Below are 105499 nucleotides of genomic sequence, written 5' to 3' on the forward strand. Positions count from 1 at the left end.
CAGACCCTCATCCTTTAGGAGACCCCAGGGGCTCAGTGGACTTACGGGGTAGAGAGGACCTGCTCAGGATTCGGGGGCAAATCTCTCACAGGCAACTCTCTTCCAAGGCTGAGTCTGTTTTCCAGGACCCGAGCACAGACAGGTGAGTCTGTCCCTGGCTGTCCCAAGTTTCTCCTCTTCACTGCAGACTAGGGGCCACCCTCGGTAGCTGCGGATGGAGAACAGCAGTTCTGGGCTGAGGAATGGGGACATCTTGGAGGACCCTGGGGCTGAGGGATGGGAACCTTCTTCAGACCCAGCCTCTGATTTGTTTCCAGGGACCCTCCCCAAACTCACCATATGGGCTGAGCCAGACTCTGTGATCACCTGGGGGAGGTCAGTGAACATCTGCTGTCAGGCAGCCCTGGAGGCCCAGGAGGACCATCTGGATGAAGAGGGAAGACCAGCATACTGGGTCAGACAGAGCCCACTGGAGCCCGAGAATAAGACCAAGTTCTCCACCCCATCCACGACAGAGCACTATGCAGGGCGATGTCACTGTTACTATCACAGCCCTGCTGGCTGGTCAGAGCACAGTGACCCTCTGGAGCTGGTGGTGACAGGTGAGAGGACACTCGTGGGTCCCAGCCCCAGGCTCTGCCCTCGGGAAGGGGATCTGCTGTGAGGGGTGTCTCCCCGCTCACAACACAGCCCTGGGGTATAATGTGGGGGGTGTGATCCCCATTTAACATAGCTGCCTTCTCTCTCCTAGGAGTCTACAGCAAACCTAGCCTCTCAGCCCTGCCCAGCCCTGTTGTGACCTCAGGAGGGAATGTGACCCTCCAGTGTGGTTCAGGGCTGGGATTTAGCAGGTTTGTTCTGATTAAGGAAGGAACACAGAAGCCCTTCTGGATCGGGGACTCACAGCAACACTATTATGGGCTGTTCCAACCCCTGTTACCTGTGGGCCCCATGACCACAAGCCAGAGGTGGACATTCAGATGCTACAGCTATGACAGGAACAAACCCCAGGTGTGGTCGGAACACAGCAATACCCTGGAGCTCCTGGTTTTGGGTGATGAAGTTCCTTCCTTACCTCGTTTATTTTTTGTGTCCCTTGACCTGTTGATACAAGCCTTGCTCCAGGGGAGGGAGCCATAGGTGAGTGGAGTGATGAGAGGTCAGGGATGCTAGGGCTGGAGACCCAGAGTGTGAGAGACAGTGAGACCTGCACGGCCAGGATGGGAGAAGGGAGGTGTTTGGGACAAACCAATCCCTGTAGTCCCAGCTTCTCTTTCCCCCCAGATTTGTCCAGGAAGCCCTACCTCCTGACCCAGCAGGGCCTTGTCATAGCCTCTGGAGAGAGTCTGACCCTCCAGTGTCGCTCTGATGTCAGCTACGACAGATTCACTCTGTCCAAGGAGGGAGGATGTGATCGCTCCCAGCGCCCTGACCAGCAGTGTCAGGCTGGGCTCTCTCAGGCTGACTTTCCCCTGGACCCTGGGAATGGCTCCCATGGGGGCAGATACAGGTGCTACAGTGCACGCAACCTGTCCTCTGAGTCATCGGCCCCCAGTGACACCCTGGACATCCTGATCGCAGGTGAGGAGCCCAGTGGATTCAGTATGGGACCCAGACTCTGCACAGGCCCTGCTGGGGGAGTCGCGGGTAGTGATGGCCAGGATGAGGGGTGGGGTCACAAGAGAGGGAGAGAGACAGAGAGGGGTGATAGGTGGGGAAGGGCAGAGGCTCTGAAAACAGAGATAGGCAGAGACACCGGGCGTCCTCAGAGAGAGGTCCTGGTGAGGTCTAGGCTCAGAACCAAGTGGGGGACAGCCCCTCACCCATCCTTCTCTCTCTAGGTCAGCTCCATGACAGACCCTGCCTCTCCATGAAGCTGGGCCCCAAGGTGGCCTCGGGAGTGAACGTGACCCTGCTGTGTCAGACATGGAGCCCAATGGACCCTTTCTTCTGTCCAAAGTGGGGAGAAACGATACCCCTCTGTGTCTTAGATCGAAGTACAGAGCTCAGCAGTACCAGGCCAAATTCTCCATGAGACCTGAGACGTCATCTCACGGGGGGACTTACAGGTGCTATGGCTCACAAAGTAACTTCCCCTACCTGTTGTCAAACCCCAGTGACCCTCTGGAGCTTGTGGTCTCAGGTGAGTGGCTCCTGACCCTGTCCTTTCTGAGCTCAATGGGTCAGCTAAAGGCCTTTCCTGGGAGACCCCCTAGACTGGGATTGGAGTCAGGGGGAGGGCCCTGAGGGAGGGTCAGGAGAGGGGAGTTTATCTTCTACAGAGCAGGAGGCCCAGAGGCGCCTTCTCACCCCATCCCTCCCCACGTTCTCATCACCAGAATGTGCCAAGTGGGTAGTGGGGGGACGTTAGGGAGGTGACAAGGCAGATATAGGAGAAGAATAAACAAAAATGAGGTCTTGAGGGACGCCCCCACCCCTCATTGTCCTCTTGCCCTTATTCCTAGGATCCTCTGAGGTCCCAAGCCCCCTACCCACAGAGCCCAACTCAACAGCTGGTGAGTCTCAGGGCCCTGTCCAGAGAATTTCAAATTCTCCCAGGCTTGCCTTGAGAGACTCTCAGCTAATCTATGTCCTCGTCCCAAATCTCAGCATGGCTTGTGTCCAGGGGAGCTAGGTGTCTGGCAGAGATGAGACCACAGGCTCCCAGGGGCTCTGAGGCTGCGCTGGATGAGGGGTGGGTGGTCAAGGTAGAGGGAGCTGTTGGAGGCCCAGGCTGGAGCAGGAGAAGCTGGACTGAAGTGAGTGGTACACCAGCTCCAGCCCCTCAACTCCCTGTCCTGATCTCAGGAGGCCCCGAGGATCACCACCTCACATCCAGAGTCAGGCTCCCAGGGTGGTAAGTGAGCGGCTGTGTTGGGAGGTGAGGTGAGGTTCAGAAGAGGCAGGGGCTGAGTTACGACCTCAGTTCAGGCTCCTCTGGACACAGAGACTTGGACAAGACCTTCCACTGTCTGGGCCTCAGTTTCTCCAAGTGTGAAAGGAAAAGGCCTGGCCCAGACCAGATCCAAATATTCCTTTCATTTCTTATTTCTGGTTGTGACTTCCTGGGAGAGGAGGTCTCCCAGAGAAGCCCCCCAAGACCCATTCTGCAGTGGGCCTGCCCTATCTGAGCAGTGATGGTGACATTATGCAGGGAAGGGGCAGCAGGGCCATGCACCATGTGGGACCTAGGGGGCATTCAGGCTCTTTTCCTTCAGCTCAGGGGTTTCAGGCCTGGTGGAAAGTTCAAGGGTTGGAAGTCAGGCTGCCGGGTTCGAATCCCAGCTCTGCTCCTTCCTGGCTGGGTGGCCTGGGGCAGGTGATTTACTTCTCAGAGCCTCAGTTTCCTCATCTGTAAAATGGGTGGGGTGGGGGTGGGAATCCCTTGTTGCACGACTGTGTGAGGTTTGGAGGTGATGAATGCAAGGACCCAGCACATACCTGGCTACAGTAGGTGCTCAGTCAAAAGGCATCTTTGGCTCAGTCATGACAACTCTGGTTCCCAAGGTCAAGAAAAGTACCAGAACGCTCCGATCAGGTTCTCTGTGGCCTTCATCCTGCTAATCTTCCTCCTCCTCTCTCTTCTCATCCAGAACCACTGTCAGGGCAAATGCAAGAAGTCAGGTAAGTAGTGAGTGGACAGACTCAGGCCTCATGAGGTGGTGGGTCCCTTGTGAGTTGACCAAGGTAGGCTCAGGGACCAGCCAAAGGGAAAACAAACAGTTGGGGAAGGTCAGCTTAGAAAAACTTTTCTAGCATTTCAGATTGAAAAATCTACAAAGAAAATGATTTAAGTCACCATAGAAGTACAAATGAAGGTATTCTTTGAGCTTCTTCAATCTTATGAAATATTTGAAACATAAATGTAAATGTGTCTTAAGGTTTCCTTCTTTTCTCTTGAGTTGCATGTGGATGGTGAGTGGTTCTAACGTTCCCAGGACTGATACTCTGTTCATCTTCACCCAGCCCAGAGAGAAGATGATTTCCAACTTCCTTCAGGGGCTGCACAGTCAGCGCCCAAGAACAGAGGCGTGCAGAAGAGGTAATTCCTGTCCAAAGGCCCCAGACTCACAACCTACCCTTGGTCTCCTCACTGCCACCTAACCTTCCTATATCTTCCCCAGCCCCAGCCCAGATGTTGATGTCCAAAAAGAAAATACACGTGAAAGGCAGAGGAGGGGGCAACTTGGGGGTGGGTGACAGGAGCAGTGAGGTTTCAGCAGGCAACAGGAGGAAGAGGGTCACGTTGGGAAGTATCTGGGGCCCAAGAGGTGAGCAGGACTGAACCCCAACACTGCGTGACCATGGGGACATCACCGTTGCTCTCTGGATCTCAGTGGCCCCATCCTGGAACAAGGCAGAGACCTGCAGGACTGAAGGATCCAAGGGAATCTTGCCAAGAGATGAACCCACTTGTTGTGCCCCAGCAGATGATGCCATGAGGACACACATCCTGAGGATGCCGTGAAGCTGGACAGTCGGGTGAGACCCTGCCCCTGTCCTGTCCAGGGCACCAAAAGCCTTCCACTTGCCAAATTTAATCCAGTGAACACTTCTCTGTCCTCCCACCACTCAGTTCTCAGTATCCTTCCACAGCTGACCCTCCCTTCTCAAAGCACACAGCCTCCTGCCTTCTGTGACCTCACTCTTTCCTGGTTTTCCTGTGACCTCAGGTCGCCTCCTGCCTGGTCCCCCTTCTGGCTACTCATCCTCTGTTTGACTGTCTGGTTCTTAGAGTGCTCCCCCGGGTCTCAGAAGAATTCTGGAATAAATGAACCACCCAAGACCCCTGTGCTCCCCTTCATTCATTCATCCCACAAATGTTCACAGGGAGCTCACTTCTTTTATTTTTTCATTTTTTATTTATTTCTTTATTTTTACTTATTTCTTATTTTTATTATTTTGACTTCTCAATATAAAATGTAGTTTGTTTTCATGTCCCTTTACCTGTTCCTCTTTCCCTCCCCCCTCTCCAGGGGCCGGGGTCTCACCCGACTGTCCAGCTTCATGCCTCTCCTCCCCCCACCTACATCATATCTGTTCACTTGTCTTAACAAGTTCAAGGAATTGCTGCGACTGTTGTGTCTTCTTCCCCCACAGCCATTTGTTTGTGTATTTATTTATTTATTTGTTTGTTTGTTTATTTATTTATTTATTTATTTTTAGCTCCCACAAATAAGTGAGAGTTTGTTGAATTTCTCTTTATGTGCCTTACTTGTTTCACTTTATATAATTTTCTCCAAGTCCATCCATGTTGCTGTAAATGGTAGTATTTCATTCTTTTTTATAGTAGAGTGGTATTCCATTGTGTCAATATAACACAATTTCCTTATCCAGTCATCTGATGATGGACATTTTTTCTGGTTCCAAATCTTGGCTATTGTAAATAGTGCTGCAATAAGCACAGGAGTACTTCGGCATGATTGTTTCCATTCCTCTGGGTATATTCCCAGCAGTGGGATAGCTGGGTCATATGGCAGATCTATCTGTAATTGCTTGAGGAACCTCCATACCATTTTCCATAGAGGCTGCACCATTTTGCAGCCCCACGATGGTATAAGAAAGCTGCTTTTTCTCCACAACCTCATCTGCATTTATCTTTCTCAATTTTTCGTATATTAGCCATCCCGACTGGAGTGAGATGGTATTTCAAAGTGGCTTTGATTTGCATTTCCCGAATGCTAAGTAATGTTGAGCATGTTTTCATGTATCTGTTGGCTATTTGTATATATTTTTAATTGGATTATTTGTTTTTTCACTGTAAAGTTATCTGAGATCTTTGTATATTCTGGATATTAATTCCTTGTCAGATGCATATTTTGCAAATATTTTCTCTCATTCTGTAAGATGTCTTCTCACTCTATTGTTTCCTTTGCTGTGCAGAAGACTTTAGTTTGATATAATCTTATTTGTTTATGTTTTCTTTTGTTGCCTGTGCTTTTGGGTGTTATTCATAAAGTCAGGGCCTAGTCTTAAATCTTGTAGTGTTTGCCCTATGTTTTCTTCTAGGAATTTGAAAGTTTTAGGCCTTATGTTTAGGTTTCTAATCCATTTGCTACGGGGTGAAAGGTACGGATCAAGATTCATTTTCTACAATCAGACATCCAGTTTTCCGAGCACCATTTGTTGAAGAGGTAGTCTTTTCCTGAATGTATGTTCGTGGTGCCTTTGTCAAAGATCAGTTGGCTGTAAATATGTGGGTTGATTTCTGAGTTCTCTATTCTGTTTCCTTGGTCCACATGTCTGTTTTTATGCCAGTACCATGCTGTTTTTATTACTACAGATTTGTTATATAGTTTGAAGTCAGGAAGTGTAATGCCCCCAGCTTTACTTTTTTTGCTCTCTTTTTTTTTTTTGTAAACTAGTGCACTTAAAAATTTTTTGTTTCTCTATTTTTTATTCATTATGAATATTCATGAAATACAAAACTGATTGTCACCCCTCATGCCCACGATGTGAGGGCCAGATTCATACTGGCAGCATACCCATTACCACAAATTGCATTTGTATCCCGTGTCCCCCACACAATTATCCTCAACCTTCTTCTCCCTCCCTCTTTTCCTCCCACTCCACTTTGTAGCCTAGGGAATGTTCTCTCCCTCTGCAAGTCCAGTGCACTACTGTGGTCTTTCTTTTTGCTCAGAATTGTTTTGGCTATTAAGGTTCTTTTGTTGTTCCATATGAATGTTAGGATTGATATTTCTATTTCTGTGAAGAATGTCATTGGTATTTTGATGGTAATCACATTGAATGTATAGATGGCTTTGAGTAGTATGAACATTTTTACTTCATTGATTCTTCCAATCCATGAACAAGGAATGTCTTTCCATCTCTTAGTGTCTTCTTTAATTTCTTACAGAAGTGATTAGTCCTCATTGTAGAGATCATTCACTGCTTTGATTAGATTTTTTCCTAGGTATTTTTTTTTTCAGACTATTGTAAATAATCTTGCTTTCTTGATCTCTTTTTCTTCCAGTTTGTTCTTGGAGTATAAAAGACGTACTGATTTTTTTATGTCGATTTTGTTATCTGCAACCTTACTGACTTTGTTTATCAACTCCTAGAGTTTGTTGATACTGTTTTTTTGGGAATTTGTACGTATAGAAGCATGTCATCTGTGAACAGGGACAATTTGATTTTCTCTTTACCTATTTGGATGCCCTTTGTTTCTTTCTCATGTATAATTGCTCTGGCAAGTACTACCAATACTATGTTAAAAAGGGGTGGATAGAGTGGACATCCTTGTCTTGTTTCTAAACTTAATGGAAAAGTTTTCAGATTTTCCCCATTCAGGATGATATTGGCAGTGGGTTTATCATATACAGCTTTTATTATGTTGAGATACCTTCCATCAATGCCTTATTTTTTGAGAGTCTTTATCATGAAGGACTGTTGAATTTTGTGAAATGCTTTTTCTGCATGTACTGAGATGATCATATGGTTTTTGATTTTTCACTTTGTTGATGAGGTGTATCACATTTTTGGACTTGTGTATGTTGAAACGTCCTTACATTCCTGGGATGAATCCCACTTGATTACGATGTATAATCTTTTTGATATGTTGCTGTATTCTGTTTGGTAGTATTTTGATTTAGCATCTAAATTTTTCAAGGATAATGGCCTATAGTTTTCTTTTTTTGTTGTATCTTTGTCTGGTTTTGGTATCAGTGTGATGTTGGCTTCATAGAATGAGTTTGGGAGAATGCTTTCTGTTTCAATGTTTTGGAATAGTTTTGAAAGAACTGGTTTAGGCTTCCATTCATGATGGCAGAATAGACGTTCCCCAGCATTATTCCCACAAATTAATTTGCAACTATTGAAAAGCAAGGACACCCAAGCTGGGGCTGCTAGAGCTCAGGGGAAGAGGAGGAGAGACCCACAGAGTGCATGAAGGTGGGAGAAGCCATGATGAGAGAAACCAAAAACCACTCTGAACACTTAGAACCCCTGCTGTGTCCAGGCCGGAGCTGCTGAGTGCAGAGAGCAGGAGCTGGCAAAAGCCACAGATGTGCCCTTTGGATGAAGTTGCTTAGAGATGGCAGGGGAGAAGAGGGCCATGGTGGCCCCTAAGCCAGCAAGACCACTAATAGGGTTCCTGTGGACCCACATGGGAGTGAAGTATCAGAAGAACTGAAAGAAGGAGCTACTCAGAGGCTGGTGAGTCATTGCAGGGGACCAAAACATGGCCTGTCCCATCGGAAGGGTTTGTAGCACAGGTGGTGGGGGAAATCAGCCCACGAGGAGAACACTGGGGCACAGCAAGGACAGCTGATCTGCACCCTAATCAGCGAAGGACCACTCAGAGGAGATTGGTCAGGAATATAGGATTGCATGGGGTGCAGTTTGATGAAAAGACTCAGGCCCAGACCAGAGTTTCTACACAACCCAGGTGCACCAGATTTGTCCAAAGCTGGAATTACCTATAAAATCAGCAATTAAAATGTTAGCTACACAAAAAGCCTTTCCTACGGAATCAGCAGCACAGCAGCAATTTAGCTCAACCACAGAGCTCCGTACTTTGAACAGGAAGTTCCCCTACGTTAGATGTAAGGAAAGGACAGCAAGTTAGTTCCAGTGCAGAGTTTAAGTGGTGGGAACAAGAAATAATCCAACACAGAACTGAAGGAAAAAACAAAGTACCTGCAACCAGAGACAAAGTTTCACATTAATTAGTAAGGGTCTCATTTCACCAAAGAACACCTATAGCACCTAGAATGGCCAGAATTCCCATGGGGTTACCAAGCCAGAAAGCGGGGAGGTCCAGGGGCCTCAGCAATGCTCTTCACCACCTGCAACCTATCCTGAGGGTGGTGGATGAGGGCCTTGGTCATGCCCTCATGACATGCTCAACCAACCCAGTGGTGACCACCGAGCTACCAAAGGAAGTGCTCCAGGCTCTCCCACCTTGGGGCAGAGGGGCACCGAGGACCTTGGCCATACCCCCCTTACACGCAGCCAGCCCAGTGTGAACCACCAAGCTGCCACATGAAGCGCCACAGTCTCTCCTGAGCTGGAGTGTGGGGGGCACATTGGCTGCGGCCACACCCCCGACACATACAAACACCCCATGGACAACCATCAAGCCATAGCAAGAAGGGCCCCGGTTTCTGAGGTGGGATGGTGGGGGATGAGGGCTTTTGTCACATCCCCCTGACATCTGTACCTGGCCTGGCAATGACCAAGCCACTGCTGGAAGCCCCTGGTCTCCCTGTGGGAATGAGGGGGGTGCCACAGGCCTCAATCCTACCCCTCCTCCTTCCTACTTCTTCCATCCCATTTCCTTCCTCTTTCTTCTCTCCCCTTCCCTCCCCTGCTCTGCAAGAACATCATAGAATGCAAAAAATGATATTAATAAAATTACATTTTCTTTTTAAAAAAATAGAAGTGGTATTAATTCCTCTTTAAAGGTTTGGTAGAATTCAGCAGTGAAGCCACCTGTTCCGGTCCTTTTCTTCTTTGGAAGATTTCAGATTACTGCTTCAATGTCATTGCTTGTTATTGTTCTGTTCAGTTTTTCTATGTCTTTTTGGTTCAATCTTGGTAGATTGTATGTTTCTAGAAATTGATCCATTTCCTCCATTTGTTTAAATTTGTTGGTGTATAATTGTTATTCATAGTAATCTCTAGTGACTCTGTGTATTTTTGCTTTATCAGTTGTGATAGCCCCTTTCTCGTTTTCGATTTCTGTTATTTGGCTCTCCTCTCTTCTTTTTTTTAGGAAGTCTGGCTAGTGTTTTGTCTATTTTGTTTATCTTCTCAAAAAAACAACTTTTTGTTCCATTGATCTTTTGTGTCATATTTTTGTCTCTATTTCGTTTAGTTCTGCTCTGATTTTTAATATTTCTTTCTGACTACTAACTTTTGGATTGGATTATTCCTGTATTTCCAGTCCTCTGAGGTGTAAAGTTAGGTTGTTTATGTGAACTCTTTCTGTTTTCTTGATGTAAACTTTCCTCTTAGTATTGCTTTTGCAGTATCCCACAGATTTGGGTATGATGTGTTGTTATAATCATTAGTTTCGAGAAATTTTTTGATTTCCTGTTTGATTTCTTCTTTAACCTGTATGTCATTCAGATGCATGTTGTTTAATTTCCAAGTATTTGTGTGATGTCCAAAATTTCTTTTGTTATTGGTTTCTAGTTTTAATCCTTTGTGGTCTGAGAAGATACATGAAATGATTTCAATTTTTAAAAATTTGTTGATAATTGATTTGTGACCTAATATGTGATCTATGTTGCAGAATGTTCCATGGGCTGATGAGAAGAATGTATGTTCTGTGGTTGTTCGGTGTAATGTTCTATATAGATCCAGCAAGTCCAATTGGTCTAGCGTGTAGTTTAAATCCTGTGTTTCCCTATTGATTTGTTGCCTAGATGATGTGTCCGATGTTGAGAGGGCAATGTTCAGGTACCAAATTATTACAGTATTGAGGTCTATCTCTCTCTTTAAGTGTAGTAATGTTTGCTTTATAAGTCTGGGCATATTGCTTTGCCTCCCACGGATTTGTCACCTATTCTCCCCTGGGTGATAGGTCCACCATCAATTACTCAAAGCCCATCTCTCCTGAGTACAGATAAGCCCCAAAAAGGGGTTAATCTCCCAGAACCCTCGCGATTGTGGCATTCCTTCCATTTGGGAAAGTAACCACGAATTTGGGTTCTCTTCCCACATTTATTCTCCAGACCAGGAAGTTCCAGGAAGAGAACATAGGTGGGGATTTTGCTAAGTACAGTTTAACAAGCTTAACAATAGAAGCTGTTAACATTCAGTAAGGTGACATTCTATAATGCAATTAAGTTGATCCATTTACAAAAGCTTGATTTTAGCAAACATTCTCTTCCTACAGCAATTTCCCAGTATCTTTACACATCAATCAGTAACCTGTCTTTGAGCCAGCAACCTTGCTGTGTTCCAATTCTTTATCTTACAACAGAGACTGTAGCCTGGGGAAAATTTCCTGTCCTTTGCCAGGTCAATTATTGAAACTGCAAGGCTTTGGAAAGCCAGACCCTGTGAAGTACATTTGCTTTATGCATACTTCACATGGGTGCACCAATGTTGGGAGCATATATATTTATGACTATTATTTCTTCTTGGTGGATAGACCCTTTTATAATTATATAATGGCCCTCTTTATCTCCTTTTTTTAGTTTTTGGATTAAAGTCTATTTTATCTGATATAAGACTATCTACTCCTGCTCATTTTTCGTTTCTATTTGTGTGATATATCGTTTTCTGTCTTTTCACTTTTACTCTGTGTGAGTCTTTACAGGTGAGGTGGAATTCTTGCAGGCAGCATAGTGTTGGGTCTAGTTTTTTAATCCATCCAGCCAGTCGATGTCTTTTGAGTGGGGAGTTCAATCCGTTAACATTTAGCATTGTTATTGAAAGGTATTATTTGATTCCTGTCATTTAATTGCTTTTGTGTGGTTGTTTTTAGTGTCTTTTGTTCCTTTCTTTTCCTGCTCTTCCATGACTTTGCAACTTGTTGGGTTTTTGAAGGGGAAAGGTTTAGTTTTTTTCCACCCTTTCTCATTTGCCTGTGTCTTTTATCCGTGGGATTTATTCTTCCTAGTGCGTTCCTGGTGGGGATTATTTTCGGGGGAGTTCCAGGTAGAGGACTCCCTTGAGAGTTTCTTGCGTGGCTGGTCATATGGTGCAGAATTCCCATAGTTTTTGTTTATCTGGGAAATAAACTATACCTCTTTAATATCTGAAGGATAGCCTTGCTGGGTATAGTGTTCTTGGTTGGCAGTTTTTCTCTTTTAGTGCTTTAAATACATCATCCCATTCTCCTCTGGCCTGTGGGGTTTCTGCTGAGAACTCTGCCATTAGACTGATGGGGACTCCCGTATAAGTGACTTGACATTTTCCCTTGCGCTTTCTAGGATTCTCTCTTTGCCTGTAACTTTTGCCAGTTTAACCATAATGTGTGTTGGAGAGGACTGTATTAGATTGAACTTGTTTGGGGATTGTTGGATTCAGAGCCCAGAGTGCAAACCATTATATCATAGAACCCCCCATTGTTTGGGGATCTTTGTGCTTCTTGTGTTTGGAAATCCATTTCTCTATCAATGCCAGGGAAATTTTCTGCTAGTATATCATTGAATAGGTTCTCAGTGCTTTTTTCTTTCCCTTCTGGAACACCCATAGTTGAGATGTTTGCATGCTTGAAGCTCTCTGATATTTCTCAGAGATATGCTTCATTTTTAAAATTTTTTCTTTTTTCTTTGTCTGCTTGGGTTATTTCAAAAATAGAGTCTTTGAGGTCAGAGATTCTTTCTTCTGCTTGCTCTATTCTGCTGCTAAAGCTCTAAAATGTTGTTTTTATTTCATTGAATGAGTCTTTCAGTTCCAAAAGTTCTGCCACAGCCTTTTTTATGGCATTAATCTCTTTGTAGATTTCCTCCTTCATATCTTGGATTATTTTTCTCATTTCATTCTGTTGCCTCTTTATCTCTTCATGTATCTCATGGAGTTTCCTTACGATTGTTGCTTGGAATTATTTTTCAGACCATTCAAGGGCTTCTTCTAGACTGAGATCTTGTGTTCGAGTGTTATTACATTTCTTTGGGGTATACCTAGTTTCTTGTTTTTTCATATTTCTGGTATATCTATGTTGATGTTTGGTCATGTGGTGGAACAGTTGCTTCTTCAGTTACTTGAGCTTCTTTTGGAGAGAAAGAATCTCTCCTGAAGGTTTGTTTTACGTTCCCTGTTGTGTAAGATTGTTCAGTTTAGATTCCACATAGACTTTGGTTGGGAGGAGACTTCTGGGTCTGCTCTCCAGTGATTCATACCTCCTGGAGTGGGAGGTTGCAAGAGGTGGGACTCTTGTGGCTGGTGCTGAGCCTCTGAGGCCGCTTGCAGGCAAAGCTGTGAGGGGAGGGTTTCAAAAGCAGGTATAAGACCGTTCAGGTCTCTCCTGGCAAATGCTGTGAGGATTAAAGTTCTCGGGGCTGGTGACGGGCTGCTGAGGTCTCTTCCAGTGTGAGCCACAGGAGGCAGGACTCTCAGGGCTGGTATAGATGTGCTCAAGTCACTCCCAGTGAGAGCTATGAGGAGCAGGGCTCCTTGGGCTGGAGCCAGACTTCTGGGGGCCCTCCCAGTGAAAGTCTTGCAGAATGGGATTCTGGGTGGTATTGCTGGGGTGCTGAGGCATCTCTTTGCAAAAGCTGTGAGGGAGTGGGGTCCTCGTGGTGGCCTAGAGATGCTCAAGACAGTACTGGCAAGAGCTACAGGGGGAGGGCCTCCTGGGTTAGGTGTGGAACTCTCAAGTCTCTGCCAGTGAGAGCAGTGGGCGGTGGTGCTGTTGGCCTGGTGCCTAACTGCTGGGGCCTCTTCCTCCAAAAATAGCAAGGGGCAGAGCTCCCGGTGCCAGGTTGTTGAGTCCTCTTCCTGCTACAGTTCCAGGATGTGGGGCTTGTGGGGCTGGCGTGAAAGAGGTCAAGTTACTGCCTGTGGGAGTGGTGGTCAGGGGGCTTTTAGGTCTGCTGCGATGCTGCTGCAGCCCTTCTCTGTGGGATCCACAAGAAGCAGGGCTCTCACAGCTGATGCCAAGCTGCTCTGATCTCAATGTAGTAAAAGCCTGAAGGGGAGGGGCTGTAAGGTTTGCTCCCCACCTGCTCCAGCATCCTGTTAAGAAAGCCTCACATGGTGTGGTCTCTAGAAGTTGTGGCCACACACCACTGTTGGGGGTTAGGGGCTGTGTAGTGGCTGTGGCTGGATTTGCCTGGCCTGCATTTCCAGTGGTTTGGCTGCAGCTTCTAGATGGCATTAGCCACACAGTGGTGAGCAGAGGTGGCTGCTGTAGAGAGCAAAAGCGATGATGGAGTTTGGATGTGTTGTCCCCTCCAAAACTCATGTGGAATTTTGATCTCCAATGGAGCAGTGTTGGAAACTGACTGAGTCATGGGGGTGGATCCCTCATGAATGGATTAGTGCTCTCCCTTGTGGAGGGGGGATTAATGAGTGAATTCTTGCTCTGCTAGTTCCCATGAGAGCTTGTTGCTTAATAAGACCCTGGCACCTCTCTCTCTTGCTTCTCTCTCTTGCTTCCTCTTGCAATGTGATCTGCTTGTACTTGCCGGCTGCCTGCCACTTTCCACCATGAGTAGATGCAGTCTGAGGCCCATGCTACATGCAGCTGTCCCAGAATTGTAAGCCAAATAAACCTCTTTTCCTTATAAATTACCCAGTCTCAGGTATTTCGGTTATAGCAACACAAAATGGACTAAAACAAGCAACTACCCTAGAGGATGATGAAACCCTGTGCAGGGGCCAGACAATGGCACTGGCAAACTCACAGTACTAAGGGTGAGCTCGAGCAGGAGTAATCGGGGGTTACCGCTGAGAAGTGCTCCAGATGAGTAGACTCTTCATTTCTCAAGGGAGAATTTCTCCTGCTCAAATTTCTGCTGGCCACTCTCTATTCTGGGACTCTTTTGTGGGAGAACTGGATGCTGGGCACCTCTACTCTGCTATCTTGTCCCTCTCTCCTAGATTTTAATTTAAATCTGTTGTGTGAAGGAAGGACCGCTGCTGGTGGCCAGTCGTGAGGGTTGACCGCCACTTTGCCCTTGGCAGGAGAGGCTGCCTTGTTTACAGGCAACAGCTTTGAAGTGTGGAGGAGGAAAAGAACTGTTTCTTAGCTGCAGCGACCAGCTGCCCTATTCAGGATTCAAGGTTTCAGGCCAGCATAAAAGAAGATTCCTGGGAGCGCCCAAGCCGCGCTGCAGGACCGAGTGAGCAGCCCGAGGGGGCAGTGGCCAAGGACAGGGACGGCGATGAACCGGAGGCAGAGATGGAGCAGCATGACCTAGCCTTGTGAGTGACCCCCGACCTGGCCCTGCTCGGGGAGCTGACACCCACCTGGCTTCTGCCTGCATCACCAGGCCACTCACCGGCCCCGGGGCTGCCTCCATTTTCTCAGGTGGTGGTGGCTCCGGCCCGGCTCGGCCAGGCCTATCCTTCTCGCCCAGCTCGGCTCCGCACTGAGGCTTCCCACTTGCTTGCCCCAGCACAGGGCTTCCCGGGGCCTGCGGGCGGCCTCCCCTCCCACTCCCTCCGCGGTTCTCTGGTGGGGCTGGTGGCATGGGGCATCCCTGGCCAGTGTCAGGAGGGCAAGGAAGTACGGGCTGGGCCGACTGCCACTCCACCTCACCCTGGGCTCTGACCCCCAGTAAACTTCCTGTTACCGGGAGGCAGATACCATCTCTGTGGCCACCAGTTCGGAAAAACGCCCAACTGATTTCTGGTTAGGAATAGTGTGGTTGGAGCGTTCCCGAGTTCGCTTGAACCTGCCGGAGAGCTGACTGTGGGTGGGCACCGGAGTTGGTCAGCGCTGGGGGTTTCAAAGGTGAACCGTGTGCTGTGGGCTCCTCCCTCGAGGAGGTCATGATCTGGTGTGGGATATAAGACAAGTACACAAATAACCGAGATACCAGGAGGAAGGTGATAAGTCCTGAGAAAGATCTACACAGTACTACAAAGGCACCCAGAGTCACCGGTCCTCTGCGCCTACCAGCAGAAACCTGGTAGACTTCCTGGTCGAGGCAGTGCTGAGCAGGGACTTGAAGGCCCGGCTGATAGACGAGGGTTGCAGAAGACACGTCCCAGCCCAGCCCAGTGCGCACAGAGTGGGGAAATATCCGGCTAGGGAGGCAGAGACTCGACAGAAAACACACACCCTGCAGGCCCGCCACTGCAAGATCCAGCAAGTGGGCCAGAGTGCATGGAACAGGGAGAAGTCCTGCATGGGAAGTGCAAGATCAGCAGAGACCACACACCCTGCGGTACTGGCAGTGATCCAGCAGCCCAGCAGAGTCCAAGCTGACCAGAAAGGTAGCCCCCCGGAGAGGCCCAAGACCTGAGGCATCCACACACACAAGCCACTAGAGGCCACCTGAGTAGTCAGTGATGTAGCCATAACAAATTGGCAACCACAGCATCATCTTAGTTAGTCAATAGTCTCAAACCGGTGGACTTTGAAACCCCCTGCCACAATGAATAAAAATTAAAAAAAAGACACCAGAAATACAAAAAATCAAGAAAGTACACCACCAAAAGTTAATAAATCTCAAACTCTAGATCCTATAGAACAAGAAGCCCTTGAAATGACTGACAAGAAATTTCGAGTGATAATTCTAAGGAAACTGAATGAGATACAAGAAAACTCAGCGAGACATCATGATGAAATGAGGAAAAGTATACAGGACCTGAAAGAGGAAATGTACAAGGAAATCAATGTCCTGAAAAAAAAATGTAGCAGAACTTGCCGAACTGAAGAAGTTATTCAGCGAAATAAAAAACACAACGGACAGTTTAACCAGCAGGCTTGTCGAAGTTGAAGAGAGAACCCCTGAACTTGAACATGGGCTGTTTGAAATAACACAAGCAGACAAAAAAAAGAAAAAAGAATCAAAGACATTGAAGAAAATCTGAGAGAGATATCAGACAACTTTAAGCACTCAAATATCAGAATCATGGGTATTCCAGAAGGGGAGGAAAACGGAGATTGCACTGAAAACATATTCAACAAAATAGTGGCAGAAAACTTCCCAGGTATAGGAAAAATCACAGATCTTCAGATCCGGGAAGCTCAACGATCTCCAGACGTATTCAACCCAAAAAGGCCTTCTCTAAGACATGTCATAGTCAAATTGGCAAAACTCAGAGACAAAGAGAGAATCTTAAAAGCTGCAAGAGAGAAGCGTCAAATCACCTATAAGGGAGCCCCAATCAGGCTAACATCAGACTTTTCATCAAAAACCCTAAAAGCTAGAAAGGAATGGGATGATATATTCAAAATACTAAAAGACAAAGATTGCCAGCCAAGAATACTCTACCCTGCAAGGCTATCCTTCTGAAATGAAGGGCAAATAGTATATTTCTCAGACAAACAAAAACTGCGGGAGTTCACTACCACACGACCACCCTTACAAGAAATCCTCAAGGGAGTACTGGGTTTGGTTCCTGAAAAATAACTACCACTGCCATAAAAACCCAAGAAAAATCTAAACCCGCTACTACAATAAAAATGGCATTCATGAAGAGAAAACAAGCTAACAAAAACACTATCTCCAACCTAAGGAACCAACAAACACAGAAACCAAACAGTAAATCAGAAAGCAAGGAACAAAAGACACCTAAGACAACCGAACAACCAATAAAATGCTAGGAATAAATCAACACCTTTCAATAACAACTCTTAATGGAAAAGGCTTAAATTCCCCAATTAAAAGACACAGACTGGCTGACTGGATCAAAAAGCAGGACCCAACTATATGCTGCCTACAAGAGACCCACCTCACCCATAAAGATTCACACAGACTAAGAGTGAAAGGATGGAAAAAGATTTACCATGCAAACAGAAAAGAAAAACGAGCTGGAGTAGCTATTCTTATATCTGACAAAATAGACTTTAAACTAAAAACCATAAAAAGAGACAATGAGGGACACTACTTAATGATAAAAGGACTGATCCATCAAGAAGACATAACAATCATAAATATGTACACACCCAATGTTGGAGCAGCCAGATTTATAAAACAAACTCTATTAGACCTAAAGAAGGAAATAGACACTAATACCATAATAGCAGGGGACCTGAACACCCCACTGTCAATATTAGACAGATCATCTAGGCAAAGAATCAGTAGACAAATACAAGATCTAAACAAGACTCTAGACCAATTGGAATTGGCAGATATCTACAGAACATTCCACCCAACAACCTCAGAATATTCATTCTTCTCAGCAGCACATGGATCATTCTCAAGGATAGATCATATATTAGGTCACAAATCAAGTCTCAATAAATTCAAAAGAATTGGAATTATCCCATGTATCTTCTAAGACCACAATGGATTAAAACTAGAAATTAATAACAAACGAAACTCTGGTAACTATACAAACACATGGAAATTAAACAGCATTCTACTTAATGACATATGGGTCCAAGAAGAAATGAACCAGGAAATTAAAAAATTTATTGAAACTAATGAAAACAATGATACATCATACCAAAACCTGTGGGATACTGCAAAAGCAGTATTGAGGGGAAAATTTATTGCATTAAATGCTCACTTCAGAAGAATAGAACGATGGCAAGTGAACAACCTAACACTTCACCTTAGAGAACTAGAAAAACAACAACAATCCAAACCTAAAGTCAGCAGACGGAAAGAAATCATTAAGATCAGAGCAGAACTGAATGAAATTGACAACCAAAAAACAATTCAAAAGATCAACGAATCAAAAAGTTGGTTTTTTGAAAAGATAAATAAAATTGACAAACCATTAGCATGGCTAACAAAAAAGAGAGAAGACTCAAATAACAAAAATTAGAAATGAAAAGGCGATATTACAACTGTTTCATCTGAAATACAAGGAATCATTCGAGACTACTATAAAAAACCATATGCCAACAAATTTGAAAATCTGGAGGAAATGGATAAATTTCTGGACACACACAAGCTCCCAAAACTGAACTGTGAAGACGTAGAAAATTTGAACAGACCAATAACAATAAAGGAGATTGAAGCTGTTATCAGAAGGCTCCCAACAAAGAAAAGTCCAGGACCAGATGGATTCACAGCAGAATTTTACCAAACATTCAAAGAGGAATTGACACCAATTCTTTACAAACTATTCCAAAAGATTGAAACGGACCCAAATCTCCCAAGCTCATTCTATGAAGCAAACATCATCCTGATACCAAAACCAGGTAAAGATATAACCAAAAAAGAAAACTACAGGCCAATATCCTTGATGAATATAGAGGCAAAAATCCTCACTAAAATACTAGCAAACAGAATACAGCAACACATACGTAAAATTATTCATAACGATCAAGTGGGATTCATCCCAGGGATGCAAGGTTGGTTCAACATACACAAATCAATAAATGTGATACACCATATCAAAAAACTCAAACACAAGGACCACATGATCATCTCTATAGATGCTGAAAAAGCATTTGATAAAGTTCGGCACTCATTCATGACAAAAACCCTCTATAAGTTAGGTAAAGAGGGAAAGTATCTCAACATAATTAAAGCCATATATGACAAACCCACTGCCAATATCATCCTGAATAGGGAAAAGCTGAAAGCTTTTCCTTTAAGAACAGGAAATAGACAAGGATGCCCACTCTCACCATTCCTATTCAACATAGTGTTGGAAGTACTAGCCAGAGCAATCAGAGAAGAGAAGGAAATAAAGGGCATCCGGATTGGAAAAGATGAAGTCAAACTGTCCCTGTTTGCAGATGACATATTCCTATATATCGAACAGCCTAAAACCTCTACAAAAAAACTGCTGGAATTGATAAATGATTTCAGCACAGTAGCAGGATACAAAATTAACACACAAAAATCAGTAGCATTTCTTTTCTCCAATAGTGAACATGCAGAAAGGGAAATCAAGAAAGCCTGCCCATTTACAATAGCCACCAAAAAAATAAAATACTTAGGAATTGAGTTAACCAAGGAGGTGAAAAATCTCTATAATGAGAACTACAAACCACTGCTGAGAGAAATTAGAGAGGATACAAGAAGATGGAAAGATATCCCATGCTCTTGGATTGGAAGAATCAACATAGTGAAAATGTCCATACTACCCAAAGTGATATACAAATTCAACGCAATCCCCATCAAAATGCCAAAGACATTTTTCTCAGAAATGGAAAAATCTATCCAGATATTTATATGGAACAATAAAAGACCACACATAGCCAAAGCAATGCTGAGCAAAAAAATTAAAGCTGGAGGCATAACACTACCTGACTTTAACCTATACTACAAAGCTATAATAACCAAAACAGTATGGTACTGGCATAAAAACAGACACACTGACCAATGGAATAGAATAGAGAATCCAGAAATCAACCCACACACTTACTGCCATCTGATCTTTGACAAAGGCACCAAGCCTATTTACTGGGGATGGGACTGCCTCTTCAGCAAATGGTGCTGGGATAACTGGATATCCATATGCAGGAGAATGAAACTAGATCCATACCTCTCACCATGTACTAAAATCAACTCAAAATGGATTAAGGATTTAAATATACACCCTGAAACAATAAAACTTCTTAAAGAAAACATAGGAGAAACACTTCAGGAAATAGGACTGGGCACAGACTTCATGAATACGACCCCAAAAGCACAGGCAACCAAAGGAAAAATAAACAAATGGGATTATATCAAACTAAAAAGCTTCTGCACAGCAAAAGAAACAATTAAGAGAGTTAAAAGACAACCAACAGAGTGGGAGAAAATATTTGCAAAATATACATCTGACAAAGGATTAATATCCAGAATATACAAGGAACTCAAACAACTTTACAAGAAGAAAACAAGCAACCCAATTAAAAAATGGGCAAAAGAGCTAAGTAGGAATTTTTCTAAGAAAGATATACAAATGGCCAACAGAGATATGAAAAAATGCTCAACATCACTCAGCATCCGGGAAATGCAAATCAAAACCACACTGAGATACCACCTAACCCCAGTTAGGATGGCTAAAATCCAAAAGACTATGAACGATAAATGCTGGCGAGGTTGCGGAGAAAAAGGAACTCTCATACATTGTTGGTGGGACTGCAAAATGGTGCAGCCTCTATGGAAAATGGTATGGAGGTTCCTCAAACAACTGCAAATAGATCTACCATACAACCCAGCTATCCCACTGTAGGGAATATACCCAGAGGAATGGAAATCATCAAGTCGAAGGTATACCTGTTCCCCAATGTTCATCGCAGCAGTGTATACAATAGCCAAGAGTTGGAACCAGCCCAAATGTCCATCATCAGATGAGTGGATATGGAAAATGTGGTACATCTACACAATGGAATACTACTCAGCTATAAAACCGAATGAAATACTGCCATTTGCAACAACATGGATGGACCTCGAGAGAATTATATTAAGTGAAACAAGTCAGGCACAGAAAGAGAAATACCACATGTTCTCACTTATTGGTGGGAGCTAAAAATTAATATATAAATTCACACACAAACACACACACACACACACACAAAAACCGGGTGGGGGAAGAAGATATAGCAACCACAATTATTTGAAGTTGATACGACAAGCAAACAGAAAGGACATTGTTGAGGGGGGGGGGAGGGAGAAGGGAGGGAGGTTTTGGTGATGGAGAGCAATAATCAGCCACAATGTATATCGACAAAATAAAATTTAAAAAATAAATAAATATATAATAAAATAAAATAAAATAAAAATCCTATCTACAACCTAAGGAACCAACAAACACAGAAACCAAACAGTAAATCAGAAAGCAAGGAACAAAAGACACCTAAGACAAACAAACAACCAATAAAATGCTAGGAATCAATCAACATCTCTCAATAACAACTCTTAATGTAAAAGGGTCAAATTCCCCAATCAAAAGACACAGACTGGCTGACTGGATTAAAAAGGAGGACCCAACTATATGCTGCCTTCAAGAGACCCAACTCACCCATAAAGATTCACATACACTAAGAGTGAAAGGATGGAAAAAGATTTACCATGCAAACAGACATGAAAAACGAGCTGGAGTAGCTATTCTTATATCTGATAAAATAGACTTTAAACTAAAAACCATAAAAAGAGACAATGAGGGATGCTACTTAATGAGAAAAGGACTGATGCATCAAGAAGATATAATAATCATAAATATGTACACACCCAATGTTGGAGCAGCCAGATTTATAAAACAAACTCTATTAGACCTAAAGAAGGAAATAGACACTAATACCATAATAGCAGGGGACCTGAACACCCCACTGTCAATATTAGACAGATCATCTAGGCAAAGAATCAGTAGAGAAACACAAGATCTAAACAATACTCTGGACAAATTGGAATTGGCAGATATCTACAGAACATTCCATCCAACAACCTCAGAATATTCATTCTTCTCATCAGCACATGGATCATTCTCCAGGATAGATCACATATTAGGTCACAAATCAAGTCTCAATAAATTGAAAAATATTGGAATTATCCCATGGATCTTCTTGGACCACAATGCATTAAAACTAGAAATTAATAACAAACGAAACTCTGGTAACTATACAAACAAATGGAAATTAAACAGCATTCTACTTAATGACATATGGGTCCAAGAAGAAATCAAACAGGAAATCAAAAAATTTATTGAAACTAATGAAAATAATGATACATCATACCACAACCTGTGGGATACTGCAAAAGCAGTATTAAGGGGGAAATTTATTGCATTAAATGCTCACCTCAGAAGAATGGAAAGATGGCAAGTGAACAACCTAACACTTCACCTTAAAGAACATAAAAAACAAGCACAATCCAAACCTAAAGTTAGCAGATGGAAAGAAATCATTAAGATAAGAGCAGAACTGAATGAAATTAAAAACCAAAAAACAATTCAAAAGATCAATGAATTAAAAAGTTGGTTTTTTGAAAAGATAAATAAAATTGACACACCATTAGCATGGCTAACAAAAAAAAAAAGAAGAGAGAAGATTCAAATAACAAAAATTAGAAATGAAAAAGGCGATATTACAACTGATTCATCCAAAATACAAGGAATCGTTCCAGACTACTGTAAACAACTATACGCCAACAAATTTGAAAATCTGGAGGAAATGGATACATTTCTGGACACACACAAGCTCCCAAAACTGAACCGTAAAGACGTAGAAAATTTGAACAGACCAATAACAATAAAGGAGATTAAAGCTGTTATCAGAAGGCTCCCAACAAAGAAAAGCCCAGGACCAGATGGATTCACAGCAGAATTTTACCAAACATTCAAAGAGGAATTGACACCAATTCTTTACAAACTATTCCAAAAGATGAAACAGACGCAAATCTACCAAACTCATTCTATGAAGCAAACATCATCCTGATACCAAAACCAGGTAAAGATATAACGTAAAAAGAATACTACAGGCCGATATTCTTGATGAATATAGATGCAAAAATCCTCACTAAAATACTAGCAAACAGAATACAGCAACACATACTTAAAATAATTCACCACAATCAAGTGGGATTCATCCCAGGAATGCAGGGTTGGTTCAACATACGCAAATCAATAAATGTGATACACCATATTAATCAACTCAAACACAAGGACCATATGATCATCTGTATAGATGCTGAAAAGGCATTTGATAAAATTCAGCACTCATTCATGACAAAGACCCTCTATTAGTTAGGTATAGAGGGAAAGTATCTCAACATAATTAAAGCCATATATGACAAACCCACTGCCAATATCATCCTGAATGGGGAAAAGCTGAAAGCTTTTCCTTTAAGAACAGGAACTAGACAAGGATGCCCACTCTCACCACTCCTATTCAACATAGTGTTGGAAGTACTAGCCAGAGCACTCAGAGAAGAGAAGGTAATTAAGGGCATCCAGATTGGAAAAGATGAAGTCAAACTGTCCCTGTTTGCAGATGATATGATCCTATATATCGAACAGCCTAAAACCTCTACAGAAAAACTCTTGGATTTGATAAATGATTTCAATACAGTAGCAAGATACAAAATCAACACACAAAAAACAGTAGCATTTCTTTCCTCCAATAGTGAACATGCAGAAAGAGAAAACAGGAAAGCCTGCACATTTACAATAGCCACCAAAAAAATAAAATTCTTAGGAATTGAGTTAACCAAGGATGTGACAAATCTCTATAATGAGAACTACAAACCACTGCTGAGAGAAATTAGAAAGGATACAAGAAGATGGAAAGATATTCCATGCTCTTGGATTGGAAGAATCAACATAGTGAAAATGTCCATACTACCCAAAGTGATATACAAATTCAATGCAATCCCCATCAAAATTCCAAAGACATTTTTCTCAGAAATGGAAAGAACTATCCAGACATTTATATCGAATAATAAAAGACCATGTGTAGCCAAAGCAATGCTGAGCAAAATAAATAAAGCTGGAGGCATAACACTACCTGTCTTTAAGCTATACTACAAAGCTATTATAACCAAAACAGTATGGTACTGGCATAAAAACAGACACACTGATCAATGGAATAGAATAGAGAATCCAGAAATCAACCCACACACCTACAGCCATCTGATCTTTGGCAAAGGCACCAAGCCTATTTACTGAGGAAGGGACATCCTCTCCAGCAATGGTGCTGGGAGAACTGGATAACCATATGCAGGAGAATGAAACTAGACCCATACCTCTCACCATATACTAAAATCAACTCAAAATGGATTAAGGATTTAAATATACACCCTGAAACAATAAAACTTCTTAAAGAAAACATAGGAGAAACACTTGAGGAAATAGGACTGGACACAGACTTCATGAATACGACCCCAAAAGCACGGGCAACCAAAGGAAAAATAAGCAAATGGGATTATATCAAACTAAAAAGCTTCTGCATAGCAAAAGAAACAATTAACAGAGTTAAAAGACAACCAACAGAGTGGGAGAAAATATTTGCAAAATATCCAGCAGACAAAGGATTGATATCCAGAATATACAAGGAACTCAAGCAACTTTACAAGAGAAAAACAAGCAACCCAATTAAAAAATGGGCAAAAGAGCTAAGTAGGCATTTTTCTAAGGAAGATATACAAATGGCCAACAGACATATGAAAAAATGCTCAACATCACTCAGCATCCAGGAAATGCAAATCAGAAACACACTGAGATACCATCTAATCCCAGTTAGGATGTCTAAAATCCAAAAGACTCTGAACGATAAATGCTGGAGAGGTTGCGGCGAAACAGGAAGTCTCATACATTGTTTTTGGGACTGTAAAATGGTGCAGCCTCTATGGAAAATGGTATGGAGGTTCCTCAAACAATTGCAGATAGATCTACCATATGACCCAGCTATCCCACTGTTGGGAATATACCCACAGGAATGGAAATCATCAAGTCGAAGGTATACATGTTCCCCAATGTTCATTGCAGCACTCTTTACATTAGCCAAGAGTTGGAACCAGCCCAAATGTCCATCATTGGATGAATGGATACCGAAAATGTGGTATATTTACACAATGGAATACTACTCAGCTATAAAAACAAATGAAATACTCCCATTTGCAACAATATGGATGGACCTTGAGAGAATTATATTAAGTGAAACGAGTCAGGCACAAAAAGAGAAATACCACATGTTCTCACTTATTGGTGGGAGCTAAAAATTAATATATAAATTCACACACAGACACACACAAAAATAAACCGGGGAGGGGGGAGAAGATATAACAACTACAATTACTTGAAGTTGATACAACAAGCAAACAGAAAGGATATTGCTGCGGGGCAGGGAGGAGAGGGAGGAGGGAGGAAGGTTTTCATAAGCGGCAACAATAATTAACCACAATGTATATCGACAAAATAAAATTGAAAAATAAATAAATAAATCTGTTGTGATTGTTGTGTCAACTTCCCCACCCCCATGTTTGTTTCTATGTTTATTTTCTTATTTCTTTTTTCTTCCACAAATATGTGAGAGCATTCAGTATTTCCCTTTCTGTGCCTGGCTTATTTCACTTAACAATATTTTCTCTAAGTCCATCTATGTTGAGAAGGTAGTATTTCATTCTTTTTTTGTAGCAGAGTAGTATTCCATTGTGTAGATGTACCAGATTTTCATTATCCACTCATCCTATGACGGACATTAGTGCTGGTTCCAACTCTTGGCTATTGTAAATACTGCTGCAAAATACATGGGAGTACAGGTATCCCTTTGACATGATGATTTCCATTCCTTTTTGTATATTCCCAGCAGTGGAATAACTGGGAATATGGTCTTATGGTAGATCTATCTGTAATTGTTTGAGGAACCTCCATAACATTTTCCATAAAGGTTGCACTATTTTGCAGTCTCACCAACAGTGTATGAGGGTTCCTTCTTCTCTACAACCTTGCCAGCATTTATCATTCCCAGTCTTTTGGATAGTAGCCATCCTAACTGGGGTGAGATGGTATCTCAAAATGGTTTTGATTTGCATTTCCCAAATGCTGAGTGATGTTGAGCACTTTTTCATGTGTATGTTGGCCATTTGTATATCTTCCTTTGAGACATACATATTCAGCTCCTTTGCCTATTTTTTAATTTGGTTATTTCGCTTTCTTCTTGCTGTAAAGTTGTTTCAGTTCCTTTTATATTCTGGCTATTAAGCTGTTATCAGATGAATATTTTGCATATATATTCTCCCACTATGTTGCTTGTATTTTCAATGTGTTTTTTCTTTTGCTGTGCAGATGCTTTTTAGTTTGATATAATCACATTTGTTTATTTTTTCTTTTGTTGCCTGTGCTTTTGGGGTCATATTCATGAAGTCTGCACCCAATCTTATTTCCTGGATTGTTTCTCCTATGTTCTCTTTAAGGAGTTTTTTTGTTTTGGGATGTATATTTAATTAGCACTTTTTTTTTTGGTAAGACATACACACACAAAAATACCACATGATGATTGTGATTTTAACTTACATGTATCAAAATATCACTTTGTACTCCATAATATATATAGTAGTTATTTGTCAATTAAAAATAAAACTGAAAGTGCAGCACAGCCAGGGACATCAGCAGCCATATGTAGCCCCTGGCCGACCTCACGGATAGCAACAACCTGGGGACCTCAGGAGTCATGGGATGAATCCCACATCCCATGACTGACAGCACGAGCGTGCCTGTGGTCCTCAGCATCTGAGGGCCACCCTGTCACTGCTGCAAACACTGGTGCCATATAATTGGTCCACCACAGCCATATCCATCCCAAAGGTGGCTTGGTGCTACAGGAGCAGCCATTGTTACCCTTTAGGTGGCATGCTCACCACTTGACATCATTGACAGAAGGACAGTTACAATTGCAGGGTGATGAAAGAGGTGGGCTAGTGCAGGCCCAAGACTCATTGGCCCAACCCACAGGAGAAATTATGCTGCCACATGTGGTACCACATCTGAGGGTGGGAGGTAGGTGCATAGCCTGTGATACCACCTTAATCTAGGTTGAGACACAGAGAACTCCTCAACAGTGCAGAAATCTAGTATAATCAGAGTCTGGAAGAAAACTCACAATCACCACTAATCCATTCCCCAACTAGGGGAAGCAAGGACCAGAAGAAGCCTCTGCCTATAAGAAAGAGGAAAGGGAAAACCCATCCATGGTCACTATTCAAACTGAGGAGCTCCAGTGTACCCCAGTGCACCCAGCAGGATAATGGGACACCAGCCAGGGTTCCAACAAGTCTGCCCTGGGTCACCCAACCAAGCCAAAGATTGACAGGGTACCTAGGCACTTTTCCCAAGAAACTGAGAGCTTTTCCACATCTTCAATGAACCAGCAAAGTGTTACTAACCTCAGCACGGGAGGTTAGTGCCTGAGTGCCTAAGTCATAGAGGTGCTCACATGCAACTCCAACACTGAATGTGACTAAAGTACCCACATGGAGTACCTACTGCATCTACCTGGAACCAACACTAAAACGCCCTAGTCAACAGTCAACATAAAACACATCTGCAGGAGAAAGTCTCCTTCATCAGAGCCCACTCCAGAATAACAGCTGAAGCAGCTGCTCTCCCAGATGACCAAACATCAACATAGAGATACAAGAAATATGAAAAAAGTAAAATAAAAAAACCCAAGAAAACATAACACCGCCAAGGAAACACAATAATTCTCAAGTACCAGACTCCATGGAGCAGGGAGCCCTTGAAATGACTTAAAAGAAATTCTGAGCAACAATCTTAATGAAACTCAATGAGATACAGGAAGACTCAGTTAGACAACAGAACAAAATGAGGAAAACTATCCAGCATATAAAGGAGGAAATTTACAAAGAGATCAATACCTTGAAAAAGAATGTATGAGAACTTCTTGGGCCAAAGGATTCACTCAACAAAATAAAAAACACCACCAAGAGGCTAAGCAGCAGCTTGGAGTAAGCAGAAGAAAGAATTTATGATCTTGAAGACAGCCTTTTCAAAATAATGGAGACATTCTAAGAGAGCTAGCAGACAATCTTACATGCAAAACCATCTGAATCCTGGTGTTCCTGAAGGGGAGAGGAAAGGAAAATGTATTGATAACCTATTTGTTGAAGTAATAGTGGAAAACTTCCCAAGTATAGGGAGACACACAGACTTTCAGATACAGGAGGCTCAAAGATCACCAAACAGATTCAATGCAAAATGGTCCCCTTTGAGACACATTATAGTCAAACTGGCAAAATCCAAAGACAAAGAGAGAATCCTAAAAACAGCAAGAGAAAAGCATCAAGTCATGTATAAGGGAGTCCACTTCAGACTAAGGCAGGCTTCTCAAATCAAACTCTATAGGCCAGAAGAGAATGGGATGATATATTCAAAATACTAAATGAAAAAAACTGCCAGCCAATAATACTATACCCAGCAAGGCCATTCTTCAGAAATGAGGGAGAACTAGAGTTGGTGAGGAGTTGAAGAGACCTGAGCCTTTCCCCTGATATCTGTGTGCTTATATCCTCCAAAAAAAAAAAGCTTTTATTTGGTCCTTTAATAAAACCCCTATTCTGCTGTGGCAGGACCCTAATACTATAATAGCAGATTAATGAATACCCCTCTCTCAGCATTGGACAGTTCTTCCAGGCAACAAATCAACAAAACAACATAGGATGTACACTACACCTCAGACCAATTGGACCTGGCAGATATCTACAGAACATTTCATCCAACTACAGAATATACATTCTTCTCATTAGCACATGTCCAGGAAAGACCACCTGTTAGGTCACAAATCAAGTCTAAGCAAACTGAAAAAAAGTTCCAACTATATTTCCAGACCATAATAGATAAAAACTGGAAATTAATAGCAAGTGAAACTCTGAAAATTAAACAAATGCATGGAAACTAAATAACTGGCTCCCAAATGACCTATGGGTCCAAAAAGTAATTAAACAAGAAATAAAAAAAATTCTCGAAACTAACAAAACTAAAGATACATCATAAAAATCCTGTGGGATACTGCAAAAGCAGTACTAAGAGGGAAGTTTACTGCAATAAATGCTTAAATTAAAAGAATGGAAAGACTTCAGATAAATGACCTAACACTATGCCACAAAGAACTAGAAAAGCAAAACCAATAAAATCCTAAAAGTAGTAGACAATAAGGAATTATTAAGATCAAGGCACAAGTAAATGAAGTAGAAACCCAGAAAACAATACAAAAGATCAATAAAACAAAAAGTTGTTTTCTTGAGGAGTTAAATAAAATAGACAAACCATTAGTTAGCCTTAAAAAAAAAAAGAAGAGAGAAGAGCCAAATAAAAATCAGAAATGAAAAGGGATAATTTAGAACCAACACCGCAGAAATATGAAGAATCATTAGAAATTGTTATAAGCAACTGCACAACAACAAATTTAAAAACCTGGAGAAAATCATTAGTTTTTAGGATACTTACAGATTACCAAGACTGAACCAAGAAGAAATAGAGAACCTGAACAGAGCAATAACAAGTAATGAGATTGAAGCAGTAACCAGAAACCTTCCAACAAAGAAAAGCCCAGGATTGGATGGCTTCACAACTGAATTCCATCAAACTTTTAAAGAAGCATAAATTCCATTTCTCCTCAAACTATTCCAAAAAATTGAAACAGAAACCATTCTCCCAACTCATTCTATGAAGCCAGCATCATACCAAAACCAGATAAAGTCACAACAACAACAAAAAGAATATTAAGGCCAATATCCTTGACGGACATAGATGCAAAAATCCTCAACAAAACATTAGCAATCAGAATTCAGCAACAGATAAAAAAAATACAACATGATCATGTGGAATTCATCACAGGGATGCAAGGATGGTTCAACATATGCAAGTCACTACATGTGATAAATCACATCAACAAAGTCAAGGACAAAAACCATATGATTATCTCAATAGATGCTGAAAAAGCATTTGAAAAATTCAGCATCCCTTTATGATAAAGACTCTCAGCAAATTAGGTATGGAAGGAAATTACAACAACACAATAAAAGTCATATATGACAAATCAATTGCCAATATCATCCTGAGAAACTGAAACTTTTTTTTAAGAACAGGAACAAGAGAAGGATGCCCACTCTCACCACTCCTATTTAACACAGTAGTGGAAGTACTAGCCAGAGCAATCAGGCAAGAGAAAGAAATAAAGGGCATCCAGATTGGAAAGGACAAAGCCAAACTGTCACTGTTTGCAGATGACATGGTCTTATACATAGAAAAACCTATGGACTCTACCAAAAAAACTCTTAAAATTGATTAATAATTTCAGTAATGGTTCAGGATACGCAATCAACACCCAAAAATCAGTAGCATTTTTATACTCCAGTAATGAACTAGCAGAAAAAGAAATCAAGAAAGCAAGTGCATTAACAATAGTAGCCAAAAAAAAAAAAAATCTAGGAATCAACTTAACCAAGAAGGATAAAGATCTCTACAGTCAGGATTATAAAACACTACTGAAAGAAACTGAAGACACAAAAAGGTGGAAAGACATACCATTATTGGATGGCAAGAATTAACATTATGAAAAAGTCCAATCTACCCAAAGCAATCTACACATTCAGTATAATCCCCCCAAGGTACCAATCACATTCTTCACAGAAGTAGAAAAAGTAATCCTAACATTCATATTGAGCAAAAAAAGACCCAGAATAGCCAAAGAAATCCTGAGCAAAATAAATAGATAGATAGATAGATAGATAGATAGATAGATAGATAGATAGATAGATAGATAGATAGATAGATAGATAGATAAAATAAAGCTGGAGACATACCACTACACAGCTTCAAATTATATTACAAAGCTATTTTAACCCAAACTGTGTGGTACTGGCATAAAAACAGAAGCTCACATCAATGGAACAAAATAGAAAACCTGAGAATCAATCCACTTAGTTACAACCAACTGATCTTTGACAAGGGCAAGAAGAACATTTATTGGGGAAAAGACTGCCTCTTTCATAAATGATGTTGGGAAAATTGGACATCCATATGCAGAAGAATGAAACTGGACCTGTACCATATACCAATATCAACTCAAAATGGATTAAAGACTTAAATATAAGACCTGAATCCATAAAATTACTATAGGGAAATAGAGGGGAAATACTCTGGAAAGTAGGACCAGGCAAAGACTTTATTAATAAGACCTCCAAAGCACCAGCAGCAACAACAAAAGTAAACAAATGGGATTATACCAAACTAAAAAGCTTCCTCACAGCAAGGGAAACAATCAAGAGAGTGAAAAGACAACCTATGGAATGGGAGAAAACATTTGTAAGCTATACATCTGACAAGGAATTAATATACAGAATATATAAAGAACTCAAATAACTATACAATATAAACCAAATAATGTAAGTAAAAAACGGGCAATGGAGATGAATCGACATTTTCCAAAAGGAAGACATACAAATGGCCAACAGGTACATGAAACAATGCTCAGCATCACTAATCATCAGAGAAATGCTAATCAAAACCACATTAAGATATCATCTCACCCCAGTTTGGCTGGTTATTGTCGAAAAGACTGAGAATAACAAATGCTGGTGAGGATATGAGGAAAGGGGAACTCTTCTACACTGTTGATGGGACTGTAAATTAGCACAGCCATTATGGAAAACAGTATGGAGTTTCCTTAAACAGCTACAGATAGAACTACCATACAATCCAGCAATGCCACTACTGGGTATATATCTAAAGGAATGGAAATCATCATGTCAAAGGGTTATCTGCACTCCCATGTTTATTGCAGCTCTATTTACAATACTCAAAATATGGAACTAACCTAAACATCCATTGACAGATGACTGGATAAGGAAAATGTGGTATATATACACAACAGAATACTACTCAGCCATAAAAAAGAATGAAATTCTGCCATTTGCAGCAACATGGGTAAGCCTGGAGAAAATTAAATGAAATAAGCCAGACAAGGAAAGAGAGATACCACATATTCTAACTCTCAACTTGGTACAAAGAAAGAATGAAAGAAAGAAAGATGGATGGATGGAAGGAAGGAAGGAAGGAAGGAAGGAAGGAAGGAAGAAGGAAAAATACTACAACAATACACTGAACTTTCAGATGGAGAGAACAAACCTAAGGATACTAGAGATGGGGATAGATAGAGGGAGGGGTTTTGGGGACTGATAGTTTGGGTAAAGGGTATAAAGAAAAATTACGATTTTTAATAATGAATATGCTGATAGAAAAAGATTATAAAACATGTTAATTAGCTTGATTAAATCATTTCACACTGTATATATGTATATCATAATGTTCCTGTGTACCCAATAATTATAATTTGTCATTTAATAAAGTTAAAGCAAAACAAAACAAACAAAAAAAAAAAAAACAGTATGGCAATGGCATATAAATAGACACAGACCAATAGAACTGAAAGGAGCCCAGAAGAAAATTTGCACATTTACAGTCAATTGATTTTTGACAAGGCTGCAAAGAACATAATGAAAAAAGGACAGTCTCTTTAATAAGTGGTGCTGGGAAAACTGTATATCAACATGAAGAAGAATGAAATTTAAAAAGTTAGACATTTGTCTCACACCAAATACAGGAATCAACTGAAAATGGAGTAAAGACTTAAACACAAGAACTTAACCTATAAAACTAATAGGAAACATAGGGGGAACCCTTCATGGCACTGGTCTGGACAATGAGTTTTTTTGTTATGACCCCAAAAGCACAGACAACAAAAGCAAAATAGACAAATGAGATTACATAAAACCTATTAGATTCCTGCTTTTTTCGTCTGGGAATCTAATTTCCTCCATTGAGTACCCTCTCTTTAAATTCTCAGAGTGGATTCTCTTTCCATGATTAGGTCCTGACTAAGAACTCCACAATAACTCTCTGGCTCCACTGGTATGGACCTAGTTACCGCCATCTGGACACAGGACTGATGTGGGCTTGGCTGAAATTCTTCTACCTATGACCATAATCTCTAGATGGAGACTGTGCTGAACACCCAGGGCTGTAATATCAAGAACATCTGTAAGTCCCTGCATGTGCTGTGGTCTCAGGGTTTATGGTGACGTTGCTGTTGAAAAGTTCACTCGAGGTCAGAAATACGGATCTCAACTCTTTTGAACAGTTTGAATGTTACAAATTGAAGTTGAGGATGTAAAGAGTCGTGTACCCTCCTAGGGGAACCAAAGTCTTGGCCAGGCTGAGAGCAAGGGCTTGTCGTGACCACCTGGGAGAGAAGGAGGCACAACGTTAGAGAGGAAAATGCAGAGCTGCCCCCTCCTCTCACTGTCCTCAGTTGGCTTTTCCTCCTTTACATTCTTCCAAGGTTTGTCCCCCAACCCAGAGTCCCCTGATGCCAAGAGCTACCTGGTAGGAGCCAGGGACACATCGTACCCCAACATGGACATGGCAGGTCTCCCCAGAACAACAATTTTACTTAGAGTATTGATAAAATGTTGAACGAAGTTTGTATTTAAACACATTTTTAACGACGACAAAAATTATAAATGGGAAAGTAGTACAAGATTTACTTGATTGAAAAAATATCATGAAATATGAACCTTGATATATATATGTTTAAACCTCTCCTATACAAGAATGTGCCACAAGGTCTAGGTGGTCTCTACCTGCTGACCAGTCCCTTCACCTGAGGCATGGGTGGGATGTTTTGCAGACCTTATTGTCAAGGACAGGCTGGAGAATGGTGTGGGGTCCTGTCCTTGGGGACATCTGTAGGGTCCTGCATTTTGTTCCCCTCTCATTGTAGAGGTTACACTCATCTGCCCTGACCCAGCTTTGTACTTCAAAGCCTCCTTCACATGAATGTGGAGCTGGGCTTATGCCAAGGAAGCAGCTAGGTAGAGTCTCCAGGAAAAAATAAGAACCTGAGATCCACAGGTCATGTCACTTTCCTTGTATTTCCAGAAGTCTTGATCACAAGCCCTCCAGTGTCATCTGCATCTGCCCCTCACCTATTGCCCAGGGTAAGCCCCTTCATGTTTGGCCAACATAGTAACCAAGGGTAAAGTGAGGACTCACCCACTTGTGCCCAGAAAATCTGATGCAGACAGAGTCCTGGAAGTAAAACCACTTCACAGATGTGTCCCCAGTATATCCCAGGCCCCATGTGCTCCCCCCCCAAATCCATGAGTCTCTGATTACATGCTGTGATAAAGCATAGACTTTCCACTATAATCCTCTCCTCCCTTCTCTTCCAGGGCTTACCAAGGTACAGGAAGATCATTATTTGCGGGGACATGGTGCTACTTCTGTTGGACAGGAGGCAGGAGCTGAGCAAAACTGTCAAAGCCACAGGATGTGGTGTGCAGGGTCCCCTCACCACACCACAGTTTGTACAGTCTACAAGGTGGCCACCACACAGGAAGAAGACCAGCTTCTTCTCAACCAGAGGAGGGTGGGTGCTGAGAGCTGACTTGAGCCACATTGCTGAACAAGCCCTGCCGTCTTAACTATCACATTTAATTCCTAAACTCTGCAATCATATAATTATTTTACCATATTTTTCTGTTTTTTATAAGTAATAACTTATTTCATAACATGTAATATTCCCTTTGCAAGCTAATATATAAATATTGTAAATGTTATGAAACCCTTTGCAGAAAAAACTCAAATGTACCTCCAATCTGTATTTTCAGGTTTAGCACTACTTGCAAATTTTTTACTTCTACTGCCAAACAAAACCAGCTAACTTTGATTCTAATTTCTAGAGGATCATAGAACATGCAAATTCTGGCTCTTGGTGTTTTATCTGAAATCATTTCTTGGTTATGAGTCAAAACCCAGTTTTCAAAGAGAGAATGTGCTCTCTTCCCCCGCCCCCAATACAAAGAACTTACATATACACAAACAAATTTACATTGAATAAGTATGAATTTGGATAGATTGATTTGTAGATAGATGGATAGATGAAAGAAAGAAACAAATAATTAGTTTTCTAGTCTGACATAACAAATTATCACAAACTGGACGGTTTGACAACAAAAATTTATTCTCTCAGAGTTCTGGAGGTCAGAAGTCCAAAAGCAAGGTGTCGGCATATCAGGGCCAGGGCCACACTCCCTCTGGAGGCTCTAGCGGGGAATCCTTCCTTGCCTCTTCTAGTTTCTGGTGGCTGTCAACATTCTTTGTGGCTGCATCAGATAGAGAGATTGATACTTAGATCCATATAAACACAGGTAGATACGTAAGTAGGTAGGTAGGTAGACAGACAGACAAATAGATTCACAAAGCCTCCAACATTTGGTATTGTCTGACTACAATATTTTTCATGCTCTCCAGGTAAGTTACACCAGACCAGAGATAAATTTATTAATTAAATTTAGTTGAGAATCGTTCGCTGCCAAGTGATAATAAAAAATGTTTGCAATATAATTATGTATTCCACTAAGCAACTTTAAAAAAATAGTCTGGTATTTATTTCATAAATTTCGACATTCAACCTGGAAAAAAAGAAGCTAAGATTTGCAAAGAGAAAAAATTGAATTAATTTTGTTAGTCACTTTTAGGATTTCATTACACTTTGGATCAATTTTGAATGCTTTAAATACATACTATGCTTGAGTATCAATGGAAAAACGTGTTGTATCTTAATAGTTTGAACATATTACCAGTAAGTGTTCTTCTAAAATATCCCTACCTCGTGAAAACCTGAAGTAAATATTTTTTTTAAAAAACCTTAAAAGGCTTGCTAGAATATTAAAATTCAGTGTAAATCAAAGTATAGGAAATGTTTTAAAAGCCTTTTTTAAAAATCTAGCTCAAAATTAGCTCTCAAAAGAGCAAAATTTGAGTGCAACTTATTACCCCCTTGGTTCAAGAAACATGGGCACTGCTTTGACAAATTTAGAAGGGGTATAGCTATATTGTCATAAACCCCACACATGTAGACATGCAACCTATGCATCCAAAATATCATGGGATGGTGACGAGGCCCTGAGCTGGGACAGAGCAGACAGAAGATTTCCTTCATTTTGTTCTGCGGTGACCTCATGATCTAGCTAGTTACTTTGCTTCTTAGAAATCCTCGCTTCCTCATCTGTAAAAGCAGGCTGTTGATTACACTCTTTCAAAAATAAAAAACATACTTCAAGCATTAAGTTGAGTATTTTGATTCATAAAGCTGAGTTATATGGTTATTGAAAGGGAAGTTGATGCAGAGATCTCAGGATGTCAGGAAGGAGGGCCTGTTGGGAAGACACCCTGCAAAGAAATGCGAGAGGCAAGGACCCATGTGAAATGATAAGGGTTGCATTGGGTAAAAATGTGAAGAAATTGCAAATCTAGATTTTGCTTAAATGTGTGTAAAGGTGTTGTGAGTTTCCTTGTTAGTTTTTGCAGAAAAAAATTAAGGTTTAATTTAACTTAATTAATTAAATTTAATGTTTTTTATATATTTGAATGAAATTTTAAAAATTGTGTGAAATGGAAATTTCCAAATTTCAGAATAACAAAGTGAGTGGGATGATGCAAACCATTTCCTTAGTAAGCAACTCTAAAGCTGGTAAAAAAATGCTCTGCAACAACCACTTCAGGAATCCCGGGGCGCACACACGCTGAGAAGCACTTACTTATGAACGACTAGATGTGAGTAATGAGAGCACATCCACGGCGTGGTTGCTGGGAGCTCTGATGGAGTGACGTTTCACCCTGTTCTCTGCCCTGGTCAAAGGAGGCGCCCTTCACCTGCAGCATTGTCAGTCAACGTGGAGATGTTGGGAGCCAGGGAGCTGTTCGGAGTTTGGAGCCAGGCACATGGCTGGTTCAGATTCATGACCAAAATCCTTCACACAATGTGGAGTCTGGAATTTGACCACAATGGGTTGATGCCCAGTTTTCTTAACTTAAAAGCCTGGGTTACTGTCCATGTCTTAGAGGTGCAGTGAGGATCCACAAGAAGGTTTGGGGAAGTGGGAGCTCAGGAAGTTTGATGATGTGCTTGGCCCTCCTTTGTCCACACCCCCAGCTCAGACTCTCCTGAGAGATGCTTGCTCACCCCATTTCTGCAGGTGACTGTGGCCAGGAAGGAGTTTGGGGAGGAATCAATGATCCCATAATGCCTATCTTTGCAAATACACCTCACATTAAGTTACATTTAGAACTAGGTGTATGTGTTGTTCATTAAATACAGTCACAAATCTGCTAAAAAAAAATGTCTTCCAATCAGTTTGTAGCCTCTGGAAACCATGGCCCAGGTGTCAAGGTACTGACTCTGAGATCTTAGGATGTCCCTGGATATCAGGGACAGGTCTGAGGTGAGGGGAGAGCAGAGGGACCGTGGTCCTGTGTAGGTTATCCCCATCTATCATAAGAACAGCCTGTACCCTAACAGACTAAAGCTTCAGGGTGTCACCTGCTTTAGAGCCAGCCTGAGGTGGGACCAGGGTGTCCAGTCTCTTCTCTCCAATGGACATCATTTTGTCCGGGCAGTGTGGAGGGTGCACTCGAGGGCCCTGGCACTGCCCCAGACTGTGGCGTCTGGATCTGGGCAGAAAAGGGATGACAGGGTCTCCCAGAACTGTGAGATGCTCCTGCCTCATTTTCAAAGAACCCTTGACTCAGTATTTATTTATCAACACAGTCAGATGGATGGAAACCAGGAATCTCCCATGACCATCTGCTGTGTTGTATCCAAACACAGCTGCACAACCACAAACAAACACAAACAAAACCACACAAACATAGTCACATATATACACAGAATTTGAAACACATGCACAGGAACAAATCACACGAACACACAGACATAAAATGCACAAACATGCATACATATACACATTGAAACAAACACGTGCAAAGAGTCAAGGACACAGATACAAACACACACACACACACACACACACACACACACACACTTCCACCTACATACATGAAAAGCTCTCTGTGCAGAATCTGGGTCCCTGACTGAATCCACTGGGCTGCTCTCCTGCAGTCAGGATGTCCAGGGGGTCATTGGGGGCCGACCACTCAGAGGAGAGGTTGTATGCACTGTAGCAGCTCTATTGGCCCCTGTGGGAGCTGCTCTCAGGGCGCAGGAGGAAGTTGGCCTGAGAGAGCCAAGCCTGGGTCTGTGGGCCTGGGCTCTTGGGGAGGTCACGTTCCTACTTCTTGGACAGAGCAAATCTGTCGTAGCCAAATCAGAGTGACTCTGGAGGGTCACTCTCTCCAGATGCCAGGATAGGGCCCTGCTGGGTCACGAGGGAGGGCTTTCTAGACATACCTGGAGGGAAAGATAAGCCGGGGGGTCCTGAATGAAGGGAGAGTCATAATGAGGTCTCATATCAGTGGTGAGAGGACACAGAACAGAGAGGTTCCATCTGTGGCTGCCCTAGAAAGATCCTCTTGCCTCACTGGGATCAGCCCCGGAGCTGACAGGAGCTTGGTGATGTGAAAGACCTGCACATTCAACTTGGTGGGGTTGGTATTGGCTGCTCCTCAGAGTAGGAAATGCTTTGTGTGTCCTTATGGCAGGGGAGTGCTTGGATGCACCATGCCCATGGCCACCCCTGTCCTAGTCTGTATCCCCACACACCCCAGACTGGACCAAGCAGAGAGACCCCAGCAGAGGAATCCACAGACTACAGAGCAGCATGATCTGACCCACAGGAGATGCAGGAGCTGTACCTGAAACGTGATTCAAATGAAACGTGCCCACCCCATGTCCACAACCAAGAAAGAAAATAAGAGACTCATCAGCATATGGATGCAATAATTATGAAAGTTATAAATGTGGATCATTTAATCTTTTTTTTTTTTTTTTGACTGGTAAGGGGATCACAAACCTTGGCATGATGTTGTCTGCACCACGCTCAGCCAGTGAGCGCACTGGCCATCCCCATACAGGATCCGAACCTGCGGCCTCAGCGCTATCAGTGCTGCACTCTCCTGAGTGAACCACGGGGACAGCCCATGTAATCATTTTTTTGTAGGAGAAAACATACAGAGGTAAAACAGTTTTATGAATACAAATTGGTTGATCCACTTTTCCACCAGATAAACGTTGAAGCCACACTGAAGTACAATAAAATTGTAGGAGCACAGAATACGTAAACTGTCTTTTCAGCTCCCATTTATCATTTATGTAAAACCACTTCTTTTAAAGAATAATGACCCTCACTGTTATTTTTGAGTGTTTATGTTGTGAAAGCGAAATTAAATTTATCTCTTGCTTATGCAGTTTTTCTTAGCATCAGTTGACTCTGCAGAGTAACCATCCTTCCTGCAGTAGTACAGGGAGGAGAAGGGCTTTGGTCTTTTATTCACACCTTTCTTATCACAACAGGATTCCTCTAGGACCACCCTAGCTATGGACTATACACTGGTGAGTGTGGGGCCATCATATAAACAGCCAGGCTAGGAGTGTGTCTGTGAGTGATTCGGTCTCACACCCAATGACCAGCACTGGCCATTTACCCCATCAGCTCAGACAGTGAAGGAAGTTTAAACCTCCGTGTGGCCCAGGAAGACATAGTAACTATTTTGAGGGGTCGCATTAGAGGATCTCTGAAGTCTGCACCGTGATCCTCTCTGGAGGGGTTGGCTATCCTGATCATTCACCAGACATGGGTTTCCTGTGACTCCTACAGCCTCTCTGGATGGGCACTTGGGTGCTGGACATTAATTACACTCCACCCCTGCTTCAAGACTCTTACGGTGCAGACATGATAGGCCAGTGGAGAACAGCCACTCAAAACTCAGCATATGAAAGTTGTAGAACAGACACTGTGAGGTGAATAGGCTCACCTGACTCAGACTATGAGATCAAGATGCTTGCATGTAAGTGGATGTTTACACTGAGATGCTCAAGAAATTCGGTACATTGCCAGGTGAAGGAGCTGCATCTGCTAATCCTAAGAACTAAGCAACAGCTTGTTGTGTGTAGCGGTTTGTGGGTTGTTCTGTGTAGATGCTGATTCTAGTAGGAAGAAAATAAATAAGGGGTAAGATGAAGATGTCAGCAGAAACCAACTTCCAGAGCATATTTTGTGCTAAAATAGATTTGTGCATTCTCTCCAGAACACAATGGGGACCAAGAAAATGTGAAAAACAGACAAAAAAAATACATTCCCAGAGTCTGGGTAATAATCACACTATAGCAGAAATTAGTATGAGCATAAGAGGTGATAAGACATTCTGGGAGAGGAGAAGAGGATTCTGCTTGCTACTCACATTTGATTAGATAAAGCCAGCTTGCAACAGATGTTCAATATTATCGTTACCTACAGGTCTCTTTCTTCAGACTGAGCTCCATGAGAAAATGGACTCTGTATCTTCAAATCTGCATCTTCAATCTAGAACAGTGAGAACCCTCTGCCGCAGTAGAAATGCTTTGTATCTGGGCTGTTCTCTAAGGCGGCAGCAGCACATGTGGCTTCTGAGCACTTGAACTGTGGCTCCCGTGGCTAAGGAACTGAATTGTAAACTTTATCTAACTCAATCTATTCAAATTTTAATTTAAATAACAACATATGACTAAAGGTTACCATATTAGACATCTCAGACAGACTATATCTCACTTTCTAAACTTTTATTGAATAATTTGAGTATATAGAATCATTTCAGTAGAGTTTAAAAAAAAGTAAGATGATAATGATTATATGTCCAGAATGTGTGGGTGAATATAGAAAAATCTCCTGAAATGGTTGGATATTTATCACAGTGTAGCTAGCTGGGTATTTACTAAGGGGCTTGTTGTCACCTCAGAGATGCTGAGATGATTGGAGAAGGAGAAAATGCTCATGAAGAAAACCTTCCAAGGGACAGACCCAGGTTTCTGCTTGGTAATGCTCTGTGTTCTCAGAGCCTGGGGCCAGGTCTGACCTCAGCATGGGCTTGGTGTATGGTGAGTTCTGTGCAGATTCTGGGCTCAACTGAGAGGTGCTTGGAACTTCGGGAAGTTGGAGTAAACCATGTCTGTGAGAGGGTCTGGTGGTTTAACTGGGCATATGTCACCTCCTGTGTTTCTTCTGTTGCAGGAACCTGAGAGGAGGAAGGTGAAGAATAAGAGGGTGAGAATTAATAATTAAGGACAGGGTCATGGGACATGTGGAGAAAATGAAACTGTGGTGAGGGCTTAGGCTGAGACAACTCACCTCTCCATCCATCATTTGGTCTTCCCTGGGCTCTGTGTCCATAATGGTGGCCTCTGTGAGGTAGAAGAGGGAGTCAAGCCTCTTAACAGAGCTCCTCGATACTCTCACATCAGAGATGCATACACCATGACCAGAAAGAGGCCAGGGTATGACTGAGGTTGCTCAGCCATTCTCCCCTACTAGATTCAGAGAACTATCCCATCAATAATCCCAGGCCCACCCCGACTGCCCTAGGGTCCCCTCCAAACCCATGGCATCCATCTACTTCCTTTCTTGCATATCATCTACTTCTGCAGGACAGTGGCCTCCCCAGAGCTGAGGGGCACTTAGAAGAGAGAAAAGAGTGGTTTATAATTTGAGGATTTGAGGGAAGGGACAGGGGTCCCTGCCCAATCATGGTCCTCAGTAAAAAGCCACAGAGCAAGCCACAGGACATGAACACACACTTCTGAGCCTGAGTTACACTCCCACTCTGCTCTCATGATGCCGTCTTCTCTTTCAGACTTACGATTTTTGATACAACACCAGTGACCAATAAGAGCAAAGAGAAAAATGGCCTTGGAGACGATGGCTGCTGAAAGTCCAAGGATGACGTTCATCCTGCTGGACTGTCCTTGAGGAGGATGTGATTCTGTCAATAAGCAAATGATAAAATCTCCCATTATCCGTTGCCTATTTTGGGCCAGTACGTACTGCACACATGACATACCAGTGTGTCCCAAGTATGTTATCTCAAACTTTGCCATCATCCTTAATCCTGACCAATCACCTTCTCTCTTGTCTGACATGTGCAAAAAATTCCAAGAGAAGTTATAACAGTTATCCAAATTAAAGAGCTGTTAGGAGACAATTCGGGGTCTAAGCCCAGGTCTACCAGACTCCAATGCGTGTGTGTTTCTGCAGTCCCGTGAGACAAGACAGTTTATTATTTGCGTGAAAGGGAAATTCCCGGAATCCACTGCAGCTGAACGCAATTTCCACTCATTTCTTCTCACCCACCACAACTGTACTTTTTGAGAACTGAGGTGGAGACAGCCAGAGGATGGACATGCCTCTACTGCTGTTGCTGAGATTTGAAGTTGTTGTGTAGAATGACATGCCCTTCCAGTGATGTCTGAGAGTGCAGTAGGTGGAGGATTCAGGAGAGAAGAGGGAGGGTAGCAAGGGCTATATTATATATTGAGCACATTTTCTGTACCAGGACCCATTCTAGGGGTAAGAGGTCTGTCACATTTGTGAGTGCATCTTACTCTAAGTGCAAACCCAGGAGAGAGACATTACTAACTCCACATTCGAGTGTAGAACACCGATATTTCGTGAGGTTGGTGATTACAGCAAGCAGAGCCATGAATTGCGCACAAGAGCCTGACTCCAATTTTTTCTCTATCTGGGCCTATGTAATGTTTCCCCACGAGGCTCCCTGCTAAGCTGTCTCATGCTCTGATAGCCCAACTGTAAGTTTCTGCCCATAAAACAGAGACTCAGAGATATCTGAGAATGCCCAAGGTCACCAGGCTGAGAAATATCAGAACTAGATTCTGAAACACTCTTCTTAATGATTCTACCTCTGAGTATGTCCTGAATCCACCTACTCAATTATTACCCCAGCACCTCCAGGTCTAAGTTGCCATGACTTTTCTACCCCAAAATGTCATAGTCTAGACAAGAGTCATGGCTTCTACTCGTATTTCCCTGAAACGAATTCTGTTCACATCTGCCAACTGTTCCATCTAAAATAGAATACAGATCATAACACGCTGATTCAAATCATCTTCGATGGCTTTACATCTCGTCAGAATAAAATCCAAACTCTTTACCATTGCTTAGAAACCTTCACATAGGCTGACTCCTGTCTACGTCCCTCAGCTCCACTTCGCTTACCACTCATCAGCCACATGAATGAACCCAGCTTTGAATGAACCAAGCTCATTGCTACATCACATTCATGCACTCACTGTTCCATCTGTGGGGAATGTCTCTCCAACAATCTTCTAAAGACTGGCTCCCCTTGTCATTAAGATCATTAAATGAAACTCCTCAGTAGGGTCTTCCCTACCAACCCATCCATGCTAAAGTATCCAGTTCAGCTTCCTCTATGACATGAGTCTACCTTAATGAATGCAAATTAATGATTATTAATGAATCCTTTGATTGATTGATTGATTAGAATTTATTTCCCTCCACACATACCTGGAATAAGATCTTCATGAAGATAGGAACTTTTTCCTTTGTAACTGTTGAATATTCAGATTATAGAACATTGATAGACGGACGATAAATATTTAAGATATGTTCTTAAATCCTTCCCATCTCCCAGCATTCCCATCCTCATAGACCCTGGGAGCGGGCTGGAATCGCTTCTCAGCAGAGGGTTGGTTTCACTCTGACCCCTCCCTTCCTTTTGGATGAGGCCTTAGTTCCAGAGCACGAGAGGCGAAATGCCCCTCTAATCTGCATCTGATCACAGACTCAAATACTAATGGAGAATCTGGGGATCAGAAAGGGAAGGTGACTAGTTCAAGGTCACAGAGCTGGGCAGCGGCACAGTCGTCACTCATGCAATAGCCTTCTGTCTCTCCAGGGATTCACAGTCTAGGCTGAGCTCTCCTTTGGTCACCAGATTCAGTGGGAAAAAGGGCTGAGCAATAGTTCTTCCTTGCACCACTGAGTAGGATCATTCGTTCTGGAGGTTTGGTACCTTGACCATCCTCACTCTGTCATTCTTCTAAAGACAGTTGGGTCCTCAGATCTCTCTCTCTTAGAATTCCCCAGGTGACGACTCCCTCCCTTAGACATGAAGGTGTAGACAGGCCTAGAAGATGCCTGGTGATAAAAGATGTCCCAAATCAAAAGACATTATATCTCTCAGGATGATAAACATCGATGGTCCCCAACAGGGAATTCTCTCTGTGGGTGAGAGGTCAGGAGGGGCTTCTGATAAATGGATAAGGGTGAGGGGCTGATGCAACCTCTCATCTCCTCAAGCTGCCTCTGGCCTCTCCTTCCCCTGGGTTTGTCCTGACCCCTTTCTTCTTTCACCTGGATCACAGAATCCCAAAGTAACCTCCATACAGGAGGTGAAGGAGGGTTTGCAGGTGCCCTGTCTGTCATCCTACACCCTGACGGCCCCTGTCATATTAAGACTGTCTTTTCCTCTCTGTGCTTCTTACAGCTTCTTTTTTTCAGATTTCCTAAGATCCCTGAATCACCAGCAGAAAGAACCACAGATACAGCTCTATGACTTAGTGTGTCTCAAAGCATGTGGCAGGAAAGGGCTTCCTCACCTGTGACAGAAAGGTGCAGTGGGTCACTTGGGGCCGACCACGTGTAGGGAGAGCCACTGAAAGAGGCATAGCATCTGTAGGTCCCACTATGGGCTGGGGTGGCAGGGCCCAGAGGGAAGGTGGCCTGGGATGTGCCATTGTGGCTCTGCACTGCGGGGAGCCGGCGTTCAAGGGCCTTCCCCTCCCAATATAGATGGTAGAAGTCAAATGAGCTCTGAGAGCTGCAGAACAATGTCCTGTTCTCTCCTGACCTCACCACAGGCCATGGCTGGGCTGAGAGAGAAGGCTTCTTGTATAGACCTGGAAGAAAAAAGAGGCTGTTTAGTTAAAGAGTCGCTTCCTTAACACAGTGTCCTTCACACCGATCTGAGAATTCATTCTCCCTGCTGCCATGACTTACCTTTCTCTCTCTCTCACTCTCGCTCTCGCTCTCTCCTCGTGTCTCTTTTTCACCTTCTGTTTTCTTTATCTCTTGCTTTCTGTCTCTTAATTGTCTGACCTCAACCTAACTCCCCCAGATATTTTTCCCCTTACTGTATATTTTAGTCTTTCTTTCTCCTTGGATTAGTTGGCTTGAACTTTCTGTCTTTCTTTTTTTTTTTTTTTTTTGAGTCTCTCACTTTGTCTTGCCCCACCTTTATGCTTATCTATCTGTCATCTGTCATCTTCTATCTACCTATCATCTGGCTATCAATCTATCTGTCTGTCTGTCTGTCTGTCTGTCTGTCTATCATCTCTGTCTTAGAGTCTTTCTCTGCTTCTCTGTCTCTCTCGTTCTCCTTTGGAATTTCTGGCATCCATCCCCACATCTCCACTTTTCTCTATCTTTGTGCCCCACCCCCAGGTCTTTGATTTTTGGGGGTGTTCTCAGCTGCCTTCTATCATTCTCACCACTTCTCAGCCCTCTCTTCTTTCTCCTTTTGTGTCTCTGAGTCTCCAAATCTCCCTTCGTTGTCTCAAACTGCGTGCGTGTGTGTGTTTCTATGTCTCTGCTTTCCAGTGTCTCTGCTTTCCCTCCAATTGGGTTTTTCTGTGGATTTTTGTCCTCAGTTATCCCCTAACACATGGGTTAACTTTGAAACACAGGCCTGGTAAAGCAGTTTGGGAACCCAGAGAACACACAGCTTAGAAGAACTGGTGTTCAACTCTTTTACCCAGGACCACGATATTCTGGGATGAATTCAGAAGGAAGAGATGTCAGAATAAACAAAGCATTTGTGGGGGCCAATGGGCTGAGGCCACAAGATCCAACTCACGTCAGAGAAGAGAGTATAGGGGAAACATGGAAACCAAACTTTTAAGCTATCTTGGGTCTCTGAACATGTGAGGATAGAAAGGCACCCTCCCTCTGATTACAGGTATAACTGTTGGGATTTATCCCTTTGCTCTTTATCTCATTTCTGGTTGCACTGTCTCTGCCTGTGTATCTGTCCTCTGTGTTATGACAAGTGGACTATACTTTGTCTTCTCTTTCTTAGACTCTTGTGGGGGAGCACTCTCCAACTCTGTCTCTCTCCATAAGATCCACTCACTCATCTTCCCCATGGCCACCTGGGGATTCCAAGTCTTAGAACATTCTGTAGTCTGGATTACAGAATGGATGAGGGGTAGGTCCCTGCATGGGTAGATGTTACAGGAGCCAGGAAGAAGTGGGCCCGGGAGCCCCCATCATGGGGCTCTCCAGCAATGACTAAAGGGTCCTCGGTTACCCCAACACTTCTTTGTAGAATCAGAGCGAAGCTGTCAAACATGAACTCTGAGCAACATATCAGGGTAAGATTTTCTCCTGATTTCACCACAGGACCAGGTTGGATCAAGAGGGAAGGTTTTCTGTGGACTCCTAGGAGCAAAGGCATGGTGAGTTTAGAAGGAGTCACCCTTTCTCAGTCCATTCTATGGAACCTGGAATGAGTGAGGGCTCTTACCCCATGTCTGTCTTTCTCCTTCCTCTCTGTGTCTCCATGTCCTTTTCTGTGTCCACATCCCCCCGCTTTCTCTCTTTTCTCTGTTTCTCTGGCTCTAGTAACACCGTATTTCACTCCCACTGGGAGGGTTTTAGCACCTTTGTCTGTAGCATGTTTCCCACAGACCTCACATGCTTTTATGGTGGAGATGGGAGAGCAACCACTACACGCCTCACTTCCAGTTTCCCTGTCAGCACGGTTAATGCTCTTTTTGATAAATTGGAATTCCTGGAAGGAGGTAAGAAATAAAGAGTAAAGCATGTGGCAAGGTAATCCGCAATGTCTATTCAACGTGTTTCAGGTGCAGACAGGAGGCGGGGCATCTTCTGCTGTGTTTGAGTCTTCTCCATGCTTCCAGGGAATTGGTCTGAGTCTGGCTCCAGGAGCACTGACCTCTCCCTACGTTACTCCAGCCTGGTGGTAGCATCAGCATCCTGCCTGTACTGATTTCTGGTGTCTTCCCTTTCCCTTGTTGGGCTTCTTATTTTGTTCTTGACTTGGGTCCCTGTATAGGTTTCCATTTGCTGCCGTAACCAATACCACAAACATGGTGACAGAAGAGAACACAAATGTACTATCTTACAGTTCTAGACGTCAGGAATCTGAAATAGTCTCACTAGTAAAAATCAAGGGACCTGCAGGGCTGTGTTCTTTCTGGAGACTCTAGGGGAGAAGCCTTTCCTTTGACTTTTACAGCCTCTAGAGGCCACCTGCATTCCTTGGCCTGTGGCCCTTCCTCCATCTTCAAGGCAGCAATGGCAGGTGGAGTCTCAATTCTGCCACATTACCATGACCCTCATGCTCCTGATTTCTTCTTTTTCTTCTCTGGACCCTGGTAACTACATTGAGTCCAGCTGGACAATCAAGGACAGTCCCCATCTCCAGGTCAACTGATTAACAACCTTAATTTCCTCTCCAACCTTAATTGCCCTTGGAATGTACCAGAACATATTCATAGATTTGGTGTGTTTTGGTGTACACATCATTGGGAACACTTATTCTCCCTACCATGTACTCAGTTCCCTGTATTAAATCCTCCTTTATTTAAGATACTTGGACAGGTTCTTTTGTTTGATTGGACCCTGACTGACACTCCTACTAGAAAACTCTGAAATTGGAAAAGCTGGGACAATAAACGTCCATTCTGGACAGGAGCTGTTTTACCTGTGACCATGATCTTCAGGGGGTTGCTGGTTGCTGATCTCTTTGGGGAGTGAAAATAAGGCCTGAAACATCTGTAGGTCCCCGCATGTGCTGTGGTCACAGAGTTCATGGTAAAATTGTTTTTGAACATTCTGTCCTGAAGCTCAGGGACATGGGCCCCATCTTCCTTGTGCAGTTTGAATATGTCATACCCAAGATGAGAGTCACACCAGAGAGTGACTTGTCCTCCTTGAGGAACCACAGGGCTTGGCCAAGCAGACAGAAAGAGCTTGTCATAATCTCCTAGAGGAGAAGAGGCAGTCTTAGAGAGAAAAATGTGAATCACCCTCTCCCAATCTGTGCACATTATCTCCTCTCTCTTCTATGTTTATTAGGCTCCTTTTCAAACCAGGGGTGCCCAGAGGTACATGAAGGCACCTCTGCCACATGGACATGACAAATCTTTCTACAAAATGTCGTGGCTGAGACATTTTTGCAAGTACTGAACAAATGACTCTTCCTAGATTCAGAACACAAAATGTGTTATATAAAACATCACAGAGTTGACACAGTAAAGTGGGCAAGTTCTGTGTGAATGAAATAATGTCACCTAACATGTGGTACGTATTAAACAATTAAAGCTGCATCAGAATATTCTGAAATTTCAGCTCTCCACCTTTTCTGATAGAAAAATAGGTACCATACTCTGCAGCTCTTTTGGTCAGGAAAGTGCTGGAGAATGTTAGTTACCATCCTGTTCTCAGAGAAGCCCCCATTTCTGAGCACTGCTTCCTTTCTTACTCTACAAATGACATCACTTCCTCTCCACACAGCCCAGCTCTGAGTGCCACAGTTTCCTTTAGGTTCCCTTAGAGCTTGGCTCAGCTAAGAGGAGAGTGGCTAGGTAGGGTTTCTCGGACAGAATTAATGCACACGTTCCCAGGACCTCCACTTTCTAGTTCACAGGACATTCACCCACAGGCTTCTAACAGTCAGTGCATCAGTCCAACCTTCTATGCCACCTGACCTGCTGTTACAGGAAAATTCTCTTATTTTGGGTAGATGGCAACCCAAGGTTTAGGCAAAAGACTTACCCGCTTGTATGCAGATGATCTGGACCATGAAGAACCCTGGAAAGAAAGATCCAGGATGAACGATCCATCTCCACACAAAAGCTGACCTTCTCCTCTGGCTCTCACCTGGCCTATGATCCTGGGCAGCCAGGCCTGAGCTCAAGAAAAGATAAGCTCAAATATCAATGCCCACCTGCCTTCACGGAAGCATGGCATTCTGCTATGGAGAGACCCAGCCCCCGAGGCCAATACTTCCACCCTAGTGCTGACTTCATTTATTTCCTTCCAGGACTCACCAAGACACAGCAAGCTGATGAATGTGGGTGACATGGTGTTGCTTCTGCTGACAGAGAGCAGAGATCCTGCAAAATTGAGCAGTGCACAGGATGTCATGAGTGGGCCCAGCTTCCATAGTTTACAAGTTGACAATAACATGGAATGGTGACAAAGGTAAACTCCCCTTATCTTCCATGAGGCTGGGGATGGAGGCCCAGCCAAGGAAGAATATGGGTCCTAGAATTTGTTCAGACTAGATTGCTTCTTCAAACCATTTAGTATGGTCTGACTTGAAACACATCTTGTACCTACCACTCATACTGAGAATGATTGATTCCTGTACTCACATGAATGACTTTTGAGGAGAACACACCTGAGGTCCTAGGCAGGAGCTAAGGGCAGCCCCCTCCTCCCAGAAACAGGCAAGAAGCAGATCATACCTGTGGTCCTAGACAGGAGCCAAGAGCAGCATCCCCCACCTGGGAGTCGGCAAGGAGCACGTCAAAAACACCACTGATGTGTGGTTGGCCCATCACAGCCTCTGTCACAGCCATGGCTGCTGCAACAGTCACTTGATGCCACAGCAGTAGCCACAGCCACCATGCAGGCTGCCTGCCAGACACTAGACTGCATTGACTCAAGGAGAGTCCCAGAGGAAACTGGAAAAAAAGAGGATGTCTCTCTGCTCAAAGCCCACTCCAGAGTAACAGAAGAAGTGACTGCTCTACCAGATGACCAAGCATCAACATAGAGATACTAGAAATATGGAAATGCAAGAAAATAGGACACTACCAAAAGAATGCAGTAATTGCAGGAAACCCTTGAAATCACTGAAAAGGAATTCCAAGAAACAATCTTAAGGAAACTCACTGAGATATACAAAGACTTATGCAGACAATATAATCAAATGAGAAAAAAAAATCCAGGATATGAAGGAGGAAATCTACAAAGAGATTAATACCTTGTAAAAGCAAGTAGCAATGTAGCAGAACTCATGGAAATGAAAGATTCGCTCGATGAAATATAAAACACAACTGACAGCTTAATCAGCAGGCTAGAATAAGCAGAAGAAGTAATTTCTGATCTTAAAGATAGTCTTTTGGAAAGAACCCAGGCATACCAAAAAGAAAAAAAAAGAGGAAAAAAGAATTTTAAAAAATGAAAATCAAAGAGAGCTAGCAGACAACCTGAAACACACAAACAACTGAATCATGGGTGTTCCAAAAATGGAGGAGAAAAAAAAAAAAAAAGCATTGAAAATACATTCAATGAAGCAATAATTGAAAATTTCCCAGCATGGGAAGACACTTGAACCTTCAGATCCAGGAGGCTCAAAGATCCAAACAGATTCAACCCCAAAAGTTCCTCTCCAAAACCCTTCATAGTCAAACTGGCAAAGCTCAAAGACAAAGAGAGAATCTTCAAAGAAGCAAGAGAAAAGCGTCAGGTCACCTATAAGGGAGCCCCTATCAGACAAACAGCAGGCTTCTCAACAGAAACTCTACGGGCCAGAAGAAAATGGGATGATGTATTCAAAATACTAAAAATAGAAAAAGTACCAGCCAAGAATACTATAGTAGGCAAGGCTCTCCTTCAGAAATGAGGGAAAAATAGTGTGTTTTCCAGACAAACAAAAATGGTGGGAGTTCACCACCACACAACCAGCCCTGCAAGATATCCTCAAGGAATTCCTACACCTGGAATCCAAAAAACAACAGTCACTACCACGAATACACAAGAACAAAACCCACTGGCAGAACAAAAGTGCAAATGAGAAAGAGAAAGAAACTAAATCTTAACACCACAAAAAACCATAATGGCAATGTAACAGTGCCCCTGCTTTACTTCTGATTTCAGTAATTTCAGTCTTCTCTCTTTTTTTCTTGGTCAATCTAGATAGAAGTTTGCACATTTTGTTGGTTTTTTTAAAGAATCAACTTTTGCTATTGTTGATTTTCTCTGTTTTTTAACTCCCTGTTTCGTATGTTTCTGTTGTAATCTTTGTTATTTCCTACTTACATTTGCTTTAGGTTTAGTTTGCTCTTCTTTTTCTATTTTCTTAAGGTAAAAATTTACTTTACTGGTTTGAGATTTTTCTTACTTTTAATATAGGTGTTTAAAAGTATAAATTTTCCTCTAAGCACTGCGAGAGCCCTTCATCCGATAAATTCTGATATGTTGCTCTTCTATTTTTATCTCAAAGTACTCTAATTTCCTTGTGATTTCTCTTTTTATCCATTGTTTATGTAAGACAGTGTTGTTGAATTTCCACACATTTGTGAGTTTTCTAAATATCCTTCTGTCATTGTGGTCAGAGAATATATTTTCTATGATCTTAGTCTCTTTAAATGTATTGAGACTTGTTCTGTGGTACACACACACACACACACACACACACACACACAAAAAGAACTGAAAAGGAGTTGAAAAGGGGGAAAAAACCTGTGGCATTTTCATTACTGTTCAGTTTCAAGAATTTTCTAATTCCATTTTCCTGTTTGGCACAGGAGTGTGTAGAAGCACATCTATTATAAAAGTTTTCATAAAATTGATTTCTCCCTTAATTATATTAAGATCAGAACTTACGTTCTGCATTCTTTGGTTGTTGTTCAAACTTGCTTTATACTTTTTAGTGCAACTCATTTTTTAATGTTGTGTGTATCCCTGCAAATAATGTGCACTTTCCAACTGATATCTTGTATGTTTAGTGCTATCCAAAAAAAAAAAAAAATAGAGTTCTGACACATTTTTTTTGTTTTTTTCTGAGCTTGAAACTCTTCTTTATGTGTAATACATGACATATTCAATAGGTATTAGTGATATTACAGAACAATCATAACATATAAATCAAAATGATTTTCCATGTTAGGATATCTAACATTGAATCAGTACCAGTTAAAATTATTTAATTTCCCAGTAGAAGCATTATGCAGTTATTTAGTATCATAGCATTCCTCTTTATTAGCAAAAACAAAACAATCAAATTTAAAATTTTGTAGTATTATCTGATATTTTTCTATGACCCAAGATTCCAAACTCATGTTTCTTTCTCTCTCTCTGTCTGTCTCTCTCATTTTAGATTATACATAAATATCCACTAACATAATTCTGTAGGAAATCAAGTTGTCCACCTCCAATTTTGAATGTCAGAAGGAAACTCCAGACTATTTGAAGAAAAAACCAAACTGATAACATTTACTAACCTGAATACCAGACCTGGTTTGGAGACAATAAGGTAACAGCTGGCCAATGCAGTACAGGTAAAACATAAAACATAATTTGGTGATGCCCCATCTCAGGTAAATTCTTTGAAAGTGACCCCGATTGAGAAGATTGCTTCACTCCAGAAAGTAGGAGTGGAGTGGCTGCTTCTGTTGTCCTAAAAAGTTAGGAACTATTTGGACATTCATGTTTCTCTGGTTCACCCATCCACATATTCCACCCTGTGCAGTAGGGTTTTACATGTTTTCTAATACGACACTAATTTTAACATAGAAATATTTAACTTTTTAATGGTATGTCTTAAGTTATTTTGCTGCATTTGGGAGAATTGAAAGAAGAATATGCACCAGTAATTAACATATACTTTTGTCTGACTAACATGTATGAGTGGAAGGGAAAAGTCGGAAATCTTGCTGATTAAGTGAAATTTCTACTTAAATTCCAATGGCAATTTTTATAAAAATAGAAAGAACAATTGTAAAATTCATATGAAACTGCAAACTACCCTGAATAGCCAAAGCCATTTTGAGCAAAACACAAACAAACAAAAATAAATTATGAGGATCACACTATTTCATCTCAAAATCTACTACAGAGCTATTATAATCAACACACGTTAATTAGTTTGATTCATTCAACACATTTTATATCACATTATATATCACAGCACTACTGCGTTCCATAATTATGCACTAGTATAATCTGTCAAAAAAACCCTAAAATTAAAATAATAAACCAAAAAAAGTCACGCTGGTGGCATGAAAACAGACACATAGAGAAATGGAACAGAATAAAGAGCCTAGACATAAATTCACTCATTTACAGTCAACTGATTTCTGACAAAGCTGCCACTAGCACATAATGGAAAAAGGAAAAAGGAAAGTCTTTTCAGTAAATAGTCCTGGAAAGTCTGGATTTCCTCTTGTACATTAGTCAGGGTTCTGCAGAGAGACAGAACCAGTAGGATGTGTTTATAATAAGGGGATTTACTAGGGGAATTGTCTCACCCGATTGTGAAGGCTGAGGAGTCGCAGGATAGGCCATCTGCAAACTGGATGCTGGTGTCAGTCTGAAGGCCTTAGCATGAGGTAAGCTGATGGAGCCGTCGGTGTAAGCCCTGGCACCCACAAGCTGAAGAGTCTTGAGCTCTAATATCCACGTACAGGCGAGCAGAGTGGATTCCTGCTCTACAAAGAGAGAGAGAGTCGCACTTTTCCTCCATTTTTGCCTTCTCTGGGTCCCCAGCAAATGGGATGGTTCCCGTCCGTATTGAGGGCGGATCTTTCCCACCCAGTCCACTCAGGCTGTCATGCTAATCTCTTCTGGAAACACCCTCATGGACACACCTAAAAAGATAGCTTTATCAGGTTTGTCAGTATTCCTTAATCTAATTAAGTTACATCTAGAATTAACCATCACAACAAGCAAAAGAATAAAGTGAAATTAGAACTTCACCTCACACTATATAAAAAATCAAGTGAGAAAGAATTAAAGACATAAATGAAAGACTTGAAACTACAAAACCATTAGAAGAAAGCACAGAGGAAGAGATATATGACATTCATCTGGGCAATGATTTTACGGCTATAAACCTGAAAACATAGACAAAAAAAACCCCAAAATAGACAAATGGGGTTACATCATAAAGGTTACCGGCTTTCCCTTTCTTCCTTCACATGAGCAAAGTATTCCCCGTCTTTAAAATCTCAGAGCGTGTTATTCTTCTTTCACTGGGTCCTGATAAGGAATCCTATGATAACTCTCCGCTTCCACTGTGTGTGGACTCTGGGTAGGACTGTAGGGACACAGAGTGGGCGTGGGCTGGGCTGCACTTCTCGTACCTGTGACCACAATCTCCAGGGGGTCGCTCTGCCCTGACCAGAGAGCCAGGTTGTAGGCGTAAGATACAAAACATCTGTAGGTCCCTGCATGGACTGTGGTCCCAGCATTCATGGTGAAGCTGTTGTTGAAAAGACCACTCTAGAGCTCTGGGACATGGACTTCCCTTCTTGTGGATAATTTGAATTTGACGAACTGAAGACGGGAGTGACAGTGAAGTCAAGGTTTGTCATTCAAACCAGAGTCTCTGATGCTCAGGACTACCTGGTGGTAGGCAAAGAACAGAGCCCACCCCAGCTTGGACATGACAGATCTCCTAGTGCAGCAATTTCACTTAGAGTGTTGATAAAACATTGAACAAAGTTCCTCTTAAATTTTTTTAATAATCATAATATACTTATAGGGTAGAAGGGTGAAATCTATCTGATTCAAGCAATATACGACAACATAGGAAGTTTATTTAAAATAATTCTTCTGTACAAAAATGTGCCACCAGGTTCCCGAGGCCACTGCCAGCAGACCGGTCCCTCCTCAGACTCTGGTAGCAGGAAGGCCCTTTAGCTGAGTGTTGTGGACAGACAGGAAGATCTGGGTTTGTTCCTGGCCTTCAGACGGTTTCATGTGGCCCACCATTGGACCCTTCCCTCTTTACTGATGTCATTCTAACCGATTCCTAGAGAACCCAGATTCCAAACATCACAGACTCCTTCAGGAGACTGGGTGAGCCCAGAGGGGTATCTGGGGAAGGTCACTAGAACAGAATGAGAGCCTCAGGTGTCCAGAGGACCCCTCCTCTTGTGCCCCAGGAGATTCACTGCAAAGCCCTTCCCAAGGCATGTGCATCAGCCCATCTCTGTTCTCCATCCTTCCTGCCTGGGGGAGCTCTTTGTGTCTGGCCAACACAGAAACATGGGGCTGAAGAAGGACTCACCCATGTGTGCACAGATCCTCCGACCCAGACAGACTCCTGGGAGGAAAACTACATCAAAGATGACTCTTTCCCAGTGAATCCTTCCCTTCCAGTAGCGGTGACCTGCCTTGGATGTTAGCCTTGGTGGCTCAGCCTGTGTTCAGATAGTCGATGAAGGCAGCTTTCCATGGATCCTACCTTCAGTCCTGTGTGGTGGACAAGCCAGTTCTTCAGACCAGGATCTCCACCCTAACCCTCTCCTCTCTTTTCTTTCAGGACTTACCAAGGTGTAGGAGCCTAACAAATTTGGAGGACACTGAGCTACTTCCGCTGGACAGTACACAGGTGCTGAGCAAAACGGGAAAATAACAAAGGTGTGGTTGCCATGGCCCCAGCTTCACAGTTTGCAGAGTTTACGTGTTGCCCACCACACAGGAAGATGAACAGCTTCTTCTTATCTTAGATATGGGGGGTGCTGTGGAAAAAGTTTAGGCAATATTCTTGGTCCATGCAGCCCCTTATACAGACCTGACTTGAAGCCCATCACTGACCAACGCCTCATGTACAAACTTCGAATTTAATTTTTCTTGATGGAAAATTATAAAATGATGTTTTAACATGTCTTAGTGCTTTTTGAGACCTATATGTGATTCAATTTATATTATGCAATTTTCCCCTGAGAAATTAACATATATGCATCGTTAGCATTAGTATTGTTAGTATTTGCAGAATAAAAATCGAATGATTATATTATTTTGAAAATTGCATTAATTGCAAATTGAGAACTATATTCAAACTTAAATTTTTGTTTCAAGCATCAAGAAGTTAACAGAAATATTTTTTCTGCATTATTAACACAGAACAAAGCATGCAAATTCTGGCTCTTGAAATTTTATTTGAAATGTTTTACATCTATAACATGTGAATACGTACTTAGATATGTATACATAATGCTGAAAGTTCTTTCCAACAGTCAACTGATATTATCAGAAAAAATCACAGACATCATAGAAAGAAAAGCCCTGTGAAATCACTACTGAATTTAAAAAGAGGACATTTACAATAATAATATCAACTTATGTTTTGTCACCTGTCCCTGAACTTGCCAACCTATAAAACAACCGTCATTCTGGATCTTGTGTTCATGTCTTCCATCCTATTTTTTACACATGTGGTTCTTTCATATTTGTTACTTACATTATATAATTTTTGTGTGTGTGTTTGTATAATTATTTATATTTAAGTTTTAAATATAGAACAAAAGAAGTCTGGTTTTGTCTTTTTGTTTTCAAAATTATATTAATATGCCCATACTGTTTAGCATGGCTATTGCTTATTTCCTGACAGATATTTCATGTTCTATTGCCTGAATATTCCTCGACTTTTTATTTCTTTGCTTCATATGACATGTTCTTCCCTGCATTTTGCTTTTAAGAGCAGTACCTTGAGCATTCTTACAAATGTCCCCTGCATTGTATGAGTGAGAATTTTCTCTGAATATATACCCCAGGGTAGAATTGCTGGGGTATGTGGCATGTCAAGATTGAAATACGCTAGATGATAACACGCTCTTTCCGTAATGATGCTGCCATTTACTCCCAGCAGCTACTGTCAGACTCTACCAGGTTTCCCGCTTCCCAAGAAAGACCTGATTAATTATGGCAGAGGATAAATTAGATGTTCGTATTTAATTAAAAAATCATACCATACAATGGGATATTAAATAAATACTGTAATTGAAACATATATAATGCAAGCAACTTTGTCATGTGTCAGAGGATATTTTTGTGAACCAATAATACTCAATATTATACAGTAGGCTGTGATTCATAAAACCTGTTGCAAGCTTTTTGAATTATAAGTGGTATGCACAGAGCTGAAGTCAGTCACTTTCCAAATAAGCACGCAGAGCAATTACCCATTGGAAAGTATGAAGCTTGCATTGCTTAAGAATGATGAGAATTTGAGCATATAGACTTTACTAGAATGTGTTTGAAGGTGTTTGTGGGTTTCTTGCCAGGAAGAATGGTTAACAGTATTCACACCTTGGACCGAAGCCAATAAATTTATGAAGTTAACTATTTTTCATCCAATTGTATATTTATTTAATATATTTTAAGTGCAAAGAAAGTAAATACATTCTGGGCTGACAAGAAAAAGCCACAGAATAATAAATAGTAAAGGTTCTTCATAGTTATGTCCTTCAAATAATAAAAAAATTTGAATACTAATAACATTTAAAGTTTTGCTCTTGAAGATGAGGGGTTTACATATAAATGTATATATAATATACATTTTTATAATATATATGCTTATACATAATAGAAATTAATGTGATATATAGAGAATATGAATTTCAAAACAATTAATGAAACTGAAAAAATTTATATTGAATCTTTACTTTACAGAATGTAGTTCTGTGATTTTTTCCTGCGGTTCAATAACTATAATGACAGATGTAAATTGTGGAATTTTATGTAGAGCATATTTAGACATATGAATACAATTCATACATTTGTAACTCTCTCCCCTCTCCTTGGACCTGGAGGGTAGCACCATCCCCCAATGCCCAGCCTGGTGAGGTGAGCCCAGCAGACCCACGCAGCATCAGTGACACCTGAACTCCCCTTGCACCTGGAGGGGAGCACCAGCCCCCATGGCTCAACCTACTAAGGGGCCATAGAAAAATAACAAGTAATGAGATTGAATCAATAATAAAAAGTCTTTCAACAAATAAAAGCCCAGAACAGGATGGCTTCATTGCTGAATTCTACCAAACATTGAAAGAAGGGCCAGGATGGGAGATGGGAGGTGTTTGGGACAAACCAGTCTCTGTAGTCCCAGCTTGTCTTTCCCTCCAGGTTTGTCCAAGAAGCCCTACCTGGTGACCCAGCACAGCCTTTTCATGGCCTCTGGAGAGAGTCTGGCCCTCCAGTGTCTCTCTGATGTCAGCTATGACAGACTCACTCTGTCCAAGGAGGGGGGATGTGATCTCTCCCAGCGCCCTGGCCAGCAGTGTCAGGCTGGGCTCTCTCAGGCTGACTTTCCCCTGGACCCTGGGAGTGGCTCCCATGGGGGCAGATACAGGTGCTACGGTGCACGCAACCTATCCTCTGAGTGGTCGGCCCCCAGTGACTCCCTGGACATCCTGATGGCCGGTGAGGAGCCCAGTGGATTCAGTATGGGACCCAGACTCTGCACAGGCCCTGCTGGGGGAGTCGCGGGTAGTGATGGCCAGGATGAGGGGTGGGGTCACAAGAGAGGGAGAGAGACAGAGAGGGGGGATAGGTGGGGAGGGGCAGAGGCTCTGAAAACAGAGATAGGCAGAGACACCGGGCGTCCTCAGAGAGAGGTCCTGGTGAGGTCTCAACTCAGAACTAAGTGGGGGACAGCCCCTCACCCATCCTTCTCTCTCTAGGTCAGCTCCATGACAGACCCTGCCTCTCCATGAAGCTGGGCCCCAAGGTGGCCTCGGGAGTGAACGTGACCCTGCTGTGTCAGACATGGAGCCCAATGGACCCTTTCTTCTGTCCAAAGTGGGGAGAAACGATCCCCCTCTGTGTCTTAGATCAAAGTACAGAGCTCAGCAGTACCAGGCCAAATTCTCCATGAGACTTGAGATGTCATCTCACCGGGGGACTTACAGGTGCTATGGCTCACAAAGCAACTTCCCCAACCTGTTGTCAAACCCCAGTGACCCTCTGGAGCTTGTGGTCTCAGGTGAGTGGCTCTTGACCCTGTCCTTTCTAAGCTCAATGGGTCAGCGTAAGTCCCTTCCTGGGAGACCCCTAGACTGGGATTGGAGTGGGGGGGGAGGGCCCTGAGGGAGGGTCAGGAGAGGGGGGTTTATCTTCTACAGAGCAGGAGGCACACCGGAGCCTTCTCACCCCGTCCCTCCCACGTTCTCATCACCAGAATGTGCCAAGTGGATAGTGGGGGGACGTTAGGGAGGTGACAAGGCAGATGTAAGAGAAGAATAAACAAAAATGAGGTCTTGAGGGAAGCCCCCACCCCTCATTCTCCTCTTGCCCTTATTCCTAGGATCCTCTGGGGTCCCAAGCCCCCTACCCACAGAGCCCAGCTCAACAGCTGGTGAGTCTCAGGGGCCTGTCCAGAGAATTTCAAATTCTCCCAGGCTTGCCTTGAGAGACTCTCAGCTAATCTATGTCCTCGTCCCAAATCTCAGCATGGCTTGTGTCCAGGGGAGCTAGGTGTCTGGCAGAGATGAGACCACAGGCTCCCAGGGGCGGGGCTCTGAGGCTGCGCTGGATGAGGGGTGGGTGGTTAAGGTAGAGGGAGCTGTTGGAGGTCCAGGCTGGAGCAGGAGAAGCTGGACTGAAGTGAGTGGTACACCAGATCCAGCCCCTCAACTCCCTGTCCTGATCTCAGGAGGCCCCGAGGATCACCACCTCACATCCAAAGAGTCAGGTTCCCAGGGTGGTAAGTGAGCGGCTGTGTTGGGAGGTGAGGTGAGGTTCAGAAGAGGCAGGGGCTGAGTTACGACCTCAGTTCGGGCTCCTCTGGACACAGAGACTTGGACAAGACCTTCCACTGTCTGGGCCTCAGTTTCTCCAAGTGTGAAAGGAAAAGGCCTGGCCCAGACCAGATCCAAATATTCCTTTCATTTCTTACTTCTGGTTGTGACTTCCTGGGAGAGGAGTTCTCCCAGAGAATCCCCCCAAGACCCATTCTGCAGTGGGCCTGCCCCATCTGAGCAGTGATGGTGACATTATGCAGGGAAGGGGTAGCAGGGCCATGCACAATGTGGGAGCTAGGGGGCATTCAGGCTCTTTTCCTTCAGCTCAGGGGTTTCAGGCCTGGTGGAAAGTTCAAGGGTTGGAAGTCAGACTGCCGGGTTCAAATCCCAGCTCTGCTCCTTCCTGGCTGGGTGGCCTGGGGCAGGTGATTTACTTCTCAGAGCCTCAGTTTCCTCATCTGTAAAATGGGTGGGGTGGGGGTGGGAATCCTTTGTTGCACGATTGTGTGAGGTTTGGAGGTGATGAATGCAAGGACCCAGCACATACCTGGCTACAGTAGGTGCCCAGTCAAAAGGCATCTTTGGCTCAGTCATGAGAACTCTGGTTCCCAAGGTCAAGAAAAGTACCAGAACGCTCCGATCAGGTTCTCTGTGGCCTTCATCCTGCTGATCTTCCTCCTCCTCTTTCTTCTCATCCAGAACCACTGTCAGGGCAAATGCAAGAAGTCAGGTAAGTAGTGAGTGGACAGACTCAGGCCTCATGAGGTGGTGGGTCCCTTGTGAGTTGACCAAGGTAGGCTCAGGGACCAGCCAAAGGGAAAACAAACAGATGGGGAAGGTCAGCTTAGAAAAACTTTTCTAGCATTTCAGATTGAAAAATCTACAAAGAAAATGATTTAAGTCACCATAGAAGTACAAATGAAGGTATTCTTTGAGCTTTTCAATCTTATGAAATATTTGAAACATAAATGCAAATATGTTTTAAGGTTTCCTTCTTTTCTCTTGAGTTGCATGTGGATGGTGAGTGGTTCTAGCATTCCCAGGACTGATACTCTGTTCATCTTCACCCAGCCCAGAGAGAAGATGATTTCCAACTTCCTTCAGGGGCTGCACAGTCAGCGCCCAAGAACAGAGGTGTGCAGAAGAGGTAATTCCTGTCCAAAGGCCCCAGACTCACAACCTACCCTTGGTCTCCTCACTGCCAACCTTCCTATATCTTCCCCAGTCCCAGCCCAGATGTTGATGTCCAAAAAGAAAATACACGTGAAAGGCAGAGGAGGGGGCAACTTGGGGGTGGGTGACAGGAGCAGTGAGGTTTCAGCAGGCAACAGGAGGAAGAGGGTCACATTGGGAAGTATCTGGGGCCCAAGAGGTGAGCAGGACTGAACCCCAACACTGCGTGACCATGGGGACATCACCGTTGCTCTCTGGATCTCAGTGGCCCCACCTGGAACAGGGCAGGGACCTGCAGGACTGAAGGATCCAAGGGAATCTTGCCAAGAGATGAACCCGCTTGCTGTGCCCCAGCAGATGATGTGTGTGCCATGTGTGTGCCATGAAGGACACACATCCTGAGGATGCCGTGAAGCTGGACAGTCGGGTGAGACCCTGCCCCTGTCCTGTCCAGGGCACCAAAAGCCTTCCATTTGCCAAATTTAATCCAGTGAACACTTCTCTGTCCTCCCACCACTCAGCTCTCAGTATCCTTCCAAGCTGACCCTCCCTTCTCAAAGCACAGGGCCTCCTGCCTTCTGTGACCTCACTCTTTCCTGGTTTTCCTGTGACCTCAGGTCGCCTCCTGCCTGGTCCCCCTTCTGGCTACTCATCCTCTGTTTGACTGTCTGGTTCTTAGAGTGCTCCCCCAGGTCTCAGAAGAATTCAGGAATAAATGAACCACCCAAGACCCCTGTGCTCCCCTTCATTCATTCATCCCACAAATGTTCACGGGGAGCTCACTTTTTTTATTTTTTCATTTTTTATTTTATTTCTTTATTGTTACTTATTTCTTTTTTATTGTTATTTTGACTTCTCGATATACAATGTAGTTGATTTTCATGTCCCTTTACCTGTTCCTCTTTCCCTCCCCCCTCTCCAGGGGCAGGGGTCTCACCCGACTGCCCAGCTTCATGCCTCTCCTCCTCCCCCCACCTACATCATATCTGTTCACTTGTCTTAACACGTTCAAGGAATTGCTGCGATTGTTGTGTCTTCTTCCCCCATGCCCATTTGTTTGTTTGTGTATTTATTTATTTATTTATTTTTAGCTCCCACCAATAAGTGAGAACATGTGGTATTTCTCTTTCTGTGCCTGACTTGTTTCACTTAATATAATTTTCTCCAAGTCCATCCATGTTGTTGCAAATGGCAGTATTTCATTCGTTTTTATAGCTGAGTAGTATTCCATTCTGTAGATGTACCACATTTTCCGTATCCACTCATCTGATGATGGACATTTGGGCTGGTTCCAACTCTTGGCTATTGTAAAGAGTGCTGCGATGAACATTGGGGAACAGGTATACCTTCGACTTGATGATTTCCATTCCTCTGGGTATATTCCCAGCAGTGGGATAGCTGGGTCATATGGCAGATCTATCTGCAATTGTTTGAGGAACCTCCATACCATTTTCCATAAAGGCTGCACCATTTTGCAGTCACACCAACGGTATATGAAAGTTCCTTTTTCTCTGCAACCTCGTCAGCATTTATCATTCTCAGTTTTTCGGATATTAGCCATCCCGACTGGAGTGAGATGGCATTTCAAAGTGGCCTTGATTTGCGTTTCCCAAATGCTGAGTAATGTTGAGCATGTTTTCATGTGTCTGTGGGCTATTTGTATATCTTCCTTTGAGAAATGCCTATTCAGCTCCTTTGCGCATTTTTTATTAGGGTTAGTTGTTTTTGTTTTTGTTTTGCTGTTGAGGTGTTTGAGTTCCTTGTATATCCTGAATAATAATCTTTTTTTCTTTTCTTAATTTTTTTTTTCTTTTTTACATTCTAAGATGTTGTGAAGCAGTTCGGGGGAAGGAGGAGAGAACAAGGGGTAGGGAGTTGGGTGGGGGAAAGAGGAAGGCCCATGGCACCCCCCTCATTCAGGCAGGAGAGCCCAGGGAGCTTCCAGTGGCAGCTGGTCATCTCTGCGCTGGATGCAGATGTCAGGGGGGCATGACCAGGGCCCTCAGCGCCCCACCGTCCCAGCTCAGGAGCCCAGGGAGCTTCCAGTGGCAGCTGGTCATCTCTGCGCTGGATGCAGATGTCAGGGGGGCATGACCAGGGCCCTCAGCCCCCCACCGTCCCAGCTCAGGAGCCCAGGGAGCTTCCAGCAGTTGCCTAGTGGTCATCGCTGGACTGGATGCAGTCATGGGGGTGTGGCTGAGGCCCTTAGCCCTCCTCCAACCCTGACTTGGGAGCCCAGGGGGCTTCTGGTCCTTCTAGGTTTTATAGGTGTTCTTTGGTGGTGTTTGACTTTTACTGATTAATATCAGAACTTTGTCTCTGGTCTGTGGGGCTCGAAATGTTGGAAGTGATCCTTTCTTTCTCTCATGGTGGCTTCTCCTGCTTCATGAACTCCATAGGTCTCTGCTCCTCTTCCCCTGAGCTCTAGTAGCCCCAACTTGGCAGTGGTTGCTCTTTAATAGTTGTAAATTGTTTGACTGTGGGAGAGGGTGACACTGGGGACCCTCTGTTCTGCCATCTTGGCCAGAAATCTTGAGTAATAATCTTTTGTTGAGTGAATATTTTACAGATATTTACTACCATTTTGTGTGTTGTCTCTTCATTTCGCTTAGTATTTTCTTTGCTGTGCAGAAGCTTTTTAGTTTGATATAATCCCATTTGTCTATGGTTGCTTTCATTGTCTGTGCTTTTGAAGTCTTCTCCATAAAATCTATGCCCAGACCAATGTCTTGGAGTGTTTCCCCTATGTTTTCTTCTAATAGTTTTTTAATTTCGGGTCTTCCATTTAAAGAATTGATTGATTTTGAGCTGATTTTTGTGTATGGTGAGAGATAGGGGCCTAGTTTTATTCTTCTGCATATGAATATCCAGTCGTTCCAGCATCATTTATTGAAAAGACAGCCCTTTTCCAGTGTATGATATTGGCACCTTTTTTGAAAATCAGTTGGGTCTAAATGGTGGATTTATATCTGGGTTTTGTATTCTGTTCCATTGGTCTGTGTGTCTATTTTTCATACCAGGACCATGATGTTATGGTTACTATAGGTTTGTAGTATAGTTTAAAGTTATGTAGTATGATACCTCCATGATACCTCCCGCTTTGTTCTTTTTGCTCAGAATTGCTTTGGCTAATTGGGGTTTTGTTTGTTTGTTTGTTTTAGTTTCATATAAATTTTAGGATTGTTATTCTATTTAGGTGAATATCATTGGTATTTTCATAGTGATTGGATTGAATCTGTACCTTGATTTCAGTAAAATAGACATTTTTACAACACTAACTTTCCCAATCCTTGGACATGGGATGTCTTTTCATTTTCTGCACCTCTCCAATTTTTTCATCAGCGTTTTGTAATTTTCATTCTCAAGATCTTTCACATCCTTAGATAAATTTATTCCTTTTTTTTAGCTATTATAAATATCATGGTTTCTTGATTTTTGTTTGTTTCTTTCTTTTTGTTTTTTTTTAAAGGTAGGTTGTTGGTGAATAGAAACGCTACTAATTTTTGTATGTTGATTTGTTTCCTGCAGTTTTACTGAATTTGCTTTACAGTTCTAAATTATTTTTATGAAGTCTTTAGTTTTTTTTACATAAGATTATGTAGTCTGCAAACGGGTCAAATTTGACTTCCTCTTTTCCATTTGTATGCTTTTTTTTTTTTTTTTTTTCCTCATGCGTAATTTCTCTGGCTAGGACTCCAGTACTATGTTGAATAAGAGTGGAGAAAATGGACATTCTTGTCCTGTCCCTGTTTTTAGATAAAAAGCTTTCAACTTTTTTCTGTTCTGTATGATGTTAGCTGTGTTTGTCACATATGGCCTTTATTGTGATGAGATATTTTCTTTCTATACCTAATTTGTTGAGAGTTTTTATTATAAAGGAATGTTGAATTTTGTCAAATGCTTTTCCTGTGCCTACTGAGATGATTTTTTATTTTTATCTTTCATTTTGTTGATGTTATGTATCACTTTTAGAGATCATGTGTATGTTGCATCTCTGGGATGAATCCCACTTGACGATGATGTATCATCAGGATGTGCTATTGGATTTGGTGTGTTAGCACTTTAGGGTCCAATATTTGCCAGGCTCTATTTCAGTGCTAGACACACAACAGCAACAAACGCATCCTGTGTCCTCAATGACCTCGCAGTCCACTAGCACAGACAGACGATGATGAAATAAACACGGACACACACACACAAAACCAGACAGTGCAATGTGCTGTAAATTAATGACAGAATAAGGTAAGGGGATAGAGTGTGTGTTGGTAACAGCACGTATGTTAAACAGAATAGCCAAGAAAGAATTGTCTGAGAAGGAAACATTGGAGCAGACTTAAACAGAGTGGGGAGAACAGGCTACGTGACTATCTGATGGAAGAGCGTTCCTGTCAGAGGGAACAGTAAGTGCAAAGGCTTAGAGGTGAGAACATGCTTCCCATGCACGGGTACAGCAAAATGCCCAGTGTGGCTGGAGGTGAATGTTCAAGGAACGAAAGTGTTAGGGGTGAGGTGGAGAGTTTGTCAGGGGCTGGATCCTGTAGGTCTTTCAGGCTGTGACAGAGCTTGTGAAGCCACTGGAAGGGGTTCAGGGGATTTTGTTCAGGAAGGCATATAATCTGACATGGTTTGTTAAAAAGACAAAAAACTATGGGTTTTGCAGGGAAAACTGAGTGATGAATATAAGAGTGCAATCAAGGAGACAACCCTGCTCACTGTCTACCTACAGCAGAGCCTCGAAGATGAAGACTTCCAGGGGGTGACATACGCCCAGGTAAATCACTCCAGATTCAGGCAGGAAGTGGCCATCCTGCCTCCCCCTCCCCCACCCGGGGACTTGCTGGACACTAAGGACAGACAGATGAACAGTCAGGTGGGTTCTTTCATCTCCATTTCTACGGACTTCTCCCCCATCCCCACTTTACACCTAACCCCTCACTCTTCCCTAACTTCAGGCTGCTGCATCTGAAGCCCCCACGATGTGATTTACGCCAAGCCAGACAGATTCAAGCCCAGATGGGAGACAACAACATCTTCCTCCCAGGAAGGGGAGTTCCCAACTGATCCCAGTGTGTATGTTGCTCTGGTACCCACTAGCCCAGGACAAGACCCAGACCCCACACTCCAAGGAGTGGGACTTTAGGGACCTCAGAAGGCACAGGAGCTGCCCCCGTGGACTCTCCACTAATGACCCCCAGCCAGAGTGGAGATCTGACATGGACAGCCAGGAACTTCTGAGACCTTTCGGAGGTCACCTGATTCTGCAGTGAAAGATAAATAATACCAGCATATCTGGGACAGTTAGTAAATTTTCTTCTGAATATACAACAGGTTAAAGAAGAAAATCACCAAGTGAGATAATGTTTTAAACATCTTATATGATAATATAAAAATTGCACATCAAACCAAAGAAGTGCAAGAAAAGAAGTATGTACAGAACAAATGAGAGATTCAAATAAATTTACTGAAAAAGAAAAATGTCTGAAAAACAATCAGTAATTACACCTTGCATTACAAGAAGTGTTGCAAAAGTACAGCAAATTAATTCCTGGGAAAGGCAAAAAGAAAAATGTAATAATTTTAAGAACAAATAATAGTTTGTCAAAAAATATTTTTAAAAACATAAATTCACAAAATGGTTTTTAAAGTCTGATTAAATTTATGAAACCCTAGCAACACTGATCTGAAAAACAACAAATATTCACAAAATATTTTAAACAATTAAATATTTTCCAATTTACTTGATGAGTCCAGAATAATAATGTTTAGACCAGAACCTTACCATTACTTTACAAGATGGAAAAATTAAAAGTATAAGATCTTATGAGAAGTTAAAAAAAAAAAAACCTGCACTTAATATTAGCAAATAAAATATGCTGATATATAATATGGACAATATGTAATGATCAATTTCAGCTTATTTCATAAAATTAGAAAACTTAATCAATACATTTTATTACATTAACAGGATATAGGAAAAATATGTTTACCTGAACAGATGCAGAAATATGATTTAGTAAATGATAATAGGTGTTAGCAATTTTTAAAAATTGAATGAATATTTATTTGTATTACAAAGAAATCTACATAGAACCTATTAAAAATTATACTTCCAGTAGAAAAATTGATATATTTGCTCCTGAGATCAGAAATGAGATAATAACATTTCCTATTGCTACTTTTACCCAACATTTTCCTGAAGGTCCTAAGAAGTTCATTAAGGCTAAACAATGAAAATAACAGCATAAAAATTATAATGGTAATGATAATACTAAGAACAGATATAAACATTGAGAAGAAGGTAATAAAACAGCCATTATTCTCAGATAACTTAATTGTGTACATGGAAAAAATACAGTAAACTGTTAGAATAAAAACAGCAAATTTATCAAAGTCATTGGATGAAAAATAAAAATATACAATCCAAGACATTCCTGTGTAACAGCAACAAATAGAAAGTGAAACATATAAACAAACCAAAAAGGTACTACCGTAGATTGTATTACCCAGAAAATCCTTAACATAAAACTTTCTATAAAAGTGATTTATTTTGGAAATGTTCCTGGGGTAAGAAAGGAGGCACTTGTAGAGGATTAGGGACAAAGGAGAAGAGAAGAAAACCCCTAATAGGTATGACATCAAGCAAATTCCCAGGGAGGTGATTTTGGCAAAATCTCTCAGGCGAACTCTAGAAAAGGTATAGGTCACACCTCAGAGTCAACCTTCACAGTGTGAAATGGAGTTAGATGATTCATGCTCCTATACCCATCGGTCTTCAGTTATAAGCTGACCCAATGGGACAAAAATTCCCAGGGCCTTCTAGATGGCTATCTATCCAGAAAAAAAGTGGGTTCTGGCAGCCTGAGGGTTGCCCTCCAGCAAGGAGTTGCAGGTGCTGGATGCAGGAGGTGAAAGAACACTCGTAGGCAATGTTCACAAAAATGGCGAACACAGGCAGAGCAGGCAGAGCGGTTTCAGCAGGGCCACAGTCCACCCTTTGCGCCACTTAAAGCACTTCGTGCCTCTTGTTCAGTTTACTGCACCAGTTTCTCAGAATGGTGACTGCTCAAAATTGTAGCAAAACACACACACACACACACACACACACACACACACACACACACACACACACATTAGGCTTATTGAGAAGACTTACTTTACCACCACCACTAAAACTGAATTCATACCACAAATTATATTTATTATTCCTCCTTGTATTAGTTTCTTATCGCTGCTGCAAGAAATCACCATAAACTTGCTAGCTTTAAACAACACACATTTATTCTCTTATTTATTTATTTATTCCTATTTGTGCAGGTCTAGAAGGCAGAAGTGTGATCAGTTTCACTGAGTTGAAATCAAGTTGCCACCAGGATCACACTCAATCGGAACACTTTAAATTAGTAGAGAGTCCGTTTTCTTGCCTTTCCCAGCTTCCAGATCTGCAATCCTTGCATTTCTTGGCTCATGTCTCTTCCTCCGTCTTCAGATCCTGCTGTGTGCTTCCATCCTTTCATCATCTACTGCTCTTCTGTACAGTCAAGTCTCCCACAGCCCCTCTCTTATAACGGACACTGATGATAACACCTAGGGAAAATCTATAAAATTTCAGATAATCTCCCCTTCTCAAAATCCTTAATTTGCTCACATCTGCAAAGTCCCTTTTGCCCCATAAGGCAACATTCATAGGTTTCAGGGATTAGAACATGGATTTCTTTGGGGCTTTATTTCGCATGCCATACCTGTCTATCTCCCTTTCGAGATTTTCCTCATTGTCAGCTGCACGTCAGTGTATCTGATTTCTTTGCCTGGCTGGCTGACTGATGACTTCATTCCTGAAGGACATTACCCTGTTTTTATTGTTTGCATGTTTGTTTTAATTATAACCCTGGAAGGCTGTGTTTTCTTCAACTGAGCATTGCTAATTAGTCTGGGTATTGGAGCACCAAGAGACCCCCTCTTTGTAATTTCCAGGTATACTTCTCCTGACACGTGAGGTAGCAGCGATATCATTTTAGGAAAGTCAGGACCACTTATCCAAGCCTAAATACCATCTCCATTCTACAGTTGTCATTAAACAGCACAAGGAGCTGGATATGATCAGGTGGCATCTAAAACTTCAAGGTCACTGTAATCCTTATGGTTTCCCATGACTGAAGCAATCCTTCTTCTGAGAAACGGAATATCTAGACCCAGAAAACCTATAGCTGTGGGATACAAAGCACACATGACACCTCATCAGGAAGGACCGTACTCCACCCCTGCAGGGCGTCCTCTCCACACTCCACCTCAGCTGTACCACCAGGAGGCCACCGCACATCCCATCAGGCTGGCATCGCTTAAGTGATGCTGTACATGATAAGACTGGCGGATTCCTCGGCAACATAGCATCTCTGCACCTCCTTTTCCATAAGAAATGAGGCAATGAGCACGCAGATGGTGGTTCTGGCTGAAAAGTTGCCAATCAGAAAGACAGACACTTACCTGGAACCTGGGTCTGATAAAGATAAATTTCTGCCCTTACAGGGAATGGGTCTGATGTCACTAACTTTCAACCAGTGGCTACTTTGTCTGCTTGAGGGCTGGTGCTGTATCAAGGGCTTTGATTCAGTTTCTGATGCTCGAACTCTGTACATTCAATAGCAGCAGTAGTTAAGACATCCTTGGTGAGAAAAAACGCATGTCGTTACACCCCATGCACAGACCCTACCTGCTATCCTGGCTACTCCATAATGTGCTTGTTGTACCCACATTGGCCTGTAGCCAAAGACATAACCTGGCTGACCACAACAGATAAATGTAAGAGATTAGTAATCCTGTGTGCATTATCTGCTGTACCCAAGCCCCAAATAAGTTTTATAATAGAGAATTCCGCCTATTATTTTGTGGTAGATGCAATGATTAATATATTTTCTTTACCTGGTAGGGGATATATTTTCATGATTAAAACAGCAAGTCTCACATAAATTTTACTAATTACCCAGGTTCTAAAACATTTATAGTTATTTAAAAATTATGCCTCTGCAGCACATATGTCTCATCACAACATCCAAGGCAGTTGCTGCTTTTTACTAATCAAGTGCGTTTAAAATGATGTTATCAGTAGAGTGGACCAGCGTGTGGTGTATAGAATACTGTCCCTTCAGATAGCACTGTAAAAGAGAGCTGAAAATCAACATAGCTCTAGGCAAGATGATGCACGGGTACTGTTGTCCCACTCAAGTCAATGCGATTATTATTTTTTTAATTTTATTACTATTATTATTATTATTATCTTGGCAGCTGGTCAGTATGGGAATCTGAACCCTTGACCATGGTGTTATAACACCACACTCCAACCAACTGACCTGAGCAGCCGTCCATTATATATTTTAATTGATGCATTGTAATTGTGCATGTTTATGGGGTACAATCTGATGATTTAATACATATATACATTGTATAATGATTAGGTCAGGGTAGTTAATGTAACCATCGCCTCATTGACTTATCATTTCCTTGTGTCAGAAACATTGAAAAGCCTCTTCTCTAGCTATCTGCAGAATGTAACTGTTAACAATATTCACCCTGCTGTGCAATAGAACACCAGAACTTATTCCTCCTCTCCGAATGTATTTTTGTACCCTTTGACCAACCTCCTTCTATTTTCCCTTCCTCCCTCCCCTTGCCAGTCTCTGGTAACCACTGTTCTATTCTCTGTCTCTACAATATCAACTTTCTATTTATTTATTTTTTATTCCACATGTGAGTGAGATCGTGTTGTACTTGTCTTTCTGTGCCTGACTTACTTTACTTAACATAATGACCTCCAAGTCCATCTATGATGCTATAAATGACAGGATTTCATTCTTTTAATAGCTGAATAGTTGATTTTTTCAAGATGGCGGCAGCTGCGGTGGCTGGTGCGGAGTAGCTGAGGTGGAAAAGGCGGCCACTGGGCCTCAGGCAGCCGGGAAACTTGTGGACCTTCCTCTCGCCATCTCTTAAGGGAGGACTGCTGCTGCTGGCCGGTCGTGGGGGGTGACCGCCACATTGCCCCCGGCAGGAGAGGCTGCCTCATTTACAGGCAACAGCTTTGAAGTGTGGAGCAAGAAAAGAACTGTTTCTTAGATGAAAAAGCGAGTCTCGAAACAGGGAACACGGCGCCAGGGCTGCTGTGGACGCAGCCAGGATCCCGGAGGCCGGGGCCGCACTGAAGGCGGCCAGCTGCCCTATTCAGGATTCGAGGTTTCAGGCCGGCATTAAAGAAGATTCCTGGGAGCGCCCGAGCCGCGCCGCGACTGAACAGCCCGAGGCGGCAGCGGCCGAGAACTGGGAAAGGCGGCAAACCAGAGACAGAGAGCGAGCACCCGACCTGGCACAGCACTGTGAGTGACCCCTGGCACAGCTATGTTCGGGGGGTGGATGCCCACGCAGCTCCCGCCTGCACCACCAGGCCACTCACCGCCTGGTGCTGCGTCCATTTTCCCAGGTGCGGGCAGCTCCGCCCTGCTCGGCCATCACTGAGCCCTCCCACTTGCTGGCCTGGCGCCAAGCTTTCCGGAGCCTGCGGACTGGCCTCCGCTCCCACTCCCTCCACGGTTCTCTGGCGGGGCTGGTGGCGGGGAGCGTCCCGGGCCAGTGTCAGGAGGGCAAGGAAGTACGGGCGGGCCGACTGTCACTCCACCATACCCTGGACTCCGGCCCCAGGTAAACTCCCTGTTACTGGGAGGCAGATACCATCTCTGCGGCCACCAGTTTGGAAAAAAGCCTAACGAATTTCTGGTTGGGAATAGTGTGGTAGGAGAGTTCCCAGGTCCGCTTGAACCTGCCGGAGACCAGGCTGCAGGTGGGCGCTAGACTCGGTTTATACTGGGGGGATACAAAGGTGAACAAGACCCGAGAAAGATCTACATAGTGCTACAAAGGCACCAAGAGAGACCGGTCGTCTGTGCCTAGCAGAAACCTGGTAGACTTCCTGGGCGAGGCGGTGCCGAGCAGGGTCTTGAAGGCCCAGCTGATAGACGAGGGGTGCAGAAGACACGCCCCAGCCCAGCACAGTGCGCAAAGAGTGGGGAGACGTGCGGCCAGGGAGGCGGAGACTCGGCAAAAACCACACACCCGGTGGGGTCGCCACTGCACGATCTAACAGCCTGGGCCAGAGCACACGGAACAGTGAGAAGTCCTGCACAGGAAGTGAAAGCTCAACAGAGATCACACACCCTGTGGTACGTGATCCACCAGCCCAGCAGAGTCCAAGCTGACCAGAAAGGTGGCTCCCCGGAGAAGCCCAAGACCCGAGGCAACCACACACACAAGGCACTAGAGGCCAACTGAGCAGTCACGGTGGGAGCCATACCAAATTGGCAACCACAGCAACATCCTAGTTAGTCATTAGTCTCAAACCGGTGGACTGTGAAACCCCCGGCCACAATGAATAAACACCAAAAAAAAGATACCAGAAATACAAAAAATCAAGAAAGTACACCACCAAAAGTTAATAAATTTCAAACTCTAGATCCTATTAGAACAAGAAGGCCTTGAAATGACTGACAAGGAATTTCGAGTGATAATTCTAAGGAAACTGAATGAGATAACAAGAAAACTCAGCTAGACATCATGATGAAATGAGGAAAAGTATACAGGATCTGAAAGAGGAAATGTACAAGGAAATCAATGTCCTGAAAAAAAATGTATCAGAACTTGCTGAACTGAAGAAGTTATTCAACGAAATAAAAAACACAACGGAGAGTTTAACCAGCAGGCTTGTCGAAGTTGAAGAGAGAACCTCTGAACTTGAAGATGGGCTGTTTGAAATAACACAAGCAGACAAAAAGAAAGAAAAAAGAATCAAGGACATTGAAGAAAATCTGAGAGAGATATCAGACAACCATAAGCGATCAAATATCCGAGTCATTGGTATTCCAGAAGGGGAGGAAAATGGAGATTCCATTGAAAACATATTCAACAAAATAGTGGCAGAAAACTTCCCAGGTATAGGAAAAATCACAGATCTTCAGATCCGGGAAGCTCAACGATCTCCAAATGTATTCAACCCAAAAAGACCTTCTCCAAGACATGTCATAGTCAAATTGGCAAAACTCAGAGATAAAGAGAGAATCTTAAAAGCTGCAAGAGAGAAGCGTCAAATCACCTATAAGGGAGCCCCAATCAGGTTAACATCAGACGTTTCATCACAAACCCTAAAAGCTAGAAAGGAATGGGATGATATTTTCAAAATACTAAAAGACAAAGATTGCCAGACAAGAATACTCTACCCTGCAAGGCTATCCTTCTGAAATGAGGGGCAAATAGTATATTTCCCAGACAAACAAAAACTGCTGGAGTTCACTACCACAAGACCACCCTTACAAGAAATCCTCAAGGGAGTACTGGGTTTGGTTCCTGAAAAATAACTACCACTGCCATAAAAACCCAAGAAAAATCTAAACCCGCTACTATAATAAAAATGGCATTCATGAAGAGAAAACAAGCTAACAAAAACACTATGTACAACCTAAGGAACCAACAAACACAGAAAACAAACAGTAAATCAGAAAGCAAGGAACAAAAGACACCTAAGACAACCAAACAACCAATAAAATGCTAGGAATAAATCAACACCTTTCAATAACAACTCTTAATGTAAAAGGCTTAAATTCCCCAATTAAAAGACACAGACTGGCTGACTGGATCAAAAAGCAGGACCCAACTATATGCTGCCTACAAGAGACCCACCTCACCCATAAAGATTCACACAGACTAAGAGTGAAAGGATGGAAAAAGATTTACCATGCAAACAGAAAAGAAAAATGAGCTGGAGTAGCTATTCTTATATCTGACAAAATAGACTTTAAACTAAAAACCATAAAAAGAGACAATGAGGGACACTACTTAATGATAAAAGGACTGATCCATCAAGAAGACATAACAATCATAAATATGTACACACCCAATGTTGGAGCAGCCAGATTTATAAAACAAACTCTATTAGACCTAAAGAAGGAAATAGACACTAATACCATAATAGCAGGAGACCTGAACACCCCACTGTCAATATTAGACAAATCATCTAGGCAAAGAATCAGTAGAGAAACACAAGATCTAAACAAGACTCTAGACCAATTGGAATTGGCAGATATCTACAGAACATTCCATCCAACAACCTCAGAATATTCATTTTTCTCATCAGCACATGGATCATTCTCCAGGATAGATCACATATTAGGTCACAAATCAAGTCTCAATAAATTCAAAAAAATTGCAATTATCCCATGTATCTTCTCAGACCACAATGGATTAAAACTAGAAATTAATAACAAACGAACCTCTGGAAACTATACAAACACATGGAAATTAAACAGCATTCTACTTAATGACATATGGGTCCAAGAAGAAATCAAGCAGGAAATCAAAAAATTTATTGAAACTAATGAAAACAATGATACATCATACCAAAACCTGTGAGATACTGCAAAAGCAGTATTGAGGGGAAAATTTATTGCATTAAACGCTCACTTCAGAAGAATAGAAAGATGGCAAGTGAACAAACTAACACTTCACCTTAAAGAACTAGAAAAACAAGAACAATCCAAACCTAAAGTTAGCAGACGGAAAGAAATCATTAAGATCAGAGCAGAACTGAATGAAATTGAAAACCAAAAAACAATTCAAAAGATCAACAATTCAAAAAGTTGGTTTTTTGAAAAGATAAATAAAATTGACAAACCATTAGCATGGCTAACAAAAAAAAGAAGAGAGAAGACTCAAACAACAAAAATTTCAAATGAAAAAGGCGATATTACAACTGATTCATCTGAAATACAAGGAATCATTCGAGACTACTATAAACAACTATACGCCAACAAATTTGAAAATCTGGAGGAAATGGATAAATTTCTGGACACACACAAGCTCCCAAAACTGAACTGTGAAGACGTAGAAAATTTGAACAGACCAATAACAATAAAGGAGATTGAAGCTGTTATCAGAAGGCTCCCAACAAAGAAAAGCCCAGGACCAGATGGATTCACAGCAGAATTTTACCAAACATTCAAACAGGAATTGACACCGATTCATTACAAACTATTCCAAAAGATTGAAACGGACGCAAATCTCCCAAACTCATTCTATGAAGCAAACATCATCCTGATACCAAAACCAGGTAAAGCTATAACCAAAAAAGAAAACTACAGGCCAATATCCTTGATGAATATAGATGCAAAAATCCTCACTAAATTACTAGCAAACAGAATACAGCAACACATACGAAAAATTATTCACCACGATCAAGTGGGATTCATCCCAGGGATGCAAGGTTGGTTCAACATACGCAAATCAATAAATGTGATACACCATATTAATAAACTCAAACACAAGGACCATATGATCATCTCTATAGATGCTGAAAAAGCATTTGATAAAGTTCAGCACTCATTCATGACAAAGACCCTCTATAAGTTAGGTATAGAGGGAAAGTATCTCAACATAATTAAAGCTATATATGCCAAACCCAGAGCCAATATCATCCTGAATGGGGAAAAGCTGAAAGCTTTTCCTTTAAGAACAGGAACTAGACAAGGATGCCCACTCTCACCACTCCTATTCAACATAGTGTTGGAAGTACTAGCCAGAGCAATCAGAGAAGAGAAGGAAATAAAGGGCATTCAGATTGGAAAAGATGAAGTCAAACTGTCCCTGTTTGCAGATGACATGATCCTATATATCGAACAGCCTAAAACCTCTACAAAAAAACTGCTGGAATTGATAAATGATTTCAGCACAGTAGCAGGATACAAAATCAACACACAAAAATCAGTAGCATTTCTTTTCTCCAATAGTGAACATGCAGAAGGAGAAATCAAGAAAGCCTGCCCATTTACAATAGCCACCAAAAAAATAAAATACTTAGGAATTGAGTTAACCAAGGAGGTGAAAAATCTCTATAATGAGAACTACAAACCACTGCTGAGAGAAATTAGAGAGGATACAAGAAGATGGAAAGATATCCCATGCTCTTGGATTGGAAGAATCAACATAGTGAAAATGTCCATACTATCAAAAGTGATATACAAATTCAATGCACTCCCCATCAAAATTCCAAAAACATTTTTCTCAGAAATGGAAAAAACTATCCAGACATTTATATGGAACAATAAAAGACCACGCATAGCCAAAGCAATGCTGAGCAAAAAAAATAAAGCTGGAGGCATAACACTACCTGACTTTAAGCTATACTACAAAGCTATAATAACCAAAACAGTATGGTACTGGCATAAAAACAGACACACTGACCAATGGAATAGAATAGAGAATCCAGAAATCAACCTACACACTTACTGTCAGCTGATCTTTGACAAAGGCACCAAGCCTATTCACTGGCGAAGGGAGTGCCTCTTCAGCAAATGGTGCTGGGACAACTGGATATCCATATGCAGGAGAATGAAACTAGATCCATACCTCTCACCGTATACTAAAATCAACTCAAAATGGATTAAGGATTTAAATATACACCCTGTAACAATAAAACTTCTTAAAGAAAACATAGGAGAAACACTTCAGGAAATAGGACTGGGCACAGACTTCATGAATACGACCCCAAAAGCATGGGCAACCAAAGGAAAAATAAACAAATGGGATTATATCAAACTAAAAAGCTTCTGCACAGCAAAAGAAACAATTAACAGAGTTAAAAGACAACCAACAGAGTGGGAGAAAATATTTGCAAAATATATATCTCACAAAGGATTAATATCCAGAATATATAAGGAACTCAAACAACTTTACAAGAAGAAAACAAGCAACCCAATTAAAAAATGGGCAAAAGAGCTAAGGAGGCATTTCTCTAAGGAAGATATACAAATGGCCAACAGACATATGAAAAAATGCTCAACATCACTCAGCATCCAGGAAATGCAAATCAAAACCACATTGAGATACCATCTAACCCCAATTCGGATGGCTAAAATCCAAAAGACTATGAACGATAAATGCTGGCGAGGCTGCGGAGAAAAAGGAACTCTCATACATTGTTGGTGGGACTGCAAAATGGTGCAGCCTCTATGGAAAATGGTATGGAGGTTCCTCAAACAATTGCAGATAGATCTACCATACGACCCAGCTATCCCACTGTTGGGAATATACCCAGAGGAATGGAAATCATCAAGTCGAAGGTATACCTGTTTCCCAATGTTCATCGCCGCACTCTTTACAATAGCCAAGAGTTGGAACCAGCCCAAATGCCCATCATCCGATGAGTGGATATGGAAAATGTGGTACATCTACACAATGGAATACTACTCAGCTATAAAAACAAATGAAATACTGCCATTTGCAACAACATGGATGGACCTTGAGAGAATTATATTAAGTGAAATGAGTCAGGCACAGAAAGAGAAATACCACATGTTCTCACTTATTGGTGGGAGCTAAAAATTAATATATAAATTCACACACACACACAGACACACACACACACAAACCGGGGGAGGGGGAAGAAGATATAACAACCACAATTATTTGAAGTTGATACGACAAGCAAACAGAAAGGACATTGTTGGGGGGGATGGGGGGAGGGAGAAGGGAGGGAGGTTTTGGTGATGGGGAGCAATAATCAGCCACAATGTATATCGACAAAATAAAATTTAAAAAAATAAATAAATAAATAAATTTTTTTAAAAAAAGAAAAAAAAATAGCTGAATAGTTGTTCATTGTGTATATATACCACACATTTTCTATCCATTTATCTGTTGTGGAACATTTATGTTGATTCCATATCTTGGCTATTTTAAGTCGTGCTGCAATAAACGTGGGAGTGCAGATGTATCTTTGACTTACTGACTTCATTTCCTTTGAGTATATGCCCAGTAATAGGATTGCCAGATCAAATGATAATCTTAGTTTTAATTTCTTAAGAACATCCATACTGTTTTCCATAATGACTGTGCTAATACACACTCACACCAACAGTGTGCAAGTACTTCCTTTTCTCCACAACCTTGCCAATGCTTGTTTTCTTTTGACTTTTTGATAATAGCCATTCTAACTGGGGTGAGGTGGTATCTCATTATTGTTTTGATCTCCATTTCTCTGATGATTAGTGATGATGAGCATTTTTTAATATGCCTGTTGGCCACTTGTAACTCTTCTTCTAAGAAATGTTCATAAGATCCTGGGCCCATTTCTCATTTGGGTTATTTGGTTTTTGCTATTGAGTTGTTTAAGTTCATTATATATTCTTGATATTAACCCCTTGACAGATGTGTAGTTTACAGATATTTTCTCTCATTCTGTAGGTTGTCTCTTCACTCTAATAGTTTTCTTCGATGTGCAAAAGATTTTTAGTTTGATGTAATTCTACTTGTCTATTTTTGCTGTTATTGCTCATGCTTTTGAAGTCTTATTTTTAAAATCCATGCCCAGCCCCATGTTATAGATTGTTTTCCCTAAGTTTTCTTCTAATAGTTTCTTAATTTCAGTTTTATATTTAAAGATTTAATCCATTTTGAATTGATTTTTTTGTATATGGGAAGCGGGAGGGTTCTGATCTTCTTCTTCTGCATGAGGATATCTAGTTTTCCCAGCACTATTTATTGAAGAGACTATCTTTTCCTCAATGTGTTTTCTTGCACCTTTGTCAAAAATCATTTGGTTGTAGATGCGTGAATTTATTTCTGTTCCATTGATCTATGTGTCTGTTTTTATGCCAGTACCATGCAGTTTGGGTTACTATAGCTTTGTAGTATAATTTGGAGTCAGCTAGTGTTATGTCTCTGGCTTTGCTCATTGTTCTCAGGATTGCTTTGGCTATTCAGGGTCTTTTTTGGTTCCATATAAATTTTAGTATTTTTTTATTTCAGTAAAGAATGTCATCCATATTTTGATAGGGATTGGATTAAATCTGTAGATCACTTTAGGTAGAATGGCCATTTTAACAATATTAACTCTTCAAATCCATGAACATAGGATATCGTTCCATTGATTTATGTCCTCTTCAATTTTTTTCTTCAAAGTTTTGTAGTTTTCTTTGTACAGGTCTTTCTCTTCCTTGGTTGAATATATCATAGGTATCATATTTTTATAACTATATCTATCATAAAAAGAACTGTTTTCTTGATTTCTTTTTTAGACAGTTTACTGTCAGTATACATAAATACTACTGACTTTAGTATGTTGATTTTGTATCCTGAAACTTTAATAAATTTGTTTATTAGTTCGAACAGTTTTTTGGTGGAGTCCTTAGTGTTTTCTATGTCAAATATCATGTCATCTGTAAACAGGGGCAGTTCATCTTCCTTATTTCCAATTTGGATGTCCTTTTTTTTTTTTTTTTTTCTTGCCTAGCTGCTCTTGCTAAAACTTCCAGTACTCTGTCAAATATAAGTGGTAAAAGTGTGCATCCTTGTCTGGTTCCTGATCTAAGAAGAAAAGTTTTCACCTTTTCCCCATTCAGAATCATCTTAGCTGTTGGTTTGTCATACATGTCTTTTCTATTGTATTGAAGTGCATAACTTCTATACCTACTTTGTTAACAGTTTTTATCATAAAGAGATCTTAAATTTTGTCACATGCTTTTTCTGTGTCAATTTATTTTTTTATTGGTTATGAATATTCATGAGATACAAAGCTGATTGTCACCCCTCATGCCCAAGGCGTGAGGCCAGATCCATACTTGCAGCATGCCCATTGCCACAAATTGCAATTATACCACATGTCCCCTTGGCAATTATGTCTGGCCTCTGTCCCCGTCCACATTCCACTTTTTATCCCTACGTATGTTCTCTCCCTCTGCAATTCCAACAAACCACTGTGGTCTTTCTTTCCTTCCTTCTTTCTCTCTTAGCTCCCACATATGAGTGAGTACTTGTGGTATTTATCCCTCTGTGCTTTGCTTATTTCACTCAACATAAGTTTCTCTGGCTCAGCCATGTTGCAGTGAATGGGAGAATTTTATTCTTTTTCATGGCAGAGTAGTATTCCATGGTGTATATATAGCACGGTTTCCTTATCCAGTCATCCATCCATGGACATTTAGGTTGGTTCCATGTCTTAGCTATTGAAAACAGAGCTGTGATGAACATGGGAGTGCAAGTATCCCTTCAGCATGGTGATTTCCATCCCACTGGGTATATACTCTGAAGTGGGATTGCTGGGTCATACGGAAAATCTATCTGCAGTTGTCTATGAAACCTCCATACTGTTTTCCATTGTGGTAGTACTAATTTACAGTCCCGCCAACACTGCAGGAGCCTTCCCTACTCTCCACACCCTCACAAGCATTTGTTATTCACCGTCTCTTTGATTATAGCCAGTCTAACTGGGGTGAGGTGATATCTCAATGTAGTTTTAATTTGCATTTCCCTGATGACTGGTGATGTTGAGCATTTTTTCATGTACCTGTTGGCCATTTGTATGTCTTCCTTTGAAAAATGTCTATTCAGCTTCTTTGCCCATTTTATAATTGGGTTGTTTTTTTACTGTGTATTTGCTTAAGTTCCTTGTATATTATGGATATTAATCCCTTGTCGGATGCATAGTTAGCAAAAATTTTCTCCCACTTTGTAGGTTGTCATTTCACTCTGTCGATTGCTTCCTTTGCTGTGCAGAAGCTTTTTAGTTTGATATAGTCCCATTTGTTTATTTTTTCTTATTTCAAGTAAAGGTTAACATACAACTACTTGAAGGGGAAAATGCATCCCATGGTTAAGAGCTCTACCTCCCAACTCCTCTTCATCTCAAGTGACGACAGCCTCACAAGGATGGTTTAGCATGTAAGACACGAGTCCCAACTGGTCAGAAGTGCCCTGAGTCACCTCCGGCTCACCAGTTTGTCCCTGTTGACCCTATTGCTTTCCCCTTCAGTAATATTATGGTTCATTATAGAATTCGCTACTAAAAATTAATTCCTTAGGTAGTTTTCCAAATTCTTTTGGCATCTATGTTTGCTTTGGGAAATCCAGTTCAAATGAGCTTGTAATTCTATTGAGGGTAACAGGCATTTTCTGTTGTAAGTAGTTTTAGTACATTTTTTTTGAAGAAGCCAAGCCAGATGCCATTTTATATTTGTTAATTGAGGTGAAATTCACAGATAATACAATTAACTATTTTAAAATGTATTATTCAGCATATGATGTGTGTGTGTGTGTGTGTGTGTGTGTGCGTGTGTGTGTGTGTGTGTGTGTGTGTGCGTGTGTGTGTGTAAATTTACTCTGGGTTTTCTTTATTTATTTATAAACTGTCAAGATATGGAAACATTTTTAAACGCATGCACCCTAGTACTTAGTTGATCTTTCTTCATCTCTGTTAAGTGATTGACTGTCTCTTGGGCTGTTAGCAGACATCATTCACACTTCTTTCCTTCTGACACATACAATAGTGATGCTATTGTCCCTCCTCTTCCTATTTCCCCAAGTACATTAAATTTCTGTATGTGGTCTCACTGTTTCACATTCTGAAAAATGTCCTCAATACTGTACTCCAATTTTATAATTGACAGATCTGTCTTGTCCTTGATGAAATGAATATTTTAATTGTATTCATTTAATTGGATTTTTACCTTTATGATTTCTAACTCATTTCTATAATTACTAATTCTCCTAAAGTATAATTCATATTCTTGTCTAAACTATGCAGTTTCTTCCTCTATTTTTCAGATATTTAAATATGTTCTTAATTCAAAATGAGTCTCATATATTCCAAGTATTCTATTTCCTTAGATATGATAATGTCCAATTATGGTCTGTAGATGGTCATTTGTAGCACGGTTTATCTTTTTACATATTACTCTGTCTTTTCCATGATTGTTGGACTGCTCACATACAATGTACCTCATCCTTCACGGAGTATTACATGGCTGCCCTAGGAGTGAGGTTTGATGAAGGGAGATTGTTAAAATTACTCCTGCCCTATGGTGTCCACTCTCCCAAATTTAGTGTCTGCCCAGGGTTGTTCCCTGCAGGGATGCATCCAATGCAAGCCTCACACTCACACGTGGTGCAGACACCCATGTCTGAAAATGCTACAGTGAATGTGTCTCACACACACACACACAGGGGACGTGGTTTCACCCCAGAGCCCTGACCACACCCCTGTGTATAAGGACACTAGAGTTCCTCTTCTGTCCCACACAGAGGTGGAAACCTCCTCCCCAATGATCCCTTGATGGTATCAGACAGCAATGGCCACTTAACTTTGGCTTCTGCTTTTTCTTGTGGTTGCCTGCCTATTTCAAAAATGTTTGTTTCTCTCTTCCTGCCTAGGATGATGGCTACATATTTCAGAACACTGAAAGTAGTATTTTGCAGTGTTTGGAGCAGATGGGGGTTCCTAAATGGGTAAATCAATCCTCCACCTTGACTGTAGAGTTTGACACAAGGATCCCCTCATGTCCTGACCCCTCATGTCATAACTTCGTCTAAAAATTAACCATGATTAAGCCCCTTTCATTACTCAGGCATCACTGACACCCAAAATCCCTCTGAGGACTGGGGTTCATGACAAAATGCTCCAAATAAGCAAACTAAGGCTCAGAAAAGGGACATGAGTGTTTAGAGTCAAACGGGCAGTTTTATATGATAGCCACAATTAAATAAAAATCGGCTTCCTTGTCCCCACCCCACAAATCAGAGCCTGAACTGTAGTAATTGTTCCCTAAATATCAAAGAAAAAGAAACCAGGTGGAATACAGAGAAATGCCAAAACATCAGGGGCACTGAAGAGGCTGGAATTATTTAGTGGTTTGTTCCCAGGTACATAATGGTAGATGCTGTTGAGAAGACAAAAAAAGACATCACAATGAAGAAGAACATTTGTTAGAAGAAAACCCACACTAAACTGATGGGAGAAGAGTGGTGTTTTCTTCCCTTATTTCCCTTTATTGCTCCTTTGTGCCCTCTGCCACAGTGCATCTCAACTTGAACTGCACAGATATTCAATGGGTGTCTGCTGATCTGAGTCTGCTGTGCAGCATGAACCTGCATCTTCCCTGAAGCATCTCCAGGACCTGTGAGACGACTGGCCATGGTTAGGGCCCCACAGCCATGTGATGATGGACGGGCTGAAGGAGTGAGGGAGACCCTATGGGGAGGCTCTGAGAGGGAAGGAGAAGCCTCAGTCATCCTCACCTGGAAGGGACAGACTCAGGAAGTCACCGGCTCACCCTAAGTGAGATGACGACAGGTCAGGCAGAGTCTGGGTGTCATGAGAGACCCCATTTACATCTGAAATGTCTGCAGGGAGCCTGGTTCCTGTCCTGGCCTCAGCCCTGGTGAAACCAAAGCCAGGCTTCTGGGGAGGGCAGTTCCTCTTCCTGTGGGGCTGCTTATGAGACAACCTCATGACAAAAAAACCCAGCTCCCAAACGTCCACACCCTCTGTGTCTGTCTGTCCCGCCAGGCACTGGGTTCTCATCCATCTGCTCAGCTGGGGCCAGTGGGAGGAGGCACCATGACACCCATCCTCACAGCCCTGCTCTGCCTTGGTGAGATTTGAGGAGGGGGACGGGAGACCTTAGGCTGCAAGGGACTCCACCCACAGCCAAGCCCTCGTGCATTAGGAGACCCCAGGGGATCAGCAGGGCTCATCAGAGGAGAGGATCTGACCAGCCTGGAGGTGGTGAGTCTCTCACAGTGAACTCTTTCCAGGTGTGAGTCTGCGCCACAGGATCCAAGTGCAGGCAGGTGAGTCTGTCTCCAGATGTCCCAGATTCAACCTCCTCACTAGGGACAGGGGGCCACCTCAGGGCTGCTGGGTGTGGAGGACAGCAGTTCTGGGCTGACTGAGGGAGGTGTCTGGGAGGGTCATGGGGATGAGAGGGGAGATCCAAGGGGGCGGGGAATGTCTTGGGATCCAACCTGTGCTTTCCTTCCAGAGAACTTCTCAAAACCCACAGTCTGGGCTGAACCAGGCTCTGTGATCACCTCGGGGAGTCCCGTGACCATCTGGTGTCAGGGGACCCTGGAGGCCCAGGAGTACCACCTGTATAAAGAGGGAAGATCAGCACCCTGGAACACACGGAGCCCACTGGAGCCCAGAAACAAGGCCAAGTTCCCCATCCCATCCATGACAGAGGACTATGCAGGGCGATATCACTGTTACTATCGGAGCCCTGCTGGCTGGTCAGAGTCCAGTGACCCCCTGGAGCTGGTGGTGACAGGTGAGAGGACACTCATGGGTCCCAGCCGCAGGCTTTGCCCGCAGGAAGGGGGTCTGCTCTCAGGGGTGTCTTCCCCTCTCAAAGCCCAGTGGTGTGAGCCCCATTCAACACACCTGCCTCCTTTACTTCTAGGAATCTACAGCAAACCCACCCTCTCAGCCCTGCCCAGCCCTGTTGTGACTACAGGAGAGAATGTGACCCTCCAGTGTATCTCAAGCCTCAGATTTGGCACGTTTGTTCTGACTGAGGAAGGAGAAAACAATCTCTCCCAGACCCTGGACTTAGAGCAACACACTGATTGGGAGTTCCAGGCCCTGTTCTCTGTGGGCTCCATGACCGCAATGCACAGGCGGATGTTCAGATGCTATGGCTATTACAGGAACACACCCCAGCTGTGGTCAGAACCCAGTGACCTCCTGGAGCTCGTGGTCTCAGGTGAGGGGCTTCTAAACCTCTCCTGTCTTAGCTCAAAGGGTCAGATCAGGACCCTGCCCCCAGGAGAGCTCTGGGCTGGGATGGGAGAAAGGGAAACCCTGAGGGAGGGTCAGCCAGAGGGGAATTCATTCCTCAGAAAGGAAGAGGCCATCAGGAGTTTTTTCAAGCCTGTCCCTTTCCATGTTCATATCCCCAGAAGATGTCAGGTGGGCAGATATAGATAAGACTGAGCAGAATTGGGTCTGGGGGCAGCTGCTATCCCTCACACTTCTCTTGTCCTTATTCCTAGCATCCCCAGGGGGCAGCAGCCCCCCACCCACAGGGCCCAGCTCAGCAGTTGGTGAGTCACAGGGACCTCTGTCAAGAGAATTTACAATTTTCCCCAGGCTTGCCTCAAGAGACCCTCAGCTGATCTAAGTCCTAGTTCCAGTTCTCAGCATGGCTTGCGTCCAAGAGAGCTGGGAAGTCAGAGAGAGATGTCAGCCGGTACCACAGGAGCCCCCAGGGGCTCTGAGGCTGGGGTGGTTGAGGGGTGGGTGGTCCAGGCAGAGAAAGATATTAGTGGCCCAAACTGGGGGAGGAGCAGCTGGACTGAAGTGAGGAGCACAGCAGCTCCAGTCCCTCAACTCCCTGTCCTGATCCCAGGAGGTCCTGAAAATCAGCCCCTCACCTCCACAGAGTCAGGCACCCAAGACGGTAAGTGAGGGGCTGTGTTGGGAGGTGAGAGTGGGGTTCAGAAGAGGCAACAGCTGAGTTATATCCTCAGTTCAGGCTCCTCTGGAGACAGAGACTTGGACAGAACATTCCCTGTCTGGGCCTCAGTTTCTCCAGGTGTAAAAGGAAAAGGCCTGGCCCAGATCCTAAAGTAACTTTCAGTTCTGCCTTCTGGCTGTGACCTTCTGGGAGAGGAGACCTCCCAGGGAAGCCTCCCAGGACCCGATTCTGCAGTGGCCCTGTCCCATCTGAGCAGTGATGGTGACATTGTGCAGGAGAGGGGAGCAGGGCCATGGTAGGGGACATTCAGGCTCTTTCTCTCAGTTCAAGATGCTCAGCTCTGGTATAAAGATCAAAGATTAGAAGTAAGACTACCTGGGTTCAATTCCCAACTCTGCTGCTCCCTGGCTGGGTGACCTGGGGCTGGCAATTTACCTTTCTGAGCCTCAGTCTCCTTATCTGTAGAATGGGTGGGGTGGGGATGGCAATCTTGGGTTGCACAATTGTGTGAGGGTTGGAGGTGATGGATGCAAAGACCCAGCACATGCCTGGCACACAGTAGGTGCTCAATTAAATGGCATCATTTCTCATTCATGACGTCACTTGTGCCCAAGGTTGCAAATCGTACCTGAAGGGTCTGATTGGGGCCTCGGTGGCCTTCGTCCTGCTGCTCCTTCTCCTCCTCTTCCTTCTCATTCGATGCTTGCATCAGGGAAAGCACAGGAAGTTGGGTGAGTAGAAAATAGGTCCCCCATGGACCAATCAATGGGGAACTTGGGGCACCAGCCACAGGGAAACCAAATAGATGGGGTATTGCCAGCTCAGAAAAATGTCTTCAGCATTACAAATGGAAAAAATCTGAAAAGATAGCAGTTAATGTCAGCACACATGTACAAATTTAAGATTTTTTTTTTTGGCTTTTTAGTCTTATAAAATATTTGAAACATCTATTCAAGTGTTTTAAGGTTTCCCTCTTTTCTCTCTAGTTGCATGAGGGGGATGGGGGGGTTCTAACATTCCCAGGCTGAGACTGTCCATTTTCACCCAGCTCAGAGAGAGTCTGATTTCCAACTTCCTGCAGGGGCTGCCGAGCCAGAGCTCAAGGACAGAGGCCTGCAGAAGAGGTGATTTCTTCCCAGAGGACCCCAGACTCCAACCCCCACTTGGAACCTCCTCGTTCCCACCTAAAACTCCTGTGTTTTTCCCCAGCTCCTGCAGAACTGCTGACATTCAGGAATAAAACCTCTGTGAGGAAGAGGAGGGGCCACCCTGGGGGTAGGAGATGGGGTCCCGAAGGCTTTAGTAAGCAACGGAGGAAGGGACAGGCAAGGAAGCTTTTGGGACTCAAGAGATGAGGAGGACTGAGCTCCAGTACTATGTGACCTAGGGACATCACTGCCACTCCCTGGATCTCAGTGACCCCATCTTGAAGCAGGGCAGGGGCCAGTGGAACTGAGAGATCCCAGGGACCCTTGACAAGAGATGAACCCCCCCTTGTTCTGCCCCAGCAGATGCTGCTGAAAAGGACACTCAGCCTGAGGACGGCATGGAGCTTGACAGTCAGGTGAGGCCCCTGCCCCTGTCCAGGGCACCAAAGGCCTTCCTGTTGCCAAATTTAATCCAATGGACACTTGTCCTCCCACCACTCAGCTGTCAGCATCCTCCCACAGCTGACCCTCCCTTCTCGAAGCACGCTGCCGCCTGCCTGCTGTGACCTCGCTCTCTCCTGGTTTTCCTGTGATCTCAGGGGCTCCTCCTGCCTGGTTCCCCTTCTAGCTCCTTGTCTGCTGTTTGACAGCCTGGTTGTTAGAGTATTCCCTGGGTCTCAGAAGGGCACAGGAATAAATGAATCACCCAAGATCTCTGGACACCCTTTGTTCATTCACCGAACAAACATTCACAGGGAGCTCACTCTCAGTCGGGCTTCGTGTAGGTGCTGCAGACCCAGCAGTGACAAAAGCTGTCTCTACCCTCCCCGAGCTCACCTTGTAAATGAGAGACAATATGCAAATAAATTCAGAGTGTCCAGAGGTGCAAAGTGCTGTTACGGAAAATAAACCAAAGAAAGGGATAGTGTATGTAGGGGCAGACTGAGTCAGTTTGAACTTTAAGGAGCGGACTCTCTGATAAACTGTCATCTGAGAAAAAGCCCGAATGCAGAGGGCCATAAAAACATCTGTTGGATGAGCACCTGCAGGCAGAGGAAACAGCAAGTGCAAGGTCCTGAGGCAGGAACATGCTTTTTCAGGAAGACAGGACGTGTGGCTGGAGTCAAATGAGCAAGGGGGTCAGAGCATCAGGATAAGAAGTAAGAACTGCAAGGAGGAGGCTTCCAGATTCTCCAATGTCTTAGGAAGTTTAAGAAGATTCCATCAGAAAGTGACACAATCTGATTTAAATTTTTGAAAGATAACTCTTGTAACAGTGTGGAAACTTCTCTGAGGGAGATTGAGTGAAATTACAAAGACCCCCTTCATTACTGTCTCTCTCCAGCACAGCCCAGAAGACAAAAACCACCAGGAGGTGACCTACACCCAGGTGAAACACCCCAGACTCAGGCAGGAAGTGGCCTCCCCTCCTCATGTCTTCTCCAAGGAATTCTTGAACATGAAGGACAGACAATCAGAAGAGGACAGGCAGATTGACAGTCAGGTGAGTCTTTCCCTCTCCAGTCCCCCAGGACTCCCCCCGCAACCCGAACCGTGCATCTTCCGTCTCACTCTCCCCCCACTGCAGGCTGCTGCAGCTAAAACCCTCCAGGATGTGACCTATGCCCAGCTGCACATCTTGATGCCCAGACTGCAGACAACACCTCCTTCCTCCCACTCAGGGGAGCCCCCAGCTGAATCCAGAGAGTGTGCTGCTCTGGCCATCCACTAGCCCAGGAAGGACCCAGACCCCACACTTCAAAGAGGGAGAGCCAGGGACCACAGAAGACCCAAGAGCTTCCCCCAATGGACACTAACTCGTGGACTCTAGCCAATCTGGACACTTCATGTAGACCACCAAGAGATGTGGGGAACTTTTAAAACTCATCTGATTCCACAAAGATAACTAAAATTCTTATATTTTGGAAATACAGCAACAGACTCCTCAATAATCAATTAGTTGAATGAGGAAAACCAAAAACATAAGTGAGAGAATGTTTAAAATTGATTGATAATGTAAATATTACACATTAAAATATAAAATTGGAAAACGAAGACCTATGAATAAATAAATTAGAAAAGAAAAAAACCTTTAAAAACATCAATGACCTAAGCTATCATATCAACAATTTAGAAAAAAATAGCAAATTATTGCAAATAAAGGTATAAGAAAGAAAATAATAATATTAGTGGCGGCTAATGAGAAGATACTTTAAAAATAGATAAAAATTGATAAAGCAAAAGAGTTCATTCTCAAAAACGTTAATGACATTTATAAACCCTACCCATAATGAGCAAAAAAAAAAAAAACAAGAGGTACACATTTCCAATATAGGAATGAAAAATGAGTAGCACTACAGATCCTACACATATTTTCAGAAGATAGTAAGAGGACACTATGAGCAATTCTATGTCAATATATTAGAAAATGCAGATAAAATTGACACAATCCCCCAAAATACAATTTACTAAATAGACATAAAAATAATTAGAAAATTTGAATCATCGTACTCATCTATGTACACACACACATATATAATACTTTTACTAAATACTTTGCTAAATACTTACTAAGTACTGTTTCTAAACACTTTTACTAAATACTTTTACTCTGTAATAAAAAATGTTCCCATAATATAAACTCCAGTTCAAGAAGTTGTATTCGTGATTTCTTCCACTTATGCACTTATGAAACACACACACACACAAAAAAAAAAAAAAAAACCCAGACACAAACTTTCCCTGAGACTAGAAAAAATGGATATACATCCAAACACATTTTATCAGGCAAGAAAAAAATTGATACCAAAACTTGACAAGGAAACTACAAAATAGGAAAGTTATTGAAAGATCTCTCACATGACCTTAGATGTAAATCCCTAAACAAATAATGAATACAATATTCATTCCTGTTTTTCTGGGTTATTTTGGGTTTTTTTTTTTATTGTGGTAAAACATGCATAACATAAAAATTGCCATTTGAAACATTTTTAAACATACAACTGTGTGGAATTAATTACATTCACAATGCTGTGCGATCACTACCTCTATTTCCAAAATATTTTGGTCATTCTAAATATAAACTCTATACACATTAAGCAATAATCTTTCATTATGTCTCTTTTCATGACTACACTTTTTAGTTTTTTTTTTTTTCTTTTTTTTTTTTAATTTTATTTTGTCGATATACATTGTAGCTGATTAATGCTCCCCATCACCAAAACCTCCCTCCCTTCTCCCTCCCCCCCTCCCCCCCAACAATGTCCTTTCTGTTTGTTTGTTGTATCAACTTCAAATAATTGTGGTTGTTATATCTTCTTCCCCCCCCCCCCCCGGTTTCTGTGTGTGTGTGTGTATGTGTGTGTGTGAATTTATATATTAATTTTTAGCTCCCTCCAATAAGTGAGAACATGTGGTATTTCTCTTTCTGTGCCTGACTTGTTTCACTTAATATAATTCTCTCAAGGTCCATCCATGTTGTTGCAAATGGCAGTATTTCATTCGTTTTTATAGCTGAGTAGTATTCCATTTTGTAGATGTACCACATTTTCCGTATCCACTCATCTGATGATGGGCATTTGGGCTGGTTCCAACTCTTGGCTATTGTAAAGAGTGCTGCGATGAACATTGGGGAACAGGTATACCTTCTACTTGATGATTTCCATTCCTCTGGGTATATTCCCAACAGTGGGATGGCTGGGTCGTATGGTAGATCTATTTGCAATTGTTTAAGGAACCTCCATACCATTTTCCATAGAGGCTGCACCATTTTGCAGTCCCACCAACAATGTATGAGAGTTCCTTTTTCTCCGCAGCCTCGCCAGCATTTATCGTTCATAGTCTTTTGGATTTTAGCCATCCTAACTGGGGTTAGATGGTATCTCAATGTGGTTTTGATTTGCATTTCCCGGATGCTGAGTGATGTTGAGCATTTTTTCATATGTCTGTTGGCCATTTGGATATCTTCCTTAGAGAAATGCCTACTTAGCTCTTTTGCCCATTTTTTAATTGGGTTGCTTGTTTTCTTCTTGTAAAGTTGTTTGAGTTCCTTATATATTCTGGATATTAATCCTTTGTCAGATGTATATTTTGCAAATATTTTCTCCCACTCTGTTGGTTGTCTTTTAACTCTTTTAATTGTTTCTTTTGCTGTGCAGAAGCTTTTTAGTTTGATATAATCCCATTTGTTTATTTTTCCTTTGGTTGCCCATGCTTTTGGGGTCGTATTCATGAAGTCTGTGAACAGTCCTATTTCCTGAAGTGTTTCCCCTATGTTTTCTTTAAGAAGTTTTATTGTCCCAGGGTGTATATTTAAATCCTTAATCCATTTTGAGTTGATTTTAGTATATGGTGAGAGGTATGGATCTAGTTTCATTCTCCTGCATATCGATATCCAGTTATCCCAGCACCACTTGCTGAAGAGGCAGTCCCTTCCCCAGTGAATAGGCTTGGTGCCTTTGTCAAAGATCAGATGGCAGTAAGTGTGTGGGTTGATTTCTGGATTCTCTATTCTATTCCATTGGTCAGTGTGTCTGTTTTTATGCCAGTACCATACTGTTTTGGTTATTATAGCTTTGTAGTATAGCTTAAAGTCAGGTAGTGTTATGCCTCCAGCTTTATTTTTTTTGCTGAGCATTGCTTTGGCTATTCGTGGTCTTTTATTGTTCCATATAAATGTCTGAATAGTTTTTTCCATTTCTGAGAAAAATGTCTTTGGAATTTTGATGGGGATTGCATTGAATTTGTATATCACTTTGGGTAGTATGGACATTTTCACTATGTTGATTCTTCCAATCCAAGAGCATGGAATATCTTTCCATCTTCTTGTATCCTCTCTAATTTCTCTCAGCAGTGGTTTGTAGTTCTCATTATAGAGATTTTTCACCACCTTGGTTAACTCAATTCCTAAGTATTTTATTTTTTTGTTGGCTATTGTAAATGGGCAGGCTTTCTTGATTTCTCCTTCTGCATGTTCACTATTGGAGAAAAGAAATGCTACTGATTTTTGTGTGTTGATTTTGTATCCTGCTACTGTGCTGAAATCATTTATCAATTCCAGCAGTTTTTTTGTAGAGGTTTTAGGCTGTTCGATATATAGGATCATGTCATCTGCAAACAGGGACAGTTTGACTTCATCTTTTCCAATCTGGATGCCCTTTATTTCTTTCTCTTCTCTGATTGCTCTGGCTAGTACTTCCAACACTATGTTGAATAGGAGTGGTGAGAGTGGGCATCCTTGTCTAGTGCCTGTTCTTAAAGGAAAAGCTTTCAGCTTTTCCCCATTCAGGATGATATTGGCAGTGGGTTTGTCATATATGGCTTTAATTATGTTGAGATACTTTCCCTCTATACCTAACTTATAGAGGGTCTTTGTCATGAATGAGTGCTGAACTTTATCAAATGCTTTTTCAGCATCTATAGAGATGATCATATGGTCCTTGTGTTTGAGTTTATTAATATGGTGTATCACATTTATTGATTTCCGTATGTTGAACCAACCTTGCATCCCTGGGATGAATCCCACTTGATCGTGATGAATAATTTTTCGTATGTGTTGCTGGATTCTGTTTGCTAGTATTTTAGTGAGGATTTTTGCATCTATATTCATCAAGGATATCGGCCTGTAGTTTTCTTTTTTGGTTATATCTTTACCTGGTTTTGGTATCAGGATGATGTTTGCTTCATAGAATGAGTTTGGGAGATTTGCGTCTGTTTCAATCTTTTGGAATAGTTTGTAAAGAATCGGTGTCAATTCCTCTTTGAATGTTTGGTAAAATTCTGCTGTGAATCCATCTGGTCCTGGGCTTTTCTTTGTTGGGAGCCTTCTGATAACAGCTTCAATCTCCTTTCTTGTTATTGGTCTGTTCAAATTTTCTACGTCTTCACGGTTCTGTTTTGGGAGCTTGTGTGTGTCCAGAAATTTATCCATTTCCTCCAGATTTTCAAATTTGTTGGCGTATAGTTGTTTATAGTAGTCTCGAATGATTCCTTGTATTTCAGATGAATCAGTTGTAATATCGCCTTTTTCATTTCTAATTTTTGTTATTTGAGTCTTCTCTCTTCTTTTTTTTGTTAGCCATGCTAATGGTTTGTCAATTTTATTTATCTTTTCAAAAAACCAACTTTTTGATTCGTTGATCTTTTGAATTGTTTTTTGGTTTTCAATTTCATTCAGTTCTGCTCTGATCTTAATGATTTCTTTCCGTCTGCTAACTTTAGGATTGGATTGTTCTTGTTTTTCTAGTTCTTTAAGGTGAAGTGTTAGGTTGTTCACTTGCCATCTTTCCATTCTTCTGAAGTGAGCATTTAATGCAATAAATTTTCCCCTCAATACTGCTTTTGCAGTATCCCACAGGTTTTGGTATGATGTATCATTGTTTTCATTAGTTTCAATAAACTTTTAGATTTCCTGCTTGATTTCTTCTTGGACCCATATGTCATTAAGTAGAATGCTGTTTAATTTCCATGTGTTTGTATAGTTTCCAGAGTTTTGTTTGTTATTAATTTCTAGTTTTAATCCATTGTGGTCTGAGAAGATACATGGGATAATTCCAATTTTTTTGAATTTATTGAGACTTGATTTGTGACCTAATATGTGATCTATCCTGGAGAATGATCCATGTGCTGATGAGAAGAATGAATATTCTGAGGTTGTTGGATGGAATGTTCTGTAGATATCTGCCAATTCCAATTGGTCTAGAGTCTTGTTTAGATCTTGTGTTTCTCTACTGATTCTTTGCCTAGATGATCTGTCTAATATTGACAGTGGAGTGTTCAGGTCCCCTGCTATTATGGTATTAGTGTCTATTTCCTTCTTTAGGTCTAATAGAGTTTGTTTTATAAATCTGGCTGCTCCAACATTGGGTGCGTACATATTTATGATTGTTATGTCTTCTTGATGGATCAGTCCTTTTATCATTAAGTAGTGTCCCTCATTGTCTCTTTTTATGGTTTTTAGTTTAAAGTCTATTTTGTCAGATATAAGAATAGCCACTCCAGCTCGTTTTTCTTTTCTGTTTGCATGGTAAATCTTTTTCCATCCTTTCACTCTTAGTCTGTGTGAATCTTTATGGGTAAGGTGGGTCTCTTGTAGGCAGCATATAGTTGGGTCCTGCTTTTTGATCCAGTCAGCCAGTCTGTGTCTTTTAATTGGGGAATTTAATCCTTTAACCTTAAGAGTTGATATTGAAAGGTGTTGATTTATTCTTAGCATTTTATTGGTTGTTTGGTTGTCTTAGGTGTCTTTTGTTCCTTGCTTTCTGATTTACTGTTTGGTTTCTTTGTTTGTTGGTTCCTTAGGTTGTAGATAGTGTTTTTGTTAGCTTGTTTTCTCTTCATGAATGCCATTTTTATTGTACTAGCGGGTTTAGATTTTTCTTGGGTTTTTATGGCAGTGGTAGTTATTTTTCAGGAACCAAACCCAGTACTCCCTTGAGGATTTCTTGTAAGGGTGGTCTTGTGGTAGTGAACTCCCGCAGTTTTTGTTTGTCTGAGAAATATACTATTTGCCCCTCATTTCGGAAGGATAGCCTTGCAGGGTAGAGTATTCTTGGCTGGCAATCTTTGTCTTTTAGTATTTTGAAAATATCATCCCATTCCTTTCTAGCTTTTAGGGTTTGTGATGAAAAGTCTGATGTTAACCTGATTGGGGCTCCCTTATAGGTGATTTGACGCTTCCCTCTTGCAGCTTTTAAGATTCTCTCTTTGTCTCTGAGTTTTGCCAATTTGACTATGACATGTCTTGGAGAAGGCCTTTTTGGGTTGAATACATTTGGAGATCGTTGAGCTTCCTGGATCTGAAGATCTGTGATTTTTCCTATACCTGGGAAGTTTTCTGCCACTATTTTGTTGAATATGTTTTCAATGGAATCTCCATTTTCCTCCCCTTCTGGAATACCCATGACTCGGATATTTGAGCGCTTAAGGTTGCCTGATATCTCTCTCAGATTTTCTTCCATGTTCTTGATTCTTTTTTCTTTCTTTTTGTCTGCTTGTGTTATTTCAAACAGCCCATCTTCAAGTTCAGAGGTTCTCTCTTCAACTTCGACAAGCCTGCTGGTTAAACTCTCCGTTGTGTTTTTTATTTCGCTGAATAACTTCTTCAGTTCAGCAAGTTCTGCTACATTTTTTTTTCAGGACATTGATTTCCTTGCATATTTCCTCTTTCAGATCCTGTATACTTTTCCTCATTTCATCATGATGTCTAGCTGAGTTTTCTTGTATCTCATTCAGTTTCCTTAGAATTATCACTCGAAATTCCTTGTCAGTTATTTCAAGGGCTTCTTGTTCTATAGGATCTAGAGTATGAGATTTATTAACTTTTGGTGGTGTACTTTCTTGATTTTTTGTATTTCTGGTGTCTTTTTTTTGGTGTTTATTCATTGTGGCAGGGGGTTTCACAGTCCACCGGTTTGAGACTAATGACTAACTAGGATGTTGCTGTGGTTGCCAATTTGGTATGGCTCCCACCGTGACTGCTCAGTTGGCCTCTAGTGTCTTGTGTGTGTGGTTGCCTCGGGTCTTGGGCTTCTCCGGGGATCCACCTTTCTGGTCAGCTAGTACTCTGCTGGGCTGGTGGATCACGTACCACAGGGTGTGTGATCTCTGTTGAGCTTTCACTTTCTGTACAGGACTTCTCCCCGTTCCGTGTGCTCTGGCCCAGGCTGTTAGATCGTGCAGTGGCGATCCCACCGGGTGTGTGGTTTCTGTCAAGTCTCCGCCTCCCTGGCCGCACGTCTCCCCCCTCTGTGCACACTGTGCTGGGCTGGGGCGTGTCTTCTGCACCCCTCGTCTATCAGCTGGGCCTTCAAGACCCTGCTCAGCACCGCCTCGCCCAGGAAGTCTACCAGGTTTCTGCTAGGCACAGACGACCGGTCTCTCTGGGTGCCTTTGTAGCACTGTGTAGATCTTTCTCGGGTCTTGTTCACCTTTGTATCCCCCCGGTATAAACCGAGTCTAGTGCCCGCCTGCAGCCTGCTCTCCGGCAGGATCAAGCGGACCTGGGAACTCTCCTACCACACTATTCCCAACCAGAAATTCGTTAGGCTTTTTTCCAAACTGGCGGTCGCAGAGATGGTATCTGCCTCCCAGTAACAGGAAGTTTACCGGGGCCGGAGTCCAGGGTGTGGAGGAGTGACAGTCGGCCCGCCCGTACTTCCTAGCCCTCCCAACACTGGTCAGGACACCCCCAGCCCCGCCAGAGAACCGCGGAGGGAGTGGGAGAGGAGGCCGGCCCGCAGGCTCCGGAAAGCCCCGCGCCAGGCCAAGCAAATGGGCTCAGTGATGGCCGAGCAGGGCGGAGCTGCCCGCACCTGGGAAAATGGAGGCAGCACCGGGGCAGTGAGTGGCCTGGTGGTGCAGGCAGGAGCCGCGTGGGCATCCACCCCCCGAACAGAGCTGTGCCAGGGATCACTCACAGTGCTGTGCCAGGTCGGGCGCTCGCTCTGTCTCTGGTTTGTTGCCTTCCGTGTTCTCGGCGCTGCCGCCTCGGGCTGTTCAGTCGCGGCGCCGCTCGGGCGCTCCCCGGAATCTTCTTTAATGCCGGCCTGAAACCTCGAATCCTGAATAGGGCAGCTGGCCGCCTTCAGTGCGGCCCCAGCCTCCGGGATCCTGGCTGCATCCACAGCAGCCCTGGCGCCGTGTTTCCTGTTTCAAAACTCGCTTTTGCAGCTAAGAATCAGTTCTTTTCCTGCTCCACACTTCAAAGCTGTTGCCTGTAAATGAGGCAGCCTCTCCTGCCGGGGGCAAAGTGGCGTTGAACCCCCACGACCGGCCAGCAGCAGCAGTCCTCCCTTAAGAGATGGCCAGTGGAAGGTCCACAAGTTTCCCGGCTGCCTGAGGCCCAGTGGCCACCTTTTCCACCTCAGCTACTCCGCGCCAGCCGCCGCAGCCGCCGCCATCTTGAAAATCTTTTTAGTTTTTGTTTACGAAAGGGAAGTAGCTTAATTTTCAAAAATTAATCAACATAACTGAATACATTGAGAATAAAAATTTATCATCTCAATAAATGTAGACGAATTTTATATGAAATAAAAGTATAAATACAAATTTACATAAATAAAAATTTTAAAAAGCAAACAAAAACTACATCAGGCACTCAAAAAAAAATTTTTTTTGGCACTTTTTGGTACAGAGATTGAACCTTGGACCTTGGGGTTATCAGCACCATGCTTTAATCAACTGAGCTAACCAGCCAGCCCCCAAAATATTTTGAAAATAAAAGCTTTTTGAAAGGTTAAAATAAAAAAGTCAAGCTCTTACCCAATCATTGTTACTCAACGTGAAGGTAGGACCACAGGATGAGGAGGGGAGTTCTGAGAAAGGAAACCAGGTGCACCAAGGAGGCAGGAATGAGTCAAGGGTGGTTTCCAAAGATGCTGTTGCTAAGAAGAAAAAGATAGTTCATGAAGTGGACAGCTTAGAAGAAAACAAACCCACACTCCACGGTCAAAATAAGAGTCATATTTTATTCCTTATTTTCCTTTATTTCTCCTTTGTGCTCTTTGCTGCAATGCAGCTCAAAGTGAACTGCACAGTCAGATGTTGAGTGTGTCTCTGCTGACCTGAGTCTGCTGTGCAGCAGGAACCTGCATCTTCCCTGAAGCATCTCCAGGGCTGGAGAGACGACTGGCCATGATAAGGACAACGCAGCCATGTGCTGACGGACGGGCTGAAGGAGAGATGGTAGCCCCATGGGGAGGCTCTGAGAGGGAAGGAGAAGCCCTCAGTCACTCTCACGCAGAAGGGGCAAACTCAGGAAGTGACCAGGTCTACTTGCCACTATGTCCTGGCCCTAGGTGAAATGAGGACAGATCCGGTAGACAGTAGCTGGAAGGCAGGGGAGACCTCATTTCTGTATGAAATGTCTACAAAGAGTCTGGTGCTCACCCAATTCTCAGCCCTGGAGAAAGAGACCCAGGGTCTTGGAGCAGGGGGCAGTTCCTGTCCTGTACGGCTGCTGAAATGACCACCCTGTGACAGGGAGTAATGAGCCTCCAAGTGTCCACACCCCATGTGTCTGTCTGTCCTGCCAGACACTGTGGTCTCATCCATCTGCTCAGCTGGGGCCAGTGGGAGGAGACGCCGTGATCCCCAACCTCACAGCCCTGCTCTGCCTTGGTGAGACCTGAAGAGGGGAGGGTAGGCCCCGGGAGGGACATCAACCCCCAGCCAGGCCCTTATCCATTAGGAGTTTCCAGGCACTTGGCAGGTTCAGGGAAGGAGAAGATCTGCTCAGACTTCAGGGGGCAAATCTCTCACAGGAAACTCTCTTCCAGGGCTGAGTCTGAGCCCCAGGACCTGAGAGCAGGCAGGTGAGTCTGTCTCCAGGTATCCTCATTGGGAATAAGGGGCCAACCTTATTGCTGGAATGGAGAATAGCAGTTCTGGGCTGATTTACGGGAAGATCTGGGAGGATGCTGGGGGTGAGAGCTAATATCTAAGTGTGAGAATGTCTTGGGTCCCAGTGTCTGATTTCCTCCCAGGGACCCTCCCCAAACCCACCATCTGGGTTGACCCAGACTCTGTGATGACCTGAAGGAGGTCAGTAAAATCTGGTGTCAGGGGATCCTGGAGGTCCGAGAGTACCATCTATATAAAGAGGGAAGGTCAGTGTCCTGGGAACACAGAGCCCGCTGTAGTCCAGGAACAAGGCTAACTTTCCCACCCCATCCATGACACAGCACTATGCAGGGCGATGTCACTGTTACTATCACAGCCCTGCAGGCTAGTCAGAGCACAGTGACCCCCTGGAGCTGGTGGTGACAGGTGAGAGGACACTCAGGAGTCCCAGCCCCAGGCTTTGCCCTCAGGAAGGGGTCTGCTGTCAGAGGTGTCTCCCTTCTCACAGCCCAGCCCTGGGATATAACGCGATCTCCATTTAACACGGCTGCTTCCCTCTCTCCTAAAGGCTTACGTTGAACCCACGCTCTCAGCCCTGCCAAACCCCGTCATGACCTCAGGAGGGAACGTGACTCTCCATTGCAGCTTACAGCTGGGATCTGGTGGTTTTGTTCTGGCTGAGGAAGGAGAACACAAGCTCTCCTGGAGTCAGATCTTATAGCCACATCCCAATTGCAGTTCCAGGCCCTGTTTCCTGTGGGTCCCATGACCCCCAGACACAGGTAGGCATTTAGATGCTAAGTCTATGACAGGAACAAACCACAGGTGTGGTCAGACCCCAGCGATACCCTGAAGCTACTGGTCTCAGGTGAAGAAGCCATAGCCTTTTCATATACAATTTTGGGGCACCCGGCAGGTAGGTAGTTGAGAGCCTTATCCTCAGGACTTCCCCAGGTGATAAGAAAGTGTATGAAAAACATGTCCTTTCTTGGAACCGTGGGGACACAAACGTAGAGTGAGAAAAACCATGACGCTGAAAGTCCCAATAAGCAAGCAAATAGAAGGGAGATGTTGGAGGAACCAGCCCCTGCTTCCACGGCTCGTCTTTCCCTCCAGGTGTGTCCAGGAAGCCCTCCCTCCTGACCCAGCAGGGCCTTGTCATGGCCCCTGGAGAGAATCTGACCCTCCAGTGTCACTCTGATGTCAGCTATGACAGATTCTCCCTGTCCAAGGAGGGACTCCATGACCTCCCCCAGGGCCCTTGCTGGCAGTCCCAGGCTGGGCTCTCTCAGGCCGACTTCCCCCTGGGCCCTGTGAGCAATTCCCACGGGGGCAGGTACAGATGCTATGGTGCACACGGCCTCTCCTCTGAGTGGTCAGCCCCCCGTGACATCCTGATCGCAGGTGAGGAGCCCAATGGGCTCAGTCAGGGATCCAGACTCTTCACAGGCCCTGTTGGGGGAGCCCCAGGTGGTAATGGCCAGGATGAGGGGTGGGGGTCTCAAAAGAGGGAGAGAGACAGAGACAGGGGATGGGGAGAGAGAGACTCAGAGAAAACAGAGACAGAGAGACTGAGGGTTCTTATAGATCCATACTGGTGAGGTCTTGGCTCAGAATAAGATGTGGGATAGCCCCTCACCCACCCTTCTTCTCTCTAGAACAGCTCCCTGACAGATTCCCCCTCTTGGTGCAGCCCAGTCCCACAATGGCCTGAGGAGAGAACATGACCTTACTGTGTCAGTCATACAGCCTGATAGACACTTTCCTTCTGTCCAAGGAGGGGACAGCTGATCCCACCCCCACCCCCTGCATCTTAGATCAAAGTACAGAGCTCAGTAGTACCAGGCCAAATTCCCCATGATTCCTGTGACCTCAGCCACCGGGGGGACCTACAGGTGCTATGGCTCAGGTAGCGCCTCCCCCTACCTATTGTTATACCCCAGTGATCCCCTAGAGCTCATGGTCTCAGGTGAGGCTTCCCCACCTCTTGTCTATTGAGGCTGGAGTTAGACTTGGTTGAACCTCGAGAAAAATGCTATTAGAACTTAGCCTCTGTAACACAGCTGTCCTTTTATCCCAATTTTTTTTTCAGAGAAAAAGCTGTGGGTATTTATTATACCTAATCCCTCCAACCTTTCTCTTTTTTTCTCTTTGGAAACTTTTTTATTACTATTTAATTTTATTTATTGTTTTTTTCATTGTACATTTTTGTGGGGTACAGTTTGTTGTTTCAATACATGCATACAGGTGTACAATGATCTAATCCGAATAGTTGGCATATCTATCACCTAAACATTTATCATTTCTTTGTGGTGATAACATCCAAGATCCTCTTTCCTGGCTATCTTGAAATATACAGTACAATATTATTAGCTATATTGACTTATCTTTTAAATCTATTTTCTTGTTTCATTAGTTTTTTAATTAGAAATGAATGCTTTTTCTAACTTTTTTTATGTGTCCTGAAAAATGGTCTTTTCTCTCTGACATATTACCATGGTGAGGCACATTAAGAAGGCTTCCTGGATATGAAAAAATCCTCAACATCACTCAGCATCCGGGAAATGCAAATCAAAACCACATTGAGATACCATCTAACCCCAGTTAGGATGGCTAAAATCCAAAAGACTATGAACGATAAATGCTGGCGAGGCTGCGGAGAAAAAGGAACTCTCATACATTGTTGGTGGGACTGCAAAATGGTGCAGCCTCTATGGAAAATGGTATGGAGGTTCCTTAAACAATTGCAAATAGATCTACCATACGACCCAGCCATCCCACTGTTGGGAATATACCCAGAGGAATGGAAATCATCAAGTCGAAGGTATACCTGTTCCCCAATGTTCATCGCAGCACTCTTTACAATAGCCAAGAGTTGGAACCAGCCCAAATGCCCATCATCAGATGAGTGGATACGGAAAATGTGGTACATCTACACAATGGAATACTACTCAGCTATAAAAACGAATGAAATACTGCCATTTGCAACAACATGGATGGACCTCGAGAGAATTATATTAAGTGAAACAAGTCAGGCACAGAAAGAGAAATACCACATGTTCTCACTTATTGGAGGGAGCTAAAAATTAATATATAAATTCACACACACACACACACACACACAAACCGGGGGGGGGGGGGAAGAAGATATAACAACCACAATTATTTGAAGTTGATACAACAAACAAACAGAAAGGACATGGTTGGGGGGGAGGGGGGGAGGGAGAAGGGAGGGAGGTTTTGGTGATGGGGAGCATTAATCAGCTACAATGTATACCGACAAAATAAAATTAAAAAAAATAATAATAATAAAAAAATAAAATAAAATAAAAAAAAGAAGGCTTCCTGGTACCAAACACTTGGATATTCACCCAAGTCACGGATGTTTACTCTTTATTCACATTTTCTGACTTTTACATGCTACCGTTTCATTTATAATGTTTTATAAATTTTATCATTATCATTTGTGTGTTACTTTTATGCTATTTTGATATCACAACTGGTTTCCTATATTTTATGCTCATGCCATTTTATAATACCAAGGTGTTCATTGTTCTTTAAAGGTTTATGGGCCGAGCCCGTGGCGCACTTGGTAGAGTGCTGCGCTGGCAGTGCGGCGACGCTCCCGCCGCAGGTTCGGATCCTATATAGGAATGGCCGGTGCACTCACTGGCTGAGTGCCGGTCACGAAAAAGACAAAAAAAAAAAAAAAAAAAAAGGTTTATTTATTGACTAGAACTGTAGACTTCTCAGTTTCCAGAGATTTGATTTGGAAGAAGTGGAGATTAACTTTTAAAATTATAATGAAATCATTACTTTCTTTTCATTGAAGTCTTAAAGCAGTATCCAGACTTCTTCCAAATAAAAAAAAGTGAGATGATGGAGACTCTCTCCTCTGCCCTGTTGTCTCTGGCCTGTCTCAAATGCACCAGGTCCCCAAATCTCAGCTTCTTCTTCTGTCCCCTCCTACATTCCATAGTCAAGACTTTATTCCTTGTTTAAGGATAAGCTGAGATCTTTCTGGGCACCTGCTCTTCCTGCAGCCTCTGGTGCTCCTTGTCTTGATCTTCATGTGGCTCCTCTCTGGGTCCTTTGTCTATTCAGGGATCTCCTTAAATGTCATCTCCAAGCGTAACCATCACAACAGTACTCTTAACAACAGACCAGTCTCCTCCTTACTATTATATATTTATGTAATTAACCCAACTACGCCTTATAAGTTGAATAGTCTCTGGATAGACAGATCGACAGATAAATAGGTAGCTATAGAAAGTTATCTATCTTTCTATGTCTACAATTGAAACGCTTTGCTCGTGTCAGTAAAATTTTTCCTCTGCTATGAGTTTACAAATTTAATATTGCTCTTGCTAAGTAGATTCACATTCCAAGAAAACATAAAACTTGTCTTATAACACCACTAAAAATAATTATATTAATATGTATGTATGCCCAATTGTATGTACACCTAACTCTACAAAGAATAACATAATGAAAGAATAAATAGATAATGTAACTGCAGTTACAGAATAATATTTAGACTCCAGAAGGGCTGGGAACTGCTGAGGTGGAGTGAAGGGGACGCATCACAACTGTCACCCCTTTGTGCTCCTGACGTGCAGGAGCCCCTGACAACCAACCTCATCTATGGATCCTGGGTCCTCAGCTGCTGAATAAGTGGAAACTCTCATCGCCAAGGGAATTGGGTGGTCCTACGTCCCAGACTGGATGGAGAGCACACAAAGGCTCAGTTATTTCTGAACTGGGAGACCATTTTTCTCACTAACACTAAGCTCTCGGGGCTCAGCTAAATTTGTTGTAAAGTGACTCAGAGTTAAGGTCTGAATTCACAGAACACAGAGATTCTGAAGACTCCAATGAGGAGACCAGGGAGGACCCTGCTACAGCAGAGAAAGCATTCTTTAAGAAACTATAGAACAGTTATATCATGAGAGGTGGGAAGATATAAGAATGCAGAAACCCAGGGTATGTCTGGACAGGGCCTTTTCAACTACTCACCAAAATTCTGGATTTTCTTTGACCCTAAGGAGCAGCCGATACCATCAACACATGACAAAAATCAGACTCCAAGAATGGTGAGTAGGAAAAATTCTCAATTATGGGATTGGGCTCAAAGTGTAAAGTTCTGTCAAGAGAATGTGGGTGCCCTAGGTGGATATCCAGGGATCTGGGGCGATTTGATCTGCCTTAAATTCTGTGAGCTCTTTGTCCACAATTCCTAGCCTCATACCCCAGGATTACAGAGTAGAAAATCTCATCCAGATGTGTATGGCTTGTTTGATCCTCTGGGTCTTCAGGATTCTGCTATTTGAGTGTTGGCGCAACCAGAGAAGCCGCCAAGATGCAGCCAGGAGGTAGCACAGGAAAGAGAAAAATACACTATTCATAGTGGTAGAATTAAATCTGATGATCCCAGGAGGTTCTGAAAGATAATCTGGGACATATGCTGTGCGAACTGTTTGCAGATCATCTCGAGGGGGAGAATTCATTGTTCAGGCGCAGAGACGATGTCTAAACTCTTCTTCCATTAAACTGTGGTATTTTCCTTCACTCTCTTTGTGGAGTTTTTGTGACTGGCACCCATCTTTCTCGATCCCTGTAACATCAGCTTATGTCCGACATGGCAAATTTGGGTCCATACTTCTATACAACTTCATGCCCTGGGCAATGTTCATGTAATACATTTTTCTTTATTTCTAGTTTTAATTCATATACCTTTACGTACATATAGAATCATTATCTCTTCAGTTCAGAAAATTAAACCTTGTTTAATAAAAAATAAATTGCCATAATAAGGTGCTGTGGACTGAATATTCTCCCAGAACTCATTAAAACCTCACCCCCATTGTAACAGTGTTAATAAGGTGGAAATTTGATTAAGGTATTTGAAAGGTAGAGCCTTTGAGAGGTAATTAGATCGTGATGACTGTACACTCATAAGTAGATAATCCATTCATGGAGTAATGATTATCATAGGCATGGACTGATGGCCTGATAAGGAGTACATGAGAGAGCTCTTACAATTTTCTCACCACATGACACTCTGTGTCACCATGGGACCCTGGAGATAGTTCCCATGCAGAAAAAGGCCCTCATCAGATATGTTCCCCGGGCCTTGGACTTGCCAGCTTCCAGAACTATGAGAAATTCTATTTCATTATAAATTACCTGGTTATAGGTATTCTGTTATAAGCAACATAAATGGACTAATACACAATGATTCCAGCCTGAAGAAAATAATCCCAAAACGAGGCCCTAACACCATCTCTGGACCCCATAATTTCCCCACTTTTCATTGGATGCTATCTGTGTAGTTTCTCCACAAATATCCTCACTTGGAATCAACACACTGGTGTTTGACCTTATAGCCCAGGGGCGTGCTGTCTGTGAAAACCCATTGTTAAAAATGCAGGTATGTGGCATTTTCAAGTTTCTATGGTATAAAGACTCCCTTCCTGGCCAACATCAAGGTTCCAATGGGACATTACTGATACAGAGTTGGAAGTGATACAAAGAGTTGACTTTTACCCAAGAGTACAAGCCAGCTGTAGTACATCTCTCTGATATCTTCTACACACACCTAAATTTTCTTATATTTTAAATGTAATGATAATTTCTTGCTCAATGTTGCAGCACAATTTTAATAAAATTATGAGACCAAAATTCCACCACATTCAGATAAGATGCAAAGAGAAAAATGGTAATATCAATTGTGGGAAAAAATAGTGTGCACATAGAATTCTGATACATTGCCAGTAGGAGTACAAATTACTTCAGTTAATTTAAAGAGAGATTGTAATTATCAAGTGAAAGCAAGGGACGCACATCTTTGGTTCTTAAGTATATACCTTAGAAAAATATGTACCTATGCACCAGGATCAATTCACAACAACATTGACAAGAAAGTCCTTCAGACTGGCAAAAATTATCTTAAAATTCCATATACCAAAATAAAATTGCTACTATATATGGAAAAACAAGCATTATGTCAGCAAAAAGCACAAACTAAAATTCCAAATGGTCATGTATATCCATCTTCAAACATGACAATGAATAAATGAAGTAGATTATAAAAGAATGTGCTTAGAACCCAAATAGGTCATCTCCAAGACACACTGCAGTCAAACTATCCAAAGTTAAAGACAAAGAGAGAATTCTAAAGACAGCAAGAGAAAAAGGTCAAGTAATTTATAAGGGACTCTGCCTTAGACTAACAGCAGACTTCTCAACAGAAACCTTACAAGATAGCAGAAAATGAGATGATATATTCAAAGTACTGAAAGAAAAAAATTGCCAGCTGAAAATATTATACTTGGCAAGTCTATCCTTCAGAAATGAAGGATAAATAAACTCTTTCTCAGACAAGCAAAAATTAAGGGAATTCATCACCACCAGACTATATTTACTAGATATGTTTATGGGAGTCCTACATCTACAAGAGAAAAAACAAGAACAACCATCATAAAAACACTGGAAAATATAAAATTTACTAATAGAGTAAATACACAAATTAGAAAGAGAAAGGAATCAAATCTTATCAATACAGAAAACCACCAAACCATGAGGATAAACAATAGGAGAGGAAGAAAGAAACAGAGGATACACAAAACAATTAGAAAACAACCAACAAAATGAAAGAAATAAGACCTCACATATCAATAGTAACCTTGACTGTAAATGAATTAAATGTCCCAATTAAAAGACATAGACTGACTGAATTGATTTTTTTAAAAAGCATAGCCCATTTATATGCTCCCTACAAGAAATACAACTTACCTACAAAGACACACACAGACTGAAAACGAAGGGATGAAAAAAGATATTCCATGCAAATGGAAACAAAAATGAGCAGAATTAGCTATAAATATATCAGATAAAACCAACTTTTAAAAAAAAGAGACAAAGAAGAGCACTGTATAGTGATAGAGAGATCGATACAGCAAGAGGATATAACAATTATAAATATATAGCACTCAATACCAGAGCACCCAGATATGTGAAGCAAACCTCATCAAATCTAAAGGGAGAGATAGACACTAACACTATAATAGTCAGGCACACTATCAGCATTGGACAGATCATCAAGACAGAAAATCAGCAAGGAAACATCAGATTTAAGGAGCACCAAAGACCAGATGGACCTAACAGACATATAAAGAGCATTTCATCCAACAGCTGCAGAAAACATGTTATTTTCATCAGTACGTGGAACATTCCCAAGGAATGATTATATGGTAGGCCACAAAATAAGTTTC

The 105499-nt window shown here is 42.5% G+C and overlaps 2 protein-coding genes and 1 pseudogene across 2 annotated transcripts; 2 read left to right on the forward strand and 1 right to left on the reverse strand.

Moving 5' to 3' along the window:
• Positions 1-214: 214 nt before the first annotated feature.
• On the forward strand, positions 215-65727 carry LOC134372395 (leukocyte immunoglobulin-like receptor subfamily A member 6). Its single transcript, XM_063089913.1, is given in 16 exon segments — positions 215-602; positions 752-1054; positions 1285-1581; positions 1842-1940; positions 1943-2143; positions 57672-57968; positions 58229-58327; positions 58330-58530; positions 58852-58902; positions 59200-59250; positions 59901-60017; positions 60835-60887; positions 65187-65330; positions 65413-65431; positions 65434-65543; positions 65656-65727. Coding segments are annotated over 16 exon segments (2502 nt in total).
• LOC134371663 (killer cell immunoglobulin-like receptor 2DL4) lies at positions 37366-54014 on the reverse strand. The gene is made up of 7 exons (XM_063088519.1): positions 53903-54014; positions 48860-48925; positions 48585-48620; positions 47512-47793; positions 44384-44683; positions 41100-41152; positions 37366-37491 (listed from the first exon to the last, which is right to left on the reverse strand). Exons 1-7 carry the CDS (start codon positions 54012-54014, stop codon positions 37366-37368), a joined length of 975 nt encoding a protein of 324 aa, XP_062944589.1.
• Positions 65728-82844: 17117 nt separating the features above from the next.
• LOC134373839 (leukocyte immunoglobulin-like receptor subfamily A member 6) lies at positions 82845-102602 on the forward strand (annotated as a pseudogene).
• The last annotated feature ends 2897 nt before the right edge of the window (positions 102603-105499 follow it).

Source organism: Cynocephalus volans, chromosome 3 (genome assembly GCF_027409185.1).
Source record: "Cynocephalus volans isolate mCynVol1 chromosome 3, mCynVol1.pri, whole genome shotgun sequence".
In the NCBI taxonomy this organism is placed as follows: domain Eukaryota; kingdom Metazoa; phylum Chordata; class Mammalia; order Dermoptera; family Cynocephalidae; genus Cynocephalus; species Cynocephalus volans.

What these genes read in the sequence shown, in the direction of transcription:
- LOC134371663 (XM_063088519.1), bottom strand. Translation starts at nt 54,014, where the DNA reads ATGAATGCTGGGACCACAGTCCATGCAGGGACCTACAGATGTTTTGTA. An exon ending in GATCATCTGCATACAAGCGG is followed by an intron (nt 47,794 to 48,584) that starts GTAAGTCTTTTG and finishes CTTCTCCTCTAG; the next exon opens with GAGATTATGACAAGCTCTTT. An exon ending in ACCAAATGATGGATGGAGAG is followed by an intron (nt 37,492 to 41,099) that starts GTGAGTTGTCTC and finishes TTTTCTGCCCAG; the next exon opens with ATCCAGACGCCACAGTCTGG.